This window comes from Budorcas taxicolor, chromosome 3, assembly GCF_023091745.1.
Source record: "Budorcas taxicolor isolate Tak-1 chromosome 3, Takin1.1, whole genome shotgun sequence".
NCBI lineage: Eukaryota > Metazoa > Chordata > Mammalia > Artiodactyla > Bovidae > Budorcas > Budorcas taxicolor.
In genome coordinates, this window is record NC_068912.1 from 91,768,892 (window position 1) to 91,911,299 (window position 142,408).

The 142,408-nt window shown below is 50.3% G+C and overlaps 3 protein-coding genes across 4 annotated transcripts; 2 read left to right on the forward strand and 1 right to left on the reverse strand.

The window, feature by feature from the left end:
- Nucleotides 1-1,549: 1,549 nt before the first annotated feature.
- LOC128045149 (protein FAM151A-like) lies at nt 1,550-30,249 on the forward strand. Its single transcript, XM_052637621.1, has 8 exons — nt 1,550-1,667; nt 4,042-4,188; nt 23,865-24,017; nt 24,994-25,153; nt 26,903-27,127; nt 28,015-28,154; nt 29,037-29,180; nt 29,576-30,249. Exons 1-8 carry the CDS (start codon nt 1,550-1,552, stop codon nt 30,247-30,249), a joined length of 1,761 nt encoding a protein of 586 aa, XP_052493581.1.
- Nucleotides 30,250-43,185: 12,936 nt separating this feature from the next.
- Nucleotides 43,186-57,812, forward strand: LOC128044556 (protein FAM151A-like). Its single transcript, XM_052636839.1, has 8 exons — nt 43,186-43,303; nt 44,698-44,844; nt 49,684-49,836; nt 51,008-51,167; nt 52,594-52,818; nt 55,723-55,862; nt 56,600-56,743; nt 57,139-57,812. Exons 1-8 carry the CDS (start codon nt 43,186-43,188, stop codon nt 57,810-57,812), a joined length of 1,761 nt encoding a protein of 586 aa, XP_052492799.1.
- On the reverse strand, nt 55,943-103,414 carry ACOT11 (acyl-CoA thioesterase 11). 2 transcript variants are annotated; one of them, XM_052636836.1, is made up of 16 exons: nt 103,283-103,414; nt 78,487-78,691; nt 77,474-77,543; nt 72,438-72,498; nt 71,358-71,456; nt 70,416-70,551; nt 68,486-68,642; nt 67,237-67,356; nt 65,765-65,909; nt 64,067-64,122; nt 63,089-63,155; nt 62,688-62,771; nt 61,611-61,744; nt 60,290-60,421; nt 59,478-59,604; nt 55,943-58,107 (listed from the first exon to the last, which is right to left on the reverse strand). In XM_052636836.1, the coding sequence occupies exons 1-16, from the start codon at nt 103,313-103,315 to the stop codon at nt 57,952-57,954; spliced, it is 1,782 nt and encodes a 593-aa protein (XP_052492796.1). In that variant the 5' UTR covers nt 103,316-103,414; the 3' UTR covers nt 55,943-57,951. The 2 variants fall into 2 exon arrangements, with proteins under 2 accessions (XP_052492796.1, XP_052492797.1); XM_052636837.1 differs by having other exon boundaries at nt 63,089-63,151; nt 64,063-64,122.
- Between the last annotated feature and the right edge of the window lie 38,994 nt (nt 103,415-142,408).

Consider the following 142,408-nt stretch of genomic DNA (forward strand, 5'->3'; position numbering starts at 1 on the left):
GCACTAGCCTCAAGATCTCCCCTTGCCAGGCAAAGTAATAAAGCCACTCTTTCCTTCTCCTCAGTAACTCTGTCTCCATATTTTTGTTTGGCATGGTGCACAGAGAGCCAAGATTTTGGCAACAAAATGAGGGCTGTTCATTCATGGAGAGCCTAGTCAATTGTAAGAGCTAATTTCTAGATTTTTCTTTCAAAAAAGAGATTTGTCTAGTGTTAGATATTGTAACAAAAAAAAGTGACCATCTCTCTGTAAATGGAGTATGGACACTGCCCTCTCCAACATCACCTTTACTCTTATAGTCAAGTCTGGCAGCACCTTGCTGTCCTATGGGCCTCCATCTCCAGGCACAGATGACCACCCCTTTCTTCTCTAAGAGAGACCTTTCTATTGGCTCCCTGGGCCCTCTCCACCTCCTGTCATTCTATCCCACAGCACTTAACTGATTTCTCTTCCCCCACCATCCCTAAAGTCTGTGGTCCCCAAAAGTCTGCCTCCACCCGCTTCTCTCTTTGTTTTGAGCAGGAAATGATGCTCACAGCTTTGTGTTTTGTCCGAGAGTCCTAGATCTCTACATCCTGGAAAGCTCTTAAGAGATGATCCAGAGGAGGCCTGAACGAAATCCCCTCCCGAGCTTCTCCTTACTTCCCAGATTCCCTGAATCTGCCTACCTGGGCACCCTTCTAGTCACTCCTACACACACACACACACACACACACACACACACACACACACACACACTAGAGTAACCAAGGGCTCTACTGGATTTCTCTGTGCACCTCTGTAAGTCCCAAACCCCATGCACATGACAGGTGATTCTTGGACAGATTTGAATTCCAGGGTCCCTGAAATAGGGACATTCTCTAACTGCCTTCCTATACCAGGGACCGTAGGACACCCTCTGTGCCAGGCAGTGACTCAGTCCCTCCCCTATGGACTCAGGAGTGGCCTGCAGCAACCCAGGCCAGCATGCCAGTCCTATCAATTTCAATTCCAGGTAGATAATCTATCTGGGATGGAAGGAAAATTCATGCTCCTTGGGCAGATCTAATCTGCTCCTGTCACTCACCCTTGCCTGAACTTTGTGACTCTCTGGAACAGGGCAGAAAGAAGGAAGGACCAACTAGGTGCCTCCTTTTATGCAGGGGAAGAAAACCTCTAGGTCTTCAGGAAAGCAAGGTCAAGCTGGGTCCAGATCCCTAGTCCCCCAACTCTCAGGCTGGAGCAGACAGGCAGCAGGTTGCTGGTGGGGAGGGCAGTAGTGGGCTCCATCTAACATCTGCTGCTGTCTCTTACTGTGCTCAAAGGTCATTTTGGAGGTGGCAGGATTTTCTGCTTGACCTGTTAAGATCCTGGGGGAGAGAGAGGAGGAGGTGCACAGGAAGGTAGGTGGGGCCTCTAAAGCTGTCTTTTGGACATTCAAAGCCTGCAGGAGCTGTTCTGCCAAGGGAAGAATTAGGTGCTGCTAAGCCTCCTACCTCCCATCCGATCCCAGCTCTCAGAGCCTCAGGAGACACTACCCTTCAGGGGGTATTCTCCCCAGAGGGTCATCATGGCCAACAAGAAGGGGTGCTGGAAGTGGGCTATTGTCAGTGGTGTCAGTGCGGCTGTGGTATTCGCCATCGCGATGGTCCTGGGCTTCTCGCTGCAGAAGCACACCAGCTTGCCAGGTAGGAGCACCCCGTCATGCCATCTGCTTGGCTTCCTCCATCCCTCACTCTTTGCCCCCATAAGGTTCTGTCCCCGTCGACAGACCTGATGGCCTCTGCTCTCTTCCCTGTTGTTGTTCAATTGCTAAGTCGTGTCCAACTCTTTGTGACCCCATGGACTGTAGCACGCCAGACTTTCCTGTCCTTCACCATGACCATGTCCATTGAGTCGGTGATGCCATCCAACCGTCTCATCCTCTGTTGCCCCCTTCTCTTCCTGCCCTCAACCTTTCCCAACATCAGAGTCTTTTCTAGTGAGTCAGCTCTTCTCATCAGGTGGCCAAAATATTGGAGTTTCAGCTTCATCATGAGTCCTTCCAATGGGTATTTAAGGCTGGTTTCCTTCAGGATTGACTTCTCCTCCATTCACAGCTCTACTTGCCCACCAAGATTTGATCTCCAATAAACAGTCTCATTAGCTTTGTTTCCCTTCTTCTTTACCAGGCTTCAGCTATCCTTCCATGCTCCTGGATGAACACTTATTGAAGAGTCATGCAGGCATCACACTCAGCAGACTGAGCTGAACTTACCCTCACACCCCTGCACCCTCTCCTGATGAAGGGCCTTCCATCCACATGGGGACCTGGGAGCAGCCTCCTCTCCTTCTGCCTCATGCCTGTATCTTCAGTCCTGTGCCTCGAGGCTTCTTCCTTCCCATCCTCTATCTCCATTCCCTGCTCACCCTAACCTCTCAGCTCCCCCTCTCCTGCTGGACCCCTGCCTCAGCCCGCCCCTTCCCACACAGTCTCTGCCACCAGCCTGCTCTCACCAATCCATGCTTGCCCTGCTACTAAGGAGCACTTTCTAAACACAACCTTGCTTGCTATCTCCAGCACATACCCCACATTTTTTTTTTTTTTTTTTTTGCTGGAACTCAGGGAATACCAGACCACCTTATCTGCCTCCTGAGAAATCTGTATGGAGGTCAAGAAGCAACAGTTAGAACTGGACATGGAAAAACAAACAGACTGGTTCCAAATCAGGAAAGGAGTACATCACGGCTGTATGTTGTCACTGTGCTTATTTAACTTATATGCAGAGTACATCTTGTGAAATGCCAGGCTGGATGAAGCACAAGCTGGAATCAAGACTGCTGGGAGAAATAGCAATAACCTCAGACACACAGACGACACCACCCTTATGGCAGAAAGAGAAGAAGAACTAAGGAGCCTCTTGATGAAAGTGAAAATGGAGAGTGAAAGAATTGGCTTAAAATTCAACATTCAGAAAACTAAGATCATGGCATCTAGTCCCATCACTTCATGGGAAATAGATGGGGAAATAGTGGAAACAGTGGCTGACTTTATTTGGGGGGGCTCCAAAATCACTGCAGATGGTGACTGCAGCCATAAAATTAAAAAATGCTTGCTCCTTAGAAGAAAAGCTATGACCAACCTAGACAGCATATTAAAAAGCAGAGACATTACTTTGCCAACAAATGTCTGTCTAGTCAAGCCTATGGTTTTTCCAGTAGTCATGTATGGATGTGAGAGTTGGACTATAAAGAAAGCTGAGCACAGAAGAATTGATGCTTTTGAACTGTGGTGTTGGAGAAGATTCTTGAGAGTCCCTTGGATTGCAAGGAGATTAAACCAGTCAATCCTAAAGCTCCAATACTTTGGCCACCTGATGTGAAGAACTGACTCATTTGAAAAGACCCTGATGCTGGGAAAGATTGAAGGGAGGAGGAAAAGGGGACGACAGAGCATGTGATGGTTGGATGGCATCACCGACTCAACGGTCATGAGTTTGAGCAAGTTCGCGGAGTTGGTGATGGACAAGGAAGCCTGGCATGCTGCAGTCCATGGAGTCTCAAAGAGTCACACATGACTGAGTAACTGACTGGACTGAGGGTCATTTACAATTGGATCACAAATGGCCTGTGATCCAGTTGTAATCCTCTGGATTACAGTTGGAATCCTCTTTTCCAATCTTGTCCTATCTCATTTCTCCGTATCTGTACCAAAGCAATGGCCATTCTTTTATGCAACCACACATTTCCTATGGCCATACCTTTGCTTATACTCTTCTTTCTGTCTGTAATAACCTAGTCCCCTCTTTTGGTTAAATTTACACACCCATCCTTCTAGGTCTCCCTTAAATGTTCCCTTATCAATGAACTTTACAAGGTCCCAGGCTGGTCCAGAGCATCCTTGTGCTCAGGGCCCCACATGTTTCTCTCTCACAGCACTGATGACTCTGGGGTCCACTGTCTATGCTAGATGGCAGGCTGGACATGGCCCTGGGGCCCAGAGAGGGTTAGTAGGATATACAGACAGGATTCCTGGGCTTGGGCAAGAACTGATGCTAACAGCCTCCTTGGCCTTGATTCCAGGCTGTGAACAGGATGAGCCCTGCCGCTCTGATGCAGACATGCTGGACTACCTGCTAAGCTTGGGTCAGATCAGCCAAAGGGATGGCCTGCTGGTCACCTGGTACCACCGTGCCAACAGCAAGGAGCAGATGAAGGAAGCCCTCAGCAGTAAGTCCAGTTGCCAGGATGGGGCAGGCTGGGGCAGAGGTGGAGAAGATGGAGGGAGGGTGGAGGAAGGGCTAAGACAGCATTACCTGTGAGGTAGCATTAGGATGGGTATGGCCGCATTCTTGCCATCATCCACTTGAGAAAGTGAGGGCTCACTGGTTATGTGACTGGCTCAGGTTGTAGGGAGATGTTTTTGTCCAAGGTCACATCCTGCTCTCCCTCCCCAGGCCTTGCCAGGAGACAGCTTGCCTGCTAAGGAGGCTTTTGCTCTCAAATCTGAGGAACCAGAGATATGTTTGAATTCTAGCACTACCAAAACGAGTGTAAAAATCTCTAAGCAAATTGTCTTAATATAACTCCTGAGCCTCTGATCCACAATGATGATGACAGCCAGTCAGCCACACTCCCTGTGGGGACACACACACTCAGTTACGTTAGGGCTCCTGGTACCACAAGCAGCCTGTTTTGTGGGTGCCATCCCACAGAAGAAAAATGGGGGCTCAGAAAAGTTAAGTGACTTAACTGAAATTCACACTAAAGTCACACTGTTTGAAAGTGGCTAAGCCAACACTGTGGGGTTCCATGGTGGTTGGGTGGTAAAGAATCCACCTGCCAATGCAAGAGACGCAGGTTTGATCCCTGGGTTGGGAAGATCCCCTGGACAAGGAAATGGCAGGCCACTCCAGTATTCTTGCCTGGGAAGTCCCATAGACAGAAGAGCCTGGTGGGCTACAGCCCATGGAGTAGCAAGAGTCAGATACGCCTTAGCGACTAAACAGTAACAACGAGAAGCCAGCATCAGAACCCCCATACTCTGAATCACTGCATTATGCCTGGCCCAGTTCAACAGGGGAGACCACTTTTTCAGCACTGTGGGAAAGCTCGTTAAATCATGTTCAAGAACGTGCTAGTTAATTCTAAAACAGTGACTATTTGAGATGAAAAGAAGAGTCTCCAGTCTGAGCATGCTTCAGAAGAGAGATTCAGATTCGGTGGCTCGGGGGTGGGGCCTGAGAATTTGCATTGCTGGTAAGTTTCCAAGTGGCGCTGATGTTGCTGACCCTGAGATCACACCTTGAGAACCACTGCTCTACTTTTAGAAAAGTGAGATCCTGAGTGGAAGAGGGTCTTGTCCACGGTCACACAGTAGGTCTGAAGCAGAATAAGACCCAGGCTCAAGGCCTCTGACTCTTACCTCCTTAAGAATCACCAAGACCTGGGAGTAAGTGACTGGGAAAGGATGCTGAATGAATGAATGAGTCCTTAGAAAGACTTCCTGGAGGAGGCAGGCTTGGTGATCAGCAAAGGGAAGGGCATCACAGGCTGGGTGGAGCCAGAAGTGAGAAATAGATTTAAGGGCCTAGATCTGATAGATAAAGTGCCTGATGAACTATGCAATGAGGTTTGTGACATTGTACAGGAGACAGTGATCAAGACCATCCCCATGGAAAAGAAATGCAAAAAAGCAAAATGGCTGTCTGGGGAAGCCTTACAAATAGCTGTGAAAAGAAGAGAGGCGAAAAACAAAGGGGAAAAGGAAAGATATAAGCATCTGAATGCAGAGTTCCAAAGAATAGCAAGGAGAGATAAGAAAGCCTTCTTCAGCAATCAATGCAAAGAAATAGAGGAAAACAACAGAATGGGAAAGACTAGAGATCTCTTCAAGAAAATTAGAGATATCAAGGGAACATTTCATGCGAAGATGGGCTCGATAAAGGACAGAAATGGTATGGACCTAACAGAAGCAGAAGATATTAAGAAGAGGTGGCAAGAATACACAGAAGAACTGTACAAAAAAAGATCTTCATGACCCGGATAATCACGATGGTGTGATCACTCATCTAGAGTCAGACATCCTGGAATGTGAAGTCAAGCGGGCCTTAGAAAGCATCACTACGAACAAAGCTAGTGGAGGTGATGGAATTCCAGTAGAGCTATTTCAAATCCTGAAAGATGATACTGTGAAAGTGCTGCACTCAACATGCCAGCACATTTGGAAAACTCAGCAGTGGCCACAGGACTGGAAAAGGTCCATTTTCATTCCAATCCCAAAGAAAGGCAATGCCAAAGAATGCTCAAACTACCGCACAATTGTACTCATCTCACATGCTACTAAAGTAATGACTTCAGCAATACGTGAACTGTGAACTTCCTGATGTTCAAGCTGGTTTTAGAAAAGGCAGAGGAACCAGAGATCAAATTGCCAACATCCGATGGATCACCGAAAAAGCAAGAGAGTTCCAGAAAAACATCTATTTCTGCTTTATTGCTATGCCAAAGCCTTTCACTGTGTGGATCACAATCAACTGTGGAAAATTCTGAAAGAGATGGGAATACCAGACCACCTGACCTGCCTCTTGAGAAATCTGTATGCAGGTCAGGAAGCAACAGTTAGAACTGAACATGGAACAACAGACTGGTTCCAAATAGGAAAAGGAGTGCGTCAAGGCTGTATATTGTCACCCTACTTATTTAACTTATATGCAGAGTACATCATGAGAAACGCTGGACTGGAAGAAACACAAGCTGGAATCAAGCTTGGCAGGAGAAATATCAATAACCTCAGATATGCAGATGACACCACCCTTATGGCAGAAAGTAAAGAAGAACTAAAAAGCCTCTTGATGAAAGTGAAAGAGGAGAGTGACAAAGCTGGCTTAAAGCTCAACATTCAGAAAACGAAGATCATGGCATCCGGTCCCATCACTTCATGGCAAATAGATGGGGAAACGGTGGAAACAGTGTCAGACTTTATTTTGGGGAGCTCCAAAATCACTGTAGATGGTGACTGCAGCCATGAAATTAAAAGACGCTTACTCCTTGGAAGAAAAGTTATGATCAACCTACATAGCATATTCAAAAGCAGAGATACTACTTTGCTGACTAAGATCCATCTAGTCAAGGCTATGGTTTTTCCAGTAGTCATATATGGATGTGAGAGTTGGACCATGAAGAAGGCTGAGCGCCGAAGAATTGATGCTTTTGAACTGTGGTGTTGGAGAAGACTCTTGAGAGTCCCTTGGACTGCAAGGAGATCCAACCAGTCCATTCTGAAGGAGATCAGCCCTGGGATTTCTTTGGAAGGAATGATGCTAAAGCTGAAACTCCAGTACTTTGGCCACCTCATGCAAAGTGTTGACTCATTGGAAAAGACTCTGATGTTTGGAGGGATTAGGGGCAGGAGGAGAAGGGGACGACAGAGGATGAGATGTCTGGATGGCATCACTGACTCGATGGACGTGAGTCTGGGTGAACTCCGGGAGTTGGTGATGGACAGGGAGGCCTGGCGTGCTGCAATTCATGGGGTCGCAAAGAGTGAGACATGACTGAGCAACTGAACTGAACTGAACAGGATTGGGAGGCTAATGGTCAGATTTCAGTAATAAGGAGATGAGAGAATTCCCTGGCAAGAGTGAGGACTCTTATCTGGGAGATAAGGCAAAGAGGCTCTGCTAGCCCCAGGCTCATCTCAGGTAAGTCCTGGGGCAGCAGATAAGGATCAGTTCAGTTGAGTTCAGCTCAGTCACTCAGTCGTGTCCAACTCTTTGCGACCCCATGAACTGCAGCACGCCAGGCCTCCCTGTCCATCACCAACTCCCGGAGTTCACTCAAACTCACGTCCATCGAGTCAGTGATGCCATCCAGCCATCTCATCCTCTGTCGTCCACTTCTCCTGCCCACAATCCCTCCCAGCATCAGGGTCTTTTCCAATGACTCAACTCTTCGCATGAGGTGGCCAAAGTATTGGAGTTTCAGCTTTAGCATCATTCCCTCCAAAGAAATCCAAAGGCTGATCTCCTTCAGAATGGACTGGTTGGATCTCCTTGCAGTCCAAGGGACTCTCAAGAGCCTTCTCCAACACCACATTCAAGAGCATCAATTCTTCGGCACTCAGCCTTCTTCATGGTCCAACTCTCACATCCATATATGACCACTGGAAAAACCAGTAAGGATCAGGCCCCACCAGGCTGTGACCTTGGGCAAGAAGAAAGCTAAGGGCCCCAACCAGGCAGTGCCCAACAGCAAGGAGCATGTAGAGGTACCTGTCAGTAGAGCCACAGACGTGGGAAGGACCCGAGGCCCAGGTTCCCCGCTGCGGGTCCTGCTAGGTCCCCGGGGTAGGTCTATGGGAGGAGGGTGGCTCCACAGCTGGGGTAAGGATCCTGAGGGGAAGCAATGGTAGGCCGGAGTTAGGCTGGTGAAGTCACACCGGACATCTCTGTGGATGGGAGGGGCTAGAGCTAAGGCTTGGGAGGCAGACAGGAGTGGGCTCAAATTCTACATTTTACCATTTACCAAAGGAGTGGTTTGGGACAAGTGACTTCACCATCTGCAGCTGTTTTTCCCTCTGCCAAATGTGGACTGGTAGGATGAAACCAGGGCACTTTTGGTCATGAAAAAGGTCATTATTAATAATTATGCTGAAACAACAGGAATACACCAGATTATCCCAAGCAAATGGGGACGTTGTGATCACCCCAGTTGAGTGAGTTAATTGTCAAGTAAAAAGATGCTCAAGCTGAAAGCTGCAAGTGTTCAAGTCCTATTCTGGTCACCACAACTGTTAACTAAAAAGATGCACAACCTAAGAGTTACGAGTTAAGTTTTATCTGAAGCAAAATCAGGACTGCAGCCTGGAGGCATCACCTCATATAGCTCCGAGGGACTGCTCCAAACAGGTAGTAGGGGAAGGTCAACATAAAAGATTTTGGTGAAGGGGGAGTTCAGTGCAACCAAATGCTTTCTTTACAAGAGGTTTTCTCCTAGTCACAAGGATCTGATGTCATCATGAAGGGATTTAGTGCTTTTATAGATACCAGGAGATGAAAGGGAAAATACCCACCTATCTAAAGACCTGTCAAATCAGGTTCCCCGGAGCACAGAGTAGCTCACTCCACCCTGCACTCCCTCAGCGGCTGTTGAAGGGTCACCAGCTGCAGCAGCACCGGATTCAATCTCCCCAGAAGCAGAGGGCAGATGCCCTTGGTGTTCAGTCAGCGTCAATGCTCTTGGCAAGTGCCGATTTAGAGTTGACAGTGCCCCCTTGTGGCCATAAACCAACCATACTTGGTGGTGGTTTCCTCACAAATCGTGTCCAACTCTGGCAATCCCATGGACTGTAGCCTGCTAGGCTCCTCTCCTCTGTCCATGGGATTCTCTAGGCAAGAATACTGGAGTGGGTTGCCATTTCCTTCTCCAGGGGATCTTCCCGACCCAGGGATTGAACCCAGATCTCCTGCATTGCAGGCAGATTCTTTACTGACTGAGGAAACTTGGGAAGGCATTTCACGACCATTTTGTCCCGTATTGCTAGGAAGGCTCATTCCCGGTTCTGAAGGTTTTTGTTGATAGGCCACTCAATGCGCTATTACTAGACTAGGTCCTAATAGTCAAAGATCTCTGGACACCTGTCTTCTAGTTATGGTCCAAAAAAGTAACATTCCCTCTCGTTGCAGCTTCCAATATCTAGAGTTACACTATTATAATCATTGATCACACATCAAGCTACACATTTGATCAACAGCTTCAAGTTTAGTCAACCTTATTTTCGTTGGAGGCTCAGTCATACACTTGGTAATACAAGAAACAATAATCTTGTAAAACAGGCAAAATGCAAATAATACAACTAACAACATTAGCAGAATTATAAATAAACATTTCAGCTATGAGCCTCCTGTACCAGGTTTTTATTTTTTTTCCAAACCAGTTTTTTAAAAGATCGTCAAGAATAGGGAATGGATCACTTAAGGCAGAAATCTGATTTTTCGTGTGGTTCATCAAATGTGTTACATTAAAGGATTCATCAGGTATGAAACACGGCATTCAGTTTGAATTATGGCACAGGTACCTCCCTGAGATGCTGCAATGATGTCAACAGCTGAGGGTTTTGTAGTACCACCTTTCTCATCATTGAGACCTCAGAGTTCAACAGGCTAATAGCCTGGATACTATCATTTGAAGTTTGTTGAGTGAAAGTTGTTAAGGCTTCAGTATGATCAATTACACCCTCCAATCCCACTGAAGTCACGAAAAATAGCTGCTAAATGATCATACCAGTAGAATACAGATGTCTTGACTCATTGAGCTTACATCAATGTTAGACTGGCTTGGTTACCTCTAATTTGTTATGTATACGACCTTGCATTCATGGTAACCCCAGGCTACACCTTCCTATCCATTCCAGATGCCAAAGCCATTAATTAAAACCACAAAGCCACCGAGTTCCATATCAGTCACTCTCTCTAAGGGTAATAGTAGGCATAATTCATAAGGTACCCAGCCTAGTTTCATAATATTACTAGGTTGATTATTCTTAGAGGAGCTTTTAAACTTAAGTGACCATAGCTTGGTGTTAACCATATAGATCCATCCCATAATTGTGCGAGTTTTCCTTTTAGTAGACAAGAGGTTACAATTTTTAATTGAGACTTAGCTTGCCATTCTAATTGGAGTTTGAGTGACCCTAACAGAAAACTTAAATCTATGGCCAGGGTCAGAGCGGGTATTATTAATTGGCCAGGTGAGAGGATCCCATATAGTAATATCCTGAATAGATAGAACAGGACTAAATTATTTTCTAAAATAAATTTGCTAGGGGCTATCCAGTCAGAGCCCTGAAGGGAAAAATCCACCAAGGTAATCCAGAAGTATTAGACACAGGTAATTGGCCACAAACCCACCAGTTGGATTGAGTTTTAAACTAGCATAGCATCATGTCCATGATAGAAAACATTTGATTTATAGGCAAAGGTCCAAGAAGTCAAGAAAACATTATAACTGATCATATGAATCAGCCCAGCATCTTGGGCAAGCTGTCCACTTCTAGTGTCATTTTCTTTTCATCTTAGCGCACTGCAGCTTCCTCTGACTAAAAAAAAAAAGTCCTTCCATCCAGGTAGGAGACAGTTCCTTAAATTATGTCTTTTTCTCGTCTTGGTCGCAGGTCATGAGGCATCTGATCTTCATTCAAAGATAGATTAGTGAGATAAGCTTCAGAAACTAATTTAGAGTGTCCTTTAAAAATTCAGTTAAATTTTACATTAATACAGCATAATAGCAAAGAACTACCAGGAAGTGTGTCTTAGTAGATACAGACCTCCATTAACGAATTAGAATTTAACAATCATTGAAACATCTTTTTCTCACGCCAGGCCTCCCTGTTCATCACCAACTCTGGAGTCCACCCAAACCCATGTCCATTGAGTCAATGATGCCATCCAACCATCTCATCCTCTGTCGTCCCCCTCTCCTCCTGCCCCCAATCTTTCCCAGCGTCCGGGTCTTTTCCAATGAGTCAGCTCTTCGCATCAGGTGGCCAAAGTATTGGAGTTTCAGCTTCAACATCAGTCCTTCCAATGAACACTCAGGACTGATCTCCTTTAAGATGGACTGGTTGGATCTCCTTGCAGTCCAAGGGACTCTCAAGAGTCTTCTCTGACACCACAGTTCAGAAGCTTCAATTCTTCGGCACTCAGCTTTCTTTATAGTCCAACTCTCATATCCATACATGACTATTGGAAAAACCATAGCCTTGACTAGATGGACCTTTGTTGACAAAGTAATGTCTCTGCTTTTGAATATGCTGTCTAGGTTGATCATAACTTTCCTTCCAAGGAGTAAGCGTCTTTTAATTTCATGGCTCCAATCACCATCTGCAGTGATTTTTGAGCCCCCCCAAAATAAAGTCTGACACTGTTTCCACTGTTTCCCCATCTATTTGCCATGAAGTCATGGGACCAGATGCCATGATCTCAGTTTTCTGAATGTTGAGCTTGAAGCCAACTTTTTCGCTCTCCTCTTTCACTTTCATCAGGAGGCTCTTTAGTTCTTCTTCACTTTCTGCCATAAGAGTGGTGTCACCTGCATATCTGAGGTTATTGATATTTCTCCCGGCAATCTTGATTCCAGCTTGTGCTTCTTCCAGCCCAGCGTTTCTCATGATGTACTCTGCATATAAGTTAAATAAGCAGGGTGACAATATACAGCCTTGACGCACTCCTTTTCCTATTTGGAACCAGTCTGTTGTTCCATGTCCAGTTCTAACTGTTGTTTCCTGACCTGCATATAGGTTTCTCAAGAGGCAGGTCAGATGGTCTGGTATTCCCATCTCTCTCAGAATTTTCCACAGTTTATTGTGATCCACACAGTCAAAGGCTTTGGCATAGTCAATGAAGCATAAATAGATGTTTTCCTGGAACTCTCTTGCTTTATCAATGATCCATCGGATGATGGCAATTTGATCTCTGGTTCCTTGCCTTTTCTAAAACCAGCTTGAACATCTGGAATTTCACGGTTCACATATTGCTTAAGCCTGGTGTGGTGTCAATAAATTTGGCCTGATGATTTACGTAACCATAATTAATCATAGGCTTTTTTTCTTTGCCAAAGCTTTTATAGCATCTCAGACTGAACTTTTAAAATAAAACCTTTCAGAGCTAAGAAAGTCACACCAAAGGCTGATCACAGATTTCACCTTTCACCTAACAGATCTAGGTGGATTCTGCCCTTCTCAAGGTCTCCAAAATTCCTTGAGATTTCTGTAGCTGTTAGCGATATAACTTTCTTAACTTATCTGATAAAGTTACTAGAAGCAGAGTTTGCAATTTCTGGAGGGGTCAGATAGAGAGAAAAGATAAATGTTTCAATTTGTTTCTACAGTATAATTTTACCAAATTATTGTCATAATTAGTTTGAAGGGAAGGTTTGTCTTACACCTGGAAAACACAGATTCAAACCAGTAATTTTTCATATAGAAACCATAAAATTAGCATGTTTGCCAGTTCATTCAGTCCTTTCGCTAACCTTTGTGAAGTCACCAGGTTTTCCATTAGAATCCTTAATTACTTACCCAGTTCAGAAACTTATATTTATCCAAAAGTCCTTTTTATAAATCTTCTTGAAGAGGAAGCATTTTTGCGAAACTTGGGTAAATGCTGTGACAACACTTTAAGATAGTATCTAGAATTATGACTGATAACATTTACTAAGATATATCAGAACTTTAGGAACTCCATACAGTTTCTAATATATCTAAATTAGTAACATTTACCATACAATATGCGGGAGACCCGGGTTCGATCCCTGGGTTGGGAAGATTCCCCTGGAGAAGGAAATGGCAACCCACTCCAGTATTCTTGCCTGGAGAATCCCATGGATGGAGGAGCCTGGTGGGCTACAGTCCACAGGGTCGCAAAGAGTCAGACACCACTGAGCGACTGCACTTTCACTTTCACTTTCACCGTACAATATAACCCAAGATTTATTACTCACTTAACAATAGTTCCCATGTGACTCTGCATTCAATATGAATCTAGGGAAACATTTCTCTTTGGGATGTTTCAGGGGCCCTCTGAAGCATCCCAAAGTTAGCTAGAAGCCAAAAGTGCTTCATTAGAATCTTTTAGGAAGTTTTGTCAACAAATTTCAAAAAGGCTTAGAACATTCAGTCAAGTAGGATTATAGGTCACTGTGAAACAATAACTATTCTACAGTGAAGGATTTCAGAACAGATCATTTAAGAGATAAAGAAACTTAAACCTATTACCAAAGCAGTTCAACGTCTGAAGATAGAGAAAAGCCAAATTTAAGCTTTTTTACCAGCTTACTTTTAACTTCATTTAAAAGTCAACTTAATTAAATTTATTTTAAACCTTGTCAGTCCTAACCATGCACAAAATTCTTTTCTCGGGGTCTGCTTTCCACAAATCTTCTTATCACTTTCTGTACCCAATACTTTCTTCTCCCATCCTGAAACAGCCACCTGTAAGTCAGACCTACTTGCTTTTCCCTTCGTAAAATGCAATACCATTCCTCATACTTTCTTTGCCGAAAACACACATCCTACTTTCCTTAAGCAACCAAAAACTGACCTTTATATTAGCATTCTGTAGATTGGTGAGCATAAATACCAGTGATTATTTCCGAAAACCTTTTCTTTCTTAGAGAGAACATTTTAGGAAAGCACCAAACATTATTCATTAATAGTCCCAAATCTCTTTTGTTTTTCTGTAGGGGGAAATTAGCGTTCAGTGATAAATGGTTCAAAATCTTATTTTATTTGGAAATGACCTAGTATTCAATAGACTCCCATCACTTAGTTTAGTATAGCCCTTAGAATTTCAAGTTACCCCAATCTAATCTAGAGAGTAGTTTAGACAGACATTCCTAAAGCATAATTATTCTTAATAGAGTTTATCTAAAATTTCACCTCATTTACATTTTTAGAAGCTTTTTACTCAAGGAATTTTCCTTGCTGACAAAATTGTAACAGATATAATAATATTTAACTTACATTAAACCTAGACACAATGAAAATACTCTGCTTAATGTTAATGTTAGTGACTCTTAGACATGTATATATTAGTTAGATTAACAAACAAACATTAATGCCAGGTATTTAATACTTGATATGCCAGCAAATTTGGAAAACTCAGCAGTGGCCACAGGACTGGAAAAGGTCAGTTTTCATTCCAATTCCAAAGAAAGGCAATGCCAAACAATGTTCAAACTACCACACAATTGCACTCATCTCACACGCTAGCAAAGTAATGCTCAAAATTCTCCAAGCCAGACTTCAACAATACGTGAACCATGAACTTCCAGATGTTCAAGTTGGATTTAGAAAAGGCAGAGGAACCAGAGATCAAATTGCCAACATCCGCTGGATCATGGAAAAAGCAAGAGAGTTCCAGAAAAATATCTACTTCTGCTTCATTGACTATGCCAAAGCCTTTGACTGTGTGAATCACAACAAACTGTGGAAAATTCTTAAAGAGATGAGAATACCAGACCACTTGACCTGCCTCCTGAGAAATCTGTATGCAGAAGCAACAGTTAGAACTGGACATGGAACAACAGACTGGTTCCAAATTGGGGAAAGAGTATGTCAAGGCTGTATATTGTTACCTGCTTATTTAACTTATTTGCAGAGTACATCTTGTGAAATGCCGGGCTGGATGAAGCACAAGCTGGAATCAAGATTGCTGGGAGGAATATCAATAACCTCAGATATGCAGATGACACCACCCTATGGCAGAAAGTGAAGAAGAACTAAAGAGCCTCTTGATGAAAGTGAAAGAGGAGAGTGAAAAAGTTGGCTTAAAGCTCAACATTCAGAAAACTGAGATCATGGCATCTGGTCCCATCACTCCATGGAAAATAGATGGGGAGACAGTGGAAACAGTGTCAGACTTTATTTTGGGGGGCTCCAAAATCATTGCAGACAGTGACTGCAGCCTTGAAATTAAAAGACGCTTACTCCTTGGAAGAAAAGCTATGACTAAGCTAGACAGCATATTAAAAAGCAGAAACATTACTTTGTCAACAAAGGTCCATCTAGTCAAAGCTATGTTTTTTCCAATAGTCATGTATGGATATGAGAATTGGACTATAAAGAAAGCTGAGTGCCAAAGAATTGATGCTTCTGAACTGTGGTGTTGGAGAAGACTATTGAGAGTCCCTTGGACTCCAGGGAGATCCAACTAGTCAATCCTAAAGGAAATCAGTCCTGAATATTCACTGGACGGACTGATGTTGTTGCTGAAACTCCAATACTTTGGCCACCTGATGCGAAGAACTGACTCATTGGAAAAGACCTTGATGCTGGGAAGGATTGAAGCCAGGAGGAGAAGGGGATGACAGAGGATGAGGTGGTTGGATGGCATCACTGACTCAATGGACATGAGTCTGAGTAAGCTCCGGGAGTTAGTGATGGACAGGGAAGCCTGGCGTGCTACAGTCCCTGGGGTCCAAAAGATTGAGTGACTGAACTGAACTGTACTGATTTAATACTGAATATTTCCCAATTCATGTGAACTTGAAATTCTTTTAGGTTGATTTATCTCTTATTTAGAATTGCTTGATTTGTAAGCCCTTACTTTTTTTTTTTTTTTAAGTTATGACAAACCTAGACAGTGTATTGAAAAGCAGAGACATTACTCTGCTGTTAAAGGTTCTTACAGTCAAGGCTGTGGTCTTCCAGTGGTCACATACGCTTGTGAGAGCTGGACCGTGAAGAAAGCAGAGTGCCAAAGAATTGATGCCTTCAGACTGTGGTGCTGGAAAAGACTCCTGAGAGTCCCTTGGACAGCAAGGAGATCAAACCAGTCAATCTTAAGCGAAATCAACCCTGAATACTCATTGGACCATGGGGTCGCAAAGACTCGGACATGACTGAGGGAATGAACAACAAAAATGGTTTTTCCAGTAGTCATGTATGGATGTGAGAGTTGGATCATAAGCAAGGTCGAGAGCCAAAGAATTGATGCTTTTGAACTATGGTGTTGGAGAATACTCTTGAGAGTTCCTTGAACTGCAAGAAGATCAAGCCAGTCAATCCTAAAGGAAATCAATTCTGAATATTCACTGGAAGGACTGATGCTGAAGCTCCAAAACTTTGGCCACCTGATGTGAAGAGCCAATTCATTAGAAAAGACCCTGATGCTAGGAAAGATTGGAGGCAGAAGGAGAGGGGGACGACAGAGGACAAGATGATTGGATGGCATCACTGACTCAATGGTGAAGGACAGGGAAGCCTGGCATGCTGCAGTTCATGGGGTTGCAAAGAGTCAGACACTAATGAGCAACTGAACAATAACAGATAAGTTATCTAGAGAACTCTGGTCTCAAGGCATAGGAGGAGTTATTTCTTCAGGGCAAGAATTCTTAAAGAGATTTTTTTTTTTTAAAGCTTTCTCTGGAGTCTAAAGAATGTTGTGACCACACTGTCAAAAATCGTCTTTGTTTTTCTGTGATCATAGTTTTATAGCCAGAATTCAGACCTGATAGTGCTCAAATTATATGCAGAGTGCATCATGAGAAACGCTGGGCTGGAAGAAGCACAAGCTGGAATCAAGATCGCTGGGAGAAATATCAATCACCTCAGATATGCCAGTGATACCACCCTTATGGCAGAAAGTGAAGAAGAACTAAACAGCCTCCTGATGAAAGTGAAAAAGTTGGCTTCAAGCCCAACATTCAGAAAACTGAGATCATGGCATCTGGTCCATGACTTCATGGCAAATAGATGGGGAAACAGTGGAAACAAGTGAGAGACTTTATTTTGGGGGGCTCAGAAATCACTGCAGATGGTGATTGCGGCCACAAACTTAAAAGACGCTTACTCCTTGGAAGGAAAGTTATGATCAACCTAGATAGCATATTCAAAAGCAGAGACATTACTTTGTCAACAAAGGTCCATCTAGTCAAGGCTATGGTTTTTCCAGTGGCATGTATGGTTGTGAGAACTGGACTATAAAGAAAGCTGAGCGCCAAAGAATTGATGCTTTTGAACTGTGGTGTCGGAGAAGACTCTTGAGAGTCCCTTGGACTGCGAAGAGATCCAACCAGTCCATCTTAAAGGAGATCAGTCCTGAGTGTTCATTGGAAGGACTGATGTTGAAGCTGAAACTCCAGTACTTTGGCCTCCTCATGTGAAGAGTTGACTCATTGGAAAAGACTCTGATGCTGGGAGGGATTGGGGGCAGGAGGAGAAGGGGATGACAGAGGATGAGATGGCTGGATGGCATCATAGACCCGATGGACATGAGTTTGGATAAACTCCCGGAGTTGGTGATAGACAGGGAGGCCTGGCGTGCTGCGATTCGTGGAGTTGCAAAGAGTCAGACATGACTGAGCGACTGAACTGAAGTGAACTGAACTGAGTGCTCAAATTGGCCCTGATAACAAGGGTAGATTGGTCCCAACAGGGATTGTTCTTCTGGAGAAATGGGGGGTCTTAATTTGCTTAGCCCCAGGCTGTTGATTATAGGAGAAAAGTCCTGGACGTAAGGGAACTTCAGTCCATTTCCCTATCCTGTGTCAATAAAAATCTGATATTTTTAGGTCACTTTTCTTGTCATTGGATCATAGCTACAGGTTGACCAGTCATTTGAAATTTTTTTCCAAGGGGTTCCCAGGTGGAGTGTAGAACCTTAGAGGAAGCACTTCCCATATAAGCTCAAGCAGTTTGTACCAGATGTCTGCATGCTCAAACCAAACCAGAACCTCACCAGCCAGGAGTCACACTCCAGATAAAATAATAAGGCAAAAGGATGCCCATAAATCAAAAGCCAAGTGGTTAGAGTGCCCTCAAAAGATGGCAAAGTGATTGCCCAAAAATCAAAAGTCAAATGGCATAAACGCCAAATGTGACTTCCCAGTCCCACTAGACCTCTGACCTGGCAGAGTCAGTGCTAGCAGCCTTTTTTGGTTCTGCTATAGTTTCAAGCAATTTCTTGTTGGTTTCCTGCAAAGAAGTTACTCTATGGTTTCCTTTCTTGTACACTTCCAGATACCAAGCAAAGTAGTATGGCCGGCCTTTTCTAATCGTGGGCACAAAGATACCAATTTTGGAATATCAAAAGAGCCCCAATTTGGCCATTTTAGGTTGAGAACTCTTTTAGTATAATTTCCCCCAATTAACTAGGTCCTTGCAAATACCAGCTCCGTAAGTATTGTACATGAACCTGGCTGGAATGTTAGTCAGAGGTTGGTTTTCTGACACCCCTCTGTTTCTGTGTTTGAGATTCCGTTTTCCACTTTAAGCTGAATTTGTCAGGGATAAAAACCGCTAGTGAAACTGTGTGGTGGGCCTGTGTGCTGCTTGTGAGCTGAACTCCTCCAGTAGTCACCTCAGAGCCGCTTTAGCTCCTCTCATGTGTTTTAGATCCTGCCTCAGCCCTCTAAGATGCTCAGGTCGCTGAATGGCCAGTTCTTAGGTGCAACCCCCCAGACGAGCAAGTATTCTAATTAATAGGTGAGTTTCCCTATGGGACCACTGTACTGTACTAGGACTAGGCCTTCACCACTCCCATAAATTCTTCAGTTACCTGAGAAAACCATAGCTGCCCAGTAGAAGCCTTGTCCCTTTTCTTCAGAGCAAAGCTCTCACATTCTCACGTTTACCCCGACAAAGCCTATAAAGGCAGTCTCATTGAGGGAAAGTGTCAGATCAGCCTCCTACCTAACCACTCAGCCAAGACTGCTCAGTTCCCTACAATGGAACAACCTCGGCGTCTTTCAGCTGAGCTCTGGGTATTCCTCAATTTTTTTTCAATCGATGCCCTCTCCCCCAGGGCCTTTTCACTGGACGGGTATTCTCTGGCATCTTTCAGCCAGTCTCCCACCCAGTATCTTTCTGCTGTGTGGAAACTTCTTAGTATTTTTCAACCAAGCCCGAGTCAGTGTCTAGATCATGAGTGGGTATACCCCGGATATTTCACCCGGGCCCTCTCCACTATCTTTCCAACTGGAAGTGGGCAGGTAACCTGCTCCACAACCAAATAAAACTCAGAATCTCAACCAATACAGGAGATTCGAAAACCAGGAGAGGCTTACCCAAATTCGTCTGCACTCCCCGAGGAGGCGGATGGGCCACCACTGGTACCAAGGCTCTGGTTCCTCGTGGAGTTCAGGTGAGGAGGGATATCCACTCTGGGTCCTTAGTTGGTCGTCATAACTGTCTACTGAAAAAGATGCACTACTTGAGAGTTGTGAGGTGTTTTATTTGGGGCAAAATGACTGCAGCCCAGAAAGCAGCACCTCAGATAGCTCTGAGAGTCTGCTCCAAAGAGGTGGGGGAAGGCCAGTATACAATTCTGTTGAAGGCAGAGTTCAGTGCCATCAAGTGTTTACTTTACAAGAGGTTTTCTCCTAGTCACAAGGATCTGATGTCACCGTGAAGAGATTTAGTGCTTTTCTGAGTGATTAAAGTGTTAGTCACTCAGTCGTGTCCTACTCTTTGCAGCCCCACGAACTGTAGCCCACCAGGCTCCTCTGTCCACAGGATTCTCCAGGCACGAGTCCTGGAGTGGGTTGCCATTCCCTTTTCTAGATTTACCCAACCCAGGGATCAAACCCTGGTCTCCTGCATTGCAGGCGGATTCTTTACCATCTGAGCCATCAGGGAAGCATGTCAAATTCCCCTGTAGGTAAGGACTGGGAACATAAAACCTGTTCCTGAAAATATTTCCCTGATAGCTCAGTTGGTAAAGAATCCGCCTGCAATGTGGAAGACCTGGATTCAATCCCCGGGTTGGAAAGATCCCCTGGAGAAGGGAAAGACTACCCTCTCCAGTATTCTTGCCTGAAGGATTCCATGGACTGTCTAGTCCATGGGGTCACAAAAAGTCAGATATGACTGGGCGACTTTCACTTCAAAGACTTGTCCCACCAGGTTCCCTGCAGCACAGAGTGCCTCACTCCACATGAACTCCTTCAGGGGGTGTTGAAGGTCAACAGCTGAGCAGCACGCTAGCAGTCTTGGGTTCAGGGTCTGCACACTCAGCCATGGCACCCCTCTGCCAGATGTGATGTGTAGAGCACCTCGTGTGTGGGGTAGGGGAGGGAGGGCCTGGGAACTTCCTGTGGGCTCCCTGTGGAGAGCAGCACCTGACTGCACCTCTGAGGACCAAGGCTCCTCCTGTGGAAGCAGGCACCTGCTCCTGTCCTCATCTCTTCTTCCCTCATACCCCCCCCACCCCCCACCCCAAGTTGGCTCCCAGAGCCAGGATCTGGAAGGCCCCGAACAGCTGTGAATGGCCGCGCAGGAGGAAGCTGGATCCAGGTGCTGATCACAAGGAGGCAGGTTAGGTCCATCCATCTTTAGTCCCCCTCACTGAGCATTTGCTGGGTCCCTGCTCTGCACCCAGCTCAGGAAGAGGTGTAGAAACGAGTGAGACACGGTCCCGAGTTCAGGGGCTACCAGCATCTCAAGGGAGGCAGCCGGTGCAGGTCAAACAAGGCAGCAGCTTCAGAGACTCACCAGGACTGAGACCTGGGTTCCAGCCCTGGCTCCCTCCCAGTGTACCGCCACCTTCCCCAGACCGGACTTGGCCCATTTTAGATGGGGAAGGAGACCTCTCAGCATCCATTCTCTTTAGCTACCCTCTTATCTGCCCAGCTACCCACCTGGGCCCTGACTTCTCTGGGCCTTGCTGGGCCCCAAACCCCTCTGGATCCCTCTCTCAGCATTCCTGGGTAACCAAGTTAAGACAAGAAAACCATAGAAATAAAAGTTACCTTCATATAGCCCTTCACAGTTTACAACCTGGTTTTGTTTCGTTTTGTTTTTAATTTTTATTTTTTTAATACAACATAATTTATGTCCATGTGCTATAGTTAAAGGCCAGAGAGATTCATCCCCATCTTGTCAGTGAGGACACCAAGGATTCCGGAGCACTGGGCCAGAGATATAATATGAGGATGAAATGGGACAGTGCAAAGTGCCTGAAACAGTGCTGGGGACAGCCTGGCACTCAGCGTCCTCTCGCTTCTGGAAATCCAGACACCTAGGCTTCAGAGAAATTTACAAAAATTCTCTGCAACTGTGTGCAAGCTCTTTTACTTTTCTGGACCTGGGCTGGTTGAACTTGACTTTTTTCTCTTTTGGCTGCACTGTGAGGCCTGTGCGATCTTAGTTCCTCGACCAGGAACCAAACCTATGCCATCTGCACTGGGAGGACAGAGTCTTAGCCACTGGACCACCAGGGAGGTCCCTGATCTCAGCTTTTTCTATCGTTCATTTATCCAGCCTTTTACCATCCAACAAACATTTCTGAAGCTCCTTTTTTAGGCCTGGTACCATCTTGGCACTGGAAATCCCAGTGATGGGCACCACAGACCTGGAGCCTGCTCCTAGCCCTCAGGCTCAGGGAGGATGGTGCTATATGAGTAGTTACATGGGGGCTGTGCGCTCAGAGGATAAGCCGTCAGCCTGACTTTGACCGTGTGTGTGGTTTAGGGATGGCCTCCTTGATATTTTAAGCCAACACCCACAAATGAGCTGGAGGTGGCCTAGTAAAACTGTGGAGAAAAGAGTGTTGCCATGGCAACAGCCAGATGTAGGAGCCCAGAGATGGGAGACAAGATATTTAAGATTTGAGGCTCAAAGTGCAGTCTGTGGACCAGCAGTCTGGGCATCACTGGGAAGCTTGGTAGGTGTCTTGGGCCCCACCCCAGATCTCCTGAGCAGAACTTGCATTTGAACAGTTCCTGGGTGGTTTGTGTGCACACTGATGTTGGAGAAACAGGAGTGGATGGAAGCTAGATATTGAGGGAGAGAGGGACTCGAGGTGAGAGGGCAGTTTGCCCGGCCTGATCCTACAGGACCTCACAGACTATGGGGAAGCATTTGGATTGGATTCTCAGGGCTACGGGAATTTTGATTTTTTAACAGAAGTGACAGGATCAGGTATATGGAACCGTCACTCTAGCAGCTATATGCTAAATGGACTTGGAGGGGAACAGGGCTGCAAGTATAAAACAGAAGAGGTCCCTCTGATGCCAACTGTCCTCGATGGCGCAGGAGCTCATAGCGACCCCACCCACCCTCCACTCCACTCGCTGATCAGAGAGCCTGGCCTGCTCTTCCCAGTCTGCTTCTCATTCAAAGGCCTTGACTCCCTTCTGGCCTGAACTCTCCCAACAGGCATCACACAGCCACTGGAGGCGTTAACTGCGTACATTTAAAAGACAAAAATAACAATTCTCAGTGCTTTATGGGTGCCTGGAGATGGACCAACTTATGTACTTCTGGCAGGAATATGAGTTAGATGAATTTTTCTAACAGTACTTTGATAATGTGGGCTCTAAAAATGACCCTACAGACTTCCCTGGTAATACAGCGATTAAGAATCTACCTGCGAGGGAGAGGGAGAGGGTGGGATGATTTGGGAGAATGGCACTGAAACATGTATACTATCATGTAAGAAACGAATCGCCAGTCTATGTTCGATACAGGATACAGGATGCTTGGGGCTGGTGCACCGGGATGATCCAGAGAGATGATATGGGGTGGGAGGTGGGAGAGGGGTTCGGGATTGGGAACTCATGTACACCCGTGGCAGATTCATGTCAATGTATGGCAAAACCAATACAATATTGTAAAGTAAAATAAAGTAAAAATAAAAATTTTTTAAAAATAAAAATAAACCCTTAAAAAAAAAAACCTACCTGCCAATGCAGGGGACATGGGTTCCATCCCCAGTTCTGGACTAAGCTGATGCACCGCACTGAGCCTGCGCGCTGGAACGCGCGCTGGAACACCTGAAGCCCATGCATCTAGAGCTTGTGCTCTACAACAAGAGGGGCCCTGCAGGGAGAAGCCCGTGCACCGCAATGAAGAGTAGCCCCTGCTTTCCACAACTAGAGAAAACCCGCCCCCAGCAATGAAGATCCAGCGCAACCAAAAATAATTGATTTTAAAAAAAAAAGACCCAGCATGGCCCTGACTCAGATTCCTCAAGTCATGGTAAAAAATACCCAGAAAGTCAGAATAAAATATACATCATTATCTGTTAGTAACAAAAATTCAGAGACCACTGAGTCTTCCTAAAAATGTAAGAGTCTCAGGAACGGCAGAGGAGTGGCTGACTAGGACAGGGTGACTGCTCTCAATCAGGGCTTTTGCAGCTTTTTTCTTTTTCATGAAAAGATTGTGAAAATGTGTCAAAATTGAAAGAAAAAGACTAAAACTATAAATGCTGAGTGGTCTCAACTGTGGAAAAACTATACATAGATAAAAATGGAAGAAAATACATCAAAAAGTGAACTATGATGGAAATGTGGGTGAATATTTCCCTTTCTGCTTTTCTGTATTTTTCAAATATTCTATAAGTGTATAATACTTTGATAATGAGAAAAATTGCTTTAAAAAGTTTCTCTGTCCAATGGAACAGGCGATGTCATGGTCCTGGAGGCAGACATCACAATAGAAGGGCTCGGCACAGTCAACGAGACGGGAGTCCCCATCATGGCGCACCCCCCAGCCGTCTACAGTGACAACACCCTAGAGCAGTGGCTGGAGGCTGTGCTGGCCTCTTCCCAGAAGGGTAAGGACTTCTCTCAGCCCCTCCCCAGCTGCCCACCCCTCTGGTCCTCAGGCCACATGGGCAGGGGTCCCTCTACTAGGAGACAAGCAATGACTGTCAGGAGTTGCTCTTGCCTTAGCTTTCCAGACCACTCTAGAGGCCTGGGCTCAGGGAAGATGGGTGAAAGGAGGGATGTAAACGTGCAGGGTAAGCTGCAAAGGGCCAGACATGAGCATTCAGGCCCCCTGAATCCATGGAACTGGATACAACATGCTCAAAGCCAATTTCACCTTCCCCTCTCCTGTCTCTTTGCCTGTTACTATCAGAATCCAGGCATCACCCTAATGCCTCTCCCTCATCCCCTGCATCTACTCAGCTGCTGCATCCGCCAATTCTAACTCTGAAGCCTTCCCCTGATCCAGTCCCACCCACATCATCTTTCTCCTGGACCTCCTTCCTCACTGGCTTCCTGCCTCCAAACTTAGCCCCTACCTAGGTGAGCTTTCCAAAATGCCAACCGTTGTGTTGCTCCCCTGCTTTAACCCTCTATGGCTCCCTACGCTGTCAACATATTATGATCCCCTTGGTCTGGCTTTCTAAATTCTTCTCTAATTCTTCAGCCTGACTCTGTGCTATTCAGGCTTGTGTGGCTTAGGACCCTCTGAGCTTGCCTGTCCAAGAGTCACAGTCCCTTTTCATCAGATTCTTGACAATACCTGCACCAGCCCCAAGTCCCAAGCCCTTAGCCATCATTTGCTTCTTCCCCTTCGGGATGAGGGATGGAAGATCACTCCTACACGGGCAAGTCTTTCTCTCCAGCAGAGCTCCGCCTGTTTGAAGCCTTCACACCCACCCAGAATTCCGTCCCTGTCTTCCCTCCCACCCCTGACACACACAGCATACCTGCTCTCTCTGTCCCAGGAAGTCATGTCTTCTGTTTCCTCCTTCCTTGAGCACAAGGGACCAATTTCCCAAGCCCTTGGCCCTCTCCCCACAGGCATCAAACTAGACTTCAAGACCATCAAGGCTGTGGGCCCCTCCCTGGACCTCCTTCGGCGGCTGACAGAGGAGGGGAAAGTTCGAAGGCCTGTGTGGATCAATGCCGACATCCAGAGGGGTCCCAATGTGGGCATCTCAATAGAGGTCAATGCCACACAGTGAGTGTTTGCCTCTCTGCTCCAGCTTGTCCAGTCTGTTTCTTTCAACATCTGGTACAGCAGGTGCTCAGGGGACCTTTGCTGAGTTTGCCTCCAGCCACACCAGGTCGTCTGACCTCTGAGCCTTCACACATCCTGTTCCCTCTGCCTTGAATGCTCTTCCACCATTTCCTGGTGAACCAGCCATTACCTGCCCCAGAAACTTCCCTGACGTCCAAGGCTGCTGAGGACCCTCTCTCACACTTTCTCCTAACAATCTTGATTTCACTGGGCTCTCACTGTCAGATTATGGATTTGTGCCCTACTAGAGAGTTTATTCGGAGAAGGCGATGGCACCCCACTCCAGTACTCTTGCCTGGAAAATCCCATGGATGGAGGAGCCTGGTGGGCTGCAGTCCATGGGGCTCGCTAACAGTCAAACACAACTGAGTGACTTCACTTTCACGTTCATGCACTGGAGAAGGAAATGGCAACCCGCTCCAGCATTCTTGCCTGGAGAATCCCAGGGGCAGGGGAGCCTGGTGGGCTGCCGTCTATGGGGTCACACAGAGTCAGACACGACTGAAGCAACTTAGCAGCAGCAGCAACAGAGTGTTTATTCCTGGACAACAAACAGTGACCGGGGCAACCCCTGGCCTGCTAGAAAAGTCTGTAAAGCACTAACTCCTTCCCCAGCCTCCCCCGCCCACCCCACAAACAACCCCCAGGTCCCAGCACTGACAACAACAGCACTTAGGTAGCACCAGCTGCATGGTGCGCTCAGGTTTACAGAGGGCCGCATGAAAGGAGAGAATATATCTGAGTTCATCTTCCCATAGAAATGCCAGGTTAGGAGCATTTTTTCTTACCATTTTGCAGATAAGAAAGGTGACAATAATTGAGGCTCAGTCTGTTGAATGTTTATTATCTGTCACACACACTGGTTTAAGTAGTCTAGTTGTAGAGTACCAGTTAACTCTTAGAATGAGAATGAGGTAGGTACTATTATTTTCATTTTAGTAATACAGCATATCTTATTGAGGTTAAATGACCTGCTTAAGTCTAATCATTGGCAGAGCAAACATACAAAGCTAGGTCTCTCTGACTCTAACCTCCAGCTCTTTACTGTCCATCTCCATTCATCCATTCACCCATCCATCCATCAAACCATCTTTCCAACCAGTCAGCTAACAATCCATCCATCCAATATTTATCAAGTCTCAAACTGAGGTGCATTTGGTAAGCAGCAGTTTGAAACTGTAGTCAGTGGCCCAAGATTAAAAAATAGTTGATCTTCTTGTAGTGAGGTTACTCAATAATCTGGGGAAGGGGAGAGAGTAACATTATTTGCCTATTAACATCTGTAAGAATTCAAAATCTGAATGAAATTTTTAAATAATATCTGAAAGTTCAGAGGCTCTCACAGCTGATAGAGCCCAGATCCTACACCCAGGGCTTTGAATTGCATCTCCACATCCACATGAGGATGTTTGAGAAGTCCTGTCCTGCCTGAAAGGATGCCATTTTTAAGAATCAAAGAGGTTGGGTGAACTGCCCAAGGTCATAAAGTCAGGAGTGAAATCCAGGCCTCCCTAGCTCCAAAGTCCATCCTCTATCATGGGACTTTGAGCAACTCGTAAGCCACCCTGTGCTTCAGGACTGTGCTCTAACATCTAGATGCGAGAGATCCTGCCTCTTCCGAGCACTCTGATGGGAACCCAGGAGATGAGGAAGGGGCTCTAAAAGACCAGCATCTCTGATTCTCTGCAGGTTCCTGGCCTTGGTCCAGGAGAAGTATCCTGAGGCAACCCTGTCTCCAGGCTGGACCACCTTCTACCTGCCCCTTTTCCCAAACGTGACGTACACACGGGCCATGGTGGAGAAGATGCAGGAGCTGGTGGGAGCACTGCCCCAGAAGGTGACCTTCCCCGTGCTGGCTGTCATGGCGAGGGCCGCCTGGCCCCACTTCAGCTGGCTGCTGGCCCAATCTGACAGGTGGGAACGCCCAGGCCCCTGCCACGGCCCCCACTCCCTCCAAACCCACTCCCAGTCCTGATGCCCCAACAAGATCCCAGATGCTGATGGTTAGAAGGGTCTTCATGATCATCTGGCCCAACCTCTGCTGGTGCTCACATCCTCTGTAATACCCCTGCTTTCTGCTTGTGCACCTCTGGGACAGGCAGGTCACTATACCTGAGGCAGCCTGTCCATTGGAAAGTGTTGCTTTATTATTATTATTATTATCTGTTTATTTATTTTGGCCCACACTGCACAGCATGCGTGATCTTAGTTCCCCAACCAGGGATAAACAGGCATCCCCTGCAATGGAAGCACAGCCTTACCCACTGGAACACCAGGGAAGTTCCGTAAGAGTTTATATTGAGACTCAGTTTGCCTCCCGCAGCCTCCTCCCCTGGGAACCACCTGTTTCCTGAGGGTGTACAGACTGCACCTATAGCCTCTGCCCCTAAATAGCCCTGTGGGATTGAGGAAGCCCACCCTCCCCCCGGCTCTGTACTGCCCCAGCTGCCCAGCTCCACCTTCCTCAGACTTTCCCCACTGGAGTCCACCCCCTTTCCTCTTCATACCTGGCCTCTGATCCGCCCCCACCACCCCCAGCTCCATGCCCATCTCTCTGTCTGTCTCTTTCCTGAGAGAGGACCCGCAGACACACACTCCAAGTGGAGGGTGGGCCAGTCCTTCTCTCCTGCTTCTTAGCCTCTGCTCTCAGTTACCCAAGGCCTCTGCGGCTTCTTCTGCCCCCAGGAAGGGGTTAGTACCCAACACCCCCCGCCCCCAGCTCAGGTTAACTTCTGAGCATGGGAGAGGGGCTGAGGGCTGCTGGGCGCAGACAGGCCCTGAGCTGACTCTCTGGACCCCAGGTACACCCTCACGATGTGGCAGTCGGCCTCGGACCCCGTGTCAGTGGACGACCTCCTCTACATCCGGGACAACACCGCCACCCACCAAGTCTACTATGACATCTTTGAGCCTTTCCTGTCGCAGTTCAAGCAGCTCGCCAGTAGGGAGGGGTCTGCGGAGGGTGGGAAAGGGTGTATGTGTACCCATGCTCAGTTGTGTCTGACTCTTTGCGATCCCATGGACTGTTGACCACCAGGCTCCTCTGGCCATGGGATTATCCAGGCAAGAGTACTGGAGTGGGTTGCCATTTCCTCCTCCAGGAGAAAGAAAAGGTGGTGGAGTGGATTCTGCTCACAAAAGCACTGACTAGGTGGGGCGGAGCATTGGAAAGGGAAAATCCTACATGAGATAAGAGGAAGGAATCATTTGAAGCATACATTGTATGCCAGACCCTGGGATGGAATGCTAAGCTCCATAGATCTGTGAAGTACGGATTCTATTTTACAATGGATAAACTGAGGTTCAGAACAGTTATATAATTTATACAAAGTTGTTCAGCTTAAACGTGGCACAGCTCCTACTGGAAACAGCAAATTCCAAACCCCAGATGCTTCCCCTTGCAGTACAGTGCCTCTGAAGGTTGCTCTAGCATTTCAGAGAACGGCTCCTCCCCTGTACCTGCTAATCAATGATGCTTGTTCCTTTGTCCAAAGCCCCTGTTCCCTTGACTCCAAACCTAGGAGAGCCTGCTATCAGGCCATCTCAAGGGGACCCATCAGACCCAACATTCCTGCTCTGGGAGCCATCTAGGTGAGGGGGGAGGAATACCAGCTTTGGGGCCCGACTGACTTGGCTCCATCAGGCTCCAATCCCAGCAACCCTGCCCACTGGCTGTAGGACCTTGGGCAAGTCACCCGTCATCTACAAAACAGGGAACTCCAGCTCCCTGGAACTTTGCTGTGAGGCTTAGAGAGGACTCATGGTGTCCAGAAGGCCTCCGTGACTGGTGGTGGCCTCTTCATCTTGGCAATCTGACCCACAGTGAATACGTCACGGAAGCAAAGCTACTACACTGGGGGCAGCCTGATCCCTGCTCTCCAGCAGCCCGGGGACGAGGGTCTGAGCGTGGAGTGGCTGGTTCCTGACATCCAGGGCAACGGAAGCACAGCAACAGTGCAGCTCCCAGGTAAGGTCTGCCTGCAGCCCCTGTGCTCCTAGCTCGACTGCAAGGGTTACCTCGGGAAGCTACTCAGGTCTCTGTTACCATAGCAACGGGGCTGCAAGGTGGGGGAGCAGTGTTGTCAAAAGTAGGGGGCCCCTGGCCTTTGGACCAGCACTTGTGAGGCTTCGGTCACATGGTGCTGCAACAGAGGCGGGCACAGGCCTCAGAGCTGAGCTAGCGGCTCACTGGGCCATTCTGATGAGCCTCAGGCACATTCACAAAGCAACCCTTCCACCTGGAACCCAGACCCAATCAACAGACCCCATTACCTCCTGCTGTCCCTTTACCTTCAGCAAGGGCCTCTGACCCCCCACGATAGCCCTAACCCCAGACACTGTTGCCTCCACTGCCTCTTCCAGACCGAGAAGGCATGATCCTGCTGGACGTGGGCCTCCAGGAGCCTGCAGCTGGGGAGCCCGTGCCCATCGTCCGCACCCCAGATGGCCGTGCCCTGGCACTGGAGTCCTGCCTGCAGCAGCTGGCCTCGCACCCCGGACGCTGGGGGGTCCACGTGCACATAGCAGAGCCCACCGCCCTGCGGCCGGCGCTGGCCACGCTGGCCACCCTCTCTGCCCTCGGCCGCCTGTCTAGGCCCGTGTGGGTCGGTGCCACAGTCTCCCACGGGAGTTTCAGGGTCCCTGGCTACGTGACTGGCAGGGAGTTGCTTACAGCTGTGGCCGACGTGTTCCCCCACGTGACGGTGGCACCAGGCTGGCCCGAGGAAGTGCTGGGCAGTGGCTACAGGGAACAGCTGCTCACAGACATGCTGGAGCTGTGCCAGGGCCTCTGGCAACCCGTGTCCTTCCAGCTGCAGGCTGGGCCTCTGGGCCAGAGCCCCGCTGGAGTCGTGGCCCGGCTGCTGGAAGCTTCTCCCCGGGCCACGGTCACGGTGGAACACAGCCCTGGCCGGGGCCTCTATGCGTCTGTGCGGGCAGCACTGCTGGCAGCCAGGGCCGTGAAGAAGACCCGAGTCTACTACAGGCTACCCCAGAGCTACCGCCAAGACTTGCTGGCGGATGTTGGCACACACTGACACCCAGGTGGCCTGGTGGACCCCAGCTTCCCACGGGGCGGCAGGAAGGAATAAATGCCTCTGCTTCCTCAGTGCACTGTACGCATGTCCTTGGGGCAGGATGGAGTGGGCGTGGACGTCAGGTGGCCAGGGACGATGCTTAGAGGGTCTGGAGGCTGGGGGCCAGGTCGTTCCAGTTGTCCAAGAGGAACTGTTCACAAGCCTTGAAGGTGGTGTAGAACTCAGAGGAGAGGCCGGTCACATTGGTGGTCATGTACTTGAGAACGCCCGGGGTGGCCTGGTTGTAGTAGGACACCTGCAGGCCGGGCAGCCACACCCAGGAGGAGGGGCGGGGGCGGTAAGAGGGCACTGAGTGGGCGTGAGGCCGGGGTGTGGGGGGGGGGGGCGGCAGGCTTGTTGCCTGCCAGGATGGCAGCAAATACCAATCAGCACCTGGGCATACAGGACTGTGTCACTGACAGGCGTGACCAGCTGGACTCCCCTGACCCCTCCTCTGGGTGCTGACAACCCTGGCTTCCCTCCGTCACCAAACACTATACTCTCATCATGTGTCTCCCCTCTCAGCTGGGAGGCTGTCCCCAGACTGAGGCCAGAGTGGAGGTGACTTACCCATCGTCACATAGTTGGGCCGGGCCGCCACCTCCAATTCCAGGCTCAGTCCCTTTCCTGAGGACTCAGAACATCCTTGACTCAGATACTCACCTAACACAGAACCACAGTGCCTCCCTCCCCATCCCTGACTCCCAGCTAAAAGCAGGGGCCCAGAGCAGTAGGGGATGGCTCAGCAGGAGGAGACACCTCAGGGCCCCTTCCCCACCCCCACTCCCCTGTACCCCCGCCCTCCGGCACCCACCGGCAGTGCTTGTCCCACTCGGGCCTCCGGCGGAGGTCAGAGAGCAGCAGGAAGGCCTGGGCTGTGTCCACGTGCACCAGCATCTCCATGTGGAAGGAGAGGAACTTGTCCTCCTCTAGAGTGTACAGGCGGACCTGCATGGGACAGAGGGCAGCCTCGTTCCCTCGTCTCCTCCTCAGACTGTGCTGGGGACCTGGGCTGGAAGTCAGGGCTGCGCCGATTGCTGTGTGTCTGTGAACAAGTGACTCAACCTCTCTGAACCTCGGTGGCAGCCCCATGAAAAATGGGAGAATCAGCGCAAAGTGGATAGGAAGCTGTCTGAAGAAGCCGGGACCTCATGGACAAGCCCACTAGTCAGATGGAATGGTACTTGATGTGAAACGGAACGCACTCATCCCTTCCCACAGGTGCATGCACGGTGCCTCAGGAACTTCATCAGAGGCTACATACTGCATGACTCCCTTTACTGCCCATTCTCAAACAGACCAAACGAAGGCACGGAAAACTGGCCTGTGGTTTCCAGGGACTGGAGTGGGAAGAGGCTTGATCACAAAGGAGCCAGAAAAATTGGGGGTTTATGGAAATGCTCCATATCTTGATTATTGTCGTGATGATGTAACTTCATGTGCTTTCCACACTAGCAGGATTACACACTAAAAGGGGGAAGTTTTACTGTATGTAAATTATGCCTCAATTTTTTAAATATTGAAAATTTTCTTTTTAAAAATAGAAAGATAAAGAAGCAGTAACTAATGCAAAACCAGAATGGATCCTCAGAGCCAGGCGTCCATCCAGCCACGGATGTCACTGTGGGGAAGTGATCCATCCCAGGACACAGGAAAAGTGGCAGAGCTCAAGCCCCACCTCAGCCCACCCTTGCCCCCAGCCCCCAGCCGAGCCACGCCAGGCCTTGAGGGGCGGGCGTGCTTCTACAACTGGTTGGTTTCATGACTCTCCCAGGACCTTCTAGGGAACCCCCGTCTGACCTGAGTGGTTCGAGAGGGTTTCATGGCTCACAGTCAACACCTCTGGCTGCTCAAAGGAGGAAGGAAAGCTGGGAGGCTGGGTCCACTACCTGGTTGCTCTCTGAGGACAGCACCCAGTTGTCCTTGGCCACGAGCATCTTCAGGGAGGAGACACTGTTGTAGCTCAGGCACACCTGCACGGACACAGAGCAGTCTCACCCTCCCCTCCTCGGGGGCTCCGTGCCAGGGCCCCTCTGATGGGTGGAGAGGAAGCTGCACGTGAAGGAAGGAGCCCTGGGCTTTGGGAAGGAGGCCCAGGCTGGGCCAGACTCCTCCTCCCCTTGGGGCCTCAGCTCGCTCCTGCCAAGCAGGGGGACACAGGAAAGCCCTGGCTCACCAGGCCAGCCTTGAGGCAGAGATCCTGTCCCCTTTGGGCCTCCTCCAAGAAGGGAGGGTTGGGGGTCCCCAACAGGTCTGAAGGCTGTCCGCACAGAGCAGAAGGCCTTACCTGGTTGCTAGGATCCCAGGGGACAGAGAGGGGCATCTCTGCCTGCTTACAGGACACGATGTACTTCCTGGGAGAGAGGGAAGATGACAGCTTTGGTCCCTCTGGGGCCCACCTCTTCTCAGCAGGCTGACTGTGTGCCAGGCCCTGTGCTCAGGCCAGCAGGGTGGGAGGCACCCCTATCTGGCCAGGGAGACTGGGTGGGCACACAGAAAACAGCAGCCGAGGACAGGCACACTCAGAGGTGGGGACTCACAGGGAAAGGTGTAGACCCGTAACCCTTGCCCGAGTGATTTCACCCTTGTGCCTCAGTGTCCTCATCTGTAAAGTGGGATCAGTAGTCACACCTGCCCCCTCATGGGATCATCAGAAGAACAGTACTGGGTGTATGGTAAACCCTCCCTAAATGCACATTTTTCTTATTAAATTCAAATGGTGAACCATGGCGTGTTTACAGCACTTTCAAGCTTGTAAGGTGCTTTGACAGTGGTCATTCACACCTGGATTTGCATCTCAAGCCTTTGCTCATCTCCTCTCAGATCCTTTGTTTCTTCATCTGCAAAAGGGGCATCAGAATCAATGCGAGGGACTCAAGATGTAAAACTGGCCACACCAGCCCAGGTTAAAATTCTCATTCTGCCAATCATTCCTATCTGTGTGCCGTGGACACCAAATCCCTCTGTCCTCAGCGTCCTAACCTGTACAAGGGGCCGGTAAGACCACTGTGTCAAGAGGCCAAGACTAGAGACTGCCTGGATGTAAAGGCCCAGCCCAGGGGCAGCACCAAAGACAGGCGAGTCCCCAGAGGCAGGGAGCAGACAGGGAGTTGAGACAGAACTGAAGCCGTGTCCCTTCCCACCACCTGGCCTCCACCTGCCTATCTTGGTGGATCTTCTTCCTGGCACAACCAGCTCGCCCAGCCCCCATTACCGCCTGCCCTCCTTCCCTAAAGGGCCCAAGGAGACCCTCCCTGCAGTCCTAAAGCGGACTTCAGGTCGCATAGGGGCAGCCTGGACAGCTCAGTGCCTGGTCACTGAGGTCCAGCCCCAGCTTCCCGTCACACCCGTGAGCAACTTTGGGAATACCACCCACCCTCACTAAACCTGCTTCCTCCTCCAAAGAGGACTTGCTACGGGCAGGTGCGCTTCTGAAGCGTTTCCCGTGCCAGACTCCCACCAAGCCTCATGGCAACCCTCTGTGTGTGGCACTGGCACAACCCCCTTTATTTTATTTGGGCAGTGCCATGCAGCTTGTGGGATTTCAGTTCCCAACCAGGGACTGAACCCGGGCCGCGGCAAGACTTTGGCCACCTGATGGGGGCAGCATACTCATCTGAGAAGATCCTGATACTGGGAACGATTGAAGGCAAAAGGAGAAGGGGACGACAGAGGATGAGATGGTGAGTTAGCATCACTGACTCAATGGGCATGAATTCAGAAAACTCAGGGATATAGTGAAGGAGGAAGGAGCCTGACATGATGCAGGATATGGGGTCCCAAAGAGTCACAGGCTTCCCTCGTGGTTCAGATGGTAAAGCGTCTGCCTGCAATGCGGGAGACCTGGGTTCGATCCCTGGGTTTGGAAGATCCCCTGGGGGAGGATATGGCAACCCATTTCAGTACTCTTGCCTGGAAAATCCCATGGATGGAGGAGTCTGGTAGGTTACAGTACAGTGAAAAGTGAAGTCACTCAGTCGTGGCCGACCGTTTGTGACCCCATGCACTGAAGCCCACCAGGCTCCTCCATCCATGGGATTTTCCAGGCAAGAGTAATCAGACAGGACTGAGCAACTTCACTTTCTTTTCTTTCTTTCTAAAGAGTCAGACACGACTTATCAACTCAACAACAACAACAATTAGATATCATTGTTTCATGCAATCAGTTTTTGTTTTAACTATCTCACAAATGAATATTTTATCTGATCATGTAACTGAGCAGGACTCTATGGGGCCTTCCCGGGATAGAACCACCTCCTCTTTTTCTCTTGTTTTCTACCTGTCTCTTGTTTATAGGAAAACTTTAGCCTCCTAGGCCTTCCTCAAGTTCCAAAGAATAAATTTAATCAGAGAAAATGCAGAAGCGAAGGAAAACAGTCAAACAAGACAAAATAATAAGTTTAGCCATTAAACAAAGTCATGGACCTTTCGTTCCTCCTCAAGGGCTATAGATAATATCCTGAGCCGTGTCCTTTTAGCTGTTTTGCAGAGAATGAAAACTCCACCAGGTGGAAAAAGTTAACTGTGTGCTGCCCACAAGCGTGTAGACCCTAGTCCGCTTGGAACCAGAAGGTTGATGATGTTGACCCCCAACTACTTCACCATCAACCTCAGAAAAATGTCTACCAGTTGATCACACACCCCAAATCTCCCACCCTCCCTCCCTCCCTCCCTCTCCCTGTCTTTAAAATCCTTTCCCTAAAGCCATTGGGGAGTTTGGGTCTTTTAAGTACTAACTGCCTAAAGTCCTTGCTTGGTGCCCTGTAATAGATGCTGCACTTTCCTTCCCTGCAACCCAGTGTCAGGAGATTGGCTTTACTGCACACAAGGGGGCGAGCGGACCCAAGTTTGATTCAATAGTGATCATTTTTTTAAAAATGTAATCTTAGATCTTCCATCTGGGATCAATTTCCTTCTGCCTGAAGAATAGCCTTCATAAATTCCTCAATAAGAATTTATTAGTGATGGGGCTTCCTGTCGTTGAGAGTCTGCCTGCCAATACAGGGGACTTGGGTTCGATCCTTGGTCCAGGAATATCCTGCATGCTGTGGAACCACTAAACCTCTGCACATCAGCTACTGAGCCTGCACTCTAGAGCCGGGAAAGCGCAACTGCTGAGCCCCGGAGCTGCAACTCCTGAAGCCCGTGGAGCCCCTGCTCAGGGACAGGAGAAGAGCAGCCTGTGCACTGCAACAGAGAGTAGCCCCCACTCGCTGCAACTAGAGAAATCTAGTGCAGCAGCGATGACCCAGCACAGCCAAAACTAAACAAATAAAAGTTTTAGAAAACAATTTATTAGTGATACTCAGTTCTTGTTTACAAAAAAATATTTTATCCTCATTCTTGAAAATACTGTCATTGTGTGTAGGATTCCAGTGTGTCTGTTATTCTGTTTTAGCATATCAAAGGGAATCTTCACTGCCTCTGACTCCCATTGACATATCTGGTTCATTATTCCACTGGCATCATTTCCCAGTCTCATCTCCTACCATTTCCTCCTACACAGTTTCTGCGTTAGCAACACAGTGGTTTCCCCAAACTCACAGTAACGTTTCTTACCTTTATGCCTTTTCTCAGGCTGTTCCTTCCATCCAAAGTGCATTTTCCCTCCCTTTCCTCCCCATTTCATCTGTATGACTCCTACTTATCTGTCAAACCCAGTGGTACCTTCTCCAGGAAGTCCTCCTTGAGCCACCCCCCCACCCCGCTCAGTAGGACTTTCTGTCTGCTCTTGCAGCATAGATCAGAACTGTATTACAGTGTGCTATAAATCCCTGGAAACCTGATTGTTTCCCTCTCTGCACTGAGAATGCTTTAAGAACAGAGACCATGACTTATTCATCTTTACACACCAGGTACCCGAGGCCTGGTACTTTACCATACATAGTACCAAATATACTTGGCAAGTATTTCAGTACTTCAGTAAGTATTCCCTGAAGAAATATTTTATTCTCACTTTGGCCTCCCAAACCTCACTCTCGCCCTGTTCTTTAACACTTAATTTGTTCTCTGCCACCTCCTCTCCCTTGAGGCTCTGCCTCTGAGGACATCGCTGAGTTGAAGTTTTGTCCTCGATCTTCATTCTCTGCCTTCTCTGGAGCATCTGCTTTATGATGCTCCAAACTTAGGAATTCTCCTTCCTTGATCTCTGGAGCACTTCACTCTGCTTTTTCTCTTCCTGCCACAGATTAGTTTTCTCTTGTGTTGTTTTCCATGTCCCCATTCCCTACCCCCCCCCCCTTTAAAAAAAAAAACAACTCCTTACATCTGTGTCCCCTGGGATTCTGGGCTTGGGTTTCCCCTTTCTCACTTGGGATCTTGTCCATACTCCTTGCTTTAATTATGGTATCCATGCATGTGGCTCCCGAATAAGTCAGGGTCCAAGGTGGAAAGCAAGAAACCATGCTAAGTATTTCTTCCCAACCCAGGGATTGACCCAGGTCTCCTGCACTGCAAATAGATTTTTTAACCATCTAAGCCAGCAGGGAAGCCTCATTCAAAACAGAGGAAGCAGGGACTTCCCTGGCAGTCCAGTGGTTAAGACACTTCCATTGCAGGGGACACAGGTTCAATTCCGGGTCAGAAGCGAATCTCGCATGCCTTGCGGCAAAAAAAAAAAGGAAAAAAGAAAACAGTTTCATGATGATAGTGAGGAGCCAAATGGGCAGAAGGCAGGGATACCAGAGTGGGAGTAAGAGCCATTCATTGCTAGACACATTCCCTGAAGCAGAGGAAAGAGATGACAAAATACACTGCCTCTCCCAGCCTCTTACTCCAGCCAGTGCTTCCATTGGCTGAAGCAGCTGGAAGGCAGAGACAAGGGGACAGGGTTTAACTCAGTGCAGGGCCAGGGAGAGCCAGGAGTGGATCTGCAGCACCCTGGGCTGAGGCTAACATAGCCCCATCCCTGGGCTTCCTGCCCCAGCTTGTTCACCATCTCACACCCCACCTGTAACTCAGCACATCTTACCTGAATCTTCTTCCCGAAAAACACCTTCCTCCTCCCAGCTTTCCTATTCAGTGGTCCCTGATTCTCCAAGAGCCAGGCTGAAACCTTCCAGCAAAGCCTCTGACTCCTCCCTCCCTCTCTCCTTCCTCCATGTGGTGTCAGTTTCCAGGTCCAAAAGATTCTCTGATGGAAATATGCACAGACCCTCCCCTTGCCTCACACCCAGTTCAGATCTCCTCTTTCGCTTGTTGTGTGTGTGTGTGTGGCATGTGGGCTTTCTCTAGTTGTGGCACACAGGTGTACTTGCCCCCCAGCATGTGGGAGTTCAGTACCCACACCAGGGATCAAACCTCCGTCCCCTGCACTGGGAGGTGGATTCACAACCCCTGGACCACCAGGGAAGTCCCTTGTCTGGCTTCTAACAAGAGCTTCTTCGCTGGGTTCCCTACTTCCGTTAACCTTTTCCTGATTCATGCTACACCACAGCCTGCCCATCACCAGTGAATCAAAGATGACTTTTTCCACCCTGCAGCCTTCTTGCCCCACCACAGGCTCACTCAAACCTCATGACTTAACAGCCTTCTCCCAGTTCCCCTAGGATGTCCTGTGCTCTCTCCTTCTGAACCTTGGGTCATCCTGCCGGTTATCTGGAATGGCACTTGCTCTTTGCCTCTCCCCCAGTGGAAACCCCACCCAACCATGCAGCTCCACACTGATGTAAATCTTAGGGAATGAAATTTTAACAGCAGATTCCAAAAGCCTTAAAAATGTGCAATTCTACTTCTGAGAATCAGGCCTAGAACATCATCAGGAATATGGCCAGAGAGGATCACTGGAGCATTTGCTTATTAATAAAAGACTGTAAACAATCCAGGTATCCAACATGGAAGGTAATGGTTCCATAAACTAGGGAAACAGCCATTGAATGAGATTTTATGCATCTATTAAAAAAGAAAATTGCAATCATATGGGGAAATGCTCATATTATATATACGAGGGAAAAGCAGATTACAAACTCATTATAAATTATATACATACATGAACAACAACACATCATCTTTATCAAGCATTTGGTAGGTATCAGGTACTGTCACAAATGATTTACATGTGTTTATTCATTTAACCCTCACGACAACCCTACAAGGTAATAAGCGAGGAAACTGAGGTACCGAAAGGTGAACTGACTGCCCTAGGTCACACAGCTAGTGAGTGTCAGGGCTAGAAGGGAGGACAGGCAACCCAGAGCTTATGCATTTAGACATGCTGTCCCCCACAAGCAGTGGAAACCCAACCACTTTTTTTAAACAGGCAAATATAAATATTCCACAGGCCAGACTATACTACTTTAAAACCTAACAAATACAATAAATGCTGGGATGTGGTACAGAGCAATATCACAAGACAATTCTTTTTGAAGGTTGTTTTTTATGTATGTGTAGAAAAAATGCAGGACAATATACATCACAACTTTAATAATAATTTTCTCAGAAGGACATTATTTTTTTCTTTTCTTTTTTACTACCTTTGATTTTTCTTCAAAATCTGCAACAAGTATATATTACTAGATTCCTGGTTTTTGGTTTTAAAAACAATGTATGATCCAATTAGGGCAGCAGCTGTGCCTAATTGGTGCCTCTGTCCTCGACATCTAACACAGTAAATGGCACAGAATAGGTACTTGGTAAAAGTGAAATAGATGTCCTTTAGTTATAGATCCTGCCTCCTGCACAGCCACTCTAGAAAGGGATTGCAGGATAATGTGAATCCACAAAGCTCAAGGATATGAAACAACAGCAGGCAATTTTCACAGGAAAGAGGCTACTAAGTATAGGAAATCATTTCAATACTGCATTCTTAGGACTCAGTATCCACTTTTCTCTTTGAAACTAAGTATATTGAGTGGTTTATTATAAATGTACAATGACAGTTGTGAACATCAGTTGATTTGGAGGGGGAGGGAGCGGGAGCTTGAGAACTGAGTATGTTGGTTGCCTTGCTGCTTAAAATAAAATGGGCTTCCCTGGTAGCTCAGTTGGTAAAGAATCCACCTGCAAAGCAGGAGACCCCTCTTCCATTCCTGAGTCAGGAAGATCCGCTGGAGAAGGGATAGGCTACCCACTCCAATATTCTTGGGTTTCCTTGGTGGCTCAGCTGGTAAAGAATCCACCTGCAATATGGGAGACCTGGGTTCGAGCCCTGGGTTGGGAAGATTCCCTGGAGAAGGGAATCTGTACCAGTATTCTGGCCTGGAGAATTCCATGGACTATATAGTCCATGGAGTCACAGAGTCAGACAGGACCGAGCGACTTTCACTTCATACTTCATACTTCCTTGAATAAAATGGCCACAGTGCTTGCCCTTGAACAGGTCTCAGTAATCAATAATCTTAAGGGAAGTAAGGGAGTGTAGGAACAAAGCAAAAGCCCTCAAGAAACAATAGTTCAGATAAAACAGAGTCCTAGTTCTTCCTCAAGGGATATGTGTAAACAATCTGACAGGGAGTTCTGCCAGAACTAAGGCTTCCACCCAGGTGGAGGATGGGATGTTGACCTTTCCTGATCTTCAAGATTTCAGTCAACTAAAACTTGGACTCCATCATCATTTGCCTCAGTTATGTGGGGAATTCTCCTCAGCTCAAGCCCCTTCACAAACATACATGTACCCTTACTTACAACTTCTTCTGTTTTGCTGTTCCTGGAGATGCTGCTTTGGGAAAGTAATAAATCCTTCTCTGGATCTTTGGCTTGGTTGTGCCTTTTGACTTGGCACCGAAAAGACGGTGAACCCAGTTTTCAGGTAAGGGGCTGGGTAATTGAAGTAACCCAGGAAAGAGAAGCTGGGTCTTGGTGGACCTGTGGTTGCTCTGAGTAGAATTGCCTGGGAGGTCATGTGGCTCTGTGGCAGAGAATGGGGGGATAAGAGGTGTGGAGGGGGCCCCCCTCCAGCCATTCCAGAATCATTCTCCAAAATTCGAAGCTGAGCATGTCCCTCTCCTACTTATCCCACAGACAAGGCTCCCTATGCCCTCCTGGTTGGAGTCAAGCTCTTCATCAGGGTGGTCCAGCCCTGCTTGCCTGCTCAGCCTTCTCCCCTGAGCGCCCCTGCCTCCCACCTGGCAGGGCCCAGCCCCACTGCACTGCTGCCTCCTGGGCAAGCCCTTCCCCCACATGCTCTGCTCCCTCCACACACGCTGCACCTCATCTAGAACAACCTTCCCTAGCCCTGGTCCCCTATGGCTCTCCAGGTCCTCCACGTCGCCCCTGAAAGTCACATGGCCCACCCAGGAGGCTGGCTTCCCAGTTCCCCTGTGCTCATCAGGGATCCATCAGGTGCCACCTCGGAGGCCGTGCTATTAGCCCATCTCACAGGCTGTAACCCCACTCCCGCAGCATCAGCTCTAGAACAGCGGTTCCACCTAAGAGATGCTGGAGCCCCTGACAACCCCCATGTTCTCCTCTCCTACCATGCCCCCGGGCGCTGATGGGTCCCCAGAGCTAGCATGGTACCGGGCACAGAGTGGGGCTCAGATCAGTTTTCTGTCTCATAAGGAGTGTCATGGGCAATGGGGTCCTTTGTGGCCTGGAGACCAACCCAGAAGTCTGAGCCAAAAGCCAGAGCTGAATAAAGACCCTCTTCCTCAAAGACAGCCTGCAACGGCCACAGAGTTGAGAGAGGCTGCTATGCTGAGTGCCTCAGAACCCGTCAGCATCCTTCCCAAGGGGTGGACAACACACAGCCTGCTGGGTGGAAAGACCCAGGCTTATACCTCAGCTCTGCTGCTGACCAACTCCCACTCCCTTATCTGAGATGCAGGAGTGATACTTCCCCCACAGGAGTGTCACAAAGACTAAATAAGCACACAGTTCTAAAGCCGATGCCCTGCAGGGCCCTGCTGTGCACTGAGGTCTCTTTGTCATTTCTTATAGGCCAAACTCCAGGCTCCATGACCTCTTGGTTCCAACTGGCAGAACAGTTGCTAATCAAGGGAGGAACAGCAACATAACTACCTGAGGCAAGATTAAAGGGACCCTAGAGGCTCATCAAGATAAGAGGCTAGATCACCTGAGACCCTGCAAATCTTGCCAGCAACCCCATCCTTTAGAAACTGCAGAAGAAGGAATGAAGACTGCTGCTGCCCTGATCCTTATCACACACTCCTGCCTGACTAGGTAACCTCTCCCCGGTCACCAGGGAGGGGGGCACCCTTCCTGAGCAGCTTGCCTGCTGTGTTCCTCCTTTGCTGCCAAAGTAATAAAGCCACTTTTTCCTTCTCCTCCATAACTCTGTCTCCGTATTTCTGTTTGAAATTGGTGCACAGACAGCCAAGATTTTGGCAACAAAACAAGGGCTGTTTGTATGTGGAAAGCCTAGTCAATTGTAAGAGCTAAGTTCTAGACTGTCTCCAACATCACCTTTACTCTTATAGTCAAGTCTGGCAGCACCTTGCTGTCCTATGGGCCTCCATCTCCAAGCACAGATGACCACCCCTTTCTCCTCTAAGTGACCCTTCTATTGGCTCCCTGGGCCCTCCCCACCTCTTGTCATTCTATCCCACAGCACTTAATCAATTTCTCTTCCCCCACCATCCCTAAAGTCTGTAGTCTCCCAAAGTCTGCCTCCACCCCCTTCTCTCTTTGCCTTGAGCAGGAAAAGATGCTCACAGCTTCATGTTTGGTCCAGAGTTCCAGACTTCTACATCTATTCCTTCCTGGGCAGCTGCTCTTTAGGAACACCCAGAGCCCCCATGACGTGAGGACCCCTGAACCAAACTCCCTCCCGAGCTTCTCCTTACTTCCCAGATTCCCTGGATCTGCCCACCTGGGCATCCTTCTAATCACTCTTACACACACACACTCACTCGAGTACCCAAGGCCCCTGCTGGATTTTTCTACACTCCTGCCCCAATTCTCCATGCACATGACAGCTGGCTCTTGGACTGATTTAAACTCCAGGGTCTCTGAAATAGGGACAGTCTCTAACTGTTTTCCCACACTGGGAACCATAGGACAGCCTCTGGGTCAGGCAGTGACCAGTCCCTCCCCTGTGGACTCAGAAGTGGCCTGCAGCAGCCCAGGTCAGCATGCCAGTTCTATCAATTTCAATCCCAGGTAGATAATCCATCTGAAAGTGAAGTTGCTCAGTCGTGTCCAACTCTTTGCAACCCCACGGACTGTAGACTACCAGGCTCCTCTGTCCATGGGATTTTCCAGGCAAGAGTACTGGAGTGGGTTGCCATTGCCTTCTCCAGAGGATCTTCCCGACCCAAGGATTGAACTCGTGTCTCCTGCATTGAAGGCAGACTCTTTACCATCTGAGCCACCAGGGAAGTCCAAAGTAGGGCTCGTCCAGGATTTGAACCCAGGACCTCTCGCACCCTAAGTGAGAATCATACCCCTAAACCAACGAGCCACTAATCTACCTGGGATAGAAGGAAAATTCTTGTTCCTCTGGCAGATCTAATCTGTTCTTGTCACTCACCCTTGCCTGACCTTCCAGACTCCCTGGGACAGGGCAGAAAGAAGGAAGCCCTCCTTTTATGCAGGGGAAGAAAACCTCCAGGTCTTCAGGAGAGCAAGGTCAAGCTGGGTTCAGATCCCTGGCCCCCCAACTCTCAGGCTGGAGCAGACAGGCAGCAGGTTGCTGGAGGGGAGGGCAGTGGTGGCTCCATCTAACATCTGCTGCTGTCTCTTACTGTGCTCAAAGGTCATTTTGGAGGTGACGGGATTTTCTGCTTGACCTGTTAAGATCCTAGAAGAGAGGGAGGAGGAGGAGGGTGGGAGGTAGGCGGGGCCTCAGAAGCTGTCTCTTGGGACATTCCAGGCCTGCAGGAGCTGTTCTGCCAGGAGGAGATTTAAGCACTGTCAAGGCTCCTTCCTCCCTCTGGATCCCAGCTCTCAGAGCCTCAGGAGACTCTGCCCTTTGAGGGGCATTCCCCTCAGAAGGTCATCATGGCAAACAACAAGGGGTGCTGGAAGTGGGCCATTGTGGGTGGTGTCAGTGCGGTTATGGTGTTCGCCATCGCAATGATCGTGGTCTTCTCGCTGCAGAAACGCACCGTCCTGCCAGGTAGGAGCCCCTAGCCGCGCCATCTGGCTGTCTCCCCACCCCTCACTCTTTCGCCGCATAAGGCTCTGTCCCCGCCGACAGCCCCGCTGGCCCCTGCCCTCCTCCCCATTGTTGCTGCTCTCCAGTCACTGAGTCGTCTCTGACGCTTTGCGACCCCATGGACTGCAGCACACCAGGCCTCTCTGTCCTTTACACTATCCCAGAGCTTGGTAAAAGTCATGTCCTTTGAGGCTATGATTCTATCCAACCATCTCACTCTCTGTCGTCCCCTTCTCCTGCCTTCCATCTTTCCCCTCATCAGAGTCTTTTTCAGTGAGTACTTCTTCGCAGCAGGTGGCCAATTTACAGGCATTTCAGCTTCAGCATCAGTCCTCCCCATGAGGGTTCAGAGTTGGTTTCCTTTCGAATTGACTACCAAGACTTATCCCCCATCCACAGCTCTATTTGCCCCTCCCATCACCAAGCCCACCAAGATTTGATCTCCAAACAACAGTTTCATTAACTTTGTTTCCCTTCCTCCTTTACCAGGCTTCAGCTATCCTTCCATGCTCCTGGATGAACTCTCCTTGGAGGTCACTCAGGCATCACAAGCTCGGCGGGCTGGGCTGAACTTACCCTCACACCCCTGCACCCTCTCCTGATGAAGGGCCTTCCATCCACATGGGGACCTGGGAGCAGCCTCCTCTCCTTCTGCCTCATGCCTGTATCTTCAGTCCTGTGCCTCGAGGCTTCTTCCTTCCCATCCTCTATCTCCATTCCCTGCTCACCCTAACCTCTCAGCTCCCCCTCTCCTGCTGGACCCCTGCCTCAGCCCGCCCCTTCCCACACAGTCTCTGCCACCAGCCTGCTCTCACCAACCCACGCTCGCCCTGCCACTGAGGAGCACTTTCTAAACACAACGTTGCTTGCTATCTTCAGCACATACCGCCCCCTATTTTTTTTGCCGGCACCCAGGGTCCTTTACAACCAGATCACAGCCCTCTTTTCCAATCTTGTCCTATCTCATTTCTCCGTATCTGTACCAAGGCAATGGCCATTCTTTTATGCAACCACACATTTCCTATGACCATACCTTTGCTTGTACTCTTCTTTCTGTCTGTAATAACCTAGTCCCCTCTTTCGGTTAATTTACACACCCATCCTTCTAGGTCTCCCTTAAATGTTCCCTTATCAATGAACTTTCCAATGTCCCCAGGCTGGTCCAGAGCATCCTTGTGCTCAGGGCCCCACATGTTTCTCTCTCACAGCACTGATGACTCTGGGGTCCACTGTCTATGCTAGATGGCAGGCTGGACATGGCCCTGGGGCCCAGAGAGGGTTAGTAGGATATACAGACAAGATTCCTGGGCTTGGGCAAGAACTGATGCTAACAGCCTCCTTGGCCTTGATTCCAGGCTGTGAACAGGATGGGCCCTGCCGCTCTGATGCAGACATGCTGGACTACCTGCTAAGCTTGGGTCAGATCAGCCAAAGGGATGGCCTGCTGGTCACCTGGTACCACGGTGCCAACAGCAAGGAGCAGATGAAGGCTGCCCTCAGCAGTAAGTCCAGTTGCCAGGATGGGGCAGGCTGGGGCAGAGGTGAAGATGGAGGGAGGGTGGAGGCAGGGCTAAGACAGCATTACGTGTGAGGTAGCATCAGGATGGGTATGGCCGCATTCTTGCCATCCACTTGAGAAAGTGAGGGCTCACTGGTTATGTGACTGGCTCAGGTTGTAGGGAGATGTCTGGGTCCAAGGTCATATCTTGCTGTCATCTTTTCAAGGTGAAAGGAAGGGGCTCCAAATTTGTGCACTCTTCAGAAGGGAGTTTCAGATTCAGTGGCTCTGGTGTGGGACCTGAGAATTTGCATTGCTAGTAAGTTTCCAGGTGGCACTGCTGTTGTGAGCCCGGGATTACACTTTGAGAACCACTGCTCTACCCAAAACCCTCAGTTTTAGGGAAGTTAGATCCTGAGTGGGAGAGGTTCTTGTCCACAGTCACGCAGTAGGTCTGAAGCAGAACGAGACCCAGGCTCGAGGCCTCTGGCGCTTACCTCCTGCAGCGTCACCACAGGGGGCCTGGGAGTAAGAGACAGGGAAAGGTTTGCTGAATGAATGAATGAGTCCTTAGACCTCTTGGGGAGGCAGGCTTGGTGGTCAGCAGAGGGGAGGGCTTCCACAGGCTGGGTGGAGCCAGTTTGCTACTGCTTCAGGATTCCGAGGCTAATGGTCAGACTTGGGTGAGGAGGAGGAGCTAGAGAACCCTGGCAAGAGGGAGAACTCTTATCTGAGAGATAAGGCCTGAGGGAAGGCAAAGAGGCTCTGCCAGCCCCAGGCTCATCTCAGGTAAGTCCCAGGGCAGCAGATAAGGATCAGGCCCCACCAAGTTGTGACCTTGGCCAAGAAGAAAGCTAAGGGCCCCAAACAGGTGGTGCCCAATAACCAGAGTAACCAGTCAGTATAGCCACAGGGGTGGGAAGGACCTGAGGTCTTCCATAGGTCTAGGGGAGGAGGGTGGCTCCACAGCTGGGGTAAGGATCCTGAGGGCAAGCAATGGTAGGCCGGAGTTAGGGGGGCGAAGTCACACCGGACATCTCTGTGGATGGGAGGGGCTAGAGCTAAGGCTTGGGAGGCAGACAGGAGTGGGCTCAAATTCTACATTTCACCATTTACCAAAGGAGTGGTTTGGGACAAGTGACTTCACCATCTGCAGCTCAAACCACTTCCTCTGCCAAAAGTGGACTGGTAGGATGAAACCAGGAAACTTGGTCATGAAAGAGGTCATTATTAGTAATTATGCTGAAACAATAGGAATACCCCAGAGTAACTGAGCGATTTACTCCAAGTAGATGATGATTGAAACACAGTGTATGCAACACAATGGATATTTTATTATTTACCTCTAGTAAGTGATGGAAAGGGGGCACAGAGAACTCAAGTAACCTGTCCAAGGTCACACAGCTTGCAAGTATTAAAGCGGGGACTGGAAGCTGGCAGCCTTGGGTACAGGGTCTGCACGCGGAGCCATGGTGCCCCTCCTCCCGGATGTGATGTGTAGAGCTCATGGGTAGGGAGGGAGGGAGGGCCTGGGGACGTCCTGTGGGCTCCCTGTGGAGACCAGCACTCCTCACTTGTCTGCATTGCTTAGCACCAGGGCTGCTACTGGAGCTGCAGGAACATGAATCTTCCCTCATCTCCTCTTCCCTCATACCCACCCCCTGCCTCCCAAAGCAGTTGTCTCCCAGACTCAGGATCTGGAAGGCCCCAAACAGGTGTGAATGGCTGCGCAGGAGGAAGCTGGATCCAGGTGCTGATCACAAGGAGGCAGGTTAGGTCCATCCATCTTTAGTCCCCCTCACTGAGCATTTGCTGGGTCCCTGCTCTGCACCCAGCTCAGGAAGAGGTGTAGAAACGAGTGAGACATGGTCCCGAGTTCAGGGGCTACCAGCATCTCAAGGGAGGCAGCCGGTGCAGGTCAAACAAGGCAGCAGCTTCAGAGACTCACCAGGACTGAGACCTGGGTTCCAGCCCTGGCTCCCTCCCAGTGTACCGCCACCTTCCCCAGACCGGACTTGGCCCATTTTAGATGGGGAAGGAGACCTCTCAGCATCCATTCTCTTTAGCTACCCTCTTATCTGCCCAGCTACCCACCTGGGCCCTGACTTCTCTGGGCCTTGCTGGGCCCCAAACCCCTCTGGATCCCTCTCTCAGCATTCCTGGGTAACCAAGTTAAGACAAGAAAACCATAGAAATAAAAGTTACCTTCATATAGCCCTTCACAGTTTACAACCTGGTTTTGTTTCGTTTTGTTTTTAATTTTTATTTTTTTAATACAACATAATTTATGTCCATGTGCTATAGTTAAAGGCCAGAGAGATTCATCCCCATCTTGTCAGTGAGGACACCAAGGATTCCGGAGCACTGGGCCAGAGATATAATATGAGGATGAAATGGGACAGTGCAAAGTGCCTGAAACAGTGCTGGGGACAGCCTGGCACTCAGCGTCCTCTCGCTTCTGGAAATCCAGACACCTAGGCTTCAGAGAAATTTACAAAAATTCTCTGCAACTGTGTGCAAGCTCTTTTACTTTTCTGGACCTGGGCTGGTTGAACTTGACTTTTTTCTCTTTTGGCTGCACTGTGAGGCCTGTGCGATCTTAGTTCCTCGACCAGGAACCAAACCTATGCCATCTGCACTGGGAGGACAGAGTCTTAGCCACTGGACCACCAGGGAGGTCCCTGATCTCAGCTTTTTCTATCGTTCATTTATCCAGCCTTTTACCATCCAACAAACATTTCTGAAGCTCCTTTTTTAGGCCTGGTACCATCTTGGCACTGGAAATCCCAGTGATGGGCACCACAGACCTGGAGCCTGCTCCTAGCCCTCAGGCTCAGGGAGGATGGTGCTATATGAGTAGTTACATGGGGGCTGTGCGCTCAGAGGATAAGCCGTCAGCCTGACTTTGACCGTGTGTGTGGTTTAGGGATGGCCTCCTTGATATTTTAAGCCAACACCCACAAATGAGCTGGAGGTGGCCTAGTAAAACTGTGGAGAAAAGAGTGTTGCCATGGCAACAGCCAGATGTAGGAGCCCAGAGATGGGAGACAAGATATTTAAGATTTGAGGCTCAAAGTGCAGTCTGTGGACCAGCAGTCTGGGCATCACTGGGAAGCTTGGTAGGTGTCTTGGGCCCCACCCCAGATCTACTGAGCAGAACTTGCATTTGAACAGTTCCTGGGTGGTTTGTGTGCACACTGATGTTGGAGAAACAGGAGTGGATGGAAGCTAGATATTGAGGGAGAGAGGGACTCGAGGTGAGAGGGCAGTTTGCCAGGCCTGGTCCTACAGGACCTCACAGACTATGGGCAGGCATTTGGATTGGATTCTCAGGACTAAAGCCAGAGCTGTTTTGAATTTTTGATAGAAGTAACACAATCAGGTATAGGTGAATGGACTTTGAGGGGAGCAGGGCTGCAAGTATAAAACAGAAGAGGTCCCTCTGATGCCTACTGTCTGTGATGGATCAGGCGCTCATAGTGACTCCACCCAGGCTTTACTCTACTCCTTGGTCAGAGAGCCTGGCCTGCTCTTGGCAGCCTGCTTTGCACTCAAAGTCCTTGACTCTCTCCTGGACTGAACTCTCCCAATGGGTATCACACAGCCACCTCAGGAGTTAACTGTATGCATTTAAAAGACAAAAACAATAACAACCCTCAGTGCCCTTAAGGGTTTCCAGAGATGGACCAGCTTACATACTTCTGGCAGGCATATGAGTCACAAGAATTTTTCTAGATAGTAATTTGATAATATGGGCTTTAAAAACAATACAGCGGCCTTCCCTGGTGGTATAAAGAAGGCTGAAGGTAGAAGAATTTATGCTTTCAAACTGTGGTGCTGGAGAAGACTCTTGAGAGACCCTTGGACTGCAGGGAAATCAACCTAGACAATCCTAAAGGAAATCAACCGTGAATATTCACTGGAAGGACTGAAGCTGAAGCTCCAAAACTTTGGCCACCAGATGAGAGAGCCTGCTTATTGGAAAAGACCCTGATGCTAGGAAAGATTGAGGGCCAGAGGAGAAAGAGGCGACAGAGGATGAGATGGTTAGATGGCATCACTGACTCAATGGACATGAGTTTACGCAAACTCTGGGAGATACTGGAGAGGAAATCTTGGCATGCTGCAGTCCATGGAGTCATAAAGATCCACACATGAGTTAGCGACGGAACAAGGACAGTGGATAAGAATCCATTGAATCCAGGGTTTAGGAAGGAACATGCTTTGGAGCCACTAAGCCCATGTGCTACAACTACTGACCTGAGAGTTTTTGGACTCGCGAGTCGGCACTACTGAGGCTGCGTGCTGGAACGACTGAAACCAGTGCAGTGCGCCTGGAACCCGTGCTCCGCAAGAGACGCCACTGCAGTGGGAACGCTGGGCACAGCGATGAAGAGCAGCCCCTGCTTGCAGAACTAGAGTCTGCTCCCAGCAACCAGAAATAATTCATCAAAAACAGCCAAACGACCCTGCATGGCCCTGACGAAAGTTCCTCAAGGCAGGGTAGAAAATAATCAGAAAAATCAGAAAAAAAGATGCATCCTTATTTGTTAGTAGCAAAAGTTTGGAGACTACTGAAATGTCCCAGGAAAGGTCGGGGAGTAGCTAACCGAAACGGGGGGACCACCCTCAATCAGGGCTTTTGTAGCTTTTTTTTTTTTAAGTGACACATATAAAAGAGTGGTCTCAACTGTGTAAAAATTATAAAAACGGATGGAAATGTGGGTTAGTAACTCCCTTTCTGCTTTTCTATATTTTCCAAATGTTCTATGATAAATGACTAACACTTTGATGAGGAAAATAGATTTAAAAGAGGAACTGATCGAGTTTGTCCTATTCACAGGTGATGTCATGGTCCTGGAGGCAGACATCACAACAGAAGGGCTCGGCACAGTCAACGAGACAGGAGTTGCCATCATGGCGCACCCCCCAGCCGTCTACAGTGACAACACCGTAGAGCAGTGGCTGGAGGCTGTGCTGGCCTCTTCCAAGAAGGGTAAGGACTTCTCTCAGGCCCTCCCCAGCTGCCAGGCCCTCCGGTCCTCAGGCCACATGCGTAAGGGTTGCTCCACTAGGAGACAAGTCCAATCCCTATTAAGAGCTGCTCTTTGCCTCAGTTTCCCAGACCACTCTAGAGGCCTGGGCTCAGGGAAGATGGGTGAAACGAGGGATGCGAACGTGCAGGGTAAGCTGCAAAAGGCCAGACATGACCATTCAGGCCCCCTGAATCCATGGAACTGGATACAACAAGCTCAAAGCCAATTCCACCTTCCCCACCCATGTCTCTTTGGCTGTTACCAAAAGAATCCAGGCATCACACTAATGCCTCTCTCTCATCCCCCACATCTGCTCAGCTGCTGCCTCTGCCAGTTCTAACCCTGAACCCTACCCCCGATCCAGTCCCACTCACATCATCTTTCTCCTGGACCTCCTTCCTCACTGGCTTCCTGCCTCCAAACTCTACCAAACACCTACCCGGGTAAGCTTTCCAAAATGCCAACTGTTGTGTCACTTCCCTGCTTTAACCCTCCATGGCTCCCCATTGTCCTCAGGACAAATTATGATCTCCTTGGCCTGGCTTTCAGCATCCTTCTCTAACTGGTAAAGAATCGGCCTGAAATGCAGGAGACCTGGGTTGAATCCTTGGGTGGGGACGATCCCCTGGAGAAGGTAATGGCAATCCACTCCAGTATTCTTGTCTGGGAAATCCCATGGACAGAGGAATCTGGGCTACCGTCCAAGGGGTTGCAGAGTCAGACACAACTGAGCAACTGACTCTTGCTAATTCCTCAGCCTCATCTCCTCTTAAGCCTTGTGTGGCTTAGGACCCTCTGAGCTTGCCTGTCCAAGAGTCACAGTCCCTTTTCATCAGATTCTTGACAATACCTGCACCAGCCCCAAGTCCCAAGCCCTTAGCCATCATTTGCTTCTTCCCCTTCGGGATGAGGGATGGAAGATCACTCCTACACGGGCAAGTCTTTCTCTCCAGCAGAGCTCCGCCTGTTTGAAGCCTTCACACCCACCCAGAATTCCGTCCCTGTCTTCCCTCCCACCCCTGACACACACAGCATACCTGCTCTCTCTGTCCCAGGAAGTCATGTCTTCTGTTTCCTCCTTCCTTGAGCACAAGGGACCAATTTCCCAAGCCCTTGGCCCTCTCCCCACAGGCATCAAACTAGACTTCAAGACCATCAAGGCTGTGGGCCCCTCCCTGGACCTCCTTCGGCGGCTGACAGAGGAGGGGAAAGTTCGAAGGCCTGTGTGGATCAATGCCGACATCCAGAGGGGTCCCAATGTGGGCATCTCAATAGAGGTCAATGCCACACAGTGAGTGTTTGCCTCTCTGCTCCAGCTTGTCCAGTCTGTTTCTTTCAACATCTGGTACAGCAGGTGCTCAGGGGACCTTTGCTGAGTTTGCCTCCAGCCACACCAGGTCGTCTGACCTCTGAGCCTTCACACATCCTGTTCCCTCTGCCTTGAATGCTCTTCCACCATTTCCTGGTGAACCAGCCATTACCTGCCCCAGAAACTTCCCTGACGTCCAAGGCTGCTGAGGACCCTCTCTCACACTTTCTCCTAACAGTCCTGATTTCACAAAGCTATCACTGTTGGATTACAGGTTTGTCCCCTTACTATAACGTTTATTCCTGGATGGCAAACAGTGACCAGGGCAACCCTGGTCTAGCAACCCAGGGCCTGCTAGAAAAGTCTAAAACACTAACTCCTTCCCCAGCCTCCGCCACCTGCCCCCCAGCCGCCCCCAGATCCCAGTACTGCCAAAAACGGCACTTACATAGCACCAGCTGCATGGTGCGCTCAGGTTTACAGAGGGCCGCATGAAAGGAGAGAATATATCTGAGTTCATCTTCCCATAGAAATGCCAGGTTAGGAGCCTTTTTTTTCTCACCGTTTTGCAGATAAGAAAGCAGACAATAACTGAGGCTCAATCTGTTGAATGTTTATTATCTGTCACACGCATTAAGTAGTCTGGTTGTAGAGTACCATTTAACTCTTACAATGAGAATGAGGTAGGTACTATTATTTTTATTTTGTAATATAGGAATTATCTCACTGAAGTTAAATGACCTGCCTACATCTAATAATTGGCAGAGCAAACATATAAAGCCAGGTCTTTCTGACTCTAACCTCCAGCTGTCTACTGTCCATCTTCATTCATCCATCCACCCATCCATCCATTAAACCATCTTTCCAACCAGTCAGCTAACAATACATCCACCCAGTATTTATCTAGTCTTTAACTGTGGTGCATTTGGAAAGCAGCAGTTTGAAACTGTAGTCAGTGGCCCAAGATTTTAAAAATGGATGATCTTGGAGTGAACGTTACTCAATCTGCGAGGTGGAGAGGGTGATATTATTTGCCTATTATTTGTAAGAGTTCAAAATTTGAATGACATTTTAAAATATCTGAAAATTCAGAGACTCTCACAGCTGGCAGCACAGATACCACACCTGGGGATTGGGTGCATCTCCTCATCCACATGGGGATGTTTGAGAAGTCCTGTCCTGCCTGAAAGCATGCCACCTTTTAAGAATCAACGAGGTTGCGTGAGCTGCCCAGGGTCATAGTCAGGACTCAGTCCCCTAACATGGGACTTTGAGCAAGCCACCCTGTGCTTCAGGACTGTGCTCTAACATCTAGATGCGATAGACCCTGCCTCTTCCGAGCACTCTGATGGGAACCCAGGAGACGAGGAAGGGGCTCTAAAAGACCAGCATCTCTGATTCTCTGCAGGTTCCTGGCCTTGGTCCAGGAGAAGTATCCTGAGGCAACCCTGTCTCCAGGCTGGACTACCCGGTACCTGCCCTTATTCCCAAATGGGACATATACCCGGGCCATGGTGGAGAAGATGCAGGAGCTGGTGGGAGCACTGCCCCAGAAGGTGACCTTCCCCGTGCGGGCCGTCATGGTCAGGGCGGCCTGGCCCCACTTCAGCTGGCTGCTTGGCCAATCTGACAGGTGGGAACGCCCAGGCCCCTGCCACGGCCCCTTCTCCCTCTAAACTCACTCCCGGGCCTTGAATCCCCAGAAAGATCCCAGATGCTGATGGTTAGAAGGGTCTTCGTGATCATCTGGCCCAACCTCTGCTGGTGCTCACATTCTCTACCGTGCCCCTGCTTTCTGCTCATACACCTCTGGTAATGGGTAGCTATCACTTGAGGCAGCCTGTCCAGGGGAAAGTGTTGATTTTTTTCTGCTTATTTGTTTTGGGCCCCACTACACACCATGTGGGATCTTAGTTCCAAACCAGGGATCAAACCAGCAACCCCTGGGGTGGAAGCAGTCTTCCCCCCTGGACCACTAGGGAAGTTCCAGAAAGTGTTTATACTGAGGCAATTTGGCTCCCACAGCTTCCACTCTTGGGAGCCAGCTATTCTTTGAGGGTGTACAGACCGCACCTATAGCCTCTGCCCCAATAGCTCTGTGGGATTGGGGGAGCCCACCCTCTCCCCCAACTCTGCACTGGCCTGAGCTGCCCAGCACCACCTTTCTCAGCCTCTCCCCACTGGAGGCCACTCCCTTCCCTCTTCATGGGTGCGTGTGTCAGTGACTCAGTCGTGTCCGACTCTCTGTGACCCCATGGACTGTAGCCCTCCAGGCTCTTCTGTTCATGGGATTCTCCAAGCAAGAATACTGGAGTGGGCTGCCATTTCCTTCTCCAGTTCCCTCTTCATACCTGACCTCTAATCCAAGTCCCCACCACCACCCCACCCCCCACCCTTGCCCTTATCTCTTTCCTAAGTTGTTCAGTCTCTGAGTCTTGTCTGACTCTTTGGGACCCTATGAACTGCACCACGCTAGGCTTCCTTGTCCTTCACCACCTCCCAAAGCTTTCTCAAACTCATATGCATTCAGTCAGTGATGCCATCTAACCATCTCATCGTCTGTTCCCTTTTCCTCTGCCTTCAATCTTTCCCACTATCAGGGTCTTTTCCAATGAGTCAGCTCTTCGCATCAGGTGGCCAAAGCATTGGAACTTCAACTCTTCAGCATCAGTCCTTCCAATGAATATTCAGGACTGATTTCCTTTAGGATTGACTGATTAGATCGCCTTGCTGTCCACGGGACTCTCAAGAGTCTTCTCCAACACCACAGTTCAAAAGCATCCATTCTTTAGCACTCAGCTTTCTTTATGGTCCAACTCTCACATCCATACATGACTAGTGGTAAAACCATAGCTTTGACTATCTGGACTTTTGTCAACAAAGTAATGTCTCTGCCTTTTAATAAGCTCTCTAGGTTTGTCAAAGCTTTTCTTCCAAGGAGCAAGTGTTTTTTAATTTCATGGCTGCATTGCCCTTCTTTGGGACTTGAATGAAAACTGACCTTTTCCAGTCCTGTGGCTACTGCTGAGTTTCCCAATTTTGCTGGTATACTGAGTGCACCACTTTAATAGCATTTTTTAGGATTTAAAATTGCTCAACTGGAATTCCATCACATCACCTCCATTAGCTTTGTTCATAGTGATGCTTCCTAAGGCCCATTTGACTTCACACTCCAGAATGTTTGGATCTAAGTGAGTGATCACATCATTGTGGTTATCCAGGTCATTTTTTTTTTTTTTGTATAGTTTTTCTGTGTATGCTTTTTTTTCTCTCTGTATTCTTGCCACCTCTTTTTAATATCTTCTGCTTCTGTTAGGTCCATACCATTTCTGTCCTCAATTGTGCCCAATCATATGAAATGGTCCCTTGGTGTCTCTAATTTTCTTGATCTCTAGTCTTTCCCATTCTTTTGTTTTCCTCTATTTCTTTGCATTATTCACTTAGAAAGGTTTTATTTCTCCTTGTTATTTTCTGGAGCTCTGCATTCAAATGGGTATACCTTTCTTTATCTCCTTTGCCTTCGCTTCTTTTCTCAGCTATTTGTAAGGTCTCCTCAAACAACCACTTTTCCTTTTTTGCATTTTTCTTGGGGATGGTTTTGATCACTGCCTACTGTACAATATTACAAACCTCCATCCATATTTCTTCAGGCACTCTATCAGATCTAATCCCTTGAATCTATTTGTCATTTTCACTGTATAATCATAAGGGATTTAAGTCTTACCTGAATGGCCTAGAGGTTTTCCCTACTTTCTTCAGTTTAAGTCTGAATTTGGCCATGAATTTATGATCTGAGCGACAGTCAGTGTTTTGCTGACTGTATAGAGCTTCTCCATCTTTGGCTACAAAGAATATAATCAGCCTGATTTCAGTATTGACCATCTGGTGATGTCTGTGTGTAGAGTATCTCTTGTGTTGTTGGAAGAGGATGTTTGCTATGACCAGTGCATACTCTTGGCAAAACTGTTAGCCTTTGCCTGTCTCACTTTGTAATTGCCTGTTATTCCAGGTATTTCTAGACTTCCTACTTTTGCATCCAGTCCCCTATGATGAAAAGGACATCTTTTTTTTTCATTCAATTTAGCTTCTTCAGCACTAGTGGTTGGGGCATAGGCTTGGATTACTGTAATACTGAATGGCTTGCCCTGGAAACAAACATTCAGCCATTTTTGAGACTGCACCCAAGTACTGCATTTCGGACTCTTTCGTTGACTATTAGGGCTACTCCATTTCTTCTAAGGGATTCTTGCCCACAGTGTAGATATAATGCTCATCTGAATTGAATCCGCCCATTCCCATCCATTTTAGTTCACTGATTCCTAAAATGTGTCTTTGTGGGTCCTCTTTCCTAACAGAGGGCCCACAAATAGACAGTCCAAGTGGGGAGGCAGAACAGTCCATCTCCCTTCTTAGCCTCTGCCCTCAGTCAGGGTTCCCAAGGCTTCCCCACCTCAGCTCAGGGTCACTTCTGAGCATGGAGGAGGGGCTAAGGGCTGCTGGCCCCATGCAGGCTCTGAGCTGGCTCTCTGGACCCCAGGTACACCCTCACGATGTGGCAGTCCGCCTCGGACCCCGTGACAGTGGACGACCTCCTCTACATCCGGGACAACACCGCCACCCACCAAGTCTACTATGACCTCTTTGAGCCTCTCCTGTCACAGTTTAAGCAGCATGCCAGTAGGGAGGGGTCTCGGGAGGGTGGGAAAGGGTGGTAGGGTGGATTCTGCACAGGGCAGCACCTAGTAAATATGGGAGCAGAGCTCGGTGGGGCAGGCCAATGAAAGGGGAAAATCCTACGTGAGATAGGACAAAGGAATCATTTGAAGCATACATTGTATGCCAGACCCTGGGATGGAATGCTAAGCTCCATAGATTCGTGAAGCAGAGGTTCCATTTTACAGATAGATAAACAGAACAGTTATAATTTATACGAAGTTGTCCAGCTTAAACGTGGCAGAGCTCCTACTGGAAACAGCAAATTCCAAACCCTTGCAGTACAGTTCCTGTGAGGGTTGCTCTAGCATTTCAGAGAACGGCTCCTCCCCTGTACCTGCTAATCAATGATGCTTGTTCCTTTGTCCAAAGCCCCTGTTCCCTTGACTCCAAACCGAGGAGAGCCTGCAATCAGGCCATCTCAAGGGGACCCATCAGACCCAACATTCCTGCTCTGGGAGCCATCTAGGTGAGGGGGGAGGAATACCAGCTTTGGGGCCCGACTGACTTGGCTCCATCAGGCTCCAATCCCAGCAACCCTGCCCACTGGCTGTAGGACCTTGGGCAAGTCACCCGTCATCTACAAAACAGGGAACTCCAGCTCCCTGGAACTTTGCTGTGAGGCTTAGAGAGGACTCATGGTGTCCAGAAGGCCTCCGTGACTGGTGGTGGCCTCTTCATCTTGGCAATCTGACCCACAGTGAATACGTCACGGAAGCAAAGCTACTACACTGGGGGCAGCCTGATCCCTGCTCTCCAGCAGCCCGGGGACGAGGGTCTGAGCGTGGAGTGGCTGGTTCCTGACATCCAGGGCAACGGAAGCACAGCAACAGTGCAGCTCCCAGGTAAGGTCTGCCTGCAGCCCCTGTGCTCCTAGCTCGACTGCAAGGGTTACCTCGGGAAGCTACTCAGGTCTCTGTTACCATAGCAACGGGGCTGCAAGGTGGGGGAGCAGTGTTGTCAAAAGTAGGGGGCCCCTGGCCTTTGGACCAGCACTTGTGAGGCTTCGGTCACATGGTGCTGCAACAGAGGCGGGCACAGGCCTCAGAGCTGAGCTAGCGGCTCACTGGGCCATTCTGATGAGCCCCAGGCACATTCACAAAGCAGCCCTTCCACCTGGAACCCAGACCCAATCAACAGACCCCATTACCTCCTGCTGTCCCTTTACCTTCAGCAAGGGCCTCTGACCCCCCACGATAGCCCTAACCCCAGACACTGTTGCCTCCACTGCCTCTTCCAGACCGAGAAGGCATGATCCTGCTGGACGTGGGCCTCCAGGAGCCTGCAGCTGGGGAGCCCGTGCCCATCGTCCGCACCCCAGATGGCCGTGCCCTGGCACTGGAGTCCTGCCTGCAGCAGCTGGCCTCGCACCCCGGACGCTGGGGGGTCCACGTGCACATAGCGGAGCCCACCGCCCTGCGGCCGGCGCTGGCCACGCTGGCCACCCTCTCTGCCCTCGGCCGCCTGTCTAGGCCCGTGTGGGTCGGTGCCACAGTCTCCCACGGGAGTTTCAGGGTCCCTGGCTACGTGACTGGCAGGGAGTTGCTTACAGCTGTGGCCGACGTGTTCCCCCACGTGACGGTGGCACCAGGCTGGCCCGAGGAAGTGCTGGGCAGTGGCTACAGGGAACAGCTGCTCACAGACATGCTGGAGCTGTGCCAGGGCCTCTGGCAACCCGTGTCCTTCCAGCTGCAGGCTGGGCCTCTGGGCCAGAGCCCCGCTGGAGTCGTGGCCCGGCTGCTGGAAGCTTCTCCCCGGGCCACGGTCACGGTGGAACACAGCCCTGGCCGGGGCCTCTATGCGTCTGTGCGGGCAGCACTGCTGGCAGCCAGGGCCGTGAAGAAGACCCGAGTCTACTACAGGCTACCCCAGAGCTACCGCCAAGACTTGCTGGCGGATGTTGGCACACACTGACACCCAGGTGGCCTGGTGGACCCCAGCTTCCCACGGGGCGGCAGGAAGGAATAAATGCCTCTGCTTCCTCAGTGCACTGTACGCATGTCCTTGGGGCAGGATGGAGTGGGCGTGGACGTCAGGTGGCCAGGGACGATGCTTAGAGGGTCTGGAGGCTGGGGGCCAGGTCGTTCCGGTTGTCCAAGAGGAACTGTTCACAAGCCTTGAAGGTGGTGTAGAACTCAGAGGAGAGGCCGGTCACATTGGTGGTCACGTACTTGAGAACGCCCGGGGTGGCCTGGTTGTAGTAGGACACCTGCAGGCCGGGCAGCCACACCCAGGAGGAGGGGGTGGGGGCGGTAAGAGGTTACTGAGTGGGCATGAAGCAGGCAGTTGGCATCTTTGTGTCCAGCTCTTTGGGACCACATGAACTTGTACCCCTCCAGGCTCCTCTGTCCATGGCCTTCTCCAGGCAAGAATACTGGAGTGGGTTGCCATTTCCTTCCCTGGAGGATCATCCTGACCCAGGGATAGAACTGGGGTTTCCGCATTGCAGGCAGATTATTTACTGTCTTTAGGCACCATGGGAGCCCAGTCACCTGCTAGGAAGGCAGCAAATACCAGCAGCACCTGGGGCCTTTGAGGACTGCATGATTGGTGGGCGTGACCTATAGCTGGACTGTCCTGACCCCTCCTCTGGGTGCTGACAACCCTGGCTTCCCTCTGTCACCACACACTGTACTCTCATCATGTTTGTCCCCTCTCTAGCCTAGAAGGTCTGGAGGACTGGGTCTCCAGAGCCAAGCCTAAAACTCCTTTAAATGAAGGTGCTACCGTTAGAATATGGCTTCCCAGGTGGCCGTAGTGGGGGAATCTACCTGCCCATGCAGCAGACCCAGGAGACCAGGGTTTGATATCAGGGCTGTGAAGAGCCCCTAGAGAAGGAAATGGCAACCCACTCCAATATTGTCTGGAAAAATCCCATGGACAGAGGAACCTGGCAGGCTAGAGTCCATGGTGTCGCAGAATAAGCCCTTGTCAGCAAATCTGCAGCAAGCAGTTAGAACAACCCCAGGGAACACTAAGTTAGCAAATGTCCAAGTCTCTACATGGGGTGTCTCAGGGTCCTAACAGCTGCTGTGATCTGAGGAAGGGGCACTGAGTTTCCCAGCTAGCCCACTTTCAGCCAGCCAGGTAACTCTGATGAGTTTCATGGGCCCTGAGGGCCTTCCTAGACATGAAAGGGGACATAAGTAAGAAGATGGAGTTTTAGCGACTTTCCCGTAGCTCAAACAGTAAAGAATCTGCTCGCAATGCAGGAAACCAGGGTTCAATCCTTGGGTTGGGAAGATCCTCTGAAGAAGGGAACTGCAACCCACTCCAATATTCTTGCCTGGAGAATCCCATAGAGGAGCCTGGCGGGCTACAGTCCACGGGATTGCAAAAATACAATTGAGCAACTAACACACAGGCCTGGTTCAACTGTGTCCTTGGACTTGTCTCTGCACAGATTAGGTCTTATTGAAGGCTCCTTTTCTAGGCCCTGATACTCTTAGGCTCCCTACAGCTGGAAGAGAGCTTACTGGCCAGTGAGAGTGCTGAGGTCTGAACAGGGCTGAGCTCTGGACACAAGTATGGCTTTGGGGTGAATCTGGGTGGGAAGGGCAACGAGACACTAGGCCTCACCTTGGTTAACTGGTCCCCCTCGCGCCAGAAGCAGAAGCCTGAGCAGACAGTCTCCCCACGCTGGTACTCTGGGCTCTCCCGGTGCGTGGGCAGCGTAACTGACCTCAGTGCAATGACATAGGGTTCCCTGTATGGAAGAAGTGTGCAGAGGGGGCACGGGAAAGGGTCAGGGCAGCTTCCAGAAGCCCCCTCCAGCACTGACCAGGGCCCCGCTCCAGGGATGCCCTCGCCAGAGTCTAGGGCACACAGCCTGGCTCCAGTGCAAGCTGCAAAGGAGGTTCTAGACAGGAGGTGCCTGTGGGTGAGTAGTTCTGAACCCACCAGATACCAGCATGACCGCACTGTGGACCTTCTGGAAACATTCTCCGCCTCCGTCTCCCCGCCCCGGGGAAGCAGTGCTGCACTTTGGATTTTCGTGCTTCATCTTTTTGCCTGTCTCTAGCACAAGTGATGCCATTTCTCCAGCATCCTCACCGCAGTGCAGCTGGGAGCCTTACCACCCTTCAGGCAACATGGGGCTTTCAGGGGCTGGAGGCCAAGGAATGGGCCATGTGAGAGTTGGCCTGTCCGTGACCTGGGGCAAGGCACCCTCACCACGCCAGGGACAGAGACCACCCTGCTTTAGAGCATGAGTGACCGCAAAGGGCAGTATGTCCTCTTGTTCTCCATTCTACCCACAGTAAGACCACGGCCACCGATCTTACGCTGAGGTCCTGAGGCCATAGGAAAGAGGGCTGACTCTACCTGGATGTCCCCTCCCTGAGGAAGAAGATGAACCTGCCCACCTCCCAGCCCAGCAGGCATGCACGCACCCGATGCCACAAGGCTTCCGTCGAGAGGCCAGAATGGTGAAGTCCTGGGGCTTGGGGTCACCACCGAGGGCGGGGCTGATGACATGGTAGATGGCATCGTCTTCATCCACCTGCTGCACTAGCTCCACGCTCCTGTGCGCAGTCCACAGGGGTCACAGAGGCGCCACGCGTGACAGCAGGACTGACCCAGCCACTCCCCTGGCCCCATGCTTCAGCCACCCTGAGCACATGCTTGGGGGATATATCTCCCCCAGACCACTCAGCAAGGACCACAGGAAGGCAGAAAAGCCTGGCCAAAGGGGACATACACACCTGGGCTCGCAGACACGTACACAAGCAAATAAACCCCACTTGTGGGCACACGTGCAGAAACACATGGACACCCACTGATGCACACACAATACTATAGATGTCTGTCTGTGTCTGTGCAAATGCACATACATGGATGTGTGATGATTTAGTAATCATACTGAATATTGAGAGTGAGTGCCCACTGTGCCAGGCACTGTTCTAACAGCTTACAGGTACTATCTCCTTTAACGTCACATTAGCCCAAGCAGTTGGTACTCTGAGTATCCCCATTTAATAGACGAAGGGACTGGGACTCAGAGAAGTAACTCACCCATGGCCACAGAGCTAATAAGGAAGCAGGTCTGGGATGTGCACAGGTTGGGTGCCAGAGCTGTGCCCCTCAGATGCGGGTACACTACACACATGTGCCCAGGTAGACACACCCAGGCTTATACCAACACACACTCACAAGGACATCCTCACAGAGACACAATATGTCCAAACCTGCCACTTTCCCTTCACATATCGACATGAAGAATTGGTAAGCTTGGTAAATTGAACAAACTGGACATTCTCTGAGCTACCCTGAGTCTGGAAGAAGTTCCCACCTACCCCCTCCACTTCCCAACCACCTCCCCAAGCAGCGCCCAAGCCCCTCTCAGAAGGCAGAACTCAGTTTGAAAACCACTGATCTACCCCATGTGCAAATACATACCCACACTTCAAGTACCCATTTTAAGAGGAGGGAAACTGAGGCCCAGAAAGGACATGACTGGCCCATGGTCACATAGTTAGTTGGGCCAGGCCCTCACCTCCAATTCCAGGCTCAGTCCCTTCCCTGAAGGCTTGGAATACCCATGACTCAGATACTCACCTAACACATAACCATAGCACCTGCCCTCCCATAACCCACCCCTAGATAAAAGCCAGCAAGGGGCCCAGAGCAGTAGGGGATGGCTCAGCAGGAGGAGACACCTCAGGGCCCCTTCCCCACCCCCACTCCCCTGTACCCCCGCCCTCCGGCACCCACCGGCAGTGCTTGTCCCACTCGGGCCTCCGGCGGAGGTCAGAGAGCAGCAGGAAGGCCTGGGCTGTGTCCACGTGCACCAGCATCTCCATGTGGAAGGAGAGGAACTTGTCCTCCTCTAGAGTGTACAGGCGGACCTGCATGGGACAGAGGGCAGCCTCGTTCCCTCGTCTCCTCCTCAGACTGTGCTGGGGACCTGGGCTGGAAGTCAGGGCTGCGCTGATTGCTGTGTGTCTTGTGAACAAGTGACTCAACCTCTCTGAGCCTCGGTGGCAGCCCCGTGAAAAATGAGAGATTCAGCGCAAAGTGGATAGGAAGCTGTCTGAAGAAGCAGGGACCTCATGGACAAGCCCACTAGTCAGATGGAATGGTACTTGATGTGAAACGGAACGCACTCATCCCTTCCCACAGGTGCATGCACGGTGCCTCAGGAACTTCATCAGAGGCTACATACTGCATGACTCCCTTTACTGCCCATTCTCAAACAGACCAAACGAAGGCACGGAAAACTGGCCTGTGGTTTCCAGGGACTGGAGTGGGAAGAGGCTTGATCACAAAGGAGCCAGAAAAATTGGGGGTTTATGGAAATGCTCCATATCTTGATTACTGTCGTGATGATGTAACTTCATGTGCTTTCCACACTAGCAGGATTACACACTAAAAGGGGGAAGTTTTACTGTATGTAAATTATGCCTCAATTTTTTTAATATTGAAAATTTTCTTTTTAAAAATAGAAAGATAAAGAAGCAGTAACTAATGCAAAACCAGAATGGATCCTCAGAGCCAGGCGTCCATCCAGCCACGGATGTCACTGTGGGGAAGTGATCCATCCCAGGACACAGGCAAAAGTGGCAGAGCTCAAGCCCCCCCTCAGCCCACCCTTGCCCCCAGCCCCCAGCCGAGCCACGCCAGGCCTTGAGGGGCGGGCGTGCTTCTACAACTGGTTGGTTTCATGACTCTCCCAGGACCTTCTAGGGAACCCCCGTCTGACCTGAGTGGTTCGAGAGGGTTTCATGGCTCACAGTCAACACCTCTGGCTGCTCAAAGGAGGAAGGAAAGCTGGGAGGCTGGGTCCGCTACCTGGTTGCTCTCTGAGGACAGCACCCAGTTGTCCTTGGCCACGAGCATCTTCAGGGAGGAGACGTTGTTGTAGCTCAGGCACACCTGCACGGACACACAGAGCAGTCTCACCCTCCCCTCCTCGGGGGCTCCGTGCCAGGGCCCCTCTGATGGGTGGAGAGGAAGCTGCGCATGAAGGAAGGAGCCCTGGGCTTTGGGAAGGAGGCCCAGGCTGGGCCAGACTCCTCCTCCCCTTGGGGCCTCAGCTCGCTCCTGCCAAGCAGGGGGACACAGGAAAGCCCTGGCTCACCAGGCCAGCCTTGAGGCAGAGTATCCTGTCCCCTTTGGGCCTCCTCCAAGAAGGGAGGGTTGGGGGTCCCCAACAGGTCTGAAGGCTGTCCGCACAGAGCAGAAGGCCTTACCTGGTTGCTAGGATCCCAGGGGACAGAGAGGGGCATCTCCGCCTGCTTACAGGACACGATGTACTTCCTGGGAGAGAGGGAAGATGACAGCCTTGGTCCCTCTGGGGCCCACCTCTTCTCAGCAGGCTGACTGTGTGCCAGGCCCTGTGCTCAGGCCAGCAGGGTGGGAGGCACCCTTATCTGGCCAGGGAGATCTGGGTGGGCACACAGAAAACAGCAGCCAAGGACACGCACACTCAGAGGTAGGGATTTGCAGGGAAAGGTGTAGACCCGTAACCCTTGCTTGAGTGACCTCATCCTTGTGCCTCAGTGTCCTCATCTGTAAAGTGGGATCAGTAGTCCCACCTGCCCCCTCATGGGGTCATCAGGAGGAGAACAGCATTTGGCATATGATGTGTTAGTTGCTCAGTCGTGTCTGACTCTTTGCAACCCTGTGGACTGTAGCCCGCCAGGCTCCTCTGTCCATGGGATTCTCCAGGCAAGAATACTGAAGTAGGTTGCCAAACCCCTCCCTAAATGCACATTTTTCTTATTAACATTAGATGGTAAACCCTGGTGCATTTACAGTACTTTCAGGCATGTAAAGTGCTTTGGTAGCAATCATTCACACCTGGATTTGCATCACAAGCAATTGCTCTCCTCCTCTCAGAGTCTTTCTCCATCTCCAAAATGGGCATCATCGTAATCAATGGGAGGGACACAAGATGTAAAATTGGCCACACCTGCCCAGGTTCAAATTCTCATTATTCCTATCTGTGTGCCCGTGGACACCTAGTCCCTCTCTCCTCAGCATCCTCACCTGTACAAGGGGCCGGTAAGACTGCTGTGTCATGAGGCCAAGACTAGAGACAGCCTGGATGTAAAGGCCCAGCTCAGGGGAAGCACCAAAGACAGGCGAGTCCCCAGGGGCAGGGAGCAGACAGGGAGTTGAGACAGAACTGAAGCCGTGTCCCCTCCCACCACCTGGCTTCCACTTGCCTGTCCAGGCGGATCTTCTTCCTGGCACTGGCCTCTCGGTACCGCCGCTCGCCATCCTGGGGGGAGGAGCCCAGACAGATTGTGGTGAGGGGCAGGACAACCAGCTCACCCAGCCCCCATTACCGCCTGCCCTCCTTCCCCAAAGGGCCCAAGGAGACCCTCCCTGCAGTCCTAAAGCGGACTTCAGATCGCACAGGGGCAGCCTGGACAGCACAGTGCCTGGTCACTGAGGCCCAGCCCCAGCTTCCCCTCACACCCGTGAGTGACTTTGGGAAAACCACCCGCTCTCACTAAACATGTTTCCTCCTCCAAAGGGGACTTGCTATCAGTAGGCACGCTTCTGAAGTGTTTTCCACACAAAACTTCACCTAAGTCTTATAACAACCCTCTGAACTGGCACTACTACTACACTCATTTGATTTTATTTTGGCCACACCAGGCAGCTTGCAGCTACTCAGTTCTCCCACCAGGGATTGAACCTGGGTCATGGCAATACTTTGGCCACCTGATGTGAAGAGTCAACTCACTGAAAAAGACCCTGATGCTGGGAAAGACTGAAGGCAAAAGAAGAAGAGGGTGCCAGAGGACAGATGGTTAGATGGCACTTCCAACTCAATGGACATGACCTTGAGCAAACTCCAAGAGATAGAGGAGGACAGGGACCTGGCGTGCTATAGTCCATGGGGTCACAAAGAGACCGACACAACTTAGCAACTGAACAACAGCAACAGCGTGGCAATGAAATCCTGGGATTCTAAACACTAGGCCATCAGGGAACTCACAGTACTATCCCCATTTTACAGAGGAGGAAACTGAGGCACAGAAAGGCTAAGTGGCTCACCCAAGGTCACAGGACTAAGGAGTGTGGCCAGGAACAGAATCCAGATGTCCTAGCCCGGAGCCCACCTCTGAACTAGTACCTCTAACATCTCCTCACTCATGGACATTTATTGGCAAAGACATGAAAGGACATCACAGACTGTCTCCTGTCCCACTGTCTTCAGGCTCCCCACTCCTTTGCCCACCACCCGTCTTGACTGCCCAACACTGGCTCTAGAGCAGAGGTTTCACAATAGATGCTCAGCCTTGTGCGGCGGGCAGGGCAGGGGACCTTCTGGGAGAGAAGAGGCAACCTCACCAAGGTCACTCCCTGGCCCCTGGAAGCAAGCCCGAGCCTGGCCCACAGGAGGCACAAGGGAACATTTTTTAGAGCCAGCCTGGACCCCTGTCCCTGACTCTCATCCCTACCCTTTCTGCTCCCCTGTCACCACGGTCAGAGCAGTTGCCACTTAGTCAGGCACAGGATCAGTGTCTCCCCAACAATCCTATAAGGCAGGAACTACAGATATGCCCTCTTTAAAGATGGGACTGAAGCTCAAAGAGGGCACCCATTAGAACGTGGCCAAGGTGGGGTCCAACCCACATCTGACCCCAAAGCCAGTGCTTTTACAGATCTGCAGGCTCAGGAGTGCTGGTTAACGCCCAGCAATGAGGGAGGCCCACACACATGGTTCAAATTCTTCCAAAAAGCACAAGCAGCACCTCTGGGGCTCACGGCAGGGCACTCAGGGCCAAGCTGTTCCCCAGCAGAAGGGAAGAGTTGGGCCTATGCTCCCCAGTCCTGCCACCCCTGGGCAGAGAGGGAAGGGGGCGAAGAGGGAAGGAGGGAAGGGAAGGGAAGAGTAGCGGGGCACTCACCCCAGGCTGGGGCCGAATCCAGGGCAGCATCTGAGGCTGGTCATCTGCACCCAGGACCACGAAGGTCATGAAGGCGCTGTTGATGTGCCGCCGATGGGTCTCGGCCTCCTGGCGGTAGGCCTCCACGCACACACCCACCTCCATGCTGAGGGGGAAAGAGGGATGCCGTCAGCTGGACAGATCTTCCCAAGGCCACCCCTCTGCAGAGACCGCTGGACGGGAAACTCAGAAGCCTTCCCTTTCAACAATGTTTACACAGCACCCGCTGCACCCCTGGCCCGTGCTCATCTCTGGGGGTCACAGCAATGAATAAACCTGTGCAGTCTAGGTTCTCATGCACTGACAGCTAGGGGATGGGGAAACAAATGTCTCTATAAAATATGTTTATGTAAAAACAAAGGGTTATGGAAAGACATAAAGAAGGTGGAGGGGCAGGGCCTAATTAGAGAAAATGCTCATTATAAACATATTCACCAGTGCTCTAACAGCCGTGCTCCCGACAGCTCAGTTGCTGCTGTCTCTGTACCTCCGACTGTCTCGATGAATTATAAAATAGCAGCTGCCTCCATTCCCCTCACTTAGCAATGCAGACTTTATGCAGATGGGGAAATCAATACCTTGAACAGGGCACTAACTTGCCCAAGGTCACACAACAGTCAGGAAGAGAGTCTGCACTAGAAACCAGGCCTCACAGATCCTAGTTCAGGACTTTTTGCTCTGCACAACAGCAGAATGCGTGCTTATCAGAAGGAATAGTAAAATGATAATAATAATAATAAAAATAACAGCAGCAGCAATGGCTGACCTTCAGTGAACGTTCTCTCTGTCATTATACTATTAAACAGCAACTCCTCATTTAATCCTCGCAATTATGAGGTAGCTGTGGTGAGTCCCGGTTCTCGAAAGAATTGAGGCTCAGAGGGTTAAGTAACTTGCCCAAATTCACACAGATGCTAAGAGGTAAGCCAAATTTGAACCCAGGCAGCCTGGCTCTTGATCCATCACTGTTAATGACTACATATTACTGAAAATCACCACATCTTTGAAATCATCAAAAGAGATGCATACTTTAAGTAAGCTTTCGTGGGGGTATCAGAATCCATTACAAAGATAAGGGCTCTGGGAACCGTTTGCGGTTTTAGGAAAGGGGTCAAGAAGGGTTCGATAAACAACAGAACACTGGCCAGAGGTGCCCCGTGACCCAAGCATCCAGTGAGGCAGGATCAGAGGCAGGAGCCAGGGAGAGAGACCAAGACACAGACCACGAGGCGTGACACAGGATGGGGAGGCCAGAGGAGGAACACCAGAGTGAACCCTGGGGATGGTGCAGGGACCCAGCGGCCAGAGTCCAGACCCCATAGACCTCGTCTACCGGGGAAACGGTTCCTGACACTTTGAGGTAATGTCCCTTCTCAGGCCAGGAAGAGCCCTCAGTCCCAGGGGGCCCCATCGCATCCATCCCAGCCCCTCACCTGTGCTTGAAGGCATTGTTCACGATGGCCTTGAGCACCAGACGGTCCCCAACCTGGGATGGGCCCCGGAAGTGGAACATCTCAATGGCCTTCAGGGTAGGGTGGGCACGGCAGAGCCGGCTAGAGGAGGCCGGGGGTCAGGGGACAGGACAAAGCACCCTCCAGTGCTTCTCCCTGCCCCCATCCCCAGACCCTGCCCAGAGCCACACGCACCACCCTCTGGCCCACCCACTCCCACCCAACCCAGTGACAGCTCTACCCAGAGGAAGAGAACTGAAGTCCCATCTCACAGCTTAGAATACTGAGGTCTACGTGCGTAGCTGGGAAAAAAGCTGAATTTGAGGTGACAAAGAGCAGGGCTTGCAATAAACCTTTTCCTTTCAATGTTTATATCCTAGCACCTGCTGTTCCTACTACCTAGAAGCCCTCCCCTTACCCAAAGCTACTTGTCATTCAAGGCCCGGCTGACAAACTCCTCCTCTAGGAAGCCCTCCCTGACTATCCACACTCTGACTCTCCTCTGAGATCTTACTGCACTCATAGCCTTGGCTGCCCAAAATGGCGTTGCTTATGTACTATGTCCACAGGGTAAACACAGAGGAAGGGCCATTGGAGCTAGGCTCCAAAGGGTGGAAGAATTCGCCTGGCTGAGGAGGATAAGGGTTAGCAAGGCACTCCTCTCAGAGGGAACAGCAAGTACAGTCGTGGAGGTATGACAGTGTCAATTAATGAATGTCGGTCGTCATAACTACAAAAATACGCTCCAATACTTGGGGCAGAACAAGTCCAAGACAGGTACACAGGTTATAGGAGAGGGAAGGAATTCTTTCCACCTTTAGGGAGAAGGGGACAGTTAAAGAGGCTTCTTAGAGGACAGACAGGATTTTAGTAAAGAATAGTGGGGCTACAAGGTGGAAGGTCAGCCAGGAGGGGAGACAAGGGCTGGGAGCATGGTGGGGTGGGTGGGAAGGAGAAGGGCAAATGGCTTGCTTTGCAAAGAGTATAAAATCTAGGAAGTGACTGGGCAGGGCCAGGGCATGGGGAGGCCCTGGTGCTAGCTGAGGGCTTGACATTTCCCCCGGTGAGCTCACAGAAAATCATTCCTCTCTGGTTCCCTGGGTCTGAAGGCCCCAGCTTACCCTATAAGAACAGTCGAGCTGCTGAAGCCTTGAATGCTAGCACCAAATCAGGGTTTCTGCCCCAGAGGGAGCTGGCCAAGGAAAGGAGAGGAAGAAAGAAGAGGAGGCACCTGGCTGCAATGGTGGCCACGTTCTCCATCCAGGCCATGATCTGCCCCCCAAAAGTATTGCCCTGGTGATTGGCGTGGGGGGGCAGGACCAGCTCCACACTCTCCACCCGCGTCTTCTCGGCCGGCACCATGTGGCTGCAGTCTCTGCTCTCCAGATCTGACCAAGGAGGAACAAAGCGAGGAAGTGAGAAGATTCCTGAGGGCAGACCCCGCCACGGGCAGCCCAGTAACCCCACCACCACCACTCCACACAGCTTCTCTTATTCATTCAGCACCAAGGAGGTGCCATGTATTTCCCATCTCCCAGGGGAAGAGAGCTCGTCAGGCGAGGCCTGTGAAAGAGGAGGTCTTTCGCTTGGTGTGCAGGCTACCCAGCGATGCCACAGGCAGGGAGGAGAGCAGTTGAAGCCCTGAGCCAAGGTCTGGAAACCAGACAGGCAGGACAGTCATAAGGAGCAACAAGACCCTGGCTTAGCTGGAGCCGAGGACAAGTAAAGGGGCAGCACAAGATAAGGCTCAGATAAGGGCCCAGACACCAGTCTAAGGCATCCAGACTGACCCTTGGGTAGAAGGGCTGTCACGACAGGAGGGATCCACAGGGGCTGCAGTGGGATGGATGGTGCCAGGGGCCTGGACGACCATAGGAAGAGCTGGGCCTGCCCTGGCCTCCAGGCCCCACGTAAGTAGGGCACATGGAATCTAGAGCACAGCTCACTGCCTTCAGTGGGGTTTGCTACCACTGTCTGCTCTCTCTCCACTCTGGGCGGCTGAATTATCCTTGATGGGTCCTAAAACTGCCTCCTTTAGGTTTCCAGGGAGACTCTGCATTCTCATTGTCTGGAGATCAGAGAACAAAACCAAGGTCACCTCTCTAGACCTTTGCCCCCAGCCTGTATCCTCTGTTAGAAAGACCTTGCTTCATCTCTCCACCTGTCAAAATCCTCCCAGTCCAAGTAGGTCTTGTGTGCTGGCACAGGACAATCTGCAGGATATGCTTTTAAGGGGAAAGGAGCAAGATACGGGACAGTAGGTGCCGTTCCCCTATGGGGTAAGAAGAGAGGGTTGAAGTGAGAGGTAGTATGCATTAATACGGCTTCCCCGGTGGCTCAGATGACCCAGGTTTGATCCCTGGGTCGATAAGATCCCCTGCAGAAGGGAATGGCTACCCACTCTAGTACTCTTGCCTGGAAAATTTCATGGACAGAGGAGCCTAGTGGGCTACAGTCCATGGGGTTGCAAAGAGTCGGACACGACTGAGCAACTTCACTTTCACTTTTCATTTTCATGCATTGGAGAAGGCAATGGCAACCCACTCCAGTGTTCTTGCCTGGAGAATCCCAGGGACAGGGGAGCCTGGTGGGCTGCCGTCTATGGGGTCGCACAGAGTCAGACACAACTGAAGCGACTTAGCAGCAGCAGCAGCAGCTGCCTTTTTGGAGGGGCCTGGGTTCTGGGGTAGAAGAGAGTCTTGCTTTTTATTCTATCTCTGTCTTTTTTATCCCTAGAGCTATCTCAGTCTATCTACCTATCTAGCTACCTGTCTACTGAGTTGGCCAAAAGAGGGAATATCTTACAGAAAAACCCAAATGAACTTCTTGACCAACCCAATATATGCTTTTTTTTAAGTCCTAGGGTCCTCAAGGCCAAGCTCAATACTACCTTCCCAAACACCTTGACTCCTAGAGACCCAAATGCATTTAGTGGATGACAAACCGTTTTCCATGTGTCACGGCTCCTGGGAGCTGGGTGAGAGGTCCAAATGCTCCCTTTTCCCCACTAAGGGACCTTGAGGCAAGAGGGTTATCCAGTCCTGAGGCCATCATTGGGTGGATATCCCAGGAAGACTTCCTTCCTTTCTCTGCCCAGCGGGAGCCCCAGACAGAGGGGAGCATGTAGGACACGAGCTGCCCTCCCCACCCATGACGCTCACCATCCTGAATGACGCAGTTGGCGAGGAGGTCCTTAATGGTGTCTGCGTAGACCAGTCGCATGCGCCGGCGCTCGGCCGCCACGCTGTGCTCCGTCTTCTCCTCTTCCGTCCGCGGCATGGTTGGCTTCAGCTTCACCTGTGGCAGGGGCAGAGTGGGGGGTTTCAGGACAAATTCCCTGAAACAGCATGAGGGCGTGCCCCCCTAGGATTGCAAGGAGATCAAACCAGTCAATCCTAGAGGAAATCAACCCTGAATATTCATTGGAAGGACTGATGCTGAAGCTGAAGCTCCAATACTTTGGCCACTTGATGCAAAGAGCCGACTCTTTGGAAAAGATCCTGATGCTGGGAAAGACTGAGGGCAGGAGGAGAAGGGGATGGCAGAGGATGAGATGGTTGGATGGCATCACCGACTTGATGGACATGAATCTGAGCAAACTCTGGGAGAGAGTGAAGGAGGGGGAGCCTGGCATGCTATGGTCCATGGGGTCACAAACAGTTGGACACAACTTAGTGACTGAACAACAACTGTCCCCCTAGTAATCATCTCACACCTGGGGCTCCTGGATGGTTACAAGTCTTGTCCCCTCTTTGTCCCCATCTTCCATCTCCATGTTGACTGATATATCATTTTCACCCTCCAGTGTCCCCTGAGCCCATTCTTGGGCAAAGGAACTGTGGATGAGGAATGTCAAGGCAGGACATGGAAGGCAATAGAAAGACCTGGAGAATCCTGCAGTGAGGTGCATGGGGAGAGAAGGGGAAAAGCAGAGCAGGAAGGCACTTGGGGATCAACCACAGTGGGGGATGGGCCTTCTTCTGGAAGCTATGGATTCCCTGCTGCACCCCCATCTCTACCGCTCTACCAACCCCCAGAATCATTGCCCTGGAAAGGCACCCAGGTGGCCTGGCAGCATAGAGTGGTCAGGTATAGCCACCTACCTTGGAGAGCTCCTTGTGGGCCACAAAGGTGGCTAAGGCCTTGCACACACACCACTGCTTCTCAGAGCACAGGTCCTCAGAGGCCACCTGGATGCCCACCTGGAAAGGCAGAGCAAGGTGGACAAGTGAGGAGGGAGGAACTAGAATCCTACAGCTTGAGATGGGAAGCATCACCAGGCCCGGCTTCCAGTATTTCTGTATCACCTACCAAGTCCAGGGGGCTAGAGACGTGGGATAGGTTCTGATTCTGGCCCTGGCTCCCTGGGGAACCTTGGGCATGTCAATTCCTTTCTCTGGGCCTCAGTTCCCTCATCTGTAAAATGGGAATGATTGTACCTACACTTACAGGGTTATTGAGAGGATCAAAATGAGACTGTGTTATGAAAGGGCTTGAAGTAAGTTAATTTAAGTGTTGGCTAAATTGGAAGGACAGAGTTTGGGGGTCCATAGGGGGACCTTGAGCTCTTATGGGGTATCCAGAGCTACAGTCAAGATTCTGCTATCCAAGCCTCAGTGTGCCTCAGTAACCACTGGCCCAGCTGGGTAAAGTTGCCTGGGCCTGACGTCCATAAATGGGAAGTAGAGGCCCTTCCTCTTTGTGCATCACCAAACAGTTCTCTCATTAAACCTTCCACAATCCTGCAGCATAGGAATCATGTGCCCATTTTACAGATGTGAAAACAGAGGCTGTGGGAGGTAAGCTAATGGACCAAAGTCTATCTCTCTCACTGCTTCAGCCCACTGACGTCAGGGCTAAGCACAGTGGCTGTCCTCCCTGCATTCACCTGGCTGCTGAACAGACGGTCTGACACTAGGGGAAGGCCCAGGAAGCTGGAAGTCAAGGCCCACAGTGGAATCCACATCACTCGGAGACCAGAGGCATGTCCCTCCCCATCCCTGGCCTCAGTTTTCCCTTCTGTGTTATGACCATTGGAAAGTTAGATCCCTAGATCCTCCCAAACTTGCCAGCTATTTCAGAACTCTATCCTCAGCCAGGGCGCTGTGAGTATGAACACGCATGCACCTAGCCTGGGGGCCGAGAATGAAGAGAAAGTGGAAACCACCCACCCAGTGGCTCACCTCCATGCTAGAGTTGAAGGCCCGGTTCACCTTGGCCTTGATATTCACCACTTGTCCAACACTAAGGAGGGAAAAGCAAGAGATGAGCCACCCAGAGGGACAAAAAGAGAGAACGGGGCCTCAGATACTTGTGGGGCCTCTGCCGAGGGGAACTAGCCAAAAAATGTTACAGCGTACAGAGCATATTCACATCTATGATGCTACCAAAGCAAGTTGGCAAGACAGTGTTAGCACCCCATTTTACAGGTGGGGAAGCTGAGGCAAGAGAAGTGGCATAATGTCATTCATCTCCCCCTTCCCCCTGCTCCCCCTAGTCCAGTGAACGCTCAATATTCTCTTTGCTCTCAACTCAACAGTCCCTCCTAAGGAAAGCTCCCCCACCCCCACTTTCTTATAGCCCCCCAAATTTTACCCTCCTAATACAGATCACCATAAATAATAATAATGAAAAAGTTTAAAATATTGCAAGAATTACTCAAATGTGACACAGAGACACTACATTGAGCCAATGTTGTTGGAAAAATGAGGTCAATAGATTTGCTCAATGCAGGGTTGCTACAAAACTTCAAGCTGTAAAAAACGCAAGCTCTGCAAAGTGCAATAAGATAAGGCATGCCTGTATTTATCCACATACAGATAAAGCAAATTTAGCAAACTGTTAATTACTGACTCTCAGTGGTAATGATCACACCACTATTCAACTTTTCTATAATTTTGAAAGTTTTCATGATAAAATATTAGAAAAAGAACTTCCCTGACTCACCAATACAAAGAAAATCTATTTTTGGCGGTGCTAAAATATGACCCTTCCCCTTCCTCCTCCTCCCCTCTCCTCTTCCTCTCTAGCCTCCCCTAAAGCCAAGCAGTCACCCATTTGGACTCCCAAGCTTCTCTTCCTTCCTGTCTTCCATCTCACAGCTCAGGTCAAAATTGGCTCCATCCCCAGAGTCACTGCCCAGCCTCCTTGGGGGCCCCTTCAAGCCCCTAGTTTCCCAAAACCCCTCCAGAGGCAGCACCTATAGACAAATCTGACCTTTTCAGCCAGTTGTAATAGAGCCCTTCCGCAGGACCAATACTCTTGACAGAGAGAGGAACATGTTAAATGACACCACAGTGATGCTAATAGTAAAACCCAGATGATGGAGAACCCTAGAGAGCAAATGACCGAGGTTCTTCAACAAACAAACTTCAAGAAAAAACAGAGAGAGACAGGGAGTGGGAAGAGGAAGGAGAGGGTACAGGGAGAAGGTGATGGCAGAGATGTAGGGCCTACAGGTTAAAAAAAGGACTTGAGGGAATTCCCTGGCAGTCCAGTAGTTAGGACTCAGTGCTCTCACTGCTGGGGACCAGGCTCCATCCCTGGTCAGGGAACTAGGATCCCATGAGCCAGGAAGCATGGTCAAAGGGAAAAAAAGACTAAAGAGAACAAGTAACCAAATGCAACCTTATTTGCATCATGACTTGAACAAAATAAAGCAAAAAACTATAAAGCAAAACAAAATGAAACAAATTCAAGAGACACTGTGGGCAACTGAACACTGACTGGATATTTGATGTTGGTGCGAAATTGTTCATTTTGTTTAGGGGTAGTAGTGGTATTTTTATGTTTTTCAAAAGTTCTTATTCCTTAGAGATGCATTTTGAGGCATTTTTAAATGGCTAAAGCAAAAACAAGCAAAAAAAAACCTTTCCCAGCTTTCCTCAGGTATGGCCAGGACTTTCCAGGTCACCAACCATGCTCCAGGCCCCTCTCCAGCTTGCCCTCACACCCACACCCTCCTCTGCCCAGACTCACCTCCACTCTACTGGGTCCTATGGCAGGCCCATCCATCACTACACGCCCCACCCCAGCCTTCTCTATCATTGCTCCTCAGCTGTCAGATCCTGTTGTGGCAGCAGAGACTCAGAGTTGACCCAGACACAGCTCCACTGGCCTACAAATTCTCACTGCATACAGTACTGCAGGCAGCTCAAATACCTCCTCCAGGAAGCCACCCATGACTACCCTCTGTGGCACTCACTATGTGCTGTGCTCAGTCACTCAGTCGTGTCCAACTCTTTGTGACCCCATGAACTGTAGCCCACCAGGCTCCTTATCCGTGGAATTCTCCAGGCAAGAATACCGGACTGGGTAGCTTATCCCTTCTTCAGGGGAACTTCCTGACCCAGGAATCAAACCAGGGCCTCCTGCATTGCAGACAGATTCTTTACCAGCTGAGCTACCAGGGAAGCCCATGTGCCACTATGCATGCACGCTTTCAGTCGTGTCCAACTCTTTGCAACCCTATGGACTATAACCCACCAGGCCCCTCTGTCCATGGGGATTCTCCAAGCAAGAATACTAGAGTGGGCTGTCATTTCCTTTTCCAGTGCCTCTATCAGTTCAGTCACTCAGTCGTGTCCAACTTTTCGCAACCCCATGGACTGCAGCACGCTAGGCCTCCCTGTCCACCACCAACTCCCGGCGTTTATTCAAACTCATGTCCATTGAGTTAGTGATGCCATCCAACCATCTCATCCTCTGTTGTTCCCTGCTCCTCCCACCTTCAATCTTTCCCAGTATCAGGGTCTTTTCAAATGAGTCAGTTCTTCACATCAAGTGTCTGAAGTATTGGAATTTCAGCTTCAGCGTCAGTCCTTCCAGTGAACATTCAGGACTGATCTGCTTTAGGACGGACTGGCTGGATCTCTTTGCTGTCCAAGGGGCTCTCAAGAGTCTTCTCCAGCACCACACAGTGCCTCTATACCCACCCTCAAAAACAGAGGCAATGTAGCCCATTGGTTGGGCTTCCCAGGTGCCCCAGTGGAAGAAGAAACCACCTGCAATGCAGAAGACGCAGGAGACACAGGTTTGATCCCCGAGTCAGGAAGATCCCTGGAGGAGGGCATGGCAACCCACTCCAGTATTCTTGCCTGGAGAATTCCATGGACAGAGGAGCCAGGTGGGCAACAGTCTTTAGGGTCACAAAGAGTTGGACACAACTGAAGTGACTGAGCACGCCTGCACGCAGAGCCTACTAGGTAAGAGCAAGCTCTCTGGGGCCAGACTGCCTTGCCTGTAGTATATCCTGAGTTCTCCACCAGCTGTAAGACCTCAAATAAGTTACTTTACTTCCCTGTGCCTCAGTTTCCTCACCTGTAAAAGAAGGATACTAATAGCCAGGATCTCACAGTCTTGTTCTGAGGACTTAGTAAGTTAATTATCAATAGTAAAAAGACATTGCAGTTATTATAAAATATTGAATATAGCTCCTTGTGTTATACAGTAGGGCCTTCTCCCCACCCCCCCTTTTTTTTAAACTGGAGTATAATTGCTTTACAATGCTGTACACCTGAAACTAACAGAATATTGTAAATCAACCATCTTCCATGTAAACAATTGTTCACATGGTTTTAAAAAGGCTTACAAATAACTCATCAGTAGGGGCTCATTAGGACTTCCCTGGTAGTTCAGCTGGTAAAGAATCTGCCAGCAATGCAGGAGACCTGGGTTTGATTCCTGGGTTGGGAAGATCCCTCAGAGGTTGGCATGGCAACCCACTCCAGTATTCTTCCCTGGAGAATCCCCATGGACAGAGGAGCCTGGTGGACTGTAGTCCATGGGGTCCCACAGAGTTGGACACGACTGAGCAACTAAGTACAGCACATGGGTTCATTAACTGTGACAAAGGTACCATATGAATGTAAGATATTATAGAAACTCTGTACCATCAACAGTGTTTTTGTAAATCAAAAACTATTCTAAAATAAGATATTCAAAAATGAGTACTGCAAAGCACCCATATGTCAAAGATCATTATTTGCCTGGAATTTACCCCTGTGAATTGAAATTATGTTTCTTTATCTGCCTCCCTGAAGACTGGGAACTGCTAGGGCACAGAGACTATGTTCCAGTGGACTTTGTAGACTCCAAACCCAGCATGGGCCCTGGTCCAAAAAAGGCACAGGTAGTGAGGAATGACTGAGTAAGCAAGTACAGGGACTGGCCAAACTTCTTCCTTAACCACGACGCATGGGGCACCAGGAAGTCCTGGATAAGTTTTGGCACTTGATTTCCCAGGCACTGATAGTTCAGAAGCAGGCCTGGAGGCCAGAGCACTGCAGGCAGCCCCTGCAGCCTGCCCTGGGCTGAGGCTTGGCATGCTCCTTGGGTCCTAGCAAAACTGCGAAGACCAAGCTCCGTACAGGGTAATGAAAACCCTTCTAATCAGTACAGACATCAAACAAACAAAACTAGTAGGTAATGAGACCCCCGTTCCTGGAGGTATGTGAGCAGAGGCTGAATGGTCCAAGCTTCTGGCTCAGGCTCTGCCAAGGCACCTTGTCTAGGGACCTCCCTACAGTCTGATGACCAATGACCCACAGAGAACAGCCAAGCTCCAAAAGGCATTCACTGATTAAGTCTAACCAGCACCCTTGAATATTCATTGGAAAGACTGATGCTGAAGCTGAAACTTCAATAATTTGGCCACCAGATTTGAAGAGCTGACTCATTGGAAAAGACCCTGATGCCGGGAAACCTTGAGGGCAGGAGGAAAAGGGGGTGACAGAGGATGAGATATTTGGATGGCATCACCAACTCAATCGACGTGAGTCTGAGCAAACTCCGGGAGATAGTGAAGGACAGAGAAGCCTGGCGTGCTGCAGTCCATGGGGTTGCAAAGAGTTGGACATGACTTAGTGACTGAACAACAACTTCCATTTTGAAGATAAGAAAATTGAGGACCAGAGAAAGAGATTGACTTCCCCAAAGTCACACAGCACCCCATGCCGCAGCATGAGCAACATCCAACTCCAAAGCTGGCTCAGGGAGCCCACCCCACGGCACCTGGCCACAGGGGCAGCTCCTAGCGCACTGCTGTCCCAGAGACCTTGCAGATGGGTCATGGCTCCAGAAAGGCTGCCCCCCATCCATCTGCAAAGGCCCTCAGCTGAGGCAGGTGCCAGGCAGCACACAGGCTGATAAGGCAGGAGATGGGGGGAGAGCTCTGGGCTTGTGATGGGGAGACCAGAAAGAGAGGCAGGAAGCCACTTACCTGATGGTGTGCTCAAAATAGATGTCATCCATGGAGGCTGTGACACAGGGGCACCCTGCATGCCTCTCCGCTGGCATCAGGAGAAGAAAGCCATCCGTTAGCAGCTTCCCCATGGCCCAGGCCTCTGATCCAATATCAGACCCTCCTAGCTAAGGCCTGCCTCCTCGCTTGCACCCCCACCACTCTTTACTTTCCTCACCGTGATTACGACACCCTGACCCTGTCTTACTTATCTGGGTTTTGTCTGGCTAGTGCCTCTCCCTTCTGCTAGACCGCAAGTCACTCGAGGGCAAGGAATTTCGCCCATCTTGTTCACTGCTGTGCCCAGTCCTGGAGCAGTGCCTGGCACGCAGTACTCAATAAGCAGCCGCTGAATGAATGCTCACGCCTCCACTTCCTGACTTCCTCGAGTGCCCAGACAACCTCACCCACCTTTGTCTGCTTGCCTGAGTCACTCTCATCCTGAGGACTCTGCTCCCAGGCCTGAGTCCTTCTAGAATTCCTTCTCTACTTCCAGGGATGGGTCAGGGTTGTCTCAAGTCTGTTCTCCTAGAGCCTCAGTTCCGCCTCCCTTTCCCAACCCCTATCAGACAGTGCAGGGGGACAGTTAGGCCTTCTGTCTGCTCCCCCGCTACCATCAGTCTGTGAACTACCTGTGGGCTGGAGAATACTAGGGCATCGAAGGCAACAAAATGAGCTCCATCCAAGCTCCACTCAACCCTGCCCAATGCCATGGGTTTTGCTACTGTCAGCCTCGGAGCAACCACGTCTAATGCTACGCTGCATCAGAGCAGGGACCCTAGGGTCCAGGACCAGCACTCAGAGCCCTGGGGGTTTGCAGGCAAGAGGGTGGGCCCAAGCTGAGCATGTGGAACTTGAAGAGGGCATCACAGGCAGGTGGAGCGGCCTGAGTGAAGGTCGGGATGAGAGAAGAGGGCGACGCTCAGGAAGGGCCTCTCCCCTGGTGTGTGTGGCCAGGGCCAGGAAGGCAGCCATGCCGGGTTCAGCCTCACCAGACAGGCAGGCAGTGGCATCGATCCACTTGAGCAGCTGCCCGACGCTCAGCTCGCCACGCTGGTTGGTGTGGCAGGGCAGCACCAGCTGGCTCATCTGCACCTCCGTGGGGTTCCGGTAGCCCTCGCCGTCTGCCATGTTGTCGCTGTCAGTGCGTGAGGCCGACTTCCGGGATGTGCGGTTGGAGAACACGGAGGCCAGGCCCTGGGGAGCAGGCGGGACGGTCAGCTCACAGCAGAGTCTCCAGGTCTGCCAGCCCCTGAGATCCCCAAGACCACTTGCCAAGAGAACCTAACTCCAAGAGTGGCCAGCACCCTCCAGCCCAGGGTCTCAGACCCCAGGGGCTCTCTGGATGCCCCTACTAGGCCCAGCTTCCTTTTAGCCACAAATTTCATGTTAACATATCCTTGCACCTGAGGGACGGGGTGGGGAGAAAGGGATGGAGCAGAGTATTAATTCAACTGTAGGCCAGCTTTTTCAAGTTTTGCCTCAGATTCACCTTCGTTCTGGCAAGATTTCCCATCTGTATTCAGGGAGGCCTAGGAAGCGCCCCCCTATGGGGCTTCCCTGGTGGCTCAGTGGGTAAAGCCCTATGGGCTTCCTTGGTATCTCAGCTGGTAAAAAAATCCACCTGCAATGCAAGAGACCCCAGTTTGATTCTTGAGTTGGGAAGATCCCCTGAAGAAGGGATAGGCTACTCACTCCAGTACTCCCGGGCTTCCCTGGTGGCCCAGATGGTAAAGAGCCTGCAATACGGGAGACCTGGGTTCAATCGCTGGGTTGGAAAGATCCCCTGGAAGGAGGGCATGGCGACCCACTATAGTATTCTTGCCTGGAGAATCCCCAAGGACAGAGGAGCCTGGGGGTCTACAGTTGATGGGGTCACAAAGAGTCTGACATGACTGAGCAACTAAGCGCAACACAGCACAGCGAGCCCTACAATAGTCAAGCCCAGGGCTTTGCTCCTATTTCATCCCATAAGGACCCTTTCCTCGGGCTCTTCATGTTTCAGATGACATCGGAAGCAGCACCTCAGCTGGTGCTTATCCGTTGTCAACACTTGGCTCTACTGACAGGGAGGGCTCCAGGCAGTCACTGACCAGCTGTCTGATCCAGACCAGGGCTGGAACAGCTGCCAGCTGGAGAACCAGCAGAGAAAATCCTAGAACTCATGAATAAGCGGAGGAGTCTCTGCCCAGGGTCCAACTTGGGAGTCTTACTTGCCAGGCAATAGAGGTAGGCATGCCTGGCAGTCCCCTGGATGGGGTGGGATGAGGAAGGGGAGCTGACCTGCCATCCTGTCTCTCGGGCCAGCTTTCCCTCATCACACTGTGAACAGAGCTAGGGACACCTGCCGGTGTGAGAAAAATGACAAGTAGGGATAGGCACCTGGGTTCCAGTTTTCATGCATACGTGCGTGCTAAGTCGCTTCAGTCATTTCCGACTCCTTACGACCCTGTGGACTGTAGACCCCCAGGCTCCTCTGTCCATGGGATTCTCCAAGCAAGAATACTGGAGTGGATTGCCATGCCCTTCTCCAGGGGATATTCCCAACCCAGGAATCAAACCTGCAACTCTTACATCTCCTGCTTTGGCAAGAGGGTTCTTTACCACTAGCGCCCAATGGGAAGCCCTCCATTTTTCACGGTCACTGCCAGTTGTGGTGATAAGTCTCTGCTAACATTTATAAAGTGCTTATAAAGTATCAGATACTCTTCACTTTACAAGTCCTAATTCAAATTTTATCCATATAACAAACCTCTGAAAGAGGTACATTATTATATTCATTTTAAAGATTAGGAAACTGAAGCTCAAGTAAGTGCCAAGCCCAGCTGTGACTCCAGAGGTCTAGCCACTGTGACTGAGGTCCTACTCACCACACTACACTGCCTGAAGGGCTTCCAGGGGCCCAAGATGAGGAATCCAGGGCCCTGGGTGTGGATTCAGCAGCAAAAAGTGCTATGACCTATGTTGACCCTGCTACTGCTACACGATGGGGGTAGTGATGGCTCAGGGAAAGACGGGTCTCATTCTGGGGTGCTATACTCTTTGGATAGCTCCTTTCACAAGGATTCCACAGCTAATTCAATAAATTCACAACACACCAAGTTGACTTGCTTAAGGTCACTGACCCCTAAGAGGTAGCCCTGGGATTTGAACCAAGCAAGTCTGACCCAGAACAGCTTGTGGGTTCCTTGGAGAGGCAGCTCCTTGCCAAGGGCCCCTGGATACCAAGTGCAGTGCTGGGGACCAAAATGAGACAGAAGAGGGCAGCTGCCCCAGGAGCTTGCAGCCTGGGTGGGGACCTGCGGGCACCAGGCTGCCAGGCTGTTGTAAGTAGCTTCCAGACCACTGCGATCCTAGCAGCAGGAGCTGTCACCATGGTAACCATTGCCAAGGCATTTCCAGACTGGTATGTGCTGGGGGCTGCCTGGATGTGGATTTGAGTGGCTGACTTTCTAGGTGTGGGAGACGGTAGAGGGAGGAGGCAGGCAGACTGTGTTTACCCACACTCTTCCCAAGCCCCTCCCACAGCTAGTTCTGGGACAAACATTCCAGAAAGAAGTCCTGGAGAAAGCAAGATGGAAGCAAGATGCAGAGAGTAAGGGGGAAGAAGAAAATCAGAGTATGTGGAGTTTCTGGGCAGTTCCAGATGTGCACACAGGGAAGATCCCATCCGCCCCAACACAACATCCCTGCTGTTCAAGCCTGTTCTCACCCACTGCCTTGCTGAATCGTCACGAGGCAGGCAGAGGGTAAAGACCATTTACCCCATTTTACAGATGAGGAAAGTGAGGATGGCCAAAAAGTCGTAGACCAGCAGTCAGGACACCTGAGTTCTAATCCTCTCTACTTCCCACCTAGCCAATCCCCACTCGTCAGTTCAGTTCAGTCGCTCAGTCGTGTACAATTCTTTGTGACCCCATGGACTGCAGTACGCCAGGCTTCCCTGTCCATCACCAACTCCCGGAGCTTACTCAAACTCACGTCCACTGAGTTGGTGATGCCATCCAACAATCTCATCCTCTGTCGTCCCCACTCCTACCAGCCTCCTATTACCTGTTTTGTGAAACAGAAGTCCCATCCATTGACGTCTACATGCCTAGAGGCAGGATCTTTGCCTTGTCATTCTGTTCATTCATTCACTCACTCATTCATTCTCCAAGCACTTCCTCTGTATTAAAGTGAAAGTTGCTCAGTCGTGTCTGACTCTTTGCAACCCCATGGACTACACAGTCCATGGAATTCTTCAAACCAGAATACTGGAGTGGGTAGCCGTTCCCTTCTCCAGGGGATCTTCCTAACCCAGGAATCAAACCGGAAAGTCTCCTGCATTGCAGGCGGATTCTTTACCAGCTGAACTGCCAGAGAAGCCCCTCCCTCTGTACTGGACCCTCTCAAACACTGAGCTTATAAGAAAAACTGGGCCAGTCCTTTGAGAAGCTCCTACTCTAGTTCTCATGCTTCGAAGTGCCTGGCACCCAGTAGGACCACATCAAAGATTTATAAAGGGATGTCTAGAGGCAGACTTGAGTTAAAATCCTAGCCCTGCCCTTCAGAGTGCTATGTGATCCTAAGCAATCCCCGCTCCTCTGAGCCTCATCTGTCACTTGCCAGGCAGGGCCCAGGGGAGACTGCCAGTCTCCAAGGTATCTCAGCCCTGGTTCCAGGATTCTGGGGTCTAATCTTGCAGGGCTCTGGCATGGCCAGCTGAGCTTTCTAACAAGGAAGCTAAGGAGCTCTGTCACTTGTCAGGCAGGAAATACTGTGCTCTGAGAAGGGCGGAGCTCCCACCCTGGGGCTGGCAGAGGAACAAGCCCCACTGTGCTCTGGCCCCACCTCCCTCAGAGAGAGGAGTGCTGAGCCCCTGGAGCATGGGCCGAGGGGAAAAGCAGCACAGCCTCCAGACTCCAGCAGCTTCCTGGGGCTCCAAGGCAGTCTGCCACAACAGGGCAGGCCAGGCCAGGCGGCCTCCCAATCCCTTGGTGGGCAGGCAGCCAGCCAGGGAGGACGGGGCGTGTGTGGGCCCAGCAGGGTTTGGCCAATGAGGCCCCAGAGCCCAGCCACTCCTCTCAGGGCCAGTCACGGGGAAAGCAGAAGCCCTGGGCAGAATCAGGGCCTGGGGCAGCCAGGAAGGCTGAGCCAGGACAGCTGACAGGGAGGACAGAGCCTGCATGAAGGTGGGGAGGGCATCTAAGGGTCAAAGACGTGCGCTCTCAGACGGCAGCCATGCCAGGCACTGGCGCCCAGCTGCAACAGTCCTGGCCAGATTGAGTAAGGCCAGACGAGGCCCCAGCCGGCTACACTGCGGGCTCTGTGTCCCTTCTCCTCAGCCAGAGTCATGTGACAGACCAGCTGGGTCAGAGCAAGAAAGGCCACCTTGTCCCACCCTCTCATGGCTGGGGACACTAGGGGAAAGGCTAAAGTAAAGGGGAAAGCCTCTTAGGCCACAAGGCTCCTTCTGGGCAACTGGACAACCATCCCACACAACAGATTTAACCTGGACCTCTTCTGTCCCCCAAGTAGCCAAGCTCCAGGGATCCAACCCCCTTGAACTCTTGGTCTGCCCGCCCCCGCTCCCCAGCCCCCACACTCTGATGCGCTCAGGCCCCTGCACTGCTCACTCACTGGGTTGCTTCCACAGCCAGTTCACGGGCCTCCAGTCTCTCCACCTCCTTCCAGGCCTCTACACAATACTGAAGGGCTCTTTCCAAAACCCCAATCCACCAACTTCACCACCACAACCTACTGCGTCCTGCCTTCCAGGGAAGCTAGACCCAGTCCGCACAACTGGGACCTTCTTCTGACCCGTAGGGCCACACAGACTTCTCTGCAGCGCAAGCCTGAGAAGGCACGTCTCCTGCTCAAGGTCTCCCAGCGGCTCGCCACGGCTCTGCCTACTCTGCAGCTCCCGCCACTGCCCCCGCAGCTGCTCTCCCAGCTCCAGAGCACACTCTCACTACCTCTGCCTAGGACCCCTTCATCTGTTCTACCTGCCAAGTGAGTCCTTCCTCCTACCCCATCTCCAGCACCCCTTCCCCATGCCTGCCTCCTCCCCAGGGAGAGTTAGGGCCTCCCTGGACCCCGCAGCCTCACCATCTCCATCACAGCACTGACCAAGGCATGCAGCCACTGTTTTCACAGCCACCTGCTCCACCAGACAGGCATTCCCACAGGACAGGGATGGACATAGGCCTGGCACAGAGCAGGTGCCAAATTAACGCCTGCTGCTGCTGCTAAGTCGCTTCAGCCATATCCGACTCTGTGCGACCCCAGAGACGGCAGCCCACCAGGCTCCTCTGTCCCTGGGATTCTCCAGGCAAGAACACTGGAGTGGGTTGCCATTTCCTTCTCCAAAATTAACATCTACAGGAGAGGAAAAGAGTGGTGACAAGGGCAGCCTTGGAGCTGAAACTTGAGGAAGAGGACAGTCTGAGGTACAGGAAGGACTGGAGAAGAGCAGAAAACAAAAGCAGGAGCAGCAGGGGCTCTGGTGATGGAGTGGCTGGGGCAAAGGGCAACAGGTGGGAAAGTCCTAGGCACCTGTGTGGGTGCAGACAGAAGCGGGGATGGGGGGTAGGGCAGAGTCCCCAGAAACCAAAGAAGACCCCTGGAGAAGGGTGTGCCCTACAGTGATCAGCAGGAGAATGTGGAGACCAGCCAGCAGAGAGAACATCTCAGGGACTTCCCTGCCTATCCAGTGGTTGAGACTCTGCATTCCCAATGCAGGGGGCATAGGTTCAATCCCTGGTCAAGGAACTAAGGTTTCCCACGTCACTAACCCCCACATGTCACAACTAGGAGCCCATGCTCCACGAGAGCATCACACGCACCACAACTAGAGAAAAAGCCCACGTGCCACAAAGAAGACCCAGCCCAGCAAAAACACAAATAAACCAAAGAACCACCTCAAAGAGCAGGCCTGGAACAGACGAGGCCCACCAGCCCCGGAGGGGAGGAGCTGGCCTGGGTAACCTCTCAGCTCACTCACCATGCCACAGGGCTGTGCACAGAGAGCCCCTGGAGATCAGCCTGGCCTGGACTCAAGTCAACTAACTCAGGTGCCTTCAGGCAGGCTGCTCAGCCTACCTCTGTGGGCCTCAGCTTCCGTAACTGCAAGAAATGGGATCATAATACCTACATCCAGGGTCATCATGGGGATGAAATTAAAGATCAACTGTTCACAGCTGCTAGTACACACCTGTCACGTGGCTAACATTTACTGAGCACTGAGGTTAGCATTATAAAGCTGAGTTTGGGCTTCCTACCAAAATATAGCTGGGAGACTCCTAAACAGAGTTCAAACCAGACTGTTTACATAGTACTTTCTCACGCATGAGTTCACCAGAACCTCATGGCAACCCCGTGAGGAGGCAAGACTGGTAGCCGGTTTGAGAGGTTCTGTGAGAATTCAAAGAACCAGTGATAGAGTAGCAGGGATTCAACTGCAGGGCAGGAGACCCCACATGGCCCTGCTCCGCCCACTCTCCCTCCCAGGCCTCTCTCCAAGGGCTGGGGACTGGAAGGAGGGCCCAGGGGTGGGGGGGGGGTGGGAGGTTGGAGGTGGGGAAAAGCACCTTGGCCCACTGCCAGCCAGGCCTCAGGAGAGCCAGGCCCTCCTAGAGTGTTAGGGAGCTGCCCAAGTTGGTTCCCTGTCCCCACAAAGGTGTCTCCAGGCTCTCAGAGCCACCAGTCGCCTCCTAGCAGTTTTCCCACCAGCAACACAGAAGCATCTGTCAACCCCCTAAACACCCCTTCAATCCTATTCCCTGTCTTCTCCCCCCAAAAGGCTCTGAGGCAGCCTGCACACTCATACACCCTGAGTATGTACACAGGCCCAAAATGTAAACAGAGCTAAGGAGCCAAAAAGGGAGGAGCGATTACACCAGGAATGCGTGTGTCGTGCTAAGTCACTTTAGTCGAGTTCGACTCTTTGCGACCCCATGGACTGCAGAGTGCCAGGCTCCTCTGTCCATGGGATTCTCCAGGCAAGAATACTGGAGTGGGTTGCCATTTCCTTCTCCAGGGGATCTTCCTGACCCAGGGATCGAACCCGGGTCTTCTGCATTGCAGGCAGGTTCTTTACCCTCTGACCCACTAGGGAAGCCACGTGAGGAAACCAGTTGCACAAAGATGCTGCCATAAAGAATTTCATTTGGCCTTGAGATTCCCAGTAGACAAGGGTAATAAGGGTAGCAGTGGGTACCAAACTCTGAGATGAAAAGTGGGTGCACTTGTCTGTGAAGCCAGCATGAGGGCTGGGAGGACATCAGTGTTCCATAGGCTTCTGATGGCCATATATCATCAGATGACACCTTCATTCTAGAAGATAAATAATGGTCTCCAGTGCCCTATACGCACATCCTCATTTTACTTCTAGCTACAGGGTGTATTGGCACTTGACATTTTTCAAGATTTGGGGGTGAGGAAGGTAGAGAATTAAACCATTAGTTCTTACTAAGAACCTGCTAGATGCCATTCATTTGGTTAGCACTTATTGAACACCTACTATGTACCAAGTTGTATGCTAGGAGCTTTCACACGTATTCTCTCAGTAATTCTCATACATATCCTACAACACACTGTTACTCTACCCATTTTACTATGAACAAACCAAGGCTGTGAGAGCCAGTGCATTGTTTCTGAGCACCTCAGAAGTGACAGACAGAATTTAAGACAATCCCAGAAGATGGGACTTCCCTGGGGACCCAGTGGTTAAGACTCCATGCTTTCACCACAGGGGGTGCAGGTTTGATCCCTGGTGAGGGAATTAAGATCCTGCATGCTGTACCAAAAACAAAATAAAATGAAAAAATTTTATTCCAGGGCAGTTCCCTGGTGGCCTAGTGTTAGGATTCTAGGCTTTCACTGCAGTTACTTGGGTTCAATCCCTGGTGGGGGGAACTGAGATCCTGTAAGCTATGTGGTGTGGGAGAAAAAAAATGCAATCCCAGACCTACCAGCCAAAGCCCACACTTATATCTCCACAGGCCTTGGAGATGAAGAGATGCTTCCATCTGAAACTCAAGAGAGGGGAGGCAAACTAACCCATGTCACACAGCCAGTCAGTGACCAAGGAGAGAAGAGGCCAGTAGCCTGAGTCCCTGCCCAGAGCCCACAGCCTAGGGCAGGCTGGTCAGCTTTTGTGCTCTCCCAGTGAGGACAGAGGGGGATGGGAGGGCCTTCAACCTGTTCATCCTGCCCCTGACCCTAAATCTGACAAGAAAGGAAGTGGGTAGCGGGTATAATTGAAATTGTGAGCTAAGCCCACCTCTTTTGGAGGTAGAGCTTCATGAGGCATTTCCAGTTTAGTGCCTTCCTATAAAACTGAATATAAGTGGAACTTATATCCATCAGCTTATCATCCTCAGGAGACCTTGGATAGGTTATTTTGCCTCTCTGTGCCTCAGTTTCCTCATCTGTCAAATGGAGCATTTAACTAGAGAGTTACTAAGAACTCTTTTCAAACCATGAAATTGTTTGGCTTATGGGAGGACCTCCTTGACAAGACTCAATACTTTGGCCACCTGATGCAAACAGCCGACTCATTGGAAAAGACCCTGATGCTGGGAAAGATAGAAGGCAAGAGGAGAAGGGGACCACAGATGAGGAGATGGTTGGATGGCATCACCGACTCAAAGGACGTGGGTTTGAGCAAGCTCCGGGAGCTGATAAAGGACAGGGAAGCCTGGTGTGCTGCAGTCCATGGGGTCAGAAAGAGGCGGACAGGACTGAGTGACTGAACAACAAAAGACGTCCTTGACAAGACCCACAGGGCCCTCCAGCCACACCCCCAGTCTTGCTCACACCACACTCCCCCAGACAACTGACCTTCTCTCTCCTCATGCCCCTCGGGCCGCTGCTTACCCCTGTCTGGAGCACTCATCCTCTCCTCTCCACCTCCGAAACGACTACCGGTCCCTCAGCTCCTTTATCTCTCCTCTATCCTCAGGCTCTGGCCCCAGGCCTCCACTCTGCAATGCTCTCCATTGTGACAACATTCATTTAACTGTGGGAGTACTTGGTGCACACTGGACACAAAGATCCTTCGGCGGGAGCACTCTTTACTCCTGGTGTCCATGGGGCCCAGCACAGAGCCTGGGACACTGTGGACCAAACGAATGAGTCGGTTCAGAGGGTCTCCAATTCTCAGTGTCACCCCATGTGGCAGAGAGAATGGAGGCCAGGAAGTCAAGAGAAGTTCCCCACTAGAAGTGCTGACCTCTCACCCCATCCTAGAACAGTCGGAACATCACCTGTCTGCCTCCACCCCCAAGGGTAAAAATAGTTTGTCTGAAATCGGACACTTGAGTCATCTGGAGAATTCCTCCTGCCCCATTAAGAAGTCAGCCAGGGGCCAGAGAGGGCAGGGAGGGCATTTCCTGAATGCTTAGCCATTCCTATCTCATCCAATCCATAGGAAACATTTGAGGTGTTATCACTTGCAGAGTACACAGGCGATCCAGAGAAGTCCCAAATCCAAGGTCACCCAACACTGAACCACAGAGCAGGGATTAAGTGAGGCTCCCTGCCTCTATCTACAGGGCAACTCTTGCCTCTGCACCAAGAGTAAAAAGGGTTTGGAGATAGAGAACGACTGCCTGCTGGTATGGATGGGGAAATTGAGGCTCACGGGCTGTCTGCCCAATATCTTAGGCAAAAGGGCCTGAACTTCAGCAGACCTTAGGTAAATTGATGAGAAGTAGAGGACAATCCCCACCTTATCTTCATCCAAGACTAGTAAGGGTTAAAGGAGATGCCAGGGACTTCCCTGGTGGTCAAGAATCCACCTTCCAATGCAGAGAACATGAATTCTATCCTAGTGTGGGGAACTAAGATCCCACATGCCACAGGGCAATGAAACCCCCGTGTCATAAATACTGAGCCTACTCCACACCACAACTAAGACCCGACAGAGCCAAATAAATAAATGTTTTTAAAAACAAATAAAGGAGATCCCGAAACTAAAGCACCCAGTTAGCTGTGAGGTGTGGTGCACATGTGAGGGAGGCTGGAGAAGATGGGGCAGTTGGGCAGGACCAGACTTGTCCTTCCTCCAGCAGGCTTATCACTGCTGGGAAACGAAATGCGGAGATGGAAGCGAGCGTATGGAACGTGCCTTGTAAACCTCAGTGGCTCAGCCCTCCTTTCATTTCAGCACTTCTTGAGTGTGAGTAAGGCCTGCCCACAGGGACAGGACAGCCTGCACAGAGCAAGACAGGGGTTACTTGGGAAATGCTGCTACACGGAGGGGTAGCAGGGGCCTGGCAACCAGGCAGAACCTGCAGGGACTGGCTGTGTGCGGCCAGGATTCAAATTAGCCTCAGCCAACATCCTCGGTTCTGCTTCTCTACACTGTTTGGGCACTGTTCCTACAGCATTTCGCAAGAACAACGGATGGCACGTGAGCAAGTTTTTGAATCTCTCTGGCCCCAACTTTCTTGTTTATAAAATGGAAAGGTACGCAGGGGAGATGTGACAACAATCGCGCTCCCTTGTTTAATTACTTGATGTGTGCAGGTGGGGCGCCAGGCGTTTTCTGCGCCTTCTCTCTCAATCCCCACACAGCCCTAATAGTTAAATGTTGTTATTATTCCAATCTTACAGATGGGAAAACAGGGGCTCAAGAAGGGTAAGTGTCATGCACACACACACACACACACACACACGATCATTATAGCCAGTAAAGGGCAGTCAGGACTTGGACCCCAGTTTAGCTCAAGGGCTAAGGCTGGCTGGGCGCTTTGCTGTCACTGCCTCTCTCTTGTCTGACACAGCAGAATATTGCTGTGTCCCCGGCATTCAGGCCCTTTCTCACCCACACATGCCAGGCGGGACCCCTAGGCAAGCTTCCTCCCCATGGACCCTCACACCCTCTGCAGGAAACAGTGATGGCATCGTGACCTCCTCCCAGCCTAGTCCAGCATCCAGGCACTTGTCTTACTAGATGCTCAGAGTCAGCAGCCTTTGAGGGAGAGAGGTGGCTACCTCCAGAGTGGAAACTGCAAGCTCTCCGTCAGCCAAAACCTGCTTTGCAAATCCTCAGCTCTCGGGAGTAGGAAAAAACCTCATGGACAGCTATATATGCCCTCTCAGACACAGACATCTCAGTCACCACCACCACCCTGCCCAGTGACTGCCCAACATGAGCTTGCTTGCTCTCTGAGACAGGAGGCTCACTCTCTGCTGATGTAGACACTTCCCCTGTGTCTACATCCCCTTCTGCCTGACAGCAGATCTGCCTGTCAGAGTTCTTCTATCTACCCCTCTCCAACTGACAACTGCCTCCCTGCAGCTTTCTTCCTTGGAGCTGTTTGCCACCTCCTACCCCCTACCTCCAGCAGACCCCAGAAAGGGGCAGGAGGGGTCTGCACACAGGCAGTCTGACCCCAAGTGTGACTGGTCCCCACTTTGTGGCCTCTCAGGCAACCCTCTCCAATAGTACCCAGCTTGGAACCCACATTCACAGGCAATACCCCTCCATGGGAGCCCCTGGCAGTGGGGTGGGCCCTTCAGGATTGGTGAAGAGGAGGCCAAGCCTCTCTCCTTCATCAAAGCCCTTCATGCTCCCCCTGCTAGACCGCCAAGACTCCTGCCTGACGCCGCCTCCGAGTCACCATGGCAACGGGTAGCCAGGCAATGGGCCAGGTCCAGCCATCCTGCAGACAAGCCCATTTACCTTGGAGCTGGAAACACCAGTTACAGGGACCAAAAGTCCTCTCCAGAAGGACAAAGTGGGGAGGGAGAGAGAAGGAGAAGAGGGATGGAGGGGAGGAGAGATTGGTTACAAAGAGAAAGAGGGAAAGAAGGGAAAGAAAGAGAGGAAATAGAGAATGGGTGCTGGTAGGGAACAAAGCAAGTAGAAGACACATACACACCAGAGAGAAGTGAGGAAGGCAGGAAAGGGCCCCCCCCCACCCCGCCCCCAACCTCCCCTACTGCTCACATTCCTCAAGCCTGAGCTGCTCGCAGCCCTTTGGGACTCTGGCCACAGCTGGGACTTCCTGCCCCAGGAAGCTAACAGCCCATGGCCCCTTGGAGGCCCCAGTTGCTGCTCTGGCCCCTGCCCTCCCCAGATTGTGGGGCCCCTGTCCTAACCCCAGACAGCACTTACAGGCTGTTTCCTGCTTGGGTCCCCATCGTTCCCCTGAGGCCCAGCCTGTCTCTGATCACCAGATCTCCTGCCCCTCCCCCTCATACTCCCACTTCTTGCCCCCGGAGTGTTCAAGAAATCAGTCCCAAGCAGAGCAGAGCGGCAATAATAGGTGTGACTTCATCCACAGAACACACTTCCTTATACTGTGAAAGGAATGAGTCACAGAAGGAGGTCTACCAAGAGGACACCAACCCTCCAGGGGCTGCTTCCAAGGCCCCAAGTCTGGAGGTGGAAGGGTGAGAGTGAGAACTGGGCCTGGCCTGCTCCCTGGTGAGTCTGCTGAGCTGAAGCAGATGGCCCAGTGGTTCTCTGCTGGGCACTTACCATGTTCCAGGGCCTTCCTCAGCCTCAAGCTCTTTGGCTGTAAGATGGCCTTATCATTCTTGGCCTAGTCTCATTCCCACCCCCATGTGCCCTGAACTGTCTCAGAGGAATCTGAGCCCACAAGAAAGGCTTGTTGAAGAGGGATGATCAGGGCAGAGAGAGAAAAAGGAAAAACAGGAAGGCACAGGGGGCTGGCAAGAGGAAAACAGACTGTGCTAGAATCCTGGCCCAGCCTCTGTCTCCCTGGATAATTAATTAAGCCACTCTCAACCTCACTTTGCACATCTGTAAAGTGGGAATAATAATATCATAGTGAGGATTCAATGAGATTATACACAAAATCTTGGACCAAGATCTGACCTGAAGAGTGCTTAAAAAGTACTAGCTCTCCATATTGTTAAAAAGTCAAGGCATTTGTGTGATTTTTGCAGATTCCATACAAAACAGAAATAGACCCACAGTCATAGAAAACAAATTTATGTTTACCAAAGGGGAAAGGGCTGGGGAGGAGGGTAAATTAGAAATTTGGGGTGAACAAATATACACTACTATTAATATAGAGTCCCTTAGACAGCAAGGAGATCAAACCAGTCCATCCTAAAGGAAATTAACGCTGAATATTCATTGGAAGGACTGATGCTGAAGCTGAAGCTCCAGTCCTTTGGCCATCTGGTATGAAGAGCCGACTCACTGGAAAAGACCCTAAGGCTGGGAAAGATTGAAAGCAAAAGGAGAAGGAAATGACAGAATATGAGATAGTTGGATGGCATCACCGACTCAACGGACATGAGTTTGAGCAAACTCTGGGAGATAGTGAAGGACAGGGAAGCCTGGCATGCTGCAGTCTGTGGGGTTATAAAGAGTCAGACACAAGTTAGCGACTGAACAGTAACAATATATGTAAAATGGATAAACGACAGGGACTTACTGTATAGCACAGGGAACTGTATTCAGTATCTTGTACTAACCTATAATGGAAAAGAATCTAAAAGGATAGAGGCATTGTCGAAGGACACAGGAAATCATCCTAACCAAAGAGCCTGCACTGGTCCCTAGGGTAAGAGATGCCCACTATAAGTGGCCAGGCAGCCTTGGTAGAGCCCACAGAAGGCTTCAGGGCAAGGACCCAGGCTTCAGGTGGAGTGGAGAGCTGCAGGAAGCTCCTGGCAATGGTGGGGATCAGATGGGCCTTTCAGCCCCACCCCGGGACAGTCATTTCCAAATAAAACATGCCATCTGCCTACCATCAGGGCTTCATTTCAGCCGTGGATCAAGATGTTGAATAGGATGGTGTCTGTAGCACTCCATGGGGGCCTCCCCCAGATGACCACTCACAGTTTAACCAGACTCAACAAATTCTCATCTCCCAGGCCCCTGAAAGGCTCAAGATGCCTCACTAAGGAAATGGTTTCTTGGAATAGAAGGCAGTGATCACTAGAAACCAGCTTGGGTTTATGGGGAACAAGGCATTCCAGGCACAAGGAAAAGAGTTCACCAGGGCAGGAATAGACATATTGTTGCGTCCGCACAGACCCAGAATATTGTGAGTGTTCAGTAGACATGAGTTAAATCGAGCCTGGGAGCCATCTCCCACATTTGTGTGCTCTGTTCAGCATTTGGTTAAAAGACTTGAATGAAGACACACTTGGTCACACATGGCCACCTGAAAGGCTGTAACTTTTAGACAGAAAACCAAACAGATGAAAATGAATGAGTCATGCTATCAACCTGCACCTCAGTTTTTCTGTTGCTGTCACTTTGCTCTAAGATATTTGTGTGCTTGGGCTTTCCAGCTGGCCCAGTGGTAAAGAATCCGCCTCCCAATGCAGGAGACGCAAGAGATGCAGGTTCGGTCCCTGAGTCGGGAAGATCCCCTGGAGCAGGAAATGCCAACCCACTCCACTATGTTTGCCTAGAGAATTCCATGGGCAGAGGAGCCTGGGGGGCTACAGTCCATAGGGGGTTGCACAGAGTCAGACACAACTGAGCACAGATCACATATACGTGTGCTGGGGTGGCACTAGCTTTGTGGTTGTTTCTGCAAAAATGGCCTCATGGTTTCCTACATCCACAAGCTCAACAAGTCCTGCTGCATCCAAACGGGGCCCAAGGGCTGCTGGAGGACTCTTTGGAGGTGAGAGGCGGAAACGTGTTCAAGACAGGAGTGACTAGGTGGCAGGGAACAGACGGCCTCTCGCTGGGGTACGGCAGACAGTGTGAGGCCCAGCCCAGCGAGGGGGGAACAGAGGGGACAGCGGGTGGCACAGGGTGGACAGTCAGGCAACAGGAGGGACAGCGAGAGGGCCGGGCTGCGTATGGCCTGGGTGCCAGACCTCTGGCTACAAATGCAAGGGCTGGCTGAGTCAGGACAAGAGGGTCCTGGTAAGGAATAAAACCCAGACTACACAGGAACAGACAAGGTTAGAAAGAGGCTAATTCTGGCTGGGGATCAACAGCAATCTTTTCTTAAAACTCCATTCCTTCCTTCAAGAAGATACTGGGAGTACAACACTGACCAACCCAGACTCTCCACTCACGAACAGACAATAAACAAAGGAACAAGACCATTTTCGAGGGAAAAGTGATACAAGAAGGAAGACAGCGAGGAGCACTATCTACAACAGCCAAGTCATGGAGGCAACTAAACGTTCATCAACAGAGGAATGGCTAAAGGAGACACGGAACATACACGGAATATCAGTCATAAAAAAGAAGGAAACAATGCCGTTTTCAGCAACACGGACAGACCCAGAGATCATACCAAGCGCAGTCAGGCAGAGAAAGACAAATATCACATATCATTTATATGTGGAATCTAAAAAAGTGATACAAAGGAACTCATGTACAAAACAAACAGACTCACAGACACAGAAAACAAACCTGAAGTTACCAAAGGGGATGGGGGTGGGGTGGGAATAAATTAGGAGTTCGGGATGAACAAAAACACACTACTATATATGAACTAGATAAACAAGGTCCTACTGTATAGCACAGAGAACTGAACTCCATGCTTGTAATAACTTATAATTAGGAAAGAATTTGAAAAAGAATATATATGCATAACCGAATCACTTTGCTATACACATGAAACTAACACAAGGTTACATATAAACTATATTTCAATTCTTTTTGTTTTTTAAATATTTCAATTTTTAAAAAGAAGAAGAGGGCTTCCCTGGTGGTGCACCTGCCAAGGGACATGGGTTTGATCCCTAGTCTGGGAGGATTCCACACACCGCATGCAGAGCATCTAAGCCCGTACTCCATAGCTGCTGAGTCCTCACTCTAGGACCCGCAAGCTACAACTGCCGAGCCCACGTGCCTAGATCCCACGCTCTGCAGCAAGAGAAGCCACTACAGTGAAAAGCCCACACACTGCCAGGAAGAGAAGCCGCTGCTCACTGCAACTAGAGAGAGCCCACGCAAAGCAAGGAAGACCCAGTGTGGCCAAATAGATAAATAGAAATTTTACTAACACCTAAAAAGAAGAGATGTGAAAGAGAGATGAGGTGGTGGACTGGAAGGGGCTAATTTAGACTGGGTAATCAAGGAGGGTCATGGCCACGATCTGAATGAGACAAGCAAGAGTGACTGGGCAAGGCTCTGGGGGCACAGGGTCCCAGGCAGGGGAGCAGAGTGTGTAGAGGAACAGGGAGAGCTTGGCTGCCAGAGGAGCAGTATGGTGGGCAGTGAGGCTGGAGCAGTGTCAGGGAGAAGGGAACGAACTAGTCCCACATTGCCCAAAGCCTCAAGTTCCAGTGGAATTTGTATTCTACTCCACGAGTGATGGGAAGAACTGGAGGCTGTGAATGGGGAGAGAGATGATCTGACCTGCATTTTAATATCACTTTGCTGTCGTATGGGGCTTCCCACGTGGCTCAGTGGTAAAAAAAAAACCCACCTGCCAATGCAGGAGACACCGGTTCGATCCCTGGCTTAGGAAAATCTGGAGGAGGAAACGGCAACCCACTCCAGTATTCTTGCCTGGAAAAAATCCCATGGACAGAAGAGCTTGGCAGGCTACAGTCCATGGGGTCAAAGAGTTGGACACGGCTGAGCACCCGCATGCTGTTGTGTGAGGGCAGACTGCAGGGTGAGAGAAGAAGCAGGGAGACTCCTCCGTGGGCAACTGCAGTCCAAAGGGAGATGATGGACCCAGGTGTATTTGGGAGGTGGAAGCATCATGACTTGCTGATAGCTTCCATGTGTGAGAGGGACAGAACAGGAGGATGCAGGGAGGACAGGACTGAGTGGCTGAACAACGAGGACAAAGCTGGTAAGAGAGGGGTCTCCATGTGCCAGAGACCACCTATGTACGGCCCAGGGGCGGTCCCAAAATTGCTCTCCCAGAAGCTCTAAGACCACCGTTTAGAATCGATGGCTGATACTTACTGTGCACCTTCTGTGTGCTAGGCCTAGTCCTTGGGGGTCCTTTAATTCTCCAGTGCACCCTGAATCAGGAGTCCTCCTTTTACCGTCGAGGAAAAGGAAACTCAGGGAATGTGGAAAGATCCACGCAAGGACACATGACCAGTAAAAGACAGAGCAGAGACTGGATGTGGGTTTTTCTGACTCCAGAGCCTGGCAGGGGTGCTGCCCCAAGGGATGCCAGCCCTGGAGGGGGGTCGGATCACTCAGCCCACACGACTTTTCAGACAAAGCCTGGCACTTGGGAGACCCTCCATAGGTTGCCTCCTGGCTCTCCTGCCTTCCAGGTGATATGGAGAAAGCTGGATAGGGAGTGGTCCCTGGCCAGTCCATCCCCCCTGGGCTGTGGGAATCACCATCCCCCCCACCATGGCCTCTTCAGAGGGCCTACCGGGCTCAGAAGTCCCTCCCGGTCTAAGCAGGAGTGAGACACACCTTCCCTTAGTCTGGCAGCCTGGGAGCTCCACTTTCATCTTCCAAAGCATTGGCAGGTGGGTGGGGACCAGTCACTCTCAGCCTCAGGGTGGGGTGGAGGAAGCAATGCTGTGCTTGCCCTTTCCCTTGACCCAAAGTTATTCAGTCTTTGGGTCCCTTCCTCTCCCCGGGCCCATATGTCCCACATACCCCACCACTCTCAAAGCCTGTAGGCAGGCCATCCAGTCTCTATGCATCACGGAGCTACCCTCCTTGACACAAAGCAGGCTCAAATGACAGGGACCATTATTACCTCCAAGTCTATGTGTTACCGACGAGAAAACTAAGGCTGGGAAAACGTAGCCACTAGCCGCTTGAGCCAGCCAGAGCCTTCCGACTCCAGACCACCATCCCTCCCACAGCCCTGAGAGGCAGTATCACCAGAGAAGGAGAGGAGCTGGTCTCTCCACAGCCCCTACAAGGGATCAAATGGAAATTGAGACCCACCTGGTTTGGCTTAGCCCTGAAGTGTGCTGTAAATCTGAGGCTGCTTTAGGAAGACTTGAAAGCCACTCCCCTTCCTGACCTCTGACCTGGATTCCAGGCCTGGGAGCAGGGCCACACCCCAGGGCGGATCAGAGCCAGTTTTAGAGATGGAGAGGCCAGGGTTCACATCCTGAAGGATGGGCCTCGAGGGGCCACCTCAAGGGTGCTGCCAGCCAGTCTGCTGACTCTCTGCACTTTTGAACAACCAGACCAGGTAAAACACATACAGTCACTTTTAAACTGTAAAGTGGGCGCACATATGAGGAGAAAAACTCCTTGAGAACAGGAACCAGGTCCCATGTCTCTCTAGAGAACCAGGGCCTCCCTATAATTTTTTTCCCCCCCAAATCTATTGAGACACAGTTGACAAATAAAAGTTGTACACATGCAGGTTGCAAAACGCGATGTTTGGATATACATATATATTGTGGAATGACCACCACAATCAAGCTAATCAAGACACCATCACATCAGTTACCCTTTCTGGGGTGAGGAGCGAGGACATTTATGTTCCACATTCTTAGCAAATTTCCAGTACATAAGACATTATTATTAACTACAGTCACCATGCTGTACTTCAGGTCTCCAGAACTTATTCATCTTACAACTGAAAGTTTGTACCTTCTGACCAACATTTTCCCATCCCCCCCGCCCCCCACCAGTCTACTATACATTTTTCCCCCGCTTTGGCTGCATGGTGAAGCATACAGGATCTTAGTTCCCTGACCAGGGATCAAACCCACAGCCCCTGCAGTGGAAGCTCAAGAGTCTGAACCACTGGACCACCAAGGAAGTCAGCTACTATACTTTTTTGAGCACCTACTATGTTCCATTTATATATATTATATAATGGCTTTGTATCCACAAGCCATTTAATGCTGGAGATGGTGAAGGATAAGGAGGCCTGGCGTGCTGTAGTCCATGGGGTCGCAAAGAGCTGGACAAGACTGAGCGGGACAACTGGACCCTGAGAGAGACAACACTCCCTCTTGCACAGACAAGGGAACTGAAGCCAGGCCACCTGAGGCCACTCAGCTCTGGGTGGTGGAGCTGGGACTTTGCTTTTTTCACTAACAGAGCTCTTTCTACTCATTCACTAGGCTTCCTCTCCAGAAGAGATGCTTAACACTTAATGTCTACTCACATTAATTACTATTAATTAGTCTGATTTGCTGAGAGCAGATTATTACTACCAAAGAAGGCCCAGGCATGATATTATATAGGCAAGGGGGCCAGGGAGGGAGGGACTCCTCAAGGAGTCAGTGCCAAATGCTCTCCCTATTCCTTTGGAAAGACTTTTCCCCACATTTTATAAACCTCCGCCTGGACCATGCTTTCTAACCCGGAAAAGTTTTCAAAGCTGAGCTACACCATCATCCTCTCCAGGGAGACCACCCTCTCCTACAGGCTGTGAGGGGCCACCTCTGCGCTTCCCTCTGTACAGCCCAGTCACACCGCGCTGTCATCGTAGGCTTGAACCTCAGTCTTTCTATCAGTTAGGGGGCACCTGAGGACAGGTCCAGTCTGACTCATCCCTGTGTCCCCCAAATGCTGGACTCTGGTCCTTTCCATCACTGCCCAATGCCACCTCCTACCCACAAGGAGGCTACTTCTGGGAACAGCAGGAACATGCAGGCCCACAGCCAGGGAGCTGGCAGAGGACCCAGCCAGCAGCACCATCTGTCCCTGGAGCCACAGGACACAAGAGGCACAAGGCAGAGGTGTCAGTCCCTCGGCTCAGCCAGGTCAGCCCGGGACAAGGAGAAGAACCACAACACCGGGGCCCCTGCCCAGCTGCAGCTGAGCATGACAGGCTTCGAATTCTCTAACTCACTCAAAGTGACTCGGGGCCAGAGCTTTGGTTTTCTCAGCTGTAAAGCTAGATGAAAACCAGCAGCCTTGCAGAGCTGTTGGGAGGTTTAACTAAGCCTGACACTCAGTAGGTGTTCAACAAAAGGTAGTATTTACCATATCACCCAACCCACTGATCCTGTCATTGACCCACTAAGGAAACTGAAGTCCAGAGGAGTCAGAAAGAAAAGAACCAATATTTACTATAGTCAATTACGTGTCAAGTTCTACACTCCTCCAATGCCTTTAATCTTGCCAACAATCTAACAAGATCTGCAGGAACAGACCTGCTTCACAGGAAAAGGCCTACAAAGATGAAGTGAGTGAACATCTCAAAGGCAGTTAGCACTTAGCACTGTCCAGCTTGGGCCCAGGCTCCTGGACCAGGCACACGTAAAGGGCAGAGGTGCAGCCTCTCCAGGCCATGGTATGTATGAGGTTGAAGCAGAAGGTCAGCTCTGAATCTGCATTGTCAGTGTGTGAAGGTAGGCAGAGGAGGTTGGCATGGGTGAGTCTGGGTGGGAAGTGAGGCTACTTACTGAGGCTACTTACAAAGGCTGGGAAAGGGGTCCCACTTAGCAGGTAGAGGTTCTGAGTCTCTTGCCACCAATGCAAGCCCTGCACTTCCCCTTACTTCTCTATGCCTTGCCTGCATCAGGGTGCTGATCCCACGGTCCACCTCCCAATTGTGAGCGGTCGGGGTGGATGAGAAGCAGTGGGGACCTTCACAGCACAGGCCATTCAGAGGAGAGGAACTCCTTTGACATGTCTCCCTGGGCTGCTGAGCTCAGTATGCAGGGACTACACACCACGGCACCAAGGCTCTAGAGAGCCCCAAGGAGTGCACAGCCTGGTGGGCAGGGCAACATGACTCACAGCACTCCAAACCTCAAACCCTGCTCACGGGGCCCAGGCCCCCAGCCTGCAGCTCATCGTAGCCTTGTCTCAGACCCTTCCAGCTGCTCTGCCCTCACTCACTCCCAGCCACACCAGCCTCCCTTCAGCAGCTTGCCAAGCTCCCCCCACCTTGGAGCCTGCAAATGAATGCTATTCCGTCTGCCTGGAATGCTCTCCCCCCAACTCCTCCCATGGCTGCCTCCTTTTTAGCCGCTGGGTCTCTGCTCAGCTGTCACCTGGTAGGAGAACTCTCTTCTGACCTCTCTCATTATTCTCTAACAGTTCTCCGTTCCCCAGACAACCTGAGTTTAACCTCGGCAGTGCCACTTACTAGCTGTGTGACCTTGGGCAAGTTACTTAACCTCTCTGTGTCAGTTTCATCTTTAATATGGGCACAGCACCACTATCTACTTCACAGACTTGTTATAAGGAATATATGAGCTAATGCAAGCTTGTCACCTAGCTCGTATTTATGACATTTATTATTACTATTCACAGCTCTTATCGCAGATTTTCATTGTATATTTCTTTGACTACCTTTTCACTATGTCTCCCTCATTAGCTATCAGCTCACAACAGCCTGGGTTCATCACAGAATACTCAGTCCTGACACAGGCTAATCACTGTAGAAGAAACACCAGAGGCCAACACAACATCCCAGGGAAACACCATTAATTCTGGGAGCAGAAGGATGGAGGTTTGAAAGGGAATGATGGCTGAGCCGGGTTTTAAAGGATGAAGATGAGTCCTCCAAACAGACTAAGAACACCAAGTCTATCCACCCAGGGCTGAGACTGGGGTTCAGATGCGGCTCCCAAATAGGCTGAAGCTAAGCATCCGAGTTTTGTCTCCTCTGGGAAGACTTCTGGGAACCCTTCAGCCCCCTCTGAGCCATCATGGCCGCCCATTTGTCCACAAGTTTTTGTGTTCCTGCTACATGAGAGACACAGTGTTTTATGTCTAGGGTTTTCTCTTCCCCCACCACTCAGTGGGGTAGTTGAGGAAGCCAGGCCCCTGCTTTTCACTGTCAGAACCAATCTCAAAGTGGTGCTCAAACCCTTTGCAAACATCTAGACCCCCAGGATGTCCAGGCTGATGGAGACCTCAGAGAACAACCAGGAAAGGGGAGCACCTGGCCTAAGGTTAAGCATGAACAATGGGGTGAAGATGAGATGTTAATCCAGAGGTGGCCAAGTACTGTGTCCTAAACCTCCTCACACTTTGAACTAGACCCCAGTTGAGGCTGGGGGTGGGGAGCGGTTCCAACAGCTGTCCTCAGGTTCGAGGGGAAGCGGCGGGTTGCAACAAGGGGCCGGAAGCAGCAGGCAGGTCTGTGGGCTGGTGAACAGGTGCACAGATGCCCACAGCGGCATCTGGTCTTCTATTACCTGTCAGCAGCACCACCAGGTGCAGGGCTTGCCGGGGAAACTGGGACAAACAACCCCTTCCTCATTCCCAGGGTAAGTGAAGTCCTGGGCCCCTTGGGGGATTGCCTAGACAGGGCTAGAACCCAGTTTTAATAGAGGTTCACAGCCTCCCACAGGGTGCCCGCAGGTCCCTGCCAACCCAGGAAGGCGGGACTCAGTACCCAGTACAGACTGACCACTTGCATGGGGAAGAAGGGTCTCCACCGAGAGAAACAGGACAAGTGACCCTTGCAGCACCACCATACGGGCATCAGCGCTCCTCCAGCCTCGTCCCCCCAGCCTGGCAGCAGACCTGCAACCTCATTCACTCACTCGCTCACACCTGCCGAGTGCTCGCTGGGTACCCAGTAACAGGTGAGAGCCAGAGCCGACCCCAAAATGCTCACTGTTTGCAGTGCCATGTGACCCTGACAAGGGCCCTGGAACCCTGGGAAGCAGGGCTTGTGGGTTATCTGAGGACTCCGTTTAACCCAGTTCTCTTTGTCCCCAGGGAAGAGTTTGGTGGAGTTTTTTGGTTTGCTTGCTTTTCATTGAAAACCGCTCTGGTAACAAACTCAGCAAATGGTCTCCTCCTGTATTCTGGGAGAACTTGGAGAACTCAGGAGGAAACAAGGGGAGTCCAAGGAGATCTGCCATTCAGGCAGCAATCCAAAGGTGGTGATCTAGGGCACAGTGTTCTCAGCCAGTATGAGGTCACCATGTCACCTATGAGCCCAACTTCCATGCCCACCCCTACCTCTACTCTCAGACTCAGGGTGCGGGTGGGGGCAAATGTGGGGAAGCAGCATGCCAGCTGGGCTCCGAGTTGGGACACGTGGGTGGGAATCCCATTCTGGGCTTTCATCGGGCCTAGCCTTAAGTTCTCTAGGAGCTCAAACTCTAGAGCCAGACTGCCCAAGTTCAAATCTCCACTGCCAGTTTCTTCCAGTGTGATACTGGGCAAGTCTTCAACCTCTCTGAGACTCAGTTTCCTCATGGAGGACGTGGAGATGATAAATGCACCTATCTCACAAAGAACTGGAGGAGTTATAAACACAAAGCATTTCATATGATGCCTAGCACGGTCAGCTGTATAAGGATTTGCTACTGCTGTCATCTCTGTGATAAAGACATGTTGCTCCTCCACTGCCTTCTCCCTGGTTACTGATGAGGATCAACAGGAAAAGAGTCATGAAGGGTTAAAGACAACAGCGCACAAGAGAAGACACAGACAGCCCTACCCACCCGGAAGAGGCTCTCTGCCCTGCACTCAGGGATGGGACCAAGAAGCCCTGATGCTCAGATCCCATCCTTGGTCTCACTGAGAAGCTGCCTGTGCCCACTGGTTCATTAAGCATTCCCAGGCCTGGCCACATCCAACCTGGTGCTGGGAACACCAAGAGCTGCCTCAAGTGGTGGGAGAGAGGGACATGCAAATTCCACACACAATCCACGGTGGGAAGGAGCTAGCACAGAGGCTTGTCGTGTCAAGAGAAATCTGGGAAAGCTTTCCAGAGGAGGCAGCATCTGAGCAGAGATCAGAGGCTCAGAAGAAACTTATCATGGAGACAAGTTCGCCGGAAGCTGCGGGGGAGTATGGCGGTGGGGGAGGGGTGGGGGGGTCACTTAACAGAGAGCACTCTTGCAGAGGAGGGAACAAGCGTGGTGCACTGAGGCAGTGGCAAGCTGTTCAGTATGGCTGCCATACTAAACGCAGAGGCGTGGGGAAGGGGGATGAGGAGGGAAAGGGGGGCAGAGGCAGATTACCAAGATCCCTTCGTATAAGGTAAGGCACGTGAGCGTGATACCCAAGGCAGCCTTCTGAACAGGTGAGGAATAATTACATTTGCCTTTTAGAAGCATCTCTGTAGTGGAGGGTGAGTAGGAGGGGGTGGACCTGAGACAGGGAAGCAGGGAAGGAAAGGTGCTGGGCCAGTTGAGGACGGTGAGGTCTGGGCTGAGTGGTGGTCGTGCAGATACAGGAAGGGAGTGGAGAAGAGATGTCTTTATTTACCCCTTTTTAAAGGGTTTCCCCCAAAATATCTTCAGAGGACACTCACTCTACGCCCATCGCATGTCTGCCAGTCTGTCCTGAACCTTTTTCCATTTACCAGATCAAAGGCCCCCACCAGGGACCGCTGAGCACTTGGGTCTGTCTGGTGCCTCAGCATCCAATCTCAGCTCCAAAGTCCCCGTTAAGAGGCTTCAGGGAAACGTTCTCTGCAAGGTTACCTTGCAGATCACCTTCCCAACAGCCCTCACTTGGTCCTGCACATGCTCTCCCAAGGAGGTCATCATCCCCAAGAACCCTTCGGTTTCAGTCTGCCATACTCTCACCCACACGCACACCACTAGCCTGTAACTTTTAGCAGCTCCAAGCCCTTTGAGCCCTGAACCCTGAGAGTTAAACACCACAGAACCACAGAGCTCAGTCATCCGGCAGAAACAAGCTTGGAACTCCACGGGGAGACACACACACACCCAGAGTAGAATCCCAGATGCCAAGAACTTGCCAAAGATGATTCTATTCAACCCAGCTAGTCAGCCTAACGGCCCCTGGAGTTTGTTTGGTGATTGTTGCTTATAATGAACCAGCCTAGGAGCTCTGAAATTTCTCCTTGCAGAGAGAGCTAGAAAATGGCCCGTGGAAAGGGAGAGAGAAGACGTAGGACTCCTAACTTCAAATGGAAACTTCAGTTCTCTTTTGGGATCCCCAGACTCCAGTCCCCTCCCTCTGCCTCCAAGCCTCCCTCCCCTACCCACCCTCCATACCCTTCGCAGGTGACTTCCGACAGTCTGGATCATTGCTGCCGTGGCCCGCTAGCTGGTCGCACCCTCCTCGGAGAGACACTGGTCAGAGAGACTCTGACAGCCGGCTCCAACTCAGAACGCAGCGGATCACCTCGCCTCCCACTCCTCCTCCCCTTCCCCACTCCTGCCCTCCTGAGCCAGCCCGGGCCCTTTCTCAGACTGCCCCCCTCCCCTAGAGCCCCGCACAGAGGCTCCTGTGCCTGCTGCTCAGCGCAGAGGAAGGAGAGAGGCTGCCAGCTGGGCCACAGCCACGTCAGGAGCCCTGTGTCCGCCCACTGGGCAGCCAGCCGGACACTCACTACACCTCCAGCCACCGCCAAACTTGGTCACCTCCTCTCCTAGCCCCTGACATCCTCCCCACAGGGTCTCTGCTCTGGGATCACTCCCGGTCCCAGCCAGGAAGACTGACAGAACGGGCACCAGGTTTCCATCCGTCCACAAAGGGTCAGGCCAGAAGGTGGCAGGAGGCCAGGGAGCTGCCAGCAGCCTCCCAGAGAGATACCAGATCCACCTGCTAGGACTCTTCACCCTTGGGGTGCCGCCTCACGCTCCGGCCTGCCAGCATCAAGCAGCTGCTGGCCAGGGACAGAGCACACCCCCTCACTTCCTTAAAATAGGCAGTGTGACTTTTCTAAAAGTGACACCTACCAAATTCCACCCACGGGCACCACAGAGTTCAGCCCCTAGGCACCCACCCCAGCCCCTCTGTAGCCACTACTGACTAAAAGAACACCAAGATTTTCCCTTCTCCCCCTCACTTCTGCAAGAGACATGGTGAGGCAGACTTGACACACGCATGGGATTTCTCATGACAGGCCAACAGAATCAAGTGCTTGGTGCTTAGGGAAAGAAGGAGGGGAGCGGAATGTAGGCTGCGATGGACACGTGCATGGTGCACAACAGCGCCTCACTGCAACCTTCACCCACTGTGTGCTGGGCTCACCACGCCCTCATTTCAACCCCCGCACGGTCGCTTGGGGAGGGCAGGTGGGGTGTCCCAGGTGGCACAGCTGTTGAGTGCAGAGCTGTACTGGAACAGAGGTCAGTCTGATTCTGAGGCCTCTGCCCCTCGCTGCCTCTAGTTCACTTACCACGAGCCTAATGTCTCCCCCTGGGCCTAAGACAACTGGGTTCCGGCCTGTTTTTTTTTTTTCACTAATGTGCTGTGCGACTCTGGGCAAGTTTCCGGCTTTCTCTGGGCCCTCTTGTTCTAGGAGTCAAGGACTCTAACGTCCATCACTATGAGCTCAGGCCCTCCCTTCGAAGAGTTTATGTCTGTCAGTAAGCTTCAGTGTCAACAAATGAAAAATTAAAGTCAAGCCTTAAAAATGGCAAGATGGGGACTTCCCTGGTAGTCCAGTGGCTAAGACTCTGAGCTTAATGCAAGGAACCTGGGTTCGATCCCTGGTCAGGAAACTAGATCCCACATACTGAGACTAAGATCAGCGGCAGCCAAACAAATAAACAATTCTTGTTTTTAATGGCAAGATGGTCCAAGCATGGCACTGAGGGTTGGGGTAATCTGGGAGGCTTCGTGGAGGAGGCAGTGCTAGAGCTGGAACGGAGGCTGAATCAGCTGAGAAGAGGGAAGAGGTGGGAGGCCTTAAGGGAACAGAACAGGATGCAGTCATAGGCAGTAACCATCCTCATATTGTAGGAAAAAGCTGGAAATCTATCACTGAGGACCCTGAATGCCAGGAAACAGGGTTTAAGCATCAAGGAGCCTCTGAGTTGAAGTTTGTGTTCAACATGATAAAAAGCCATGTGAGGTGAAGAGGACAGGTGTCACGAGAACCTTCTGGACAGGTAAGAAAAACAGCTCAGAAAGAGGACAGTTCATCTCACTAGATAAAGCAGGCAGGAGGACAATTTCCGGGTCTTCATTGTGCAGATGAGGGGGAGGAAACCCAGAAGGCCTCTGGGCCCAGCCCTAGCCTCTCTCCAGAGATGTCTGGACTCAGACTCACTGCACTCAGTCTAGTCCCCTCATCTTACCGATGAGCACATTGAGACCCAGGGATGAAAACTGAGCCAACCAGAGTCTCACAGTTAGGCAGCTGTCTAGAATCACCACTCCTGACCTCAAACCTAGAGTCCTGGCCACCAACACCACAGCAAGGCATAAAATACGAAAGGCTTCATTCAGTTAGACTTATGAGAAGACTTCCAGCAAGGCTGAATCGACGTACTATCAAGAACTAGGTCTTTCTGCAGAGGCCCCAGCAGCCCACGAAGGTCTCCCTCCCCTTTGCTATTTATTACAGAACTGACCCTTGCGTCTCTTCAGCAGCTCTGTTTGGTCTATTACTCCAATGAATATTTCCTGGGTGTCTGTCTCCCCTTTCCAACTTGGAAGCCCCTTGATGGCTGAGATCCCATCTTCCTGATCTTTGTGCCTCTCCCACAAGCCCCCAGACCAGGGCCCTAAATGCAGAAGGCATGAGACACACCTGATGAATCATAGTCCTGGAAAGGTGAATTGAGAAGAGATCTTCAGTGATAGCTAGTCAGTAGTTCTCCAACCTCAGCCTGCATCAGAATCAGCCAGAGGACTTTTTTATTTTTGGCCACAATGAGAGGCATGTGGAATCTTAGTTCCCTGACCAGGATTTGAACCTGCACTCACTGGCTATTCAGGAGACGCAGGTTCAGGAAGATCCCCTGGAGAAGGAAATGGCAACTTACTCCAGTTTTCTTGCTTGGGAAATCCCATGGACAGAGGAGCCTGGCAGGCTACAGGTCTATGGGGTCACAAGCAATTGGGCAAGACTTACACGACGAGGACTGAGCATGCATGCACTGCAGTGGAAGCGCAAAGTCTTAACCGCTGGACCACCAGGGAAGTCCCCAGAGGGCTTACTGAAATACAGATCACTGGGACCCACCTTCAGCAGAGCTCCAACAGAGCCCAAGAATTTGCATGTCTAACAAGATCCCAGATAACCACAATGGTGTGATCACTCACCTAGAGCCAGACATCCTGGAATGTGAAGTCTAGTGGGCCTTAGGAAGCATCACTACGAACAAAGATAGTGGAGGTGATGGAATTTCAGTTGAGCTATTTCAAATCCTGAAAGATGATGCTGTGAAAGTGCTGTACTCAATATGTCAGCAAATTTGGAAAACTCAGCAGTGGCCTCAGGACTGGAAAAGGTCAGTTTTCATTCCAATCCCAAAGAAAGGCAATGTCAAAGAATGCTCAGACTACCGCACAATTGCACTCATCTCACACGCTGGCAAATTAATGCTCAAAATTCTCCAAGTCAGGTTTCAACAGTACGTGAACCATAAACTTGAAGATGTTCAAGCTGGATTTAGAAAAGGCAGAGGAACCAGAGATCAAATTGCCAACATCCACTGGATCAGGGAAAAAGCAAGAGTTCCAGAAAAATATCTACTTCTGCTTTTAACTATGCCAAAGCCTTTGGCTGTGTGGATCACAACAAATTGTGGGAAATTCTTCAAGAGATGGGAATACCAGACCACCTGACCTGCCTCCTGAGAAATCTGTATGCAGGTCAAGAAGCAACAGTTAGAACTGGACATGGAACAACAGACTAGTTCCAAATCAGGAAAGGAGCACATCAAGGCTGTATATTGTCACCCTGCTTATTTAACTTATATGCAGAGTACATCATGCAAAATGCTAGGCTGAATGAAGCACAAGCTGGAATCAAGATTGCCGGGAGAAATATCAATAACCTCAGATATGCAGATGACACCACCCTTACGGGGGAAAGGAAAGAAGAACTAAAGAGCCTCTTGATGAAAGTGAAAGAAGACAGTGAAAAAGTTGGCTTAAAGCTCAACATTCAGAAAACTAAGATCATAGCATCTGGTCCTATCACTTCATGGCAAACAGATAAGGAAACAATGGAAATATTGAGAGACTTTATCTTCTTGGGCTTCAAAATCACTGGAGATGGTGACTGCAGCCATGAAATTAAAAGATTTCTCGCTCCCTGAAAGAAAAGCTATGACCAACCTAGACAGCATATTAAAAAGCGGAGACATTACTTTGCCAACAAAGGTCCGTCTAGTCAAGGCTATGGTTTTTCCAGTGGTCATGTATGGATGTGAGAGTTGGACTATAAAGAAAGCTGAGCGCCAAAGAATTGATGCTTTTGAGCTGTGGTGTTGGAGAAGACTCTTGAGAGTCCCTTGGACTGCAAGGAGATCAAACCAGTCAATCAAAGGAAATTAGTCCTGAATATTCATTGGAAGGAATGATGCTGAAGCTGAAGCTCCAATACTTTGACCACCTGATGTGAAGAACTGACTCACTTGGAAAAGACCCTGATGCTGGGAAAGACTGAAGGGAAGAGGAGAAGGGGTCAACAGAGGATGAGATGGTTGGACGGCATCACTGAGTCAATGGACATGAGTTGGAGTAAGCTCCAGGAGTTGGTGATGGACAGGGAAGCCTGGTGTGCTGCAGTCCATGGGGTCGCAAAGAGTCAAACACAACTGAGCGACTGAACTGAACTGAACTGAACAAGATCCCAAGTGAGACTGATGCTGCTGGTCCAGGGACCTCACTTTGACAGCCCGTGAGTTATGTCAGTCTTCCCATTTTAAGCTGGGAAAAATGAGGCCCTGAGGTTTTAAAGGCAAACGCTGACAGTATATCACTATCGTCATCATCATAATCATCATCGGCATCATCACTGTCATTTTAGCCCTTCATTATAGCCCTTCTCACCTGCCCAGCACTGGCTAAGCACGTCATGTTTGCTACCATCTCTGGGCCTCACCTTACCAGGAAGGTACTGTGATTGTTTTTCTCCTGCAGAGGCAATGACAGAGGCAGAGTCTAAAGTCACACAGTTGGTAACAGCCGGCATTGCAACTGGCACACTGATCTAGGTCCAGAGCCCAGAAGTTTAACCCCCACTCTACACAACCTGCTTACAGCTTATGCTGACCAGGAATTCTCTAGAGGTTGCCAAATCCAGTGGGTTCATTCCCAGTGAGGGATGAGCCTGTGGCACCCTCAGCCCAAAGGCTGGGTGCTCGAGTGGTCCATGTCTAGAGGAAGACTGCCTCTTAAGTCTCGTGACCCCAGAGTATTTTCTGCCTCAAACACTTCTTTTCCCACAGTTACATCCTTCTTCTGACCCCACCGATGGGGGCCTTCCTGGCTGGAGGATGAAAGTCTGCATCAATTCTTCAGGTCCAAGTACCAGCCCTACCCCTACTCAGCAACAAAATAAATGAAACAGTCTCTATTCCTACTCCATGGCGACACCGGGTTGTCACTGTCAGTCGTGGGTCTCCTCCCCCATCAGATGGGAGCGCATCTGAGTCAGCTGAGTCCGCAGTACAGGATCTGCCCAGACCAGGATTTAGTAACTAAATGATGAATGAATGAATGAATGATTGGGTATAGAGGCAAATGAGGGAATGAATGAGTGAACACATGACCAAACTCCCAGGAATCCCCTCTGCTGGACCCTCTGGCCTTCCCAGATAGGATGACAGACTCTTTAGCTGGGAGGGGACCTCTGACATCATCACTCCAACTCATTTTCAGCATTGTCCTAGCCGAACCCCACCAGGGGCCAGAGCCTGCAGCTCTCCCCTCTCCACACACACATCTAGTGTCCTAGCCTCCATTTACACACCTCTAAGATTGAAGAACTCACTCCATCTAAGGGTGCCTATGATACTAAAGAGCTCTAGTATCAGCAAGGATGTTACCATTCCTCTTAGCCATGAGGAAAAGGCCATTACCTTTTCACCAAGGCTCTCTATCACCCAGAACAAGGTTGCTCCCGTGGCCTGTGACAGCTGGCAAAGACAAGGGAGCACGTGGCTTGTCCTCTGCCCACGCTAGTCTACCTGTCCAGACTTCTTTTTGGTTGTACCAAGCGGTGTGTGGGATCTTAATTCTCTGACCAGGGATCAAACCTGCAATCCCAACAGTGGAAGCATGGAGTCATAACCACTGGGCCACCAGGGAAATCCCAGACTTATCTCTTCTAATTCTCTCAAGCCATGAACAGAGCTTCCCACTGTTCCCTTACACACCTGGGCCTTCCTTTGTTCCTGCTGTTCCATCCACCCTGATGCCCTCTAATAACGCAACATCCAAACCCTCCCCTCACAGTCAAGGCCTGGCTCAAATGGCACCACCTCCAGGAAGACTTCTGGGCTCTTCCTAAGTGGAAATTACATTTTCCCCTTCCTCTGTATCTTCACTGCCCACACATAAACACACAGCCACACTTCAATCCTTTATTTCTCTCTCACACTGCCTTTTCTCTTAAATTGGGCTGACTTGTGTTCATTTCTCCTTCTTCACCTTGAACAAACAGGTAGAAGCAACGATGCTGATTCACCAGACTACCCTTCCCCCCTCCCACCAAACACGCAGGTACTGGAATACAGTAGATGCTCAGTGAGTGTCTAAAGAATGGGGGAGTAAGTGATGGAATGGGAAAGAAAAGGGATTGAGTGAACGGAAGTAAGCGCATGTGTGAATGAATGATCAAATGAGTGAGTGACAGAATATCCTGTTCTCAGAGCTAAAACTCCCAGTTCTTTCTGGGGACCCATTGGGCTTGTGCGGCAGAATAAAGGAAGTTGTGAGATAACTGCAGAGAGGGCAAGAGAGGGGAACAAAGGGCGGCGGTAGTGATGGCATCAAGAGAGAAAGTGGAGGTGACTGCATTGTTGCTTCAAGACCAGGCCCCCTCTTAGAACCCCGACCATTGTGGAGAAGGTGGGCTAGGAGAGCAGTTGAGAAGCCCACTGAAAGGTCCAAAGCGGAGAAGATACAGCATGGTGGGGATGGAGGGGAGGGAATGCCTACAAGTCCTTTAGGCCAGATTCAGATTTGTGTGAGCAGAGTACCGGACCTGCCCAGCCAGCCCTGAAATCTCTCCTGCCCAGCGGCTCAAACACGCTCTCCCTCTCTCTCTCATCACCTCCTCCTTCTTGGCCCAGCTGCTGGGGGTCCGGACCCAGCCTAACTTCCAGGATTGAGCCCTTGCCAGTGACTGGCTCCCCGACCCCACTCCGGGACCCCAGTGAGCAGCAGTGGCTGCACCCTGTAAGCGCTTGAGTTTCCCCCCAAGGGCCAGGCTACGTCGTCTTAGTGAGAGGCCCCGCCCATCCCAGCTCAGGTCCCAGAATGCCTTGGTGCCCCAGCCTGCCCAGGCGAGAGTGCTACCAGGCACCACCAGCCTTATCTGGAGCGCTCCCGTAGGGTAGAGGCAGACAGGCCTGGAGAGGATGCTGGAGTCGAGGAGGAACCAGCAGCAGAAGGGTCCCAGGGAAAGCGGCCCTTCCGGAGAGAGGGGGTTGGGGAGGGGCTGCGGGCGGCCGGGGTCTTACCCAAGTGGTGGAACACTGGGGACCTAACACCTTGCAGGGCGGAGGCCCGGGAGTCTCCTGGGGACGTCGGAGATGTGGTGGCGTGGGGGAGGTCCCAGAGCAGACTCCGATGGGGGAGGCTGCGGGAGGCTGGAGGGAGGCGCAGGAAGCGGGTAGAGGCACCGGCAGGGGCGGCCCAGACCGGTTCCTGGAGGAGTCTGCTCCCCTCCCCTCACCAGCGCCGGCGAGGTGGCCCCGGGGCTGCCGAGCCTGCAGATCATAAAGGTCTGAGGCACCCGGACTGGAGCCAGACACTCCGCCCCTCGAGGCGTCAATCCCTGGGCGCCAGGCAGAGGCGGAAACGCTGGGGACACGGCGGGGTCGAGGGGGAGCCGGGCGGCCTGCGGGATGCAAACACGTCCTCCCAGTCATTGTTAAACCAGCCCCTCACAGCCTTGAAAAGCAATGCCTGCTAGTCATTCACACCTTATTGAGCACCTATCAGGTGCTAAACGCGGTGCTGGGTGCTGGGATGCAGTTTTGAGCAGGACACACTGGGCTTGCCCTTATGGGTATTGATAGAGAAAAATTTTAATGGGCAGTTCAGAGGAGAACAAAGAAAATAAATACCACCCAGGGATCTCTTCACTGAGAGAGAATCACTTACTGTTTTCCTGGTATGTGCTTCCAGCTACAATAGAGCTGAAAGAGGTAAACAGTGCTGGCCATGAGAGATGGAGGCTTCCTTCTCCCTCCACCAAGTGCAGGTACATATGTTATGTTATATAATATGAAATGTGTGATGTGATCAAAGACATGAAGGCGCCACCTAGAAGAATCTCCATCAGTGTTCACATTTGGGGTACAGGCTCATCTGGCAAATTTGGAAGAGACTTGACAGAGGTGTCGTGGTCTGGGCATGGGTTGGAAAAGAATTTCCAGACATGAGACAGAATGAGAGGGAAATAAAGTTTATTTAGAGTGGGAGACGCTGTTAGAACAGCAGGCCAGCTCAAGGGAGAACTGACGCTGAACAAGGGTCCCTAGTCCACTTTTATACCCAGGGTACAAGGAGTGGGTTAGGGGTCTTGCAGGTTATTTGCTGATTGGATGGGGCACATATACTGGGTGGGGGGAAGAGTAAGGCAAATACCTTCTCCCTATGGGGTAAGAGGGGAGACAGGTTCTACTGCTCTAGAGGACCTAAATCCGTTAATAGTTACAACATGGGGAAGGGAAGGACAATAAGGGTCTGGTTTTTCCGTTCCTGCATTCCAAGACCCTCCTTGGTTTTATCTGCTCTTTCATCCTTGGGTCACCAAGAGAGGATGTTGGTGGTCCCTGAAAGATAACTATCACAGGAAGAGGAACTTGGCAGTGGGAGTGCATTGCATACCAGGGCCAGAGAGGGGGAGGGATCAGTCATTCCAGACACTTCACAGGGACTGGTGGTTGAACTTACCTGCCCAGACCCTCTCAGTGAAGAGAGAGTTGCCTGCTGAGCGCACCACACTTGGGGCCCAAGCAGCCCTCCTATGGGGACCCCTGGCTAGGTAACAAGATGGGGGACTTCCGTCACCCAATGCGTGGGGCTTTGGCAGCAGCCTACGTGATAACATACGCCAACCTCTGGCACAGACAGTGGCATTAATGCAGGAGCCTCAGCTCAGCAGAGGCCCCAGGCATCTGCAACGGCAAACAACATCCAACATTGCTTTCCAAGTGCAGTGAGACACATTTGGGAACACCCAGAAACATATGGGATAGATGTTCTTTGCTGCTGCTGCTGCTGCTGCTAAGTCACTTCAGTCGTGTCCGACTCTGTGTGACCCCAGAGATGACAACCCACCAGGATCCCCCATCCCTGGGATTCTCCAGGCAAGAATACTGGAGTGGGTTGCCATTTCCTTCTCCAATGCATGAAAGTGAAAAGTGAAAGTGAAGGCGCTCAGTCGTGTCCGACTCTTAGTGACCCCATGGACTACAACCTACCAGGCTCCTCCATCCATGGGATTTTCCAGGCAAGAGTACTGGAGTGGGGTGCCATTGCCTTCTCCAGGTGTTATTTGCAGGGAAAGGGAATTCTCAAACAGAGGATGGCGCTGGGCTGACATAAACTGTGGCTTAATTTTAATAAGACATTGTTCACAACCAAATGGTGAATCCTAGAGATAGTCAGGTTATCCATAGAAAAGTGGCCATATTGGATATACTGTTTTGTAATCTGCTTTTTTTTCCTTGCAACAATTATCATAAATACCTTTCCATAATTTTTATTGCTACATAGCATTTCTTTTCATATAGATCTACTCAAATGTATTTAATCTCTTTCTGCTTTTGTAAGCTTTAATGAAATATCATTATGTACAATAAACTGCACATATTTAAAGTATACAACTTAATGAGTTTTGTCATATATACATATATATTCATGACCGCATGACTACAATCAAGGTAATGAACATATTCTTCACCCCCAAAGTTTCCTGATGGCCCTTTATACTTTCTCCCTTCTGCCTTCCACTGCCCTCTGCCCCCTGCCCCACATTCCCAGGCACAGCATAATCTGCCTCTGTCACTCCAGATTAGTTTGCATTTTCTAGAATTCTGCATAAATGGAAACATACACAATGTATTGTTTTTTATCTGGCTTCATTCACTGGGCAGAATTATTTTGCAGTTCATATACACTATTGAACACATCAGTAATGTTTTTTTTAAATTGTTGAGTAGAATGTCATCTTATGGATATATCACAATTTGGTTATTCATTTACTTATTGATGGACTTTGTCTCTAAGTACTATTATCCAAATGAAGGTGGTATGGACATTCCTGCTCAAATCCATATGTGCACATATACTTTCATTTCTCTTAGGTAAATACCTAGGAATGGATTCGCTGGGTCACATGATAGATGTAGGTTTGACATTTTTTTTTAGTATTTATTTATTTGGCTGCACCAGGTCTTAGTTGTAGCATGCAGGATTTTTAGTTGTAGCATGCGACCTCGTAGTTGAGGCATGTGGGATCTAGTTCCCTGACCAAGGATCAAGCCCGGGCACTCTGCATTGGGACTTCCAAGTCTTAGCCGCCAGACCACCAGGGAAGACCCTTAACATTTTTCACAGTATCGGAATTTTTCCAAAAAGCTGGTATCATTTCACATTCCCACCAGAAGCGTATGAGAATTCTAGTTCCTTCGTACCTTCACCAGCACTTATTTGGTCAATCAGTTTAATCTTAGTCATTTCAGTGAATTCATAGCGGTATATCCCTTACTCATTTCAGTGAATTCATAGTAGTATATCCCTGTCGATTTGAATTCTATTCTCCTGTTCATTGATGTTGCTAAGCATCTTTTTGTATCCGTATTTGCCACAATCTGTGTATCTTCTTTGGTTTTAAAAAATTGGACTCTCTTATCATTGAGCTATAAGAGTTGTTTGTATATCCAAAAAAACTGAAAGCAGACTCTCCAAAAGATATTTGTACACCTATGTTCACACCAGCATTATTCACAATGAGCAAAATGGGGAAGCAACCCAAACATCCATCAACTGATGAATGGATAAACAAGAAGTGGCATATACATACGACAAAATATTAATCGGCCTTAAAAAGGGAGGAAATTCTGACACATGCTACAACATGGATGAATCTTGAAGACATTATGATAAGTGAAATGTCAGACAGACAAATACTGTATGATTCCACTGTATAATGTATCTAGAGTAGTCAAATCCATAGGAACAAAGTAGAATGGTAATTGCCAAGGGCTGGGGGAGAGGGAAGTGAGGAGTTGTTCTAATGAATGTACTGTTTCAGTTTTGTAAGAAGAAAAGTTCTGGAGATTACTTGCAAAATAATGTGAATATACTTAACATTACCAAACTGAACAGTTAAAAATCGGAAAGTTGAGGAATTCCCTGGCATTCCAGTAGTTAGGGCTCTGCACTTTTCACTGCTGAGGGTGTGGGTTCAATCCCTGGTCTGGGAATTAAGAGTCTACAAACAGCATGGTGCAGCTAAAAAAAAAAAAAATCATGAGTTTGGTAAATTTTGTTATGTATATTTTACCACAGTTTTTAAAAAAATTAAGTAAAAGAGTTCTTGACATATCTAAATACAGTCAACGGCTCCATATCTCCAAATTTTGCACCCAAAGACTCAACCAACTCCAGATCAAAAATATTCCAAAAAATAAATAAATTCCAGAAAGTTCCAAAAAGCAAAGCTTGAACTTGCTGCCTGCTGGCAACTATTTACATAGCATTTATATCATATTAGGCATTATAAGTGGAGAAGGAAATGGCACCCTACTCCAATACTCTTGCCTGGAAAATCCATGGATGGAGGACCCTGGTGGGCTACAGTTCATGGGGTGGTTAAGAGTCAGACATGACTGACTAAGCGCCTTCACTTTCACTTTTCACTTTCATGCATTGGACAAGGAAATGGCAACCCACTCCAGTGTTCTTGCCTGGAGAATCCCGGGATGGAGGAGCCTGGTGGGCTGCCGTCTATCGGGTCGCACAGAGTCGGACACGACTGAAGTGACACAGCAGCAGCAGCAGCAGGCACTATAAGTAATCTAGAGATGACTTAAAGTATACAAGGGGATGTGCCAAGGCTATATACAAATATTACACCATTATATATATATATACATATATAAGGGACTTCAGGATCCACAGACCTTGGTATCCTCAGGAGTCCTGGAACCAGTCTTTGGAGGATACTGAGAAAGACTCTATCGTCAGTTGTCTTTTATACTGGTCTATTGCTAAAATTTCATAAGTGCTGATGCCCCTCCTTTCCAGTTTCTTCATTTTTGGGAGTTTGTATCTTTTTATTTCCTTTACTGTCATTTTAATGGATTCTTGTTAATGAGCGGACACTTTTTTTTTTTTAATAAAAACGGTCAGTGTACCATCTCAAACCCTGAGTTAGTCATAATTATTAAAACATCCTAAGCTAATGTTTTTGTTGTCTTAAAAAGTGACATTTCACTTCTGTGCCTTTTCTAGGACGCCATATAGCTGGTGCTCAGCCTTTGCAGATTGGCTTCTTCACTTAGGAATATGCATTTAAGTTTCCTCCATGTTTTTCACGGCTTGCTAGCTCATTTCTTTGTTTTGCTGACCCCAGTTTTCATTGTGGTATGCAGGATCTAGTTCCCTAACCAAGGATCAAACCTAGGCCCACTGCATTGGAAGTGGAGAGTCTTAACCACTGGATTACCGGGGAGGTCTTAATAGCTCATTCCTTTTTAGCACTAAATAGTATTCCATTGTCTGGATGTACCAGAGTTTATTTATCTCTTTGCCTACTGAAGGGCATCTTGGTTTCTTCCACGTTTTGGCACTTATGAATAAAGCTGCTATAAACATCAATGTGCAGGGTTTTGCATGAAGATAAGCTTTCCACTCTTTTGAGTAAATTCCAAGAAGCATGATTGCTGCATCATACCTTAGGAGGATGTTTAGTATGGTAAGAAACCAAACTGTTCTGCACGGTGGCTGTACCATTTCACGTTCCCACAAGCAATGATGAGAGTCTCTATTGCTCCTCATCCACCCCGATATTTGGTGTTGTCAGTGTTTTGGATTTTGCCTAATCCAAGAGTTTTACTTCTAATGGGCATGTGGTAGTATCTTGCTGTTTTAATTTGCGTTTCCTTGATGACATATGATGTGAAGGTTCCTTTCATGTGCTTATTTGCCATCTGTCTATCTTCTTTGGTGAGATCTCTGTTTTCTCCCAGTCTGTGGCTTGTCTTCTAATTCTCATCAACCTATTTTTTCCTTACTTTTTAAAAATGTATTTATTTACGGCTGTGCTGAGTCTTCATTGCTGCACACTGGCTTTTTCTAGTTGCAGCGAGCAGGAGCTCCTCTCTTAGATGTGTGGGGCTTCTCATTGAAGTGGCTTCTCTTGTTGCAGCTCTCAGGCTCTAGAGCACAGGCTCAGTAGTTGCTGTGCACAGGTTCAGCTGACTGGTGACATGCGGGGTCTTCTTGAACCAGAGATTGAACTTACGTCCCCTGCACTGGCAGGCAGATTCTCAACACTGAACCACTAGGCAACTCCGTCATCAGTTTATTTTTGGTAACAGAATGAAGACCTGTGAACTTTAGAATTTTAGAGTATTCGTGGTAACTTTCATCTACCTATATTGTCCTCACCATCCTTGTCCCTCCCCAGCTCAGGGAATCATCATCCTGAACTTTGTATTTACCATTCCTTTGCATGGAGGAAGAGGTTTGTCATTGTTTTTCTAATACAAATTGCTATTATGAACATTCTCCTATCTGACTCCTGTTGCGGTACAAGGAGTATATACCTAGGAGTGGGGGCTTCTCTGATGGCTCAGCAGCAAAGGATCTCCTGGCCAATGCAGGAGACAAGGGTTCAATCCCTGGGTTGGGAAGATTCCCTAGAGTAGGAAAAGAGTCGGACATAACTTAGCGACTGGGCACACAGGTGCATGCATACCTGGGAGTGGGTATATACCTAGTAAAATTGCCGGGGTATAGTGTATGAAAATGTTCAACATTACAAAAGAATAACTTGTTTTTCAAAGTAATCGTATCAGTTTGCACACCCACAAACCACATGCAAGCAGTCTCTTGATTCACACTCACTCCAATTGTCAGGCTTCTGATTTGGGGCACTCAAATGTTGTAAAGTGACATTTGATTGTTGTCTTGACTTTTGTTTCCATGATTACTAATAAGTTGAACGTCTCTTCAGATGTTAATTGACCACCTGTTTCCTTCTCTAAGAAATGCTGCTGCTGTTTAGTTGTCCAACTCTTTGTGACCCCATGGACTGTAACCCTCCAAGGTCCTCTGTCCATGGAATTCTCCAGGCAAGAATACTGAAGTAGGTTGCCCTGTCCTTCTCCAAAGGATCTTCCCAACCCAGAGATCTAACCCACATCTCCTGCTTGGCAGGCGGATTCTTTACCACTGAGTCCCCAGGGAAGTCCTCTCTTAAGAAATGCCTGGTAGACTCCAATTAAAATAAATAAATTTATATTAAAAAAAGAAATGCCTGGCCATATATTTCTTTCCTATTTTTAGTTTGGGCTTATTTTCCTTATTAAACAGTTTTGCATGTTCTTGATATGTATCTTTTAGCTACTATATGCATTGAAAATATGTTCTTGTATTTGTAGTACTTTACTTTCTTTAAAATTTCTTTTGAGGAAAAGGTGTTCTGGGTTTTAATACAGTCAAAGTTTTATAGTTAGTACTTTTAGGTCTTTTTAAAGAACTACCCCCAAATCAGAATGATGTTCATTTACATTTTATTCTCAAAATTTCAGAGTGTTGCCTTGGACATTTAAGTACTTAACCCATTTGAAATTACTTTTTGGTAAGAAGTTGGGTGTGAATTCAACTTCATTTTTCCATATCTGCAACTAAGTTGTCCACTTCTATTTATTGAATAGCCCTTCTTTCCCCATGGGGAAACTGAGACCAGAGAAATTCAGCAACTTGCCCAAGATCACACAGTTTGATTGTTGCTTAGTCACTAAGTTGTGTCTGACTTTTTGTGACCCCGTGAACTGCAGCATACCAGGTTTCCCTGTCTTTCACTATTTCCTGGAGTTTGCTCAGATCCATGTCCACTGAGTCAGTGATGCCATCTAACCATCTCATCCTCTGCTGCCCCCTTCTCCTTTGGCCCTCAATCAGTCTTTTCCAATCAGGCAGTTAATAAGTGTCAAAGCCAGGATTCAAAACCAGGCAGTCCAGCTCTGGAATCTGCCATAGTTTGAACCACGCTGGTACCTGCCTTTTGCTTCTGTCATGCAAATTAAATGCAGAGTTCTATGCCAGGCTCTCAATTCTATTTCACTGGTCAATTTGTCCATTCCTGAGCCAAACCACACTGTTTTAACTATTGGGGTTTTATAATAAATACTGATATCTGGTAAAGCAAATCTACCCTATTCTTCAGAAAGGGCTTGGCTATTTTTTTGATCTTTCTTCATATATATATCAGAATCAATACATCAAATTTCATAGAAATCCTTGTTAGAAATTAGATTGGAGTTACATTAAATATATTTATGTATTAATATATTATTCAGGGACAATTTTATATCATCAATATTAAGTCTTTGCATTTAAGTTTTCTTTAATATCCCTTGATTAAGTGTTAAAATATTTTCCATGCTAGTCTTATACTTCTGTGTTCTTTAGACACTTTATTCCTTAGAGATTTCTTTTGCTGTTGGGGTCTTTCTTATTACATTTTCTTAACTTGGTGTCCATTGTGACTAAGGCATCCCTGACTGAGCTCCAGGAGTTCTGCAAACCTTCTGAAACTATATATGAATTTTGTGGAATCTATGCATAACTTCCATTAGATTCCCAAACTATTGCCAAGAGTACTGAATGTTTCTTATGGGCCAGGCACTCCCTCGAGCACTTTATAAGTCCCACAACCACCTTGGGAAATAGACGCAGTTATTCCCCCATTTTATGGATAAGGACACTGCTTCTCAGAGAGGTTAAGTGCTTTGCCTGAAGTCACAGAGCTAAGAAATTAACAGCCAGCATTCAAACCCAGCCTGTCTGACCCCAAAGCTATACACTGAACTTCTGTAACCTGTTACCTCCAAAGAGGTTGGCACTTGGCCGCCCTGTGCTACTACTGTTTACTCATCTGTAAAATGGGTGGATGAAGGTTACTGCTCCACCTCCCTCTCAGGGCTGTTTGGAGAGACAACTGAGGCCATGGATGGGAAAGAGGCTCTGCAAACTGCCAAGTGCAGCACGTGAGGCAGGGGTGGCAGAGGAAGCAGGGGCTCGGGCGTCTCTCCCTCCACCGCTGCCAGCTTCCCAAGCAGCCTCTTCCTAGGAGATGGAGGACACGCCGGCTGAGCTGGGGAGGAACTGTCCTGCCCGAGCACCCACTCTGCAGCAGGCCCTGTGTGAGGCGGGGACGCAGAATCAGACGTGCTTCCGTGATGATGAGGTCCGACCGTAATAGGTGGTGACAACGGGTGCTAGTGCCGTGGCAGTTAGGGCTGGGGGGTGGCATAATCACAGAGAGGTTCCTGGTCTACCCTGGGGAGCCATGAGCTCCCCTTGCACCACGGCAGCCAGGTGCCCTCCTCCAGGTGGCCAGCTTCCAGCTTCCCTTAAGATCTGTGCCACTGGCCCTTCAGAACAGCCATGCAGCTTTGAAGATGCTCGTTCATGGTATCACACCTCTGCTGAGGCCGCCTCAGTCACCTCCACCACTCTTACCACAAATCCATAGTCCTCCCGTTGGCCTCTCCATCAGGCCCCTGGCCCTCACTTCCTGGCCTCACCCTAACCCTTATCACACCCAAGAGGGAAGACTCACCAGCTCTTGCCAGCGTCCTGACCTCGGTGCCTAGAGCACCCCTCCCCCACTCTCTTCCTAAAGGGGTCATTCTCCCTTGGGTCTCAGCTTGAATGACACCTCCTCAGAAACACCTTTACCGGTGGCTTAGATGGTAAAGAATCTGCCTGAAGTGTTGGAGACCCAAGTTCGATTCCTGGGTCAGGAGATCTCCTGGAGGTGGCTACCCACTTGTTTTCTGGCCTGGAAAATCCCATGGACGGAGGATCCCAGCAGTCCACAGTCCTTGGGGTCCATGGGGTCTCAAAGAGTCAGACACGACTGAGCGACTAACACTCATCTAAAGAAAGTCTTCCCTGGGCTGCTTCTTCTCTGCCCCTCACTGGTTTCTTTCATAGCTCTTATTTCTTGCAGTGATTTGTGCATTCATTTTTTCTCTCTTCTCTCCGTCCTGTCCTCTCCTGTTACAAAGGCTTCATGAGGGCAGGGGTCACACCTGCCTATTCTTGGTGGTCTCTTAGCCACAGAGGGCACTCAATAAATATTTGTTTGATGAATGAATGAATTAGTAAACAAATTAATGAACTGGATCTTAAAGAATCTGGAGCTGTGCTGTCCAATAGCCACGAACCACAGGTGGCTATTTAAATGTAAAGAAATTAAAAGTAAATAAATTTAAAACCCAATTCCTCAGTTGCAGTAGTCACATGTCAATCTCTGTATGCGGCTAGTGGCTACTGCATGGGACATTTCCGTCATTTCAGAAAGTTCTATTGGGTGTGCTGCTCTGAATGACCTTAAAAGCTGAGAAGGCGGACAAGGGCATTTGGAGCAGAGGGCCCAGCATGTACCCAAAGCTGCAGGTGTGAAAGAGCAGCATGGTGATGCTACGCTCTGGAACAAGGAAGGGGACACATCGCTCTGCCTTTGCACGGCCCTGTTTGCATTAGAAAGTTTGGCTTAAGGTCAGGAAGAATGTCAGAACGGGGAGACTCCTAAGAGACAGCTGGTTCCATCCATTTCTCTTGGAAGTGGAGAACGTGGCCCAGAGAAGACACCCAAGATCAAAGAGAAAGTAGCATGAATGGGGCAGGAACCCAGGCCTCCTGACTCCCAGTGCCTTAGGAGTCAGTTTCCCCCGACCAGGTTCATGGATACTTCTTCCCTCCTTCCTGGCCCCTCTCCCTACCCACAGCCAGGCCACCAAGCCTGGCGAGGCACCCAGGCCCATCCTTGTCCTCGACACTCACACTGGCCACTTTTATTTACTCCTTACTACGTCACAAACCCTCCCTCCCCAGTGTCTGACCCCTAGAAATTTTAGACATCCCAAGGAGAATAGCTGCTTATAACCATTTGCTAATTACACGTATGGATGTCAATTAATTCATTTAGCTAATTACCCACTCGATGAGCACCACGCACCAAAGAACTGTAAAAGACAGACATATGGTGAGAGAGGGGGGTATCCGGGTGCTCAAGCGGCATGCAGGGGTAGGGGAGGGAGGGCGCCATGGCTGCAGCAACTCCCCACCACCGGATGAGTGGAGGGAGGCCGCTTAATGGCTGGGGGGACAGAGCTGCTGCTGCTGCTGCTGCCATAAAGCATAATTACGGCTTTCCACTAATAGTGCTGGGAAAACACACAGGCACTCATGCGTGCAGATAACCGCACATATGTATATGCACATCTCTGTTTATACACACACTTATGTGCTTACAGACACAGCATGCACATAAGCACGGTACACGTGCACACGTGTGGACACACACACATGAACACGTGAGGTCATTTGGCATCAATGCACAGACATTTTCTTCAAGTCCTACCTTTGGTGGAGGCTGAAGGGTGGGAATTCTCTCTTTTTGCACCCAACTTTATGCCAAGCACTGTGCGCACCCCTTCCACATAAGTTATTTCATTTAATCTTCACATAACCCCACAAAGAATGAATTATCTCCACTTCACTGATCAGGAAACTGAGGCTCAGAGAAGCCAAGACACTTGTCCAAGGCTACACAGCAGGTAAGTGGCAGAGGTGGGGCTAATCCCTGCACCTCCATAGCCACAAGCAGCAAGGGGCAGGGGAAAGGAAAGGCGGTTTTCATCTGCTTGCAACTGGTGGGATCTTGGGAAAATAACCTCTTTTAGGGGAGACTCTACCCTACTCCACTCTAGACTCTACTCTACTCTATGTCATTCTCCCTGGAAAAGGGATCTCCTGTCAGCTTCGGCCGCATCCCATGAGTCTGCTCTGAGGCCACCTCTGTGCCAGGCCTGGCACTCAGGACACAGGGTAAAGATCTGAACTCACAGCGTGGTAAGGCAGATAGAGAATACGGGTTGTCATCAGAAAAGCAAGCATTTGATCTGGCTGTCTGGGTTGAGAGCCCAAGTTGTTCCATGTTCCACGCTTTCTCTTTCTTCCTACCCTGGAGGGGCTGGGTCCAGAAGCCTAAGATGAACCCCTTGAGCTCCCTGCAAATGACACACATCTCCTCTCTGAGAGCTTCTGCCTGGGGTCCTGCCCTGGCCCTACACACCTTTCCTCATCTTCATAAGGACAGCAGCATTGGTCTACCCTGGCAAACAAGAATAAAAGTTACTCCAGTTTTGGGGAAAAACAAGAAAACTCTCCAACACCCCTCTTCTAGCCTCTCCACTTACCAACCCTCATGTCCATTCACCAAAGTAAATAGGAAGCCAGTTAGGTGATTCATTCATCCCTCTGTTCAATAAAATACTCCAGAGAATTCCTCTGGTCTAAGAATGGATGGTCTCGAACACTCTTTCAGGCCAGCAAACAAGCAAAAAGTAGCAGCTCTGCAGCGTCTATCAGTTAAAAATCTTTCTGTTGCAAATGACAAAAAAATCCAACACAAATAAATTTCAACAGAGGGAATATACTGGCTCAGATACAGAGAAGGGAAGGGGTATGGCAGTTTCAGGAATAGCCCGATTCAGGGGTTCAAGCAAAGTCACTAGGACTTGCCTCTGTCGGTCTCTTATTCTTACTCTCTCCCATGCATTGGCTTCATTCTAAAGCTCCACTTGGTGATAAGCTTCTCTTGCTCTCAGACTCTAGCCCACCAGAGACAGGAGCTTTTCCAGGAGCTCCTACACAAGCCCTGGGACTCGCTGTGGTAGGATGCGCTCCCGCACGTGCCCACTTCTGAGCCAGTCTCCACAGCCAATGGGCTGCCATGCTCAGATTGCTTGGATCCAAGGGTGGAGTTCCAGCCAAACCTCCTGAACAGAGTGGGAACAGCTGGAGCCCCAGATGTTGTCAGAAAAGGGGGAATTGATAAAGGACCAGGAGGCAAGGTACCAATACCCACTACAATGTTCTTTTTTAAAATTTCATTAATTTTGTTTATTTTTGGCCACGCTGGGTCTTTGTTGCTGCATGCGGGCTTTTCTCTATTTGCGGCAAGCGAGGGCTGCTCCCAAGTTGTGGTGCATGATCTTCTCGTGTTGTGGAACACGGGTTCTAGGGCGTGTGCTCAGTAACTGTGGTACATGGAGTTAGCTGCCCTGCGGCATGTGGAATCTTCCTGGACCAAGGATCGAATCCATGTCCTCCGCATTGGCAGGCGGATTCTTAACCACTGGACCACCAGGAAGGTCCTACAGTGTTCTAAGCATTCTAGATCAGAAGGGTAGGGAGTATCAGCCCCGTCTTGGATCTAAGGAAACCGAGGCTGAGAAAGGCGATAAGCCTAATAAAAATTGTCCAGTGAGTAAGGGACTGAGTCAGGATTTGAACCAATTTCCTCTCACTTCCTCCTTGAGCCCTTCCCCCGCAAACAGGCTCCCGGGAGCACTCTCCAGGCATCCACGCTACAACGAATCGAATCACTTTCCTTGGTTCTGCGGTCCCTGGGCCAGCAGGGCCTCCTGATTGCCTGGGAAAGGCCCCCCAGGCTGGGAACTCTGTGAGGGCCAGCCTGCTCCATCCATGGGTGTCCCACTCCTAGCCCTCGGAGCTCACTCCAGGGCAGGTGGAAAGCCTGCCACGCCACTCTCCCAGACTTCTCTCTGGCCAGGTGTGGTGAAGGACAGTCCAGAAGGGCCTGGGAGCAGCCCCAGACAGGACCAATGGGAGCTAGAGGATACACGCCAGCTCCCTGGCCCCATGGTGGCATGACAAGGTGGGGCCTGTTCCACCCAGGTGCCCACAGTGGTGACTGGCCTGATAACACACCCTTCCCCAGCTGCCTTCCCTGCCGTCTCACTCCCCCACTCCCCTCCTTGATTCCCGCAGTCAGCTCTCAAACAGGCTTGCCTTCCAACTCTTCTCTCAGGATCTGCTTATGGGAAAACACAACTTAAGGTACATCCATTCTCCTATAAAATTAGGGTATGGGACGCCTAAGGGGGGATTCAGCTAAATCAATGATGGTCAAATATTTTTTTAGTAGAATGCTTTTACAAATGCTTCTCTTTTCTGTCTGGTTTTCACCCCCTCTTCTTCCTAAAATCCAGGCCTCACCCCTCCCTGCCCTGCCCCTTGTCCCACTGAGTCTCAGGTGTCCCATAACCCTTCTTTATCACGTGGGATCTTAGTTCCCAGACCAGAGATCAACCCTGCCCCACCCCATCCCCACTCCCCCAAGCCCCACGGCTCAGCCCCCTGCAGTGAAAGGGCAGAGTCCTAACCACTGGACCACCAGAAAAGCCCCTCCCACAACCCCTGAGTCTTGCGCATTCCTCAGCCCCTGGCATCTTCTCAGTCAAGGGCATTTTCTTCCCTGCCAGGTCCTATGCTGAGGGGAGGCAGAACTTCGGATCCCTTGGTGACGGAGGGCAGGAGGGAGGTCCTAGAAATAGTTACAATTCACTCCCTCCCCTAACAGCTAAAAAAATCACACAGATTGCACATCTCAAAGACTAGCTTCCTGTAGAAAACCCTTACTGTGTCTGTATATCCTTTCTGATAACGTAACTCTGGCCTAAGTACACTACAAGAACTCTAGCCCCACTCACTGTGGAAAACTGTACAAAGCCCTCTTACATTAACCTGACATCGGAGAGTGCCAGGTCGCAGGGTCCAGACTGGTCTCTCCCCCAGCTTCCTGAGGGGATGGGAGAGCTGTGTCCATCTTTCTGTCTGCTTATATCTGCCTCCCACTCTCTCTCTCAAGGACCGTCTTCCTGTCCTCCTCTGGAACGTAGGAGGTAGAAGGTAACCGTTATCAGATGCTGTGGAGCAAATCACACCAAACTTAGCGGCCCTACACAATAACCTATTATGCTCCCAAATTCCCTGGGTTAAGATTTCAGGACGCTGGGCCATTCTCACTTGGGTCTCCCACGCAGCTGCAGACACATAAAGGCTTGATGGGGCCCGACGACCCACCTCAGAGGTGACCCACTTCCTTGGCTTGCGACGGTTCTGGCTGTTGGCCCAGACCCTCAGCTCCACCCCACGTGGGCTTCTCCAGGCTGCTGAGTGTTCTCACGGCCTGGCAGCTGGCTCCCCTGCAGCAGGAGAACCAAGAACCCAAGGCAGACGCTGCAGTGCCTGTTGTGAACCAGTCCCTGGAGGCACATCGTCACTTTCATCTTATTCTGTTGGTCACTCAGGGCCAGCCCTGATCTGGCGTGGAGAGAACCACACGGGAGGCGTGGGGCAGTGGGCCATCGTGGAGGCTGCCTACCACGGGAAGTTTAACCGGAGCCCTGGCCACCCCCAGGTAGTCTGTGCTGCCTGCCCCCTGAGTTCCTGTCCGCCCCACCCTGAGCCCCCCAACACCATGAGATCGTGGCGTCTAGCAGTGCATACAAGAATCAGGCAGCAGAGGCACACGGGCCAGAGCAGGAAATGTCTCAAAGCCCTCATCAGCCATCGCTGTCTTGAAGTTCATCAGTCACTGCGCTTTCGGGCCAAGCTCCTCTTACAAGCCCACCAGGCTCCTGGGGGCACAGAGGGGAGCCCTCATCACCTGCCGCCCTGGGGGACCAGGAGCTCGGGAGGGCCCAAGGGAAGACTGGTAAGGTGAGACTGGGGAATGGGGCTAGAAGGGGGGGTGTCTTCTCCCTACCTCTATTCATTGGCAAGATGATACTCCCCATTCCTGCCCAAAAAAAGACAGAATCTGCCCCAGATTGTCACCCTACACTCCACTGAGGAGACCCTGAACAAGAAGTGCCCAGAATGTGATCCACAGAATCTGAGTGGAATACAGGGTTGCTTTATGCCACTTAGTTATGGGACAATGTGATATAGAGCATTAAACAACCCAATACCTTCTGTCTCCAAAGACATGGAGGTTCTGCCTCAGGCTAACCTGGTCCATGGATGACAGGCTCCATGTGGTCCCATCAGTCAGATGGGCCACTCCCCCAGGCCTGGAGGCTGAGAGTGTTCATTCCAACACACTGCAGACAGGAGGAGACCCTCCTGCAGCTCACGTCCACACACCTGGGCCCTGTTTTTCTCCACCCTTGTGTCCAGATGCCCATGCAGAACCCCAATTCCTGTTGCTTTTTCTAACAGCTTAGCCCTTCATCCTCTCCCCTCCCCCTGCACCCCCAAGGCCTCACGCCAGCTTTTGTACAGATGCAGGGCCTGGCTAAACAAGAGCCTTCTAGGCAGCTTGTTTCCTTGGCAGAAGGAACCAGCAGAAGCTCGGACATTACAGCTTGTTCCTGAGTTTACTGAATCAAAGTGACCAGCTACTCTAGGAACCAGCCTGGACATGGGAGAGTAAGGGGGATAGGTTGGGGGGAGGGAGTGGGAATTTTCTATTCCTAGAGTTTGCCCACACCTGGAAGGAATAGCATCAGACTACTTTTAAGTCAAAAGGGGGATTTCTTGGGAGGTCACCAGGGTAGCCCACAGAGCAGGTGGAATCTTGGCAGAGACCTTGAGAACCAGAGGAGAAACCAAACTTCTAACAATGATGATGTCTAGGGAGGGCTTCCCAGGTGGCACTAGTGGAAAAGAACCTGCCTGCCATTGCAGGAGACGTAAGCCTAACTAGGTTCTGATCCCTGGTTTGGGAAGATCCCCTGGAGGAGGGCATGGCAACCCACTCCAATATTCTTGCCTGGAGAATCCCATGGACAGAGGAGCCTGGTGGCGTACAGTCCACGGGGTTGCAAAGAGTCAGACACAACAGAAGCAATTTAGCACCCATGCACACACGATGTGTAGGGAATGGGATCGTGAAGAACACGTTTCCTCCACACTGTTAGAATTTCTTTCTCAATAATCATGTATAATCAACAACAACAAAAAGAAAAACATTTCCTTTTGGAGACAGAAAAGATCTGAAGCAAGGTGGGGGATGCCCAGAGCCCCACAACCTCTGCCCCCGCTCAGTCCCCAATTCAGGGCCTCAAGCATCTCCACTGGTTGACTGCTCAAGACCCCGCAGCTCAGGCCTATTGTCAAACACTAGAGTCTGAACAAGCTCAGGGTCCGGGCCCAGCCTCACCCGCCCTGATCTGGCAGCCAGCACCTCGGGAGCCCAGCAGCATCTCATGTGTACAGACCTGGGCCCCCACTGCTGATCTTCTGCCTGCTGACAAATGATCCTGCCTTCCCCACGAGCTGTGACTCCTGGGCCCATCCATCAGCTGCCCAGCCAGTGCAATCGGAGTTTAATGATGTCATGACAGGAGTGATTACAATTGTTAATTACCTTCCAGCCATCAGCAGCTTCTGCAGGTCTTCAGCCATGTGGCAGCTGCCACGGCCACCCTGTGCTTGTACAAACCTCTCCTGGTCTCATCGACCACCCTGCTGTATTCCCAAAGGCCCTGGGATATGGGGGTGGGCATTTCAAAGGAGGATTTCTAGGCACCAGTATGTCCCCAAGATCCTGGTACTCTGAAGGTCTGAATGCCTTTCTCCCTGGTTTAATTTATAGAACACACGCTATCAGGGTCCTGAAGGAAAACACCAACCACATCACTATCTGCTCACGATCAGTGGTGTGGAGTCCCATACCAAGGTCACAGGCACAAGGCCTTGTACCAAGGCCATAGATGCAGAGCCCAGGACCAAAGTCACCTCTGGAACTGATTGAGCCTCATTGAGAACCATTGCCAAAAGCCCCTCTGATCCTTACAGGCCAGCCCCCTGACTCCATATCAGGTAAAAATGACCCCCGGCACTCACCCTATAGTGCCCTAACCAATCACCTAACGCCTCCTTTCCAGCAGGAATCCTCAGCTAAAATTGGCTTCTAACTCACAAAAAGACTCTCCCTGGTGTGTCAGGAAGTCAGCCCGCTGTATTTGCAGCGTCCCTCACCTTCTATTCTCCCTTCAGTCGGCTTTCCCTGGTCTGTCAGGAGGTCAGCCCACTGTGCTCACAGCACTCAAATTATCTCTACTCTCTGTTCTTAATAAACTCTCCCTTTATGCAATGCTCTGCGTCTGGAAATTCTTTCTCAATCCATATCTGGACTGGACTTCCACAAGCGGATCCTCCCTGCCACAGCATAAAATCTAAATCCCTTAGCTTAGCACTTAAAGATGTTCCATGAAGGACAGTGCCTGCCTTTCTCTGGTTGCACCTCCACTACTCAGCTCCACACACCTCGTTGATAATAACAGAGCTTCCAGCCACGCCTCCTACTTTCCCAATCCCAGGCCTTTGCCCACACCATCCCTCCCCCCCGGAAAGCCCTTCACCCATGGCTCCATACATTCAACTTCTACCTATTCTTCCATGCCTGCCTCATGCTAACTCTGTAGGATATGGCCTAGAGCCTCCCTCCTACCCCAGGCTCCAATCCCAAGTAATTTTGGCCTCCCAGGATCTTCAGAAGCCCTTCACCTGAGCCCCCCCTTTCTCACACATCAACTCCCCAGTTTAACAGGTTTGTGTCCATGTCCTCTCTCTCCCACAGCAGTGAACTCCTAAGGGTAGGCCCAGCACAGGGCCTGGAGTGGAGTGAGGGGTCAGAACCAATGGACAAGTCTTGAGCTGGCCCAGGAGAGAGGAAGTAAAAGTGGCCCTGAGAAGGAGACAGCATGTGCCATTGCTTCCTTCGTAAGGGACTGTGCCCACATCCAGGCCCTCACCAGCTATGCAGGAGTCATGGGCTCCTCACTGGTCTCCCTGCAACCCACCTCCACCTCCAACAGCCAAAGCAAGCCTTCAGTTGTGAATCAGATTCTGCTACTCCTTGGCTTAAAACCCTTAAATTCCCCCGGAGGTAAGTCTGTTAGTTCAGCCTTCAAGGATCACCATGGCCACAACACGCACTCTCCGTGCTAGTCTGCAGCTCGCTGCCACCCCCTCCTCTGAAGGCTACACCTCCACACACAGGCCAAGGCCGTGACCGCCACGTTCGTACCCATACCCTCTCCCAGTCAGGCGCCAGGGCCTCACTGGACCTACCCGGTCTAAGCTCAGTCAACTAGATTTTCTCTCTTCCCTGGGAACTGAAAGGTATATAAGTGCTTCGGAGCCATGAGGAGGTTATTGTCCACTTGGAGCCCAGAGAGGATGAATGAAGAGGAGGAGTATGAGGAAGGGGAAGAAGAGGGGCTCAGAGAGACAAAAAGATACCAGGAGACTGGAGGTCACACCCGTCCCTCCCCGAGACACAGTTCTGTTGGGTTCCAGAAGAGACTCCCATCTCTTTATAAACACTGTCATTTTTTTCACGGTGGTTTCTGTCAAATGTGTCAAAGATGGAGGAAAATTTCTCGTCCAGACATGTACAGCTCAAAACAAACATCATATATCTTTGAATGCAATACTCTGAAAAGCTGTCTGGGGAGCAGTAGGGATGTGGGAGTGCAAGTTCCAAGGACTTGTCCACATTTCACAAGGTGGTGGGGAGGCTGCCCCTTGAACGGCAGGTGAGAGCGTCATAGTGCTTCTAGAAGCAGTAGGGCTTCCAGAGGTCCAACCATCTCCATTTAACCCCAGCCCTGCCACCCACTCACGGCGTAAGACTGGACCAGTTCTCTCTGGCTTCACTTTCCTCATCTGTTAAACAGCCCCTGCTCATAAAAACAGTGCCTACCTCAAGGAGTTGTGTGTTTTTTGGGGGAGGGAGTTTCTTTTCTTTTTTTATTGGATTAAACAAGTTAATATGCAGAAAGCACACAGTAGTGTCTGTTAAGGGCAAACACCAAATGTTAGCAAAAATGGGAAAAGCTAAAGGTGAAGGGCCTGGAAGTTGTGAGATAAACTCTGATATGCAAATTTAAGCCAGGATCCGGGGCACAGGTGAATTTAAGAAAAAAAAGAAAGTAGATTATTCACCACTGCGTTCCCAGGAGAGTCCTAGACACAAAGCAGCCCAAGTCCCTGCTCTCACAGAGCTTCCATTCTAGAAGGAGACAGGCAATCAATAAGGTCCCTACAGATGACAGCTACAAAGACAAGAGAAGTGTGGTATGAAGAGAGGGATGACTAGAGGGCTTCTCTGGACCAGGCAGGGACTGAGAAAGGACCAACCGCTCCAGCACCACCCGCGGAGGGAAGCCAGCAAGGAGGGAACAGCAGTACCGAGGCTGGCGAAGGTGAGCAAGCTGTCCATGAGAGGGCAGGAAGGGCAGATCCCTGAGCAGGTAGCTTTGAGCATGGATTCTGCCAGGCTCTCTGCTACAAAGCATGAATAGAAAACAGCCTCGTCCATCTCTGCCTTAATCTTCAGTCCCTCCCACGTGCTCATGAACACCTTTGGGTGGTTCAGCTCTCTTTCAGGGAATAGAGGAGCTTCTGAATTCAGCGAGGAACAAATACTGAGACAACAGGGGTAGGTACTCCTCGGGGCAGGCCCCTCCAAGACTCTTCCTCAAAACTTAACCCTTCCTAGAAAGAGTCCACAAAACCCCGCATTTACCCAGAGCCCAGCTCTGGTTTACCTGCCGCAGGGGGAAGCTGAGAGAACTCACCTTTGTCTTGTCTTCAGCAGGCCTGGTCCCTCAGTGACCCTAGTGAGGAGAGGCAGGAGCACTGGTTTCGGAGTCCAGCAGACTGCGTGGCACTCTTTTCTGTTGCTTGCACACTAGAAGCCTGGGCAAGTCTCAGCCGCCCTGCTCCATAAAATCGGGGAGACAGCTCCTGGAGAAGATGAGTAAGCCTTCCACATGTTGCCAGAAGGTATCAAGCTCAAGAGACCCATGCTAGTCATCCCATTTTCCGTCCAAGGGGCCAGTGGGACAGCATCTTCTCCAATGTGAAGACCAATGATAGCTATGCCTTGATGAGTGCCTTCCGGGGGCCAGACACATGTGAAAGAAAAAAAAAAAAACAGCAATAAAGACTTTAAAATAAAAAAATGAACACCTAGTGGAACAGTTTTACCACTGAGCAGGTCACAAATCTGGCACAGGCTCTGGGGAACTGCAACTTTGATGAGACAGAAAGGAATTTAACTTTTTAAAGCCAAATACCAAGCACTATAGGCTTCCCAGGTGGCGCTAGTTGTAAAGAACCCACCTGCCAATGCAGGAGACGCTGGAGACACAGGTTTGATCCCTGGCTAGAGAAGATCCCCTGGAAAAGGGAATCTACCCACTCCAGTATTCTTGCCTGGAGAATCCCATGGACAAAGGAGCCTGGCGGGCTACAGCCCATGGGGTCGCAAAGAGTTGGACAGGACTGAGCGACTAACACCCACCCACCCCACGCATTGCCTGCCCCGAGTGAGGAAAGCAAAGCCTCTGAGCTGCCAGCGGCACAAGGCTCGTCAGCAGGCATTTGCTGCCTGTGAGGGCCCATCTCAGGAGCCTGGCGTCTGCTGCGCACACGGCATGCCGAGTCTGGGTTACGTGGCCTAACAGGTCTGCCCCAGTGTCAGCAGGCCAGGGGGTCGAGGCAGGGTGTACCACCTGGTACCCAGCTCTTCCTCCATTACCACTGCTCCAAGTGACCCCACAAAATACAGTTCCTTATCCCCATTTTAAAATGAGAAACTGAGGCCCAGAGAGTTTAGGGATTCCCCTGTCGAGGTCACTCAAGTCCAGCTCAAATTGGAACCTAGATCTGTCTGGTTGCAAACGATGTAACTGTCACATCAAACCACGGAAATGCCAGCTGGGGCACAATAAGCAGACTGTAGTCAGACTAAGCTCAGAATCCTCAGAACTTGGAGGAAGAGGGTCAGGCCAGAGGAACCAGGCCAGAATGCTGGAGCCCAGGTTCCCTCCCAGGCCCCTTGGGGTTGCAGAGAGGCTGAGCCAGGGTGGTCCAGGGAGAAGTGTGGGATTACTCCCAGGCTGCACCGGCCTCCCGCCTCCCCTCCCCACTAGGGGATGATTTTTCAAACCAGATTTTCCAACATCACCCTTCCCTGGGCGGCCAGACACCCGGCCCCCCACAGCCCGCCGCCAGTCAGCCCTGCCTACCTCCTGGAGCGGCAGGAAGCCCGCAGCCGTTCTGCATACACCCCCTGGTGGAAACAGCTCATTACGAGATGGGGGAAATGTGCTAGAACATTAGCTTAATAAATCAAGCGCTCCCGGAGCCCTGCAGCCGCCGAGGCTCTGCAAGGCGGGGCCACAGCGCCCACCCCTGAGCTGGGCTTGGCGGCCGTCACCCGGCTGCCGCCTCCCCTGTGGAGCCGAGAAGTCGGTGTGTGCAGCCGGCTTGGGAGACTAGGCCGCCCGGGGTTTGAATCCCGGGGCTGCCACTTGCTAACCTGCAACCCAGAACCAGGGAGGGCCTCCTGGAGCCTCTGTCTTCATCTAAACAATGAGGCAGTGACGAGCCCTATCGATGGAGGGCCTCTCAGAGTGGTGCCTTCCACAACTCACTGCAGCTGCGTGAGATCCAAGAGGCCATTTCATTTTTTAGAATGATGAGATTCAGAGCCTGTGGCTGGTTTATGTCCAGTCCTGCCAACCCTCTGCCCAAGGTCACTCCCAACCCCCTGGCGCCCACCTCTGCCCAGAGCAGGTACTCTGCAGTGAGGAGCCCTGCAAGGTAACCAGGTCCTGCAGGGTGGCTGGACTGCAGAGCAGCAGGCTTCACCTCCTGGGTGCCCAGCAGGCCAGCCACCTCCCAGCTCCTCCCGATCCCAGACAAGGAAAATCCAACCAGTGGTATAGGGACCACCACGGACTGGGAGCCCCAGGTTTTTTCCTGCAGCCTGCTGCCCCTGTCCCTGATACACGCCAAAGCCTTCTCTGCTGTCCCCCACCATACTGGCTGGCTCCAGCTAACTTCCCTCCCATTCCTAGCTCAGGCGTTAACCCACTTAGGGCCTGAAGAGAATCCCTCCCTTCTCTGGGCCTCAGTTTCCCTCTCTGTGTGAGACTTAGCCTAGAGGATCCTAAGGAGGCTCCTGCTTGCCACCCCGCCTCTCCTCCCTGCTGGTCTAGGCAGGAAAGGGGCTGGAACACCAGAGCTCCTTAGCAGAGAAAACCACTGTCCAGAGAGCTAATCCCTCCTGCTCTCTGGGGGGTGGAGAGAGGGCTAGAGAAAAAAAAAATTAAATTACTAGACCATCTATTTGTCAACTCCTCCCTCCCCATTGACTTAATTTTCTCCAGCCAAAGGTAGAGTCAGAGGAGGCAGGAGTGAGTCTGCAGCCCAACCAGAGACGGAGTAAGGGGAACTGCAACAGGGAATGGGAAGAAGAAGCCCCAGATGGACACAGGGGTGAACCTGTTGGATGCTCATCAAGCCAGGAAGCCTCATCTGGGCCAAGAACAAACAAACGCCAAAAATGAGGAATAGATATTCCCCTGCGCCTAGCTCTGCCCAGGGACTCGGAGCAGCATCACTTCCTCCAGGAGACTTTCCCAGATTTCCCAGTATGGGTTAGGAGCCTTCTCTGGGTTCCCACAACCTCTTTGGTTCCCCCATAACACCATGCCGATATGGTGTGTTAGCTTTCATTCATTTATACAATGAGTATCTCTGGAGCATAGTATGTTCCAAGCTAACTGCTGGGAATAGAGCTAAAAACAAAAACTGTAGTCTACCAGGAAAGACGGATAAGAAGTATAAACCCATTTGGATTATCTACTGCTGTGTAACAAATCATATCAAACCTTCCTGGCTTAAAATAACAGCAATCATTATCTTCCTTCTCGTAATTTCTGTGGACAAGGAATTTGGAAAGGGCACAGCTGGGGTGTTCTGGCTCAGGGTCGCCCGTGTGCTATAGTTAGACAGCAGCTGGAGATGGAACGGCAGAGGGCTGAACAGCTGGGGGGTGGCCAAGCTACCCCTCCTTTAGTCTCAGGACTTCACACAATCTCTCCACGTAGAGAGTTTGGGCTTCCTCACAGCATGGCAGTTTTAGGGCAGTCATGGCAGCTGGCTTGCACCACAATGAATTCTCCAAGAGAACCAAGCAGAGATGTTTCACATTTTTTCAACCTAGCCTTAGTCATAAAAATAGTGTCTCTTCTGCCACACTCTTGGTCAAGGCAGTCATCAAGGTCCACCAAGTTTCAAAGAAAGGACACACAGACCCTATCTCTTGATTTGGTAGGAGGATCAAAGTCATATTAAAAGAGGGGCATATGGGAAGGGGTTATATTAGTGGGACCACATTGGGAAAACACAATGTGCTGCAAAACCCAATTTGATTTAAAGAAGATCACCTCACACACCTCCACACTCACCTCACACTCTCTTCCCAGGTGGTGCAGTGGTAAAAAAGTCTGCCTGCAATGCAGAAGACATGGGTTCGATCCCTGGGTTGGGAAGATCCCCTGGAGTAGGAAATGGCAGCCCACTCCTGTATTCTTGCCTGGAGAATTCCATGAACAAGGGAGCCTGGCGGGCTATGGTCCATGAGATCACAAAGAGTCAGACACGACTGAGCAACTGAGGTAACACCCTCCATCCCCCTAGGAAGTTAACCCCTCCACATCTCACATTTTTGCACTTCCCCAGAGGCTGACTTACGTTTCACTTATGTTTCATTTACCTTTCCTGATCACCTCTGACTCTAAACTCCTGCTTCTGCTGTACTTGCTCAATTTTCAGACTATCTCACTGGTCTGTGGGTGCAGACTTTTGTCATAAGCATGAGATTTGGACAGAAACTCAATCCCTTACTTGCATTTCCACAAAACACTCAGCTAATGGGATGAGATGGCTGGATGGCATCACGGACTCGATGGACGTGAGTCTGAGTGAACTCCGGGAGATGGTAATGGACAGGGAGGCCTGGCGTGCTGCGATTCATGGGGTCGCAAAGAGTTGGACACGACTGAGCGACTGAACAGAACTGAACTGAATGGCAAATAAGGATGTGGTGGGCTCTGCTAAGAATTTAAGGAGAAGGAGGGACAGCTCCAGTGACTTGAAATTGAATATTAGACATCCCTTCTCATAACTGAGATTTATGCTTGGTCTAATCTCCTCTCCCCTCTCCACTGCACCCCCCACCACCACCAACCACCGCACTGAGCTGCTTCTGGGATCTCAGTTCCCCAAGCACAGATTGAACCTGGGTCACAGCAGTGAAAGCCCTGAACCCTAACTAGGCCACCAGGGAACTCCCATCTCCTCTCCCCTCTTTCACTTTTCTCTCTCTTTCCCAGCCCTTTCTCACAACTCTACCCCCTTCCCAAATTTTCCCCAGGTAAGCCAAGCAGTTTTCCAAGACTCCTTGCCCTAAACTTGCCCCCCGGCATTGTTTTGGAGGCTCAAAGGGCTTTCCAATTTCAGAGACATCTTCCCTAGAAGGTAAGTGTGAATTCCATGACGCAATGATGAATTTTTCCTCCATTACCCAAGCCAGGACCATCAAGTGGGACAGGGTCTCTAGTGGGGAGGGACTTTGTGTGGACCATCGCATGCAATCTTTGGAATAACTCTCTTCTGCCTGGTCTGCCTCCCTCACTGCACCATGAGCCCTTAGAAATCAGAGCAGCACGAGTCACCTGGGTCCTCGGAGCTCACTCAGGATAAGCACTCAGGAAAGACATGAAATGACAGCAGTTCAAAGGCGATTCCATCAGGGACCGAGGGCAATGGTGTGCCAGAGCTCAGACCCTTGAAGCCAACCTGCCTTCCCCATCCCCAGAGGTCAGACCTGCTCTGAGGCAGGTGCTGTAGGTGGTCCTCAGCGCTGATTGTGGACAGGAAGGCAGACCAGGAAACCCAGCAGAAAAATGTGCAAAAGACACAAGCAATTCCCAAAAGGAGAAGCCCCAGATGGCCAACAAGTGCAAGCGCGTGAAGAGCTGTTTATATTCACTAACAATCTAAGAAACACAAAGAGTTGCCACCTTACATTCATCATAGTGGCAAAAATTAGAACAATGGGTAATACTAAGTGCTGGCAGGCACGCGGGAGGTAAATGCTCTCACATGCTGCTGGCGGGTGCAAAGCGGTTCAGTCATCCTAGAAAGCAGGCTAATGAGAGTTAGTAAAATTAAGTAGATGTGTGTCCCATCAGGTAGCAGGAGTATCCTGGTGCACCCCTGGATATGACAGGGAAATTCTCACACAAGCCCTCAAGGGGACCCGTCCATGATGTGTACAAGGGTGCATGTTAAGAAATTATTTGTAAGAGGAAGAAATTCAAGGCAGGAAACTTCCCTCGTGGTCCAGTGGTTAAGAACCTCCCTCCCAAGTCAGGGGACACGGGCTCGATCCCTGGTCAGGAAAGTAAGACCTCACATGCTGTGAGGCAACTAAATCTGTGCTTCACAATGAAAACCTGTGCATGCGTGCCGCATTGCTTCAGTCGGGTCCGACTCTGTGCAACCCTGTGGACCATAGCCTGCCGGGCTCCTCTGTCCATGGGGACTCTTCAGGCAAGAATACTGGAGTGGGTTGCTATGCCCCCTTCCAAGGGATCTTCCTGACCCAGGGATTGAACCGGCATCTTTTATATCTCCTGCATTAGCTGGTGGGCTCTTTACCTCTATCAATATCTGGGAAGCCCAGTGAAGACCCAGCACAGCCAAAAAAAATTTAAAAAAAAATTTTTTTAACTAACAAAAAAGAAATTCAAGGCAGTGTATGTGTCCATCACTGGGGAAATAAATGAGCAAAATGGAGTGGATTGCGCTCAGAAATCCATAGCGTAAGAAGAGGAAACAAAGAGGCCTTCAAACATGTAGTTCTGAGTTTGTGTGGTGGTGCGGGAGCAGAGGGGAAAATGAAAAATACATAACGAGATCTCTAGCACCCAAGACACCTCTACAAAGTTTACAAAGATACATGGGTCCTCATGGAAAGAAGAGATGGGAGAGGGGACTAAAAATAGGTGAGTGGTAAGAAGGGAAAAATCCTACACATGTAAGCCAGGCCTGGTATTCAGAACTGTGTATGTATCATCTCATTTCATCTTTGGAATATTCTATGAAGTAGGTACTATTAATAGCACCACTTTTTTCAGATGAGAAAACCAAGGCTTAGAGAGATCACTCTGTCCATGGGATTCTCCAGGCAAGAATACTGGAGTGAGTTGCCATGCCCTCCTCCAGGAGACCTTCCTGACTTAGGAATCGAACCCATATCTCTTAAGTCCCCCAGCTCTGGCCCCTCCAAATCCAGCCTCACATGAACCAGCAAAAAACACCCCTCACCCTCTTCCCCCAAGAATGGATTCATCCCTCCAGGAGAAGCTCACTTAGCACTCTCTAGAAGCCAATGGCTCGCAATGCCCGTACACTGAGTCCAGCTCTATCCAGGTGTTTGAAGCTCTCCACAATTGGACTCTGCTCACCTAGGAGTCTCATCCATCATTATTTCCGTACTGATGCTGGCTCCACATCAGACCAAGCTTCTAGCATTAACGTGCCATGGCCTTCCACGCCCACCTTGAGTGCCTTCCCTCAGCTCCTTTCAGTCTATTCAGACATAAGGAGTATATGCTGTAGTAGCTTTCCAGTCTTTTTTATTTTTAAAAATTGATGTATAACTTACATATAAAGATCTTAACTTCAAAAAATTCACTGAGTTTTGACAAATGCCTTCATCAGTTTGATAGTCATTTCCCCTCCCTGAGTCAGTTTCCCATCTACAAAATGAGGTAATGTCAACCTTATAGGGCTGTGGTAGGAGGTAAAAGTAATATGACAAGTGGCCAGCACAGTGCCTGGCACACAGCAGGCAAGCAGTTAACTATTCTTCACAAGTAGCCTGTATCCAGTTTTCAATCACAAAAGCTTAAATGAGCATCTACTCTGTGCCCTGTGTACGTATGGCCCGGAGACTCAGGGAAAACCAAAACTGGAGGCTGCTAGCTTCCTACTGGGGTTTTCCAGGCAGCTTAGTGGTAAAAATCCACCTGCCAATGCAGGAGATGGAGGTTCCATCCCTGGGTTGGGAAGATCCCCTGGAGGAGGAAATGGCAACACACTCCAGTATTCTTGCCTGGAGAATCCCCATGAACAGAGGAGCCTGGCGTGCTGCAGTCCAGGGGGTTGCAAAGAGCTGGACATGACTGAGGACCCACGCACACAGCCTCCATGGGTTTTTTTTTGGCTGCATATAGGATCTTAGTTCCTCAACCAAAGATTGAACCTGCATTGGAAGCGTGGCGTCTTAACCACTGGGCCACCGGCGAAGTCTCTCTCCTAAGGATTATTAAACTATACTGAGACAGGTGCTGTGACAAAAGCAAGCACAAGGAACAATGGAGTTTGAAAGGAGGAACCCAGGTCAGCTTTGGGGATAAAAGAGGGCTTCCCAGAGGGAGTAATGCCTGAGAGGCATCTTGAAACAGTTAACAGTTGGACTTCCCCGGTGGTAGTGGTTAAGACTGCATTTCCACTGCATGGGACACAGGTTCGATACCTGATCAGGGAACTAGAATCCCAAATGCTGCGCAATCAAAAAAAAATTAACAGGTGAACGACAGTAGGATTCCAGGCAGAGCAAATGGTGTGGGTACTGCTCTGACGGTTGGTGGGAACACAGTGTATCGGGGGAAATGCAGATAACTCAGTTGGCTGGAGTAATGGGAGTATGAGGGTTCTGCTGTGGTGAGTTGCAGAGGCCAGCAAGGGCCTTGAATGCCATGCAAAGCAGAGGGCTTGCCTCTCAGGACAGCAAGGAGCCAAGGAAGATGTTGAGAGCAGGAATTAACAGGTGTGTATTTTAGAACGTCCTCACTGGGGTCTCTTCATTCTGCTCTGACCTGGTTTATTCTTTATCTGCCTTAGCCTGCAAGCTCCTTGCTGTCCAGCCCAGGGCTCAGCAACCTCTCCAGGCTCCCTAAGGACTGTATGTGACAATCACAGCTCCTCAGGCCAGCACATAAGGACCACGCGGATCTGACTCCCTCTCCAGTCACATCTCTTCCCCACTGTCCTCTCCCCTTACATTTCAGTTACGCCATCTTCGGTTTCATTAAAGGTCATGCTCCCTCATGTCTTGCGCTTGCCCATGCTGTTGCCTATTCCTGCCATTCCCTCTCCCTGAATGAACTGTCTCCCCTTTAGCTCTGTTTATCTGGCTAATTCCTACTTCTCCCCTGGGACTCAGCACAAGGATCACCTCCTTCAGGGAGCCTTCCCTGATTTCCCCCCAGACTGGGTGACAGTTCTCTTAAGACACCATTCTGCCAACCATCATTATACCACTATGCTTTCTGCAGGGAAGGCTGGTTCACCTCAGTATCTCCAAGCCCTGGCAGGACCTCACAGTGACAGCCTGTGCAAGTCTAAGGAGCAGGGCAGGCTCTGGAAGGTCACATGTAGTGTCGTCCAACTCTTTGTGACCCCAAGGACTCCTTTGTCCATGGGGGTTCTCCAGGCAAGAGTACTGGAGTAGATTGCCATGCTCTTCTCCAGGGGATCTTCCCAACCCTGGGATCGAACCCAGGTCTCCCACATTGCAGGTGGATTCTTTACCATCTGAGCCACCAGGGACGCCCACATGCATGTATCACTAAGACACAAAAGATGCATCTGAGAGAAATAAAATGAGATGGTCAAGGTGGAAAGGCCTAGATCATGGAGGGTCTCACCAGCCTGCAGCTGATCCACAGGGCAGGGAAACGCAGGGCATAGACAGAAGCAGCATGGGAATATGTGCTTTGTGGTTCAGAAGGCTTGGTGGAGGGGCCAGTTTCAAGCCCCCTGGATACCTGCAAGCTGGCAGATTAAGATGGTGGCTAAGAGATGTGGAGAAGGGAACAACTGGAGAGATATTTAAGGGGAGAAAGGACCAGACTTGGTGCCTGATTGTTCGTGGGCGGCAAGGGAGAGGGAGGAGTGGAAACGACTCCCTGTGCAGCTCCTCGAATCTCTAGGGAGAGAGGAAGGAGGCCAGCAGCCAGCTCGGACACCAGTCACCTTGGACACAAATAACCTCTAGGGACTCTGCCCCTGCTGAGCCGAGCTGCTACCTCTGACAATGCCTCCCCAACACGCGCGCACACACACACACACACACCGTTTTCCCAAGGGGTTGACTGGACGCTCTGCTGGCTGCTTGCCCACTGCTCCCTCCCGCAGTCTGCTCTGCGCCAGCCAGGAGGGGAGGGAAGGGGAGGGGCAGCCGCAGAAGCCCTGCCGGAAGGGAGGAAGGGCGGGCTCAAGAAGCCAGCCCAGCCGACCCCCAACTGAGGAGCAAGGGAGAGCCGAGGAGAGACAGACAAAAGACAAGAAGCAGTACAGCAGCTCTGAACACTGGAGATACAAGATGCCTTTCTGTTCCTCTTGCTTGCCCACTCCCCATTTTAGAGATGGGGAAACTGAGGCCCAGAGACAGCAACAGTTTAGGAACCTACAACTCAGGTTTCAGCAGACCCACACTCTTCTGTTGGAGCCCCTCGGCCTGGAGCAGTCACTTACACGCTGGTCTGGTAGGAATGGGTGTTGAGCACCACAGCCATCCCCCCAGAAGAAGAGCTGGCCAGCTAGTTGAGTCTATGGTTCAAGTCCCTCCAAGTCCCCATAGTATAGAGAGCTGGACTGAAAGACAGGGGACTTGAGTTCTCACCCTGCTGTAGGACTGATTTTTCATCTGTAAATGTCCTATACTGCCTCTGATAAACCTCTCTACAAGATTTACAAGAGCCACTAAGGGATGAAGGAAGACTGTGAATTCAAAAACGCCACAGGACCCCAGAAGGATTGGGTGCAAAACCATGTCCCTGAGCAAATCGCTCCCCTCTCTGGGACTCAGTTTCCTCAACTGCACAAAAAGGGTACCAGATTCATTGATATTAAAAGGCCCATTCCACCACTGGAAGCCAGTAGGATGCACCCAGTCTGCCAAAGTTTTAGATTCTAGAGCAAACACAAAACCTCACCATCGCATCTTCCCCGCCCCTAGAACGGGTGCTTGGAAGCCCTCTTCAGGCCTGTCACCGGTCACCGGGGGAGTTATTGTCGCCCCTGCCCAGGTACCATTGACTCAGTCCTTAAGGCCCCTCGCCGCCCCGGCTGCAAACTTACTGCAGTGGCCCCTAGGGGGCAGTGTTGCCCCGAACTTGGGCCGCCGCAGCTGCTGCCCCCGCCCCAACGGGCGCCGGGAGAATACTTGAGTTCTGGGAATGTTTGACACCCCCCGGCACACACACCGCCCCCCGCGGCCAGCCCCAGTCCCGGGGGCTCCCGCGCTGCCCACAGCCCGGGTGCGGACTTACTGCTAGCACCCCCCACCCCCCACCTCTCCCAGCAAAATATTTCGCAAGGACAAGGCTTCTATTTTTGTTTTTTCGCAGGAGTAGAGAACAGGTATTGGTCTCAGGCTGCTCGCGCGGACTAGGATGTCTCTGTGTTCAGAGATCTGAGGGAGAAATCTGAGGGGAGAGGAGGCTTGTTTTCCCAAGAACCTGTCAGCTGTTTCCCCCGTCACTCCCGCATCCCTTTGATAAGGGGTTGGCGGGCATGCACCCCCGTACCTCCTCCTCCACGGGTCCCCCAACCCCGCCAGGAAGCGCCCCGGGGTAGAGGGTGTGGGCTGCAGGGTCCGACCTCGCCTTCTCCAGCTCAAGCCCAGGCCCAGGGACCGGGGCACAGGCCGAGCTTGAGGGGCTGGGTTTGGGGGGTGACTTCTGCTGTCTCCCCAGCCTCAGATATGAGCAGCAAAGTCAGGGTGAAGACGGTGAAGGGGAAACGGAGGGAAAATCCCACTCAAGTTTGGTCCAACGGTTTAATGGAAGTGGGGGGAGTAGGAAGAATTTAAAAGCCCCGAACCCACAAAGCAGACTTTTTGTAAAAAAATTATAATTGAAAACATCTCGGAGTAAGGGCCGCCAGGAGCGGGCCAGCTCCCCCCGCCCCATCCCCCTCTCCTGCTCCCCGGAGTCCGATGAAGTCATGATAAGTAGGCTGCAAAAAAAAAAAAAAAGTGGGGGGGTTGGTTTGCAGGGGCTGGGGGCACAGGGGTCCCAGGCTGGGGCCCCGCGCGGACACAGTTTGGATACTATGGTTACGCGATCCGACCCAAACAGCGAAGGCGGACAACAATAGCGGCCGCCAGAGGAGGAAATTCCTTCCGGGGTGGACGGCGCGGGGGGAGGGGCGCCTGGCTGGAACGCCGAGGCGGCGGCTCGGCCAATCAGCGCTCGGCC

What these genes read in the sequence shown, in the direction of transcription:
- LOC128045149 (XM_052637621.1), top strand. Translation starts at nt 1,550, where the DNA reads ATGGCCAACAAGAAGGGGTGCTGGAAGTGGGCTATTGTCAGTGGTGTC. An exon ending in GAAGCACACCAGCTTGCCAG is followed by an intron (nt 1,668 to 4,041) that starts GTAGGAGCACCC and finishes CCTTGATTCCAG; the next exon opens with GCTGTGAACAGGATGAGCCC. An exon ending in GCTGGCCTCTTCCCAGAAGG is followed by an intron (nt 24,018 to 24,993) that starts GTAAGGACTTCT and finishes CTCTCCCCACAG; the next exon opens with GCATCAAACTAGACTTCAAG.
- LOC128044556 (XM_052636839.1), top strand. Translation starts at nt 43,186, where the DNA reads ATGGCAAACAACAAGGGGTGCTGGAAGTGGGCCATTGTGGGTGGTGTC. An exon ending in GAAACGCACCGTCCTGCCAG is followed by an intron (nt 43,304 to 44,697) that starts GTAGGAGCCCCT and finishes CCTTGATTCCAG; the next exon opens with GCTGTGAACAGGATGGGCCC. An exon ending in ATAGAGGTCAATGCCACACA is followed by an intron (nt 51,168 to 52,593) that starts GTGAGTGTTTGC and finishes GATTCTCTGCAG; the next exon opens with GTTCCTGGCCTTGGTCCAGG.
- ACOT11 (XM_052636836.1), bottom strand. Translation starts at nt 103,315, where the DNA reads ATGATCCAGACTGTCGGAAGTCACCTGCGAAGG. An exon ending in TGCCACTGCCTGCCTGTCTG is followed by an intron (nt 77,544 to 78,486) that starts GTGAGGCTGAAC and finishes TCCTGATGCCAG; the next exon opens with CGGAGAGGCATGCAGGGTGC. An exon ending in TATTTTGAGCACACCATCAG is followed by an intron (nt 72,499 to 77,473) that starts GTAAGTGGCTTC and finishes TTCCCTCCTTAG; the next exon opens with TGTTGGACAAGTGGTGAATA.